A 144179-nucleotide genomic window follows, 5' to 3' on the forward strand; every position below is an offset into this window, starting at 1 on the left:
ATTTGGATCCAATCTGTTTTTCTGGCTTGATTTCTCAACATTTCTTTGCTGGGAGAATACATCAAAGAATGCGAATTGCTTTCCCTATTCCTGATTCCCTCTCATTGCTCAAGCTTGTGTTCTGCATTGACAAGACTCTTAATACTTCTGGTCCAAAGCCTCCTATGGCCCAACTAACCCTTGCTCCTTGGTCATCACCCCAGTTGAAAAGACTCCGTTTGTTCTTGGAGATTTCATATGACCCTGAGTTTATTTCTCTCATTTCACTTGTTTCTATGGTATACTGTACTTGTTTGCTGGTCTTCTCTCCCTTCCACTCCCTTTATCAACTAAGAGGTCATCTTATTGAGAACTGAGATGCTCCTATTCATATTTCTATCCCTGTTCATACCTCTCACAGTACATGGTACATTACAGTTGTAAAGTAAGTGTTTTTTTTTTTTTCAAATTAGAGATTGTTACTTTGGCTGAATTTCCATAATCACATGAAATAAAGTAAAGAATTAGAGCATGTCAGTAGATAGTCCAAATGAAGTGTCTACTTTGACTGTGATATCTGACCATTGCTAAGTCAAATCTCATGACAACATTAACTTAGATGAGATTTACTAATTGAGCAAAGAAAAACACATATAAAGTTTTATGCCCACAAATATCATATCCATCAGTAAATCTTGGTTATGTTTGGCACATCTCAAAGAGCCCAGTGGATTGTAAAGATATTATTGATAAGATTCTATAAGCTTGTATCCTGTTATTAATTTTTATACCAAATTCCTATTGGTTTTAATGAGAATTCTGATTTCTTTTCTTTTTTTTTTAAACTATGACTCCATAAAAGTTTTAAGTGAGTTTGTTTTTAGTTCTATGAAGCATGTGTGGGTCCAACAGAGAAAAGTGCTTTTGGACATATTTATGGACCATATGTATTTATTCATCTAGAGACATTTGCATGAAAACTTCCCTCAAAGACCATAAACATGAAACATTACATGAATGTTTGCACCATTACGATTCTATTCCTCAATGTGATTACCATTATGATATTTATATGGTATTTGTCTTTGAGCTCAAATGAGTACATCTATTAAAAAATAGAAAAGAATTATTTCATGTCTGTATAGTTCTTAAGGATCAATGTTATTGCCATTTAACTAATGTGGAACTAAAGGGTGAAGAGGTGAAGCTAATTGCTTGAGAGCATGCAAGGTAATTTGGAGAATGTCTTTGTCCATAAAGATTCTAGCACAGCCTTCAAAGTGTGGTTCAATCCCACTTCCAATTGGTTTCCCTGGAAATTCTGAGTCACGTTGATCGTCCTGACTCTATATTGCATCTTTGGCTCTGTGTCTCTCTTCTGTTTTGTGGGCATTGGTCTTGTCTGCCCACCTACACTGCAAGTTCCTCTAGAGATATAAAAAGTGCTCATGAGCAGGTACCAGGGATAGTGAATAGAATAACCCAGTACAGTACCCTTTCAGAGTCTGTGGGAAGGAAAAGCAAATCCACAACTGTAGGCTTGAGGTAAGAGTGCTTTTGTGGAGAAAAGCATGGAGTGTCATTGGCTGTCAGAGAGGAGCCTGCTCACCCAAACTAACCATTCCCAGTTGATGCAACAGAGATTCACGGAGGGCAAGTAACGTGTCCAGTATAATGGCCCAGTAAATGGTACTTGTAGGAATTGAACCCCAATTGCAAAACCCCAGATCCCAGGCTTTTCTCTCTAGATGAAGTTACCCCTTTGTACACCCAAGGTGTCTTAACATGTGCATTCTGCACATATATAGCAGTCACAAGTATGTAGGAAATGGTTGTTTTGTGGAGTTATCGAATAGGAGGTGATGTTGTTTCCTACTCTGTTTCATGCCAAACAGTAAAGTAATGCTAAATGACTCACCAAAGCATTTGCATGTTTTCAAAAGGTAAAAACCACCCTAGAGGCATGCTTTTCTAGAATGAAGGAGGTTAGGGAAAGGTTAGGACAGGCTATTATTCTATTTTTCTTGTGCTGATGAAATTGAAAGGAACAAACAAACAAGGCCATCATTACCCCACAGGGATGGAAGTAGGGGCAGAACTGGGGTCTTGCAATGAGTGATGTGGAGAAGGCTGTTCCAAAATTAGCGTGAGTCTGGCTGCTTCCATCTCTATCAATTTTAACTCTGTTTTTATGGGTATCGGGGAAGATTCAAGTGCAGGGTGCATTTTGGACATAAGTGGCCCATTTTTTATGCCCATTGCTCCATCATTAACCCTCCCACTTAGTCCTGGAAATGCAAAGCCCTCATCTTCCATCTGCTGCATGTTATTTATGATGATGCCTCCAATTATGTCCAATCGAGTTGCTGTCGATGATTAAAGGTAATAGGTAATAATAACTTGGCCTCATCATTACCACCATTATTATTAGGTCATTGATTGCAATAATTTCTAAAATTACCCCTTGGAATAAAATATGTTAAGCACCTGGTTTATCCTTTTTAGGAACATCTGCTCTAAATGTGTGATAGTGTAGGACTGAACGTGTCTTGCTCTGAAAGGAAAGCAAACAGTGTTGACATTGGGAGTCTTGTCTGTGCTGGTATGAATATATTGAGAGATGATGAAATAATGATCAGTCTCAAGTTCAATGTTGTAATTAAAGCTGTTTAAGGAAAAGGGAAAGAAATACACACACACACACACACACACACACACACACAATCCAGAATGTTCTGCAGCTACTGCAATCTCTGCTCCTTTAGAAAAGTTCACATCTTCACAGTGGCCGGATCTCGGCCATGGCAGTGCCTCTCCTGGTCCCTGTTAGTGGGCCATCAGGTACGTGTGAGTGGGGAGCGTGAGAGGCAGGAGAGATGACAGAGCCATAGATGGAGGTGGAGAGGGAAGTGGTCTATAGGAGATCCTTTGAGGAGGGTTCTTTTCCTAACACCATGTTCCTGCCTCGGTTCTGGAAATCCCACCACTGGCTTTTCATTCCTTTTGATTAAGCGTTGCCTTCTGGTGGCTCCACTTTGGGAGTGAGCGTCTGCCATGTGAATGGGGGGAGGGGTGGTATGCACTGTGTGTTTACAATGCTCGGTGTGCTTTAATTCATGACATGCTTCCTGCCTTTATAGGGCTGCAAGTCACTGTGGAGACAGACACTGCACGTTTTTGGTGGTATAAGGTACTAGCGAAATATAAGCTCTGGAACGGTACTTAAAATATAGCTATTTTAAGCTTTTAGCTTGCCTACGCTGTCCAGTGTGGTAGCTACTAGCCACATGTGGCTATTTGTAGTCAAATTCATGAAAATGAAGTCAAACTAAAAATTGATTTGTCAGTTGCACTGATCCTATTTCAAAAGCTTAGTATCCAGTTTTGTCTAGTGGCTACCATTTTGGTCAGTGAAAATATAGAACATTTCCATCATCACAAAAAGTGCTATGGAGAGCACTGATAGGCCATTAGAAACTTTTAGTAAGTGAAGATTGAGTGTTGTGAACCTCTGCTAACTGCTGATTTGCCCTTGGAGTCCCAGAAAGCTTTGAGTATTTGAGTAACTGAGTCACAGATAGTCTGTCCCAGCTCTGTAGGGTTCAGACTCTTAAAAAATGATTTAAAAAAAGGCAAATAGGATATATGTCTCTGTTGCCAATATATAAAATAAATGAGTGTCTAAGAAAGAACTGTTCTCATACTGTTGTCTCATTTACTACTCATAGTAATACTGAGAGAATGGGTAATACCCATTTTCTAAATGAATAAACAGGCCCAGAGAGATTATAATTTATCCAAGGCCACATAGACTGTCAGTGGCAGCTAGCATGCCATAATAAGTGATAGAGCCAGTCAGCCCTCAAGAATTCCTATTTTAATGCCTTCTCCAAAATATCCTACGTACATACATGGAAACATATACACACACATATACATGTATTTACATTATATATATATATATATTCATATATTATATATATATATTCATATATTCATATATATATATTCATATATATTCATATGAATATATATATATTCATATATTATATATATAATATATATAATATATATATATTCATATATTATAGATGATACCTGCCTTATATATGTACTTACATATTTCATATATAATGTTATATATATAAGTATATATATTTTTCATATAAAGTATTATGCCTCAAATGAACTCAATTATATCATGAGCAGACCAAATGCAAATTAAATCTGGAAAATGAAGAGAAAATATTTGTAACTTAAAAAATTCTGAATTAAGTTACTCTGCCAAATCTCTTATACTGGGTCAACAAAATGGAATTTATTTTCAAAAATAGCTATCGATCGGTGGTGATTGAAAAAGATTCATTGAGGGGCACCTGGGTGGCTCAGTTGACTGAGTGTCTGACTTTGGCTCAGGTCATGACCTCACTGTTCGTGAGTTTGAGCCCCATGTCAGGCTCCATGCTGACAGCTCAGAGCCTGGAGCCTGCTTCGGACTCTACATCTCCCTCTCTCTGCCTCTCCCTTGCTCATGCTCTGTCTCTCTCAAAAAATAAACATTAAAAAATTTTTTAAAGATTCATTGAGTTCAATACAAAATAGATTTTCTAATTTCATAAATTGTGCCATATTTTGGAATCACAGTGGTGGAAGTTTAACTTCCTTTTTAGTTTAAATCTTATAAGTTTTCTCTCTCTTTGACCAGCATCCGTTCTCTGCAGTTCAGTATGGCTCTGGACTGCTCTGCCCAGATCTGGGCGGCTCCCGGACCCCAGGCCATGATACCTCTGGTTTTTCACAGGCTTTGCGTATAAACCTTCTGATCGAATTCACAGAAACCAAGGAATATATATGTCACTGGTATATAAGTACTTGTGGAACTTCTATGTGACTCTAGGGGTATGATTTGGCCCTGGCATCCAGTCCCTTTAATACTTTCAGGGTCCCTGAAGAATGTCATATTTCAGGAAAGAGCTCTAGTCACGTTGTATCATTAAGTTTATATGGAGTGTTGTGGAATAACATTTAGCTTGATTCTGATAGAATAAAGGTGCAAATCCACATGCATAATTTAAGAGTAAAAATCCTTTTTCTGGTACCATATAAAATGCATGCCAGGTGTGAAAGGAGAACTGAAATGGTCTCCAAGGATGCTCTCTTGAAGGCCGCTGGGCTTTCTCCAGCCACTCCTCCTGGCCCCTGGGGCCACCCTTCCCCACGGTGCATCCGCTATTGCTCCTAGGGACTTTTCAGAGATCCCCTTCATTCTCCCTTGCTCTTTCTCCACCGAAAGTAACAATTGAAAGTGAATTTCTGGAGGCTCAAACTGGAGCCACTTGCCACCTTTATTGTGCTGTGATGCAAAAGGGACCAGAGAAGAGAGAAAAGTTCTCTACGAGCTTCTGTGCTATGCTGGTGTAAGGAGTCATGTCCTTATTTGCAGAAGAATTTAAGCTTCAGCTAAGAGTGGAATGCTCAGAAAATCAATGTAAGATGGAGATTTCAGCACTACCATTCCGAAACAGTGGCTGAGCAGTTTGGCTGACTTGGAAGCATGGAATAGAAATATATGAGAAAGCATTTGTGTCCCCATTCCTTTCCTCCATCCTCCATCAGGCCTCCTTGTCTCTGAAATGGACTTCCATTTCTTCTAGCTGCATAGAGAGGCCGTTCACTGCACAACTGGGCTTACCCTCAAGAAATATGATAGGCAGAGTTCCCTCTGGCTCCTCCAAACTCCTCCTTCTGGACCCACTTTCCCCCTTTTTAGGGTCTCACCTTCTTCCTTACCTCACTGTTTTTCTGCTTCTCAAGGTCACCCATGTCACAGAGGGAAAGAAATATAAGAACCTCTTTATAGTGAAGTGTTAGGGACTTACCAGGGCATTTACCTGTGAGCATCAGCATTTAAAGGGATAAACCAGCAAGGGAAGTGATTTGTTGAAAGCAATGAACAAAGTCAGGGTTTCAGACCCTGTAGACCATGAATATGAGAGAAATTGCAGGTAAAGGTCTTCGCCAATATAGGGAAGCCCAATAAATGGGACCGCTGTCTTCTAAGCCATTGCCTGGCTGAGGGGAGGGAAGGGGGGCTTCTGTGGGGCCCAAGCGTCAGTCAGGAGGACCTAGATGAAAAGTCTGGAGTGGGGGAGGCCCACAGCCATGCAGCACTTGGAAGAAGAATAGGAACATGTGGTCCACTTGTGATCTGTGTTTACTCGTCTGTCTGGTGTGTCTGAGGAGAAGGCGCAGGCCAGCCAGAGGTCGGCGAGTCAAAACCCTTTGAAGACAGACCCAGCTTCTGAAATGGATCTGGCATTCCTTTGCTGGCTCCATGTCCTACAGTAGTCTGCATCCTTCCCAGCCCATCACCTTCTGCATGTGTCCCTGGTAGAAATGCAGGTATGCCAAGTTGTGACGCTCTTGAAGTTTCTGGAAGCAAACACTTATTCTCTTGAGCCCCTTTCTGCCCGATAGCAGGGGTTTTCATCATTTATAGGCAGGCTTAAATGGAAGTCCAGTCACTCAGTGTTCTCCCCTTCATCGTTTGTCAGCCCAGAGTGGCATCTAAATGTTTTCAGAGGGGTTGGCATGTAGCTGATTAGGGCAAGGAGGTGGCATACTTGTCATTGACTTTTGTGGTCACCTGATGAGGTTTGTCTCATGCACAATGACACTGACCTGTGTCTCTCCTGCTGATGTCCAGGGTCTGTCCATGACTTCAGGTTTGTCCCACCCATGCCATCACCGCTGATGATCACCGCTTGTCAGTCCTCTTCTGATCCAAAACCTCCCTCAAAGACACAGGGTTTGTTTGGATGCTCTCCTGCATCCCTAGGGCTGGCGGACATTCAGAAGATGGTCTCAATCTCTTTCTTCCTGACTGGTCCCAACTTTCTCTCTTAATTCACGGCACTGAGAGATCAGAGAGGTCATATTAGAGAGGCTCTCAACTCAGCTGCTGGACAGGGAGTGAGATGCCAGTCCTCTCTGGTTACATTTTATATCTAGTTACCGTTTTTCAGCTTCCTTGGGGCTGGGCCTGGCCATAAATGAAGGGAAGAAAGAGGCACAAACCCCTTCTTTGAGATCTGTGCAATGACTACTAAATCATGCCCACTTTTCCATCTCAATTCTCTTGTCCCTCCAGCAGTTTAAAGTTATATACTTTTTGGAAGGAAATCTGCCTTCTTCCTTATACTACTATTTATAGTATAAGATTTGTATTCTAATTCCATCCAAGTTGTTGAAGACTCAGAAAACCTTTTCTCTAACATAAAAGCCTGGCTCTCACAATGAAAGCCTTGGCTCTTGAGGTTATGCTCTGTGTTTCCTTAGTATATTTTAGAACTATAAAGTCAAACTTCAGTTCTTCTATTCTCTGTATTTTGTCCTTCCCTGAAGCAACAAGATCAGTTCAAAAATGAAAATCTAGGTTTTTAGGTAATGATTCCATGAAGAAACAAAGTTTGCAATAATGCATTGATTGCTATTTCAGAGAGTTACCCTGCTACACTCAGAATTGCTACAATTTGCTTTGCCCATTTAGTAATGTTCAGATTTTCATGAGAATTGGGGGAAGAAAGGTAGAGACCACTAGGAGTACCAAAGAGACAAAAATAGAAAGCTTCGAAAACATGGAAAGTGAGTAGACAATGAAATTATCTTTATGACTATGGATCTTTGTAAAAAGCATCATGAAAAAAAATGGGAAGCAAACTAGCTCTAACATTTAGTCTCCGTATCACATTGACAAGACAAACTTACTGGTTTCCTCATCCATGAAATGGGTATAATAATACTTGCCTTGTCTACTTCAGAAATATGTGTGCACATAGGAATCTGAAGAGATATTTAAAAATATTTTTTTTAATGTTCATTTTATTTTTGAGGGAAAAAGAGAATGATGGACAGAGCATGAGTGGGGGAGGGACAGAGAGAGAGGGAGACACAGAATCTGAAGCAGGCTCCAGGCTCTGAGCTGTCAGCACAGAGCCTGATACAGGGCTCGAACTCACGAACCATGAGATCATGACCTGAGCTGAAGTTGGATGCTTAACCGACTGAGCCACCCAGGTGCCCCTGAAGAGATATGTTTAATAAGCTTTGCTCTGTGTAGAGCAGATGTAGCTGGACCTAACCATGGTTGTATGAAACATGATGATTAAGAAAGACCATGTTCCATAAATGATGGATGCTCTCATTTTCAGTTTTAAGGATAATTATTTTCTTTCCAATCTTAACAGATCTTTTTCTCTCTCTTTCCTTTCATTCATTTTCTTTTCTCCCCAGGAAGAATTTAGGCAGTGTCCATTGTGGCATAGTCATTTCATGGTATTCATCTTCAAAGCTGACATATGGAACTACAGTCTGTGGTTGGACTTCTGGGTGACTTCTCAGTTACTGGGCAGTAGAGAAATTATTAGTGTTTGGTAAATAGGATGCACCCCACAGTGGATTGTGGGAAGTAAAAATAAAAGGGTAATAATATAGTACTTGCCCTTGAGAGATTCCAGATTCTACGAGGGAGACATGTTTACTCATTTATTCATTCAACAAATATTTATCAAGTCATCTCATGTGTCAGGCACTATTCTATGTGCTAAGATTACAACAGTGAACAAAATTTGCATTTTAGTGAGACTTGGCCAAAATTTACAAAACAAGAGTATTTCAAAATATACTTAATTGCTCAGTCATTGGGTATAGAGGATTAATGCTATAGGAATGAGTGTGAGGTGTCATTTGCAGAATGCAAACTTCAGGGAATTACATTTTGAACTGGAGTTTGAAGTTTGGAAGAAATCCTTCAAATGATAGGCAGGAAGAAATAAAAGGAAAAGACTCAAGAGTAAACACTGTTATTTTGGAGACATGGAGGAGCCTTTCTTGATGTGAATGGCAGATGTATTTCAGAGAGGATTGGGGAATTTGACTACAGAAAAATATGGAAGATGAAGTTTTGTTTTAATGGGGCTGGGAATAAAGGACCATGGAAAGTTTTGGGTGGGATGGCAGTAGGGTGTTGGGGATACGAGGGTAATGTGATGAATGTTGTCTTTGAAAAATATGGATTTAGTGCACTGAAGAGTCAGGCCCCTGGATTGCACATGTGTTGTCATTCCCAAAGATCTACTACATGCCATGAAAAAGATTGGAAATTACCAGGATAATTGTTCATTTGTATAATGGTGATAAGTTTGTATAAAAAAATTCCCTAAAGTCCAGATTATTTAATTAATTGAACAATCTCATTGTTAGTCCCATCTAGTTTGTACAGATACATATAGCTCTGTACATCCACCTTCGTGACGTTTATATGTGGATTTAATGAAATGATTTATGATTTGTTTACTTGGAGTTACCAAGTCATGTTTCTATTGAACACCAGGGACTAACAATGGGAATTTCAACTTCTTAGGAAAAATCCCACCTCACACAGAGGAGAAAGGCTTGTGGTATCAGTTTGGGAACACTTTTCTTTTTCTTGATCTAGTGGCCAAGGGCAAACTGGTGACCAGGCATTATTTCCCACAGACACTTCAGAAACTTATCACTGAAAAGCTAAGCACCCTTCTATTGAGAATTTAGACCACAGCAGCCATGTGTTTATAAGCCTTTGCTGTGTTCAGGGAGGAGGTTTCTTACACCACTAAAAACTAGGACTTGGTTAGGGATAATGTGGTTCAGGTTTTCCCATAATTGTATGGGAATTCCCTGAGTGAAATGTATGGGTCTGGGAAAGATCAGAACTGACAATGCTCAATGACTTCTGATTTCCCAATCCATCAGAATGCCCAGTGGTGTCTCCTTGGCTATCTGCTCATCAAGCTTTGAGTTGGTAAAATCCTTAGCAGATAAAACAATGCTTCTCACTCTGTGCTGTCATTGAAATCTAAAAGGAGTAGAATGTGTGTTTGGTCAGTGGAATTGGCAAACAGAGCAGGCTTCTGGGGCATCTGGACATTGTTCATACTGAAACCTTTTATTTGTTCGTTTAGAAATGAACAATCAGGAAAGCTTCTGCATTTGGGAGATATTTGCAGAACGAGTTCTTTCAGGTTGGGTTTGGCTGCAGTCCCGTGTGAAGCAGTCACCCTTCTTACTTCTTACTCAACAGATTGTGGATAAACCAGGAAGGCTTTGGCTCCTCAAATTGTTTGATCTTTGTTGCATTGCCCATTTTTGCAGATTCTGACATCTGGAATGTAAATTAGAACTACACATTTAATATTTCTGTTTAATGTTCATTATTGGTCTCCCCTGAAGATTGTTATTCAGGATTGGCTGCCAAGGGCCTGCTATTCTAATTGACAGAGTTCTTATCCGGCATTCTGGTTATTCTTCTCTCTTCCTGAGTAGACCAAGAAAGGGATAGTGTACTTCTTCAGTTTTCATTGAAAACAGTAAATCATCAGAGCTGTGTAAGTTGACATTTGTGCTGAGCATTTCATAAATGTTTGCTGAATGAGCCATTCTAGAGGCTTCTAGAATATTTCCATGTGGAAAATTCTTATTTACACTCTAGGAATTTTGGAAAATCAATATTCTAAACCTCAGACACATCATGTTATACATCTTGTTTCACTCAATTCTGTGAGGTTTAATCAGCAAATACTAGACATATGGCTCCAGATGCCATTGAGAATGCAAAGAAAAAGAAGGAATAATATCTACTCTTGAATGATTACTAGTTTGCTAGGATTGCCACAACAAAACACCCAGAAATAAAATACCACATAATTAAACAACAGAAATTTATTTTTTCACAGTTCTGGAGCCTAGAAATCTAAGATAAAGCTGCTGGCAGATATGATTTCTTCTAATTCTCACTCTTTGGCTTGTAGACCACCACCTTCTTGCTGTGTCCTCACATTATCTTGCCTCTGTGCGCACCAATCTCTGGGGCCTCTCTGTGAGTCCTACTCTCCCCTTCATATAAAGATAAAAGTCATATTGGATTAGGGCCCACCCCATAAACTTCATTTTATTTATTTATTTTTAAAAACTTTTTTAACGTTTATTTATTTTTGAGACAGAGAGAGACAGAGCATGAACGGGGGAGGGTCAGAGAGAGAGGGAGACACAGAATCCGAAACAGGCTCCAGGCTCCGAGCTGTCAGCACCGAGCCCCACGCGGGGCTCGAACTCACGGACCACGAGATCATGACCTGAGCCGAAGTCGGACGCTCAACCGACTGAGCCACCCAGGCGCCCCCTTTTGTTTTTTGTTGTTTTTTTTTTTTTTAATTTTTTAATGTTTATAAACTTCATTTTGACTTAATTACTTCTTTAAAGTCCCTGTCTCGAGGCGCCCCCTTTTGTTTTTTGTTGTTGTTTTTTTTTTTTTTTTTAATTTTTTTAATGTTTATAAACTTCATTTTGACTTAATTACTTCTTTAAAGTCCCTGTCTCGGGCGCCTGGGTGGCTCAGTCGGTTGAGCCTCCGACTTCGGCTCAGGTCATGATCTCGCGGTCCGTGAGTTCGAGCCCCGCGTGGGGCTCTGTGCTGACAGCTCGGAGCCTGGAGCCTGATTCAGATTCTGTGTCTCCCTCTCTCTCTGACCCTCCCCCGTTCATGCTCTGTCTCTCTCTGTCTCAAAACTAAATAAACGTTAAAAAAAACATAAAGTCCCTGTCTCTAAATATAGCTACATTCTGAGGTACTGGGGGTTAGGCTTCCACATGAATTTTTGGGGGACACAGTTTAGCCTATGATAGTACTTTTTAGTGGTAGATGAGAAACTATACACTGAATGACTATTACAGAGTCAAAAGCAGCCAAATATAGGAGCAAAGTTCTATGGGGATTGAGAGAAGAGAGTGCTCCCATCTGTTTGGAAGAACTGGGTAAACCTTTATGGATGAAATGGTTTTGAGATGGATATTGAAACACAGATTTTAAAGAATGAACTATTAAATTGAATGATATGAAATGGCTGTTTTAAAAATCAAAACGGTCAAATGTCAGCAGTATCATATGGTATAACAACACATTTCTTTTCATCCTACTGGTATAGGGGAAGGATTGGCAGACTTTTTCTATAAAGAGCCAGATAGGTTAAATGTTTTAGGTTCTGTGGGCTATGTGGTCTGCTTCACAACTACTCAGCTCTGGTATTTCAATAGGCAAAGATCCATAGACAATATGTAAACAAATAAGTGTGGCTGTGTTCCAATAAAACTTTATTCACAAAAACACGCAGCAGACACAGCTGGCGAGGGGAAGAGTCAGGTCAGTAACGCAGGTCCCCTGACTTCTACACTAGTGTCCTTTCCTCTATGCCATGTTAATTTTATTTCCTAGGAACTAGCAAGATTCTAAGTAAATATTAGAAGTTTTTTTTTTTTTTAATTCAAAACAATCTGTTTGGGAAAATAAAAACTAAAAATGCCCCCATTCCCTCCAAAAAAAAAAAAAAAAAAAAAAAGAGGACAGGCCAGATCTGGCCTTATGTAGGGGAATTTTCTTACCCTTATGGAGAGGAAACTTTAAATTCCCTAACTCTTCCCTTTGCTGAAACACATCTTCCCTGATGCTTTCACAGCCCTGCACCAGGCACGGAGTTCCTCTTCTCTGACATGCTGATCCCCTCTGTTCCAAAGCAGAGCCTTCCAGCATCCAGAGACTGGAGAGAACAGAAAATACCTTGGCTCCAACTCAATGTTGTCATGTGGTAACAGACCACAAACCTAAGCCACTTCCGCCTTGTCCCTTAACTCTTGGCACATTCTGTGTTTTGTTTCTATTTTATTGGCTCTTGAGTGGAACTGCAAAAAGACTCGTGGACTCCTTTCATCCAGCGAGGGAAAACAAGCAACCACCTCTCCTCCTAGCCTTCTTGGTACTCCCATTGCAGAAGGGCTCTTTCACAATATCAGATTTTTCCAGATGACTGAGAATTTCCAGCAAATACAAACAATCCATTGTGGGTGGAGGATATACTAAATACACATAGATGCTTCTGTCTTTCACAGGGAAGAAACTGACAGTAACATAACCTCCTGGGGAAGACTTGGTGGTATCCTGGGTACCACCTATTAGTACCACTCCTATTAGTTCTTTACAAGTATTTATAGAGTATTAGTACCACTCCTATTAGTTCTTTACAAGTATTTATAGAGTGGTTACTCCCCGCCTTTCTAGTACTGGAGGCGGAACTGTAACCAGCCAAGGCAAGATTCTTTTTTAGAAGCTTTCATTCAAAGGGGAGAAGACAGAAAATAAACAAGCAGAAAAGTATATAAATCATATAGTCTCAAATGGTAATTATGATTTATAAAGAAAATAAAACAGGGTAATGGGCTGCAGATTGAGGGTAGCTGGTTGAGGAATGGTGAAGGGATTTGAACAGAGTAGGGGCTGGCCACGTGATGAGCTGCCTTGGAACATTACAGGCAGAGGCAAGACCAATGCCAGGCTCTGACCTGAGAACAGGTATGGTCCCAGAACAGCAAGGCCAGGGTGGCCGGAGTGGAATGAACTGGAAGGAGAGTAGTGGAGAGCAGGGTTGGAAATCTGTTCTGAGACTCTGAGGCCCTGGACACCCTGAGGAGCAGGACTCTTTCCCAGATCCCAGCGGCCTCAGACTGAATGCTTTAAAGTTCTTGTATCCTTTTCACAATGTTTTCTTTTTCTTTACTTTTCTGTAAGTTGTTTTAGCTTATGGATACTCTTTTAGTGCCCCGCTTCTTTAAAAAAAATTTTTTTAACGTTTATTCATTTTTGAGAGATGGAGAGAGACAGACATGAGTTGGGGAGGGGCAGAGAGAGACACAGAATCCAAAGTAGGCTCCAGGCTCTGAGCTGTCAGCACAGAGCCCAACGCAGGGCTTGAACCCATGAACGGCAAGATCATGACCTGAGCTGAAGTCGGATGCCCAACCAACTGAGCCACCCAGGCTCCCCATTAGTGCTCCGCTTCTGATCTTGGAATGAGATAGTAGATAATTAGTCTTCTTGAAACCTATGGCAGAAGATCAAATTGAGCTCCCAATAAGAATGTGAGAGATTCTTCCATGGTAAATGCATGGCGTGTCTGAGAGCCCCTCAAACGCTCAGTGCCTTTTCCATACACCTCTCAGCTGTGTCCTTGCTAATTAAGGCTGCTGAGTGTCTGACTTCTGGGTGAGAGCAAAGGTGCCATAGGAACACAGTCTCCTTCCTTAAAATTGTATCTCCCACACTCCTATGTCTTTAGAGAGAAATTGAGTAGATTTCTAAAGGAAAATGGTTGTCACAGTAATTGCAACTTTCTGTGATTTGATATAAGCAGGAAAGAGCACGGTGGCTGAACACAGGGTTTAATGTCCACTTAATTTTCCTCCTTCCTTCTTCTTGAGTTTATATGAACATTCGTTATAGAAAACATCTTTTCTTTCTGCTTCTTCTAATGCTGTTGGTACCAAGAAGATGAGCAATAAAACCATTTCTGTTCCCCTGTCTATGAAAGAAGCAGCAGTTGAAAAGGGCAGGATTTCCATCAGGATGGGAAAGAGGATGTTGAATGTTAAAAGGCCTGCATCCCTTAAAGCCTGAATGTCTCCAGGTCTCAGCTCCCTTTTCTGTTGCTGTTTTCTCCCTCATATTCTTGTACCATGATGTTATACCATGGGATGCTGCCAATACTGGTTTTTCCTCTGCACATGCAATTTTTAAAGCTCTATTTTCATTTTATATTTTCAGAAGCACTGAAGACCAGAATACTGTTTGGCAGGATCAACATTGATTTTACCACCAGGTGCAGGGGACAGCAGCCATGAGTGACCTCAGGGACACATCATAACCCTGCTACATCCTCCCCATGCCCTGCCCTGAAATCCTATCACAACAGCTATAATATTTGACTTTGAGTTTTTGTCTCACATTAAAATGTAAATGCCCAGGGGAAGAGTAATGCCTTACACTTTCTCTATGCATTTATCCCTTAGAGGGGAGTTAGACATTTTACTGACATTAGGTTTTTATAAGAGGAAGAGAGGAGAGTGTGAGAACACAGGAATGCCTGAAACTCAGGAAGTTGGGGTTGAGATTGGGGGTGGTTTCTGGTGCAGGTGAAGGGGAGATTTGAGGGAGATGACTCAAAAAGAGAATCTAGAAACATCAAAGACAAATTTGGCTAACTTCACAATCATCTATAGCTCAGGCCTCAGGAAATACCATTAGGCTAACTGTTCCCTTCCTTGGCTCATTAATCTTGACATTGATTTCCTCCCTTCTGCCCAATGCACCATGTCATAGCCAAGGACCTCTACCCTTATTCAGTACGATTTGCTAGGATTGCTGAGTCCAAGTTTCAGAATCATCTCATGACTTTGTGCATTTATTCTATTGTTTGGCTCCCTTTCAATGCATATTATAAATAAAAGCTAATCCAACCTGGCTGACCATTTTCTGTTACTACTGTCCCCTCCTGCATGCAGGTAATCCTTTTCCAAGTCACAAAGCTCTTCCCTCATCCATCTCCCTTTCTTGAGCCATTTTTTTTTTTATCTTGCACCCTACCTCACCCACTTTCGTTGATTCTTCTCCTTGACCACTAATCCCAGATGTGGAATCTTGTCAAATCTTATTTAAAATCAAAGTACTCTTTATACAACCACTAAATCTCCTTCATCTTTCATGACAGAGATATCTCAAGGAAACTCTATCCGATTTGTTCGACATGACCTCCTCTGCCTGGGTCCTTGCAGCCTTCCTTCAATAAAGTGGGCTTTTCCAGCTGTTCTCCTTCTACATCTTTTAAGAATACTTTCAAGAACTCATCTACTACATCCCTTCTATTCCTAAACAAACCAGATGTTACCCATGCTGGTCTTCTATCTCCCTGCTTGTCTTAAGAGGGATCTTAAAAGAAATATGAAGGATGGATCTGGCTATTTTCAAATCCTTAGGAATTACTTCAAAATGAATGAATTTCAGTTACTGCCTCTTTACCTTATCCACTCTTCCCATGATTGTAAATTAAAAAAAAAGCCATATGTTGTTTTCTACTGCATTAGATGATGTACTTATATTAGGTCATAGATTTTCTGAAGCATGTCTCTAAGTCAATTATCCTCAAATGTAAATTTGGAATTTGAGGCATCTCAGCCCATTCCTTTCAATATATTACATGCCTCAGTTCAGAACCAAGATGAATGTAGATAACCTGGAATAAAGCCGCACCTTGAGCAATTTGAGTGAGTGGATTAATTTTCTTTTGTTTTAATCCTGTATTAGATACACTTTTTAACTCTCTGGAACAGTTGGATAATCACAAGTTTCCTCCCTCTAGGCAAAGCCCACCCCACAGAGTGAAATATACACTGCTAACAGCAAGCAGATCTCAAAGACAGGAGAGAGATACAGGGTCTGAGCCAAGTTCACCACTCAGAAAAGGCATTTCTCCCCAAAGAGTAGGATGCTTAAGACATGGGGGAGGGGCTGATGGAAGAATTCCTTGATATGGAAGTTCAAATGGTGGGGAATAGGTTCTCCAGGAATGTCAAGTTGAATATGAATTGGCTGTTTGTTTTACATTACAGATTCCACAGGTCCAATCTTGATTCAAGATCTATATCCAAATATATAAAAGAATCCCAAATGATCCTGATGCAGGAGGTTAGTGAACCCCACTTTGGTAAGATATTCTCCATAAAAGGGATTATACTGTTGAATGTTTTGGAAACACTGTATCAAAAAAATTAAGCACATTTCTTTCTCAATTTATAGTATTACAAATGTTTGAGAGGAGGGCACATGGTATTTTCTGAACTTTTTTTTAATCGTATCTATTAATCACTTGAGGGACACGACTGCACTTTCTCAGTTTGAAAAGCGCAGGGTTGAGTTTTGTCTGCAACAAAAGGGGTAACAATTATCAGCTGTACTGGTTAGAACACACCTGTCGTGGTGCTATTATATACACTTTAAGGCAGTTGCTGAAAAAAGAAGAGCAGGTTGAAAGAAGAGCAAATAGGATATTTAGCTGTTTGCTAATCATATCACCTGAACAATGGTTGAAAGAGACTTAAGAGACTCCTAGACTAAAATGGAAGCTCAAATATGCGTATCTAAAGTCACCTCCTTGTCAAGACCCCACCAAAGCTGTGGGGAGGAGAGGCAAAGAACTGGGAGATAAAGAGGGAAGACAACAATTATATTTGGGAGCAGGAAAGCATATAGAAAATAGTAACTGAGCTAGCAAACCAAACAGCTGAATCCAAAACCAGAGTGATTACCTCTCACAGATTCCTCAGAATGCTCAGGATGGACAGCTGCAGTTACCCTTGTCACAGGGCATAGTGGTAGGAACAAAAATAGAATTGGGTAAAAACCATTGACAGAGCAGTCAGATTTCTAGCTCTTCTAAAATCTGTGCCATTGGCAAACTGACCCTCCCCAAACTCACAGAGGACTAGATGTTTATTCTCTGAAGAGGGCGAAACAGAAGAACTTTGAATTGGGGGTTGGCTGGTGCAAATGTTGGTGTAATTGAAGATGGAGTGTCCTGCTGAAAACAAAGAGGTAACCAAGCTCTATACATATCAATGCTGAATGCTGAGTTCCCCAGTCCTTTCCCCTCCAGGCCCAACAAGTCTCCTAGGATACAAATGCCCTAAGCAAGAAATTCAAAGAATATATGTTAAGGAATCTTATTATCTCCAAAGGAAAGACTAAAACCAAGGCTCCTCTGCAAACAGCCAACCAGGTCACTCTACAGGGAAGCTCAACATCAACACACCCCACTCACAACTGGATGCAACAAGATCCCCAGTCTGCGGGCAGTTCCAGCACCTTGCTTCTCCCCATTGAGGCAGTATATATTTTTCCTCCTCGTTAGACTGGATGAGATTTTGTGACTACCTCAATAAATGAAATGTGTTGCATGATTTTGTAGGCGAGGTCATAAAAGGTGATGCGACTTCTGCCTGATCCTTTGTCTATCTGGATTCTTGACCTTAGAATCTTGCCATTGTGCTATGAGGAAGCCCTAACCAGCCCCCTGAAGAGGAACTGAGCCCTCAGCCAAGAGTTAGTTTCAACTACAGGACCCATGAGTGATGGGTTCCAGCCCCCATCCTTGGAAGCTTTCAGCTAAGGTTTCTGACTGTATGAAGCAGAAAGACAATCTTTGCTTTGCTCTGTCCAAATTCCTGACCCAGAGAATCCATGAACATAATGAATGGTTGTTTTGGACCACAACACTTTGGAATGCACATTAATTAAATATTTAAAGAGTTAAGCTTACAATAATTAGTTTGGAAGTTCCATTCCATAAATTTTTCAAGATCCTTAGGGGAAGTTATTTGCCATCCTGAAATTTAGAAGAAAGGTGTTTGTGTGTATATGAGGAGCAGGGAGATCAGATTATGATGGACAGTAAATAGGTACAGTACTCTGTGTGATCCAAAATTCTCTTAAGAGCTTTTCTGGAATTTTAAACAATTTTCTTTTTTCTTTGATATTAAAAAAAAAAAAAAAGAGTAGAGGATGAGACAAAAACTCATTACCAGAATAAGTTTCAGGATTTCATAAAATGAAGAGAAAGTTTTGAATATGCTGTATAGGAATTCACAAACTACTTATAATACATTCCAGAGCTCAGCAACTTTTTTTCATATTGCCTGCTGTTTAAGATTATCTTCATCACTGCTGCATTCAGTTACAGGTGGGGACATTATTTTGGAAACCTCTCTTTGTATTGTCTTTGTAACCTAGATCTATTGCCCATGACATTTTAGCTATTTAATAACTCTACTGTTCCAACAAAACCTCCCCAAGGAGTACTTCAAGCTCCCAGTGTCCCACCAACCTAAGCTCTCCATAGGAGCAATGAAAAACCACAGGTGCGAGAAATCTGAGGATTTTTTCTCTGAGAGGTCTCTCTTCAGTCAGCTCTGTTTTTGTCTTAAAATAGATCTTAAGCTCTAAGGAGTAGTTAATCTTAGAAATTCAGAAATGGAAGATTAACCCCCAAAGATTAAGTGATTATCTAAATATGTTAATTCTGTGTGATTGTTAATTTATTACCCTCTGTCCTCATGATGAATGGCAATCAATCTTGCAAAATTCATACCAATTATTTTTATCTGATGAGAACAAAAATTTTGTTGTTAGGAAAATAGATATCTTTTCTCCAAATGAAGAACAAAAAGATAAAACCATGCTTGTGTAGCTTATAAAAGGTGTGAAAGAGATTCTGAAGTTCCATGACTCACTCATGTGGTGTGACATTTTTCATTTGGAAGAATATTGTTTTCCACTTGCAGTTACAGTAAAAATAGGATTCTGATATTTATAGAAATGAAAAATCTTTATTATTCTTTCTCCTCCCAAAGAGATTTAGGGTTACCGAATCACTGGCAAACCCTATTGAGTCAAGAGATATTTGCTGTATGTCAGTTTTTTCTAGGCTTTTTTTGTTGGTTCTGGAGATACAAAGACAAGTTCGTTAGACCTGTAATGTGTGTTCAAAAAGCTTCCAGTCAAATAGGGAGGTAAAAACAATTAAAATGTAAGGTAGAAAGTGAGATGGACCATATGGATGGTAGAAACATGGAGTAAAGAAGAGAGAGAAGCTTTGTAGTTGGTGGTGAGAAAGGATAGTGTGATAAAGGGGAAGAGGAATCAGATAAAGGCAGATCATGCTGGAGGTGAGCTCAAAGGACCCAAAAAGGATTTTTTCAAATGAACAATAAAGGTTTGAATTTGGCTGGAACATCCAAACTAAATGTACATCTGTATCAGTGGGGTCCTTCTAACAGGGGAGATTCCTAGACCCTACACCAGATTTGAAGGCCCAGCTTCCACTGGGGAGGAAATGGGTACCCATGTTTTTAAAAGGCTGATCTTGAGACTCTTGCTACAGCTGGATTGGGGAATCTCTGGGCTGGGCTGAAGTGCAACGTTCATAATGAGGAATGTTGGACACAAAGTTGAAGAGGTTGGTTGGTGCCAAATCCTAAAGGTCAACGACATCCAGAATATATATGGACTTTATTCATTAGTTAATGGGGTGCCAAGAAAAACCCTTGAGGAAGGAAATCACAGATCACAGTGGTGATTCAGGGACAGGGATCTGCTGCTGTGTCTAGGATGGATCAGGAAGGAAGGATACCAGAGGTAGGGAGAGTGAGTAGGCACTACCTATAATTTCTTAGGACAAGGTGATGGAAGCATGAAATTTAGGAGTAGCAACAGCAGGGCTGGGGAGGAAAGCATGGGTGAGCTTCTAATCTCATTCACTCTTGTCATTTACTTGAGTTCCTGTGATGTCTCTTGCTTTGATGTTGCCTCCCATTGAAGATGCTCTCACTAAATCCTTAGTTACTCCTGACCCAAGTTCTTGCTTTTTGGTTAAAACACATTGTGCTTAAATGCATGCGATTGTTATTGCTGTCATTATTTTAAGAAAAAAAAGTACATTCAGGCCATTGAGTCTTTTGGATTCCAGGATGCTTAAGAATGTCTCAACTCGGGATGCAGCCGATTCTTTGCCAAATGAGACGAGTCAAAGATTGGCAGAAGCTGTTGAATTTTGTATGTACCCAGCACATTGCATAATTATGAGTGGGCATATCATAATCATGTAAAAGGTCTTGATTATTGATTTGAGCTCCATTTCCAGTTTCTGAAACTTTGACTCTGTCCCTTGATTCTCTTGAGAAGTCAGGGAATGTTTTTCTGCTATATTTGCTCTCTGATAATCCTTTCTCCCCTCACCCAGCCAATTTTCATAGACTTAATGAGGCCTGATTACCCAGGTCTCACATCTCACAAAGTAGTCCCTTTAGAGGAGTAAGAAGGAGCCTGAGACTTCTCATAGCAATCGCCTTGCTTTGAGCACATTGCATCTATTTGGAAAAAGGTGCAAATATTTGGCATATTACTGGTCTTTCATATGAATCCTTGCAATAGGTAGAAGCATGTATTCCTAGCTTCTCTGTATAAAGAGACATAAGTAAAAAGAAGAAAAGGGAAATGAATGTCCTTGTACTTTTTTATTTTTTAAGTTTTTATTTAAATTCTAGTTAGTTTACATACAGTGTAATATTAGTTTTAGGTGTACAATATAGTGATTCAACACTTCCATACAGTACCTGGTGCTCATCACGACAAATGCACTCCTTAATCCCCATCACCTATTTAGTCCCCCATCCACTTCCCTTCTGATGACTGTCAGCTTGTTCTTTATAGTTAAGAATCTGTTTCTTGGTTTACCTCTCTCTCTCTCTCTCTCTTTTTTTGCACATTTGTTTTGTTTCTTTTTTTAAGTTTATTTATTTTGAGAGAGAGAGAGAGAGAGAGAGAGAGAGAGAGAGAGAGAGAGAGAGAGAATCCCAAGCAGGCTCCAAACTGTAAGCACGGAGCCCGACACAGGGCTCGATCTCATGAACCATGAGATCATGACCTGAACCTAAATCAAGAGTCAGATACTTAACTGACTGAGCCACCCAGCTGCCCTTCATTTGTTTTGTGTCTTAAATTCCACATGTAAGTGAAATCATATGGTATTTGTCTTTGACTTATTTCACTTAGCTTAATACTCTCTAGCTCTATTCATGTTGCAAATGGCAAGATTTCATTCTTTTTATGGCTGAGTAATATTCCATTATATATATAAAACTTATCTTTATCCATTCATTAGTCTATGGACACTTGAACTGGTTTCCATAATTTGGCTATTGTAGATAATGCTGTTATAAACATAGGGTTGCATGTATCCCTTTGAATTAGTCTTTTTGTATTCTTTGGGTAAATATCTAGTAGTGTGATTGCTGGATCCTAGGGTAATTTTATTTTTGACTTTTTGAGGAACCTCCATACTTTTTTCCACAGTGTTTGTACCAGTTTGCAGGGCAAGAGGGTTCCCCTTTCACACATCCTCACCAACACCTGTTTCTTGTGTTGTTGATTTTAGCCACTTTGACAGGTGTGAGGTGATATCTCATTGTGGTTTGGTTTGGGAAGTGCTATGTTTTTTTAAATGGAACATCAAGGGAAGACAAAAATTACCTGCCTCAAAAATGTATTGGTTTAATGAATTCAATTTAAACTTAATCCCCAAAATAGAATAGAACAAAATGCAAAGTAATCAGGAGAAGAACTTAAAATTACCTACTGTGGCCTCTGTGGTTCCTGTTACAGACTAAATGGTGGTTCCCTGCCCTTGCAAATTCATATGTTGAAGCCCTAGCCTCCAGTAACTCAGAATATGACTATATTTGGAGAAGCAGTGATTATGTTAAAATGAGGCTGTTATAGTGCATCCTAATTCAGTCCGATTAATGTCCTTATAAAAAGGAAATGTAGACACACAGAAGAAACCCCAGGGATGCATGCAGAGAGAGGGATGGATGGCCATTTAAGGACAAGTGGGAAGGCAGCCATCCGCAAGCCAACGAGAGAGCTCAAGAGAAACTATACCTGCCAACACCTTTATCTTGGACCTCCAGCCTCCAGACCTGCGGAAAAAAGCATTGCTGTTTAGGCTGCCCAGTCGACAGTATGTTGCTATGACATCCCTAGCAGACTAAGCCAGTCCCCCATGCCCAGGGGGAACCTGAGGGCTCAGATAGCACTCCTGCCAGTGGGAGGCCCAACGTGTACCACACAGAAGCTAACTGGTGGCATTTGGTGTGAATAGATCTGCCACCCCTGCCACTAAGCATCCTAGATCCCACTGGTAGAAACCAGGAGGAATGGGTATTCCAGGGTCTATCTCCCTTTTATCAGATATGTTCATAGTGAAACACTCAGGACAGAAAAGGACAGAAGAAGATGCTCAGAGTCTGTCTCCACTTGAACACCTGTGTCAAATTGAGATGAAATGGAGATTGTTAATAAGGACCATTCTTTAGGTGGTAGCAGACTGCACCCCTCCCTAGGCTTCCTTTTCAGGGAGAATCCCTCTCTGCGTCTGAGCTCTTACCTCCTTCCCCACTTGACCTTGGATGCAGTCCCTTCACCATGCATTTAACTATTATCTCTCTGCCCCCTTCAGTCACTGCCTGTTTCCACTGCCACTTTGTCTTATGTTTGAGAATGTCCCTTTGGTCCCCTTTTCCCATGAAGGTTTTCTTTTCCCTGACTCCACAGCTGTGAGCCAACCCCAGTTAATTAATATACACCAGCAATACCAAATCCATCAAATCTAGGACACTGTCAATTAGAACACTCACTATTATTTTATATACTAATAAAAAAGAATAAATGCTGACAAACTATAACATTATCAACTGTAAGGTGCTTTAATTCCAGAGTAGTTCAATAATAATAATAATAATAATAACAATAATAATTATAATAATAATAATAGTGGGGTGCCTGGGTGGCTCAGTCAGTTGGGTGGCCAGCTTCGGCTCAGGTCATGATCTCGTGGTCCATGAGCTCGAGCCCCGCGTCAGGCTCTGTGCTGACAGCTCAGAGCCTGGAGCCTGCTTCAGATTCTGTGTATCCTCTCTCTCACTACGTCTCCCCCACTCATGCTCTGTGTCACTCTGTCTCTCAAAAATAAATGTTAAAAATTTTTTAATAAAAAAATAGTAATAGTAATAATAATGTGAATCTTAGAATCAATGACATGAGATATATAAGCATGAAAACAACATCACTTAAGAACAATAATCAAATGTTTTTTAAAAAAAAAAAAACATTGCAGGGCCACCTGGGTGGCTCAGTTGGTTAAGTGACCAACTCTTGATCTTGGCTGAGGTCATGATCTCATGGTTCCTGAGATAGAGCCCTGAGGTCAGGCTCTGAGCTGACAGCACAGAGCTTGCGTGGGATTCTCTATTTGCCCCACCCCCATACTCACTCTCTCTCTCTCTCTCAAAATAAATAAAAACACTTTAAAAATAAAATAAAATAATAAAAAAACATTTCAAAGTGTGGTAACCAGCTAAAGCCAGCTGAAATCATGCTGTTTTTTAAGTTTATAATACATTCACTCATACCAAAAACATGGTGGGACAGAGAGGGACAGGAATGTTCAATGTTTGTCCCCATGTTTTTGTGACTTCTGGGGCACTTCTGTCCCTGTGCTCACTGTCCAACTTGCTTTTTTGCTGCCACTTGCTTCTCATGCCCATGGCTATTCTCTTTGCTGGGTTCCAGATAACCAGAGCCTCTTTTCCTCCACATTTTAAAAGATTTCTTTTTATTTTTATTCAATTTTACTGTGTAGTCAATTTTACTATAGGTTTGGGGCAGCAGAGATGGTTAACATTGCTGTACTTAAAAGTCTTTTGCCCCATAATACAAAGAGTGTCCTTCCGGCTGATCCTTCCTCACGATGGCCCCTAGCCATAATTTGGCTTTCTCCTCACCTACTCCTTCCCTCTCCAGTGTTCTCATCCACCCTCAAACTTCTCCTCTGTCATCAGAGTAGTTTAGCCCTTCCTCTGACTTTCTGTCTGCTTCAGGGACTCCAGATCTTCTTTTCAAAATCTAAAGCAGCTTGTCAATGTATTTACCCCAGAAAGAAATAATGGTAGTCCCCTTAGGAGGCAAAAGCAGGTACATTCCCTTGTGTTGATTGTTGTTTGTTTGGTACGGCAAACAGATAGTACAATGCACAAATCTTAGGTATTCCGTTTGATCAGTTTTGGCAATTGTATCCATCACTGGAAAGTCCCCTGAGCCCTTTCCAATTAATTAACAGCCCTCCTTCCCACAGTCAACCACTTCCTGGTGTCTATCACCACAGATTAATTTTGTCAAATATTGAACTCCGTATAAATGGAATCAAACAGCATGTGCTTGTTTGTGTCTGAATCTTTTGCTTCACTTGCTTTTAAGATTCATTCCTGTCATTGCTTATTCTAGTAGTTCCTTCATTTTTACTGCTGAGTATGGTTCTGCTCCATGCATACAGCACTATTTGTTTTTCTTTTCTCCGATGTATGAACTTTGGGGTTGTTTTTGAAATGTAGCTATCATGAATAAGACTACCGTGAATATTTTCACCTAAGTCTTTTTGCAGACATATGATTGGCTGTTTAAAATTTACAGTATTATTTCTCTGCGGCCCAAGAAATAAGTAAATTCCCCTAAACTATCATTAAAATCTACAACTAATACCACCTGCAGTTTCCCAGGACAGCTAATGAAGGCATGAATTCAGGGTGAATACTGTCCCAGAGATTTTCAGGACTATCTAAACTTGTCACTATTGTATATGAGACTGTTTCCAGAAACTCTTTCTCCTGAGTAATAGTTCTATTGTTTCACGTTGTGTGATAGCCCTTAGTATCCAAATCCTTATTATCTGAGCTCTTGTTACCTAAACTCAGAGACTGAATAGCTTTATATACATTTTTTTTTTGAGATGGTCTGACATCTCTCAATATCTCAACCTTCATTCCTATCTCTCTGAGGCCCAGGAGCAGTCTGTTGTAGACACTGTTTTTCATAATTTGTGATGAAAAATTTCCAGACCTAAATGGAACTTTCCAATGACACAATTGCTGAACTTCTGTTTAGCACCATGCTGATTTAAGCTCTACTTATAACCTTCCTATGAAGAACCCAGCACTTCTGTCTTTGGTTGTGCAAGGTTGAGTAAGTTACTTTGCTTTTCCAGCCCTCAGTTTCCCTCTCTGTATTATGGAATTATATCCACGTCATTGAATTGTGGTGAAGAATACATGTGACTGATGATATGTAAGAGCTCAAGAATACTCAGGACTTTGGGGGCGCCTCATTCTTGTTTCTGGCTCATCTCTGCCCCTCTAGACCCACTCTCCACCCTTCACCCTGCTTCACTACACTCCCAGACTACAACAGCCACACCCCCTTCCTTGACAGGTAACAACTGGTTTGGCCAATGGGAGGCACCAGTGAGGGATTGGGGGCAGGGAGGAAATAGAAGTTTGGGCTCTTATTCCTCTGGAGTCCACCGGTCCCCTCCACACTAGGCTGTGGATTCTCAGTGGCACCTCACTTCCCACCCAACTCCATGGCTGCGGGTCTGGCTGGCTGGATGCCTTCTGGCCTAGAAGGTGTATCGGCTTCTTATCACATATAGGCCCCATTGTTGGGTGATTCCTTTAACTCTCATACCTTTGAACATAGTCCTTTTGTTAAAATCTCTTGAGCTAGTCCTTTAAGTGTGCCATCTGTTTTCTGCCAGGGCCCTGATGGGCTCCCTTTTCTAGGCCTGCAGGAGGTGGCGTTAGCCCCAATGTAGTTGGCTACTTGAGAGACTGTATCTTAGCCCAACTGCAGGAGGTCTTAGCCAGAAGAACCCATCCTTTGGAACCTGGCTCTGTGTAGGCTTAAACATTCCGTTTATGTGGTGAAAATAGGAGAATGTCATTCTTGAAAAGAGATTTCTTTTTTTTTTTTTACTTTTAGACAACACTTTCCTTCCCTCCTCTCTGACATATATACCTTTAAAAAAAGAGAGAAGAAGGAGAAGGAGAACAAGAAGATGCTGTGCTCGTATTTATGAGGGAGTCAGGCATCCAGTTCTCCTTTCAAAGCTCTTCATGTAGAAAGGAAACTGGCCCTGACGTTTACACAGTCCAGGAGAATTCCAAATAGAATTTGGACAGACTGGGAAGTTACCATCTTGAAGTGTGCGGGGAAAACAATCCTGGTGGGAAGATGTGGTGACATATATGAGACAACCCATGGATGTCAGGAATGTGCTGCTCTGTACGGACCTCTGCGCTTCACCATCTAATGGGATTGCCAAAAATATGCATATGTTCCTCATGATATCACATGAGAAGGCCATCCAATTAAAGCACTCCACCGTACACGCAAGGAGGATAATTTCTGAGTATATTTATGATTGCTTAATGTCAACAAAAGGGTCTTTTAAAAGCAGCACATTCCTTAGCCTGTGCTCGCAGATCATGCTAAACACATCCAAATGCACAAACTATAAAAGAGGGAAGAGGCACTACCGGCACACCGAGCTCTTTGGTTTCTGCATCTGGCCGGCGTCCACTGGGAGAAATGTAAGTCAGAGTTTACCACATGGATTACAAATGTGCTGAATTGCAAGAATGATTATTAAATGAAAATATCCATAGCACCTGCAGCTTGTCCCGGAAAATTCCCCCAGGGTATTGTGGGTGCTTTTTAATTTTTTTTTTTTTTTTTTGAGGCAAAAAAGTAAGACAGGGTGAGATGCAAATGGTGACTCCAGCTGCTTATAGTAGCAGCTCCATTAATGTTCCTGAAGGGTTTGCTGAGGCAGTTCTGTCAATTGGAGCTGCTTCCATTCCCATCAGGAGCACAGTGAGGGAGGGGGCTGGGGAATATCATTAGCCTCTTTCCTTTGAGGTTCCGGTGATCAAGAAAATGAAAATAATAGTAATGTAAATGGCAAGTGCTTTAAAAAACAAAGCACATCAGTGCAGAGGGAAGTGTGAGCTGGCTCTGTAGTTCTGGCCCGCAGCAGTGTTTATTCTGTCATAGGTCAGGGCTTCTTCTGGAAACAGAAACTGTGCGGCTATGTGGATCTTGTTGATTTAATACATGGTTGTATATAGAGAGAGAGAACACTCTGCACATATGTAATATTTGGCCATGTTTTAATCAGCTTCTGTGTGTGTGTATGTGTGCGTGTGTGTGCACGCCCACACATCCATGTGGAAACACAAAGAATAAAGTTAGGAGAAAGTTAGTGAAGTGGTTAATTTCTGGAATGTGAAATCAGAATACCTAGAGTCAGTTACCAACCTACCCCTGTAAGTACCTGGACAAGTCACTTTACCTTCTCAGCCTCTCCTCCCCCACATATAAAATAGGAATGATTATTATTAAATCCATCCTCCTCTGACAGGTAGATACAAAGTTCAAATGAGGTACTTGGTGTGAAAATGCTTTGAATATGTTAAGTTGCTAACCAATTATTGGTTATTATTATTAGAAACAATTCCCTGCTGCTAAAACTCTCACACCTAAGTAAAACTCTATCAAATGTATCAGTAAAAACATGGTTCACACATACCTGGAAATTGGAATCTGACCAGAACACTTCACCTATAGGTAACCTTTTTGGGGGTTTATCTACTAGTAGAGGGAATGTATACATTTAAATTTCATTCTAGGATTGGAAAATCAAAGGTGAATTGATGTAGTATGTACTTGTACCTTTTTTTTTTTTAAGTGAGCTTTCATAGCACAAATGGGACAGAGATCTTTAAAGAGCTTTAAAATGTAAGTGTTTGCACTCTTTTTGCCTCCTGCCTCTCACCATCCCCTTCTAGCACATGCTCATTCCTAAAAGGGATTTCTGTGGTGATCCTGGGCCCAGGACATTTGTGGTGCTGATCTGGATAATTGGTGGAAAGAGGGCTGACCTGAGCCTAAGAAAAACTGAGGGGACTTACCTTTGAGAAGCCAGAGGAAAAGCAGAGATCTTGGAACATGAGAGGAAGGTGAGAGCCACTGATTGTTAAGTTTGGGGAGCATTTGAGACAGTTTTGAGACAGTGAGAAAAGATATTCGGTTACGACTGTCATGCCATGTTGAATGGAATTTTGGAAAGATAATGACTTAAAGCAAGTTTTGAAGATGATTTTCCTGTACATTGTACACTGCCATTACCCCGAGCCATTTTCTCAGTCATTAAGAAATAAATTGTTTCGCAATTTCTCTTGAATGCCAGTCATAGATATCTTCTGAATTTAATTGTGTATTGAGCTGGAACACTAGCAGCATAGCTTTGTGTGGGTTATATGAAGATAATAAAAAGCTGACCGTCATAAGAACTTCAGCATCTATTTTGATGTTGAATGGATAACAAGTTATATTTTCAGCTATCAAAAGATTCTGGCACATTTTGCTAAGGAATATGTGGTAAAATGAAAAAAAAAAAAGGAAATTCACAAGATCTATATGCATCTATCTGTATCTTCATAGCAGAATGTAGAATGACAGAACCTCAGGAAAACGTCCCCAACTCAGGCCTACTGAAAAGTGCCTCCTCCAGTGCGGAGTCATCAGACTCCCAGACCCATGGTCCCAGACCCATGGTCTGTTCTGATTGAACGAAATTATTGGGATTATCTACTTATATCCTCTAATTTAATACAGCACTCAGGCACAAAACTTTGAAGGACTGACCCAAGGTCAAATAATTAGCTAAGGGCATCTGACCCTACCGTTCAGTGTTCTTGGGACCACACCAAGCTTCCCTGCAAAGTATCCTAAAAAGGATGCACCAGAGAGGTAGGTGATGGAGAGTAAAGAGTCCTGCACCCACTGGAACCACCTCAATAAATGTGCCTGCTTTCTCCACTGACCTCCAGCTGCTAAAGAGCATCAGGAAGCAAGCTGCTGTGGGATGCAATGTGGGCCTCCTGCTGGGAAGGTTTCCTTCCCTTGATGAATCCATCTCTAAGAAATGGCCATCTCTGTCTACCCTGCACAGGGCCCACAAAGTTATGTTAATAATCTCTCTGCCCATTAAACCAAGATTTCACTCCTATAATGTTCACCTCTTGTTAACATGTACACACAATATTAGAAAGGAGGTAAGTTTAAGCTTCTTTCAATGGCTGCATACAATAACACATAAGATTCCCTTTTTCTTCTCTCTTGCAACAGATTGGCAAAGGCCTGAGGTGACACAAATATAATGTGGCTGGAAAACCAGAGCCTGAAATTCCTAGATAATATGAAGTCCCTTTCAAATCTTCTTCCTATTCCTAAAGTTTTATTTTTATTTTCTAGATTTATATTCTAGATTTATTTATTTTCTAGATTTACTCATGGACTTGAAAAGAAGAAGTACAGACATACTTTATTTCCTGATTATAATCTAACTGGAAACATCATGTAAATATGTAGCTCTTATATTTTAGTTTTTCTGCCCTGAATTGCAATCTTCCATCTCTGAGTTATGTGCTAACCAAAATGAGAACCGTGGGAAGAAAATGCATGGCTCTGTTCAATTCTGAGTGTTTGAGTATTGGCAGGAGTTGAGATCAACAGGGTCACGGGAAATTGTGAAAACTCACTCTGTCTAGCTGCCTCTCTTGCATCCACTCCCTATTATGCATGCCTCTTTAATTCACAGTTCCCTGGAAATTTCCTCTGGCTTTTAAAGGAAGTAGGAGACTACTTCTGCCTTTGATGACCCAGTCTAGCATCTAACAATAGTCACAGAAAAATACATGTTTTTCTTATATCCAACCTAGTTTCTAAATATATATTCCTACTCCGGGCCATGATGTAGTAGTTTGTTGCTGACTTACTCTTCTGCCAAGAACAATTAGAAGCTTGATTTTTAAAAGTGTCCAAAGGGAGCAGGGAGCTACTGATATGACAAGGACTTGAGGGGCCAGATGCTGCAGAGAAAGGATTCAGTGAGGTGACCACACTGATTTCCTACTCAGAGCTCTGGGCAATTTTTGGTGTGGGGTAAGAGGTTGAGAAGCCAATTAGAGGACCACTTCTAATGGGTAGAGCTTTAGGAAATATTGAGAGCTAGAGAGCAAAAGACTGGAACGTTGGATTTTCAAGGTCACTAAAACTTGAGTGTCAAGATCCTCAAGAGAAGGAAGGTGCAGAGAAGTGAGCCTGACATCTGATACCAGGCAGTTGGCAATTAAACTGCATAAGGCAAGAGGGTAAAAGGCTAAGCAGAAAGCAGCTGAGAAGCACAGCAGAGCTTTTGGTGGTTATGTGATGCCAAGAAATAGAAAAATGGAGTATAGAACTTAGAAAGGAAGGGCTGACCATTGTGGGCACTTCAGGCTCTTGGATGGCACCACTGGAGGATTATACTCTACAGGTGGAGGCCAACCAGAGGTAGAACAACACTTCCAATAATGCAATTTAGTCTCAAATTAATTCAATCTCTGATTGGATTGAGATCATCTGTCTCTGCCTGCTTTCTGAAAAAGAGGTTGAATCTTCTCTGAAAGATGATGACATCATTCAAATCAACAGAATTTTAAACAATATCTGACTTTCAATAAAAATGATCATGTATGCTAAAAACGGAAGTGATAAGTAAAGAGATAAGAGAAACAGGTGACCCAGATACTGGAATTGTTAGATATGGGTTTAAAAATAATTGTGATTAATATGTTCAAGAAGATAGATGGGAATATGGAGAATTTCATCATAGAACTGGAATCTATATAAAATAATCATATGGAAATTCTAGACTGAAAATTCCAATATCTGATATTAAGAAATTAATACATGGATTTAATAGCAGATCAGATAGAGCTGAAAGGAGCTAAGTAAGCTTGAAGATAGGTTAGTAAAAAATATTTAGAGTGAAGCATGGAGGCAAAACAAAAAGAGAGAGAGAGAGAGATAAGCATTGTAGAGAAGAATGTAGGAGACACATATCTGGTGAAAAGTCTAACACAGTGTTTCTAAACCTCTCCACTATTGACATTTTTTTGAATCAAACAATTTTTATTTTTTTGAGGGTGTATTTACCTTGTTGGAAATAAATACATCATCCCTGGTTGAGAGCTACTAGTTTAACATAAGTATGTTGTCAGAGAGAGAATGGGGCAGAGGCAATACTTGTAGAGAAATGGCCAAGAATTGACTAAAAAAATGTTATAAATCTAACACCTAGACATGTCATAGTAAAACTGCCAAAAACCAGAAACAAAGAGGAAACCATAAAAATAGCCAGAGTTAAAAAGATCCATTACTCTTGAAGAGTCACTTTATGACCAATAGCTCACTTCTTAACAGAAATGAAGGAAACTATGCAACAGTAAAATGGTATCTGTAAAGTGCTGAGAAAAAGATAAATGCCAACTTAGAATTCTATAGCCAGCAAAAATATCATTCAAAAATGGAGAAGAAATGGGACGCCTGGGTGGCTCAGTTGGTTAAGCATCCGAATTCAGCTCAGGTCACAATCTCACGGTCCATGAGTTCGAGCCCCGCGTCGGGCTGTGGGCTGATGGCCCAGAGCCTGGAGCCTGCTTCCAATTCTGTGTCTCCCTCTCTCTCTGCTCCTCCCCCGTTCATGCTCTGTCTCTCTCTGTCTCAAAAATAAATAAATGTTAAAAAAAAAAAATTCAAAAATGGAGAAGAAATAAAGACATTCCTGAAAAAAGCCAACAGATCTCATTCCCAGCAGGAAATGACCTATGGAAAATACTAAAGGGAAATGCAGGAAGAAAGGAAGAACAATGGAAGGGTTAAGTATGTGGGTAAATCTAAATAAATATTTACCCTAAAAAACAGGAACTATCATGCCTTATGGGATTTAAAAGATATGTAGAAATAAAACATATGGTAACAATAACACAAAATAGGACCCAACACAGCAGGTCTGAGACTCTCGTTAGAAAGACCTACTTGCAAGGTTGACTACATAGGCATCTGAGAGTTTAAATGTGGGGAAGGTCACCACCATTCCCTGAACTGAGAAGAGTGGCTCACTGTACCCAAACTCTTCATGCAAGCAATATGGTTCACGATGAACGCCTGCTTTCTTTCTTGAAGTCTGGAATGTTGTTAAGTGTCTATAATAACACCCAATGTGTTCTTGGATGCTGAGTTCCTGATGAGCTTCCCTGGTGGACAAGCATTTGACATGAGATGTCCCAACTCGTTGCTGTGGGAATTAAGTATATCCTGTGTGATTCCACCAGGAGGGAACTCTTGGAATTTTGTGCCTGGTTCCTTCCAAACTACCACATTCTCTTTTTCCCTTTACTGATTTTTTTTGGTCTCTTTTCACTTGAATCAATCAAACCTGTGAGTGTAACTATATGCTGAGTCCCATAAGTCCTCTTAGTGAAACACAGATACCAAGGATGATCCTGGGGATCCTAGTAACAGGCTCTGTTAAACTTCAAGTTTCAAGGTTTCCAAGGATCTTTCAATGTCAGGGAAATGGTGAAAGTACAATTTCATATTAGTTTCTAATAAATCAATAATGTATGTTACTCAATATAACTACTAAAACAAGTATAAATAAATGTTTACTTAATGAGCTAATGAGGTGGGATTTGGAATAATAACAAATATTGGATTAAGCCAAAGGAAGACAAAAAAGAAGAAAAAAGGAACATAATTAACAGGGAAGATGGAAAACAAATATTAATATGGCAAATATAAACCCCCAAATGTTAGCAATTACATTCAATATGCATGGTGTATATATTATAATTGAAAGATTAATCTGTCTAAATTTTATAAAATGTCCAATGATAGTCTGCTTAAAGGAGAAACACCTTAAATATAAGGAGACAAATGGTTGAAAGTAAAAGTACTGAAAAACCAGTAGTATCCTGGCACCATCTCATAAGGACTTACAAGGACTGATTGTTAAGTATTCAGGAATTTTGCAAGTCAGTTGTTAAAAGTTTGATTGCTTGAGATTGGCCATGGTGGGAGCATTCACCCCATGTAAATTGGCAAATGTCACAAATTGACAAATCAGGGCTTTTTAATTTTCAGAGAGCCAGTTCACCAGTCCTCACTGATGCAAACCTTAATTAAAGGAAAGCTGATGCGGTTATGCTAATAATTTTCTCTAATGCAGGAGGCATTATAAGGGTAAAGAAATTCACTTAAGAATTATAAAGTGATTAAGTGATTAGTAAGGTATAACAATTTCAAATTTGTAAACACCTAATAATAGATCTTTGAAAAATAAGCAGAAATTAACAGAATCTAAAGGAGACATGCAGATTCAGAATCATCATGGAAGACATCAAAACACCTTTCTCAGAAAATTCTAAGTGTATTGGGAGGACTTCCTGCCTCTGTTACCTTTATGACATGGAATGGAAGTATTAGAACTTCTCATCTATGATCTTTACATTTAAATCTGAAGTGTAGGTATCCCAAATAGAGGCCATCACCCTACTCATCCTTAACTGTTCAGCAAAAGTGATTTTGGATATTTGATATGGGTAATGACTATTCATGCATGTCTTCATAATTAGTCAACATTTATTGAAAGCCACTTTATGCATTCCCTGGTTCAGTTGTTGATTGTACCAAGGCATGTACTGAGCAAGATACTGTTCTTATTCTCAGGAATTTAATCTAATTTGAGATGCAGACATAAAAATAAATAATTGCAGAACAAAGCAATAAATACTTCATTATCACTTGAGATACTTCTCATTGCAATAATAAAATAATAAAAGTAATAAAAACCCTGACACAGATTGTTTAATATTATTCTAGAACTTGTGAATTCTTGAAAATCATAAAAAGTTAGAGATAAAGGGACAGGACCTTTGAAATCAACTGATTGCAGTGCTTGATTTTAACATTGAAATATAACATAACACAAAGACATTAAAGCTCAGAGTGGTGAAGTGATTTATTTATGTCTTTAAAGCACATTAATTGTAACACCAGGGATTAAAGCACCCTATGCTTTATCCAGTACTGTTCCTGTTATGCCACATTGCACACTTCAGTTTCCTTTTGTGCCCATTCTGTCTTGAAGTAAAGCATGCAATCTCTTCCCTCAAATAAGCTAAAAAGATGAGACAGATGATTGTGCAAGCTTTTGTATGGATTTTCTTTCATTCTGAAATCTTTACACATTCACAACCAAGTTCAGTTAAGAATCCTCAAGGCAACTAGCACGTTGATTCACTTATTTATTCCACTATCAAATGTTTATTAGTATACTTAAGGATAAGATACTCTACTAAGCACTGGGGATGCTGATTTTTGGCTTGCTGATAGATTTATTTAAAGAATGACCTCACAGATTGCATTATCTGGAGGTGGGAATGAATGAACTCATACCAAAATATATGTAATAATGACAAATGATATCGTAGATGGATGTACCAAATAAGTGTATATAAGATATAAGACCTATTTTGAATAATCTTTTATGGCCAGAAGGTTTATAAAATATGGTAAATATATCACAAACTTTGTGAGAATAAATGTATATGAGAAATTTATATGAGTCTGGATGTATATATGAGAAGGTTGGTTAAGGTGACTATAGCAGTGACACAAAGATGAGACTCAATACCATTAACATAAAAGTAGTCACCAGATCACTGGAAGATAGTAAAAAGACAAAGGTAGTCACTAACCCTTCGGTAACACCAGAGTAGAGTACCAGTATATCTTATAGCTTAGGTAGAAGTATATTTATATCAAATGATAATAGAGATCTACTAACACCATCTTTGGACAAGCTCAGGAGAATGGACTATTGGATTCTGAGCACACTCCTTGTCCCTCGTAACTTTGTGAAGTAAATAGTGATGGGTAGTTCTTTTAATATATTGTATCATGTAACCCTGTTACTCTGACCAATAGTGATAGCAACAAAAGATCAGTCCTCTAGACAAAGGTAACCATCTATTAGTATACTATTCAATATGGTAACCACTAGCCACATGTGGCTAATGAGCACCGGAAGTATGGCCAATCTAATTGAGATATTTTCCAAGTGCAAATTACACATAGGATTCAAAGACTTAATATGCGAAAAAAGAAGGTAAAATATCTGAATACATTTTTATTCCCTACATGTTAAAAATGTTAATAATGTAGATACACTGATTAAATAAAATGTTATTTTACTTTTGTGTTACATTCTTATTTGTTGTTTTCAGAGCATTTGTTTTATTTTAAATTAAATTTTTTATTCAATTCCAGTATAGTTAACATACAGTGGTATATTAGTTTCAGGTATACGATATAGTGACTCAACAATTCTGTACATTACTCAGTGCTCTTTGTGATAAGTGTACTCCTTAATCTCCATCACCTATTTCACCCATCCCCCTACCCCCTACCTACCTCCCCTCTGGTAACCATCAATTTGTTCTCTATAGTTAAAAGTCTGTTTCTGGGTTTGTCCCTCTCTCTCTCTCTCTCTTTTTCCTTTGCTCATTTGCTTTGTTTCTTAAATTCCACATATGAGTGAAATCATGTGGTATTTTCTTTCTATGACTGACTCACTTTGCTTAACATTATACTGTTTAGCTCCATCCATGTTGTTGCAAATGGCAAGATTTCATTCTTTTTATGTCTAAGTAATATTCCATTGTATATATGCACTACATCTTCTTTGTCCATCCATTTGTCAATGGACATTTGGGCTGCTTCCATAATATGGCTATTGTAAATAATGCTGCAATAAACATAGGGATGCATGTATCTCTTTGGATTAGTGTTTTTATACTTTTTTGGTAAATACCTAGTTGTGTGATTCTGGACCATAGGGTAGTTCTATTTTTAACTTTTTGAGCAACCTCCATACTGTTTTCCACAGTGGTTGTACCAGTTTGCATTCCTGTGTTACCTTCTTGATGTAGCTAATATAGAACAATTTAAAATTTCATACACCTCTTACATTTGATGCTGGCATTATATTTCTGTTGGATAATGCTGCTGCTCTATCATCTGGACCAGAAGCTCATTAGAAACCCTGGTGCAATGACTTTGCCCAGTAGAGGAACCCATATTGACTGGTGACTAGTAGCCAATCAGATTGTTTCTCTTGGGGAGTTTTGAAACATGCATGCACACACAGAAACACAACAGAAAAGCAAGGAAGGGAAGCATGCAGATAAAAGGAAATTGGGCCAGAAGAACTATAGGGTTTCAGGGTAGGGAACAGTGGATGGTTACACCTGAGGAAATTGGCTGAGAGAATCATCAGAATTGCTTTTACCTTATGAGTGTCATTGTGCTTTCAAGAGGACCAGTTTTCTATCTTTTATTTCTTCCCTACATAGTCTTATGTTAAGTCCTGTCATTTGAGGTCCCTTGGTGTTTTTCTGTTCCTTGTACTTCAGAAGAGCTGAGTGATAGAAAAGACCAGAGAAGTTGGTATTTTCCTGGAAAGGAGGAGGAGAGAAGACTTTTAAGACCAGCAGAACCTCTCTTCATCTCAGGAAGCATGCCACCCGTGCCTGCAAGGGTACAAGCAGAGACAGATGAGTGCTGAGTTAATGTAAGTACAAAGTGCATCATGATCGTTATTGCTTTGATAATTTTTTGCATTTATTTTTTATGAGGGCTAAGTTAGTAGGAACAGGTATGGTTCCACATGTGGCACTCACTGGAGAATTCTTTTCCTCTTTCCTTTGAGAAAGAAAGTGAGGGGCGCCTGGGTGGCTCAGTCGGTTGAGCCTCCGACTTTGGCTCAGGTCATGATCTCGCGGTTCGTGAGTTCGAGCCCTGTGTCAGGCTCTGTGCTGACAGCTCAGATCCTGGAGCCCGCTTCGGATTCTGTGTCTCCCTCTCTCTGTGCCCCTCCCATGCTTATGCTCTGTCTCTGTCTCAAAAAAAAAAAAAAAGGAAAGAAAGAAAGTGAACAGGACTTAAGGTGGCTTGAAAGAGGGCTAAGTTGAGGGGTGCCTGGGTGGCTCAGTCAGTTAAGCATCCGACTCTGGTTTTGGCTCAGGTCATGATCTCATGGTTTGTGGGTTTGACCCTGCCCCAGAACAGAGCCTGCTTGGGATCATCTCTCTCCCTCTCTCTCTGCCCCTACCCTGTTCACACACTCTCTCTCTCTTAAACTAAATAAATAAACTAAAAAAAAAAAAAAGAGGGTTATGTTGAAAATGAATAATTTCTTAGCATAAAAATGATCTAGTTCACACCATCAAAAAACAAGCATCTTTCTAAGTAACTTCATTCTCCACTCTTGTATACAAATCCTCTTACAGCTAAGTCAGAGCCTACTCTGGACCACTAACAGCTGTGTGCAATCTTTTCTCCATGTCAGTTGTTCTCAAAGTGTGGTCCATGGAACAACAACAGCTGCATCAACTGGAAACCCATTAGAAATGCAAATTCTTGTACCCTCAATTCAGACCCACTGAAATAGAACCTCTGGGGGCCCAATAATCAGTTTTAACCAACCCTGCAGGTGACTAGTGTATATTCAGACTGGAGAGCGAAGGCTCTGACCTTTACTGATGGAGTTTCTCCAGCTTGAGGTGCTCCTCTGGCTTCTCCCTCTATATTCAATCTCTGAAGTAGCTTCTCACTCTGCTTTCTCTGGGAAGTCATCATAAACTTCCTGAGGCCAAAGGAAGTTTGTGTTGTCTTGCCAAAATGTCAACACATCCGAGCTAATTCATACCCAGTTTTAACTTGTTCTCTAAATGGTTTCATGTGTGTGAAACAGTGAGCTTGGCTACCCCTTGAGTGCAGGATTTTTGCAACCTCTCTTCTATGTCTAAGTACCTAGTAGGTATGTTTTCTACACTGAATTGCAGTCACGTAAAACTCCTTTGTTTTTGCATGGAAAATAGTGATAATCCCCTTGAAGGTCAGAAGTGACATCCAAAAACTGTTCCTTTTGTCTTCTTCCTGCCTGAGATGAGAACATCTGGGACTTAGGTGAATGGATTTTCAAAGCCCCTCTCCCTTCACTTAAAAACTTCCTTCTTCATTGAAAAACATGCCAGGGAAGTCAGGTTTTTTTTCCTCTTAAAACACTGGGGTGTTATTGCAGCTTCAGAAGTGTTCCTGAATTTTTAAGAGCGCCTCTGAGAATAAGAGATAAGGCTTAAAAGTCCTCAATAATTTGCCTGCTCCCTTTAAGACCTTCAGAAACTCTTTAGGTACATTAAAATGTTTTCCTTTAATTTTTAATTTTTGTTTTACGATAAGGCTAATTAAGGCAACACCTGTTTGGAATGATATAGTTGGTGCTGGGTCAACATTTCCACTGGTTTATAATCCAGCTGTGAAAACCCAATTTGAAGGAAAACTTGGGTGTATAATATCCAAACCCAGAGGGACTCAAAAGAAACACTAATATACCAGTGTGCATATTAGGGGGCAAAACAAATAGAAGCAAAGTGGTTTCAGGTGCTCTTTAGCACTTGCGTAGTGTGCAAACAGTTTTTACGACCATGGTTTGTAGGCCTTCAGCTCCTCATGTAGGTAGGATGCCTTTGGGTATTTAAAAGAAATGAAAACAGGCCAGTTAGTCTATGTAAAATACTAGCTACTGTGCACGCGTGGTAATGAGGCTTCTCTCATCAGAGGGGTCTTAAGATGTGAAATGACTACTCTCATGTTTCTCTAGATTTAAGACCCCCTGGAGGTGTCCCGATGTGACACATGACAGTATGTCTTGAAGACCAGTGGGCTGCTTCTGTCCTCCCTCTTCTGTTGGGAGGATGAAGCAGAGATTTATTAGCAGGTCATGTAAGGAAACGGGAACTTGGGTTCAGGCTGGAAATAGCACTGTGGACTAGAACTTGCCCTACAGTGGTTCTCAAATACTTTTTAATACCTAGAGAGAGACCAATAAATAAAGCAGATAAAAGTGGAACTGTTCAGATTGAATTAGGGGGAGAGCCTACAGCCTCAGCTGCATAGCTCAAAGATACTCAGAAGCCTAAAAGAGGCTTGGTGGAACCTCTAAGGTATGAGAAGCATAGTCGGAAAGTTACTGTCTTATCAGTGACAGAGCAGGTAACCTAACTCTGAGCTTTATCAAGATCCTTTCTTTTGTAGCAGAAGTTTGGCCAGTTGGTGAGAGAGGTAAAATAAGTGTTTTACAGGCTTTGCTTGTAGATACCTTCAAGAAACTCTAAAGCTCCAAAGAACTGGTGGAGATGAGATTCAGGCTTCAGTTGGTCTCAAGAAATCGCGTATGTGACACCTTCTCTAAGTCAGTGAGCCCCAGAATTTTTCCATACGAAATGAAGATAGGAATTCCTGCCAACTTCATAGTTTGTTTGTTTGCTTGTTTTGATGGGGTGGGAAATCGAATAAAATGATGGATTTTAGATGATTCTGCTATTAAATTAAGCCTTTGAGAGAGTCCAGGGCAAAATAGAACGTGAGCTATTTTATCGGAAGTATAAGGCACAAAGGAGAGAGAGATGTTTTTCCTGGAACCATTCAGAGAAGTTGTATGGATCACATATGGGTCGGACCTTTACAACTTCAACACACTTCTCATCATTTTCCTCATGATTAGATGTTCATACTACCCCTGTCTCTCCTGCTTCCTGTTATTCTGGAGAAATACCTGCTTAATCTAAAGTGACCATAGATCTTTCAAGTTGGGTAAGATGTTAAGGATTATGCTATCAACCTTCTAATTTTACAGTGGAAGATTCCAACTTTAGAACTCAGGTCCCGGGGTCCCAGGCTAGGCTCTTTTGAATAATGGTAGAGATGCCCAGTTTTTCCTGACGCAGTGGATGAGAATGTCTCTACCATAAGACTGGCCATTTCCCCCTGGTGTCTCTTGCTCTCCCCCTGGGATTATGGGGAGTCAGAGGATCTCCCATTCCAAGACTCCGCTGGGGAGCAAGTTGCTTGTCTTTTCTTAAAGAACTTGTAGCAGGCAGCAAGTAAGGATCCCATGCCAACTCTCATCTCAGACACATGATGTTTTACCACCTTCCAGTAATCTCCCACCTGCCCTCAAATCATTCTCCTGAAGGTGGAAATAATTGAAAAAAACTTTGAGTCCAGATAATCTTGGGCATTTTGTTTAATTATGGATAAAAATTGGTCAAAGTTTTATATTTGTGATAGTTGGATTTTAAGTATCAGCAGATCAAATGCTGGGGCCAGTGGCACTATGTCACAATCTTTCTGTGCCAGTTTCTGCTGCCTGCAGGTGAGTTTGGCCAGGTGTTTTCCTTACTCCTCTTTTTACCTTTCACCTTGACACTATGCGAGCTCCTTCTAGTAGTGACTATAATGGTGAGATGAAAAGGAAGAAGAAAGGATGTATAAGGCACCTTGCATCCAAACTTTCTAAGGCAGTTGTAATCGCAACTCTGTTTGGTTAGTCCTGGAAAAGATGTTAGAAACCGTTGCAGTAATGTGGAAATAATAATAATAATATCTTGGTACCCAAACTACATTTCCTCGACTGTTTTTGCAGTTAGGAATAGCAAAAACACTTTGTCAGGTGATGTGTGCTGATTTTTTGAGTTTCAGAAAAATATGGCTCATGTAGATAAGCAAGGAGTGGAAGACCCTCAGATCATTATGGCATAACCTGTGCTTTTGGGGTTACAAAACTAGAAAGAATTCAGGAGAGAAGATGAGGGCAATGAATGGCTTTTGTTTGCAGTTTGACAACCTGGTGATGGCTGGAGAACACTCTGGAGACCGAAAGAACCATCTGTCATGTGAGCTCAACAGCAAGCTAACCCCACCTGATGGGATGGGGCTGGAGGCAACAGAGGGCTGCCAAGCCTCCAGCCCCCTGGGAAGAAGCATGCATTGTCTCTCAAGAGGTTAGGAACCCCTTCTTTCCACTGGGCTTCCCCACATTTATCTCACACAACTCACCAAGCTGGAATTTGACCTCTGCAGCCCTAATCCCTTTTCCATGTGATTCTTCTGAGATATGGCTTCCACACAGCATTCCCAAGGCCAATCATGCTGTCCTGTGACTCTAACAAAGAAGCCCCAACAAGGAAATCAAGGGGTAAGTGGTTTAATAAAGCAGCTGGTAGATTGAACAGAATTCATCATAATCAGCCCAACTCCTTCATTTTACTAATGCTGAAATTGAGGTATGCAAGTTGGAATGGTGAACCCTGGTTTCCAGAGTAAGCTAGTGGCAGAACCGATCCTGGAACCCAAATCCCCTGCTTGCCCTTTCCTGAGATTGGACCCATCCTACAAGCATTCCATAAGCAGATGGTTCTTGTTCAAACACATATTCTTGGGGAATTTCTGTGGAAAATGCCAGGAAGGAGGCTTCTTATCAGCCATTTCCTTAGGATGAGCTCTAAGCTATTAAGCCCAAGTTCTAAGCTATTAAGTCATCCTATATTCATATTGACCACACTAGAGTATGGTGATAATACAGAGAAAGTTTTATCTCCTTTGCTGCCTTTCTGCATTTACCAGGAGTTGGGGATGAGGATAGTTCTACCTGAAGGAAAAGGTAAGAAACTTAGGATTCAGTTGATCTGACAAATTGTCAATTATGTGACTAAATATGAGATGTTTAACAGGTAGAAATGAAAGGACATGGTCACCAAATGGATTGAGGAGAGACAGAAGTATAGTATGAGTCCCAGACTAGGTGTTGAGTTGTTTTGCCTGGAACCCTGAATAACACATGTAAAATGATCAATGAACAAAATAAAATCTCATAGGATTAAGTTCTATATTGCATACTTGAGATTCCAGATGTTTAGCTTTATCTCAAATAAAGGAGAAATAATGAGGATTATGGGCTGAGTTAGGAGGATCTTCCTCATCTTAAAAACAAAACAAGAGGTGGAGCTTAATCCTATGTCCACCCCCACCTCACACCAAAGTGTGGGCTGACTTGGTGGTGAGTCACTTCCAAAGAATAGAGTTGGGTAAGTGAAAGCAGAAACTTCACAGTGGAGAAGCTACTACATTAATCAAGCGGTCAAAATTAATATCATCAGTGTTGTCATGTGGATCTCATGTAGCCCCTGATGAAGAGGTATAATTTCTCGGAACTCATAACCCCAATCTAACCATGGGAAAAACTCAGATTGTGAGGCATTCGATAGGCTATCTGGCCAGTACTCCTCAAGACTGTCAAGGTCATGAAAAATAAAGACTGACCAGAGGATACTGGGGAGATATGAGAACTAAATGCAATGTGGTACTCTGTATTGGATCTTGAGAGGGAAAAAGACATCAACAGAAAAGCTGATGAAGTCCAAATAAATTCCAGAAGTTAGTTAGTAGTAATGTACCAATGTTGGTTTCTGAGTTTTGATAAATGTACCATGGTAATGTAAGATGTTAATATGGGGAACTGGACTATTTGTACAACTTCTCTGTAATCTAAAATTATTCCAGGGGCACCTGGGTGGCTCAGTCGGTTAAGTATTCAACTCTTGGTTTCAGCTGAGGTCATGATCTTGGGTTTGTGAGACTGAGCCCTGCATTGGGCTCTGTGTTGACACAGCATGGAACATGCTGGAGATTCTCTCTCTCTCCCTCTCTCTCTCTGTCCCTCCCCTACTTGCACATGTGCTCACACACTATCTAAATAAATAAATAAATAAATAAATAAATAAATAAATAAATAAATAAAATTACTCCAAAACAAAAAGGTTATTAAAAATAAAACAGCAAGCCACCAACCAATCAACAATTTCCTTTGGCTCTGTCTCTCTCCTTTCACAGTTAAGCCTACCAAAATACAATATGCACTGCTCACATTTACTCTCTCTCCCAATTCATTCCCAAGCCCACTTCTTTCTGGTTTTTGCTCTCCATGACTTTACTTGCCATGGTATAATTGACACAATTGACCACTCTGTCCTTGAAGCTCTGTCCTCCTTTAGTTATTGATTCCGTAGGGTCTCATGGCCAACCTTCCTGTTTGCTCATACTACACCTGCTTCCTGGATGATCTTAACTTCCCTGTGTCTTCAGTTTTCATACACTGTATATGCTGATGAATCTCCTTTTTTCTTGAAAATTCTCTTACTAGAAACTCTTTTTTTTTAATTTTTTAATGTTTATTTATTTTTGAGAGAGAGGGATAGCATAAGCTGGGAAGGGGCAGAGAGAGAGAGGGAGGGACAGAGGATCCAAAGCAGGCTCTGTGCTGACAGCAGAAAGCCCAATGCTGAGCTCGAACCCACAAACTGTGAGATCATAACCTGAGCCAAAGTCAGATGCTTAACCTACTGAGCTACCCAGGTGCACCTAGAAGCTCTTTTTGAGTGTCCCACAGGCACTCACTCAAAATGTCCCCAAACAATTTTTTTTTTCTCATCCCCCTTTCTTGAAAAACTTCCTCTATCCCCTACCTTGGTGAATGCCATTGTTGTTGCAATGTCAGTCCAATTATCCACATGAGAAACTTGAGCATTTACTCAAATAATTCCTTCCCTCATTCCCCTTGATCTTTCTAAAGATCTCCTAGCTCTGTTCTCTCCTCTAAGTCTCCCCTTTACAACCTTCAGGCTTGTATCTATTCTCACCTGCCTTGCAGTCCCCTGACTGGATTTTTCCCCTTAATTCTGCATGTCTTCAATGCTGCCTCCATCTTTCTGACAATGGTATTTCTAAAAACAGTCTAAACACATGATATCCCTTCTTAAAACCTTTAATGACTTTGTATCACTTTGAAAAAACCGATCCAGACTTCTATACATTGTATTCAAGGGCTTTCATCATTTCACCCCACATGCTCTTCAGTTTCATTTTCTTCTGCTCTTTCACCTGTTCCCTACATTCCAGAAGACCCTCCAATTGTACTTCTCCAATTCTCGGACACATCATACCTCTCCCTCTCTTTTGATTTTTGCTCACCAAGAGGGCCCTTCCTTTGCTACCACCCAGGATAGACCACTACATGTTTTATGACTAGACTTCTTCATGCCTCATCCTCTGATAAGCTGAGGCACAGAGACATTCAGTAACATGCTCAGTCTTAACTGATGAGCAGTGGTCTTCTCATTGAGGACCTTGAGCTGGTAGGAGTTTTTCATCACTTGTTGGTTGGTTGGTTTAGTAATGAATTCCCAGAGAAGTAAAAGAGGTTGGAGCATATGGTGGGCTGGTGACCAGAATTCTTTATGAAGGGAAGAAGGAAAAATGGGATGAATAAGTGGGTCCTTTATAAGTTTGAGACATGTGAGATTAAGAGAAAAAAGGCAAGATGCTCTGCAAAATGGCAGACTAGTCCCCAAATTTAAAACATTAATTTATAATGATAATCCCCAAAGAAAAACATCTACTTTGGCAAGGGATTCACAAATTGGAATGGCTGATGGATGGCCAGGGAGCGACTGCTGAGATGAGGTATGATGCTGTCCATGGAGAAGAGGGCGGACGTCAGTGAATTATGGGCTCTAATTCCACCTGGGACCCCGAGTAAATAACAAAGTGCCAGAGTGAGGCTCCAGATGGTTTGTGTAGTGAGTGTGACCAGAGTTCCAGTGAGGGATTGGAGCCTGGTAATTCAAACCGGGCCTGCCTTTTTATGTTGTAGCAATTCACAGACTTGCCAGAGAGTGTCTATTGGGTGTGTTGGTGGCCCCTTTACAAAAATGGGCTTCCTCAGAAATGGCTGATTCCAAAATTTGTAGGCCATGTCAGATGCTGGCTAAAGCCTACTGCTGCTTCCTGAAAGGTGATTATTGACAATTTTAGAGAAACCTCAGGCTCACATTAGTAAGCTTATATACACGTCAGCCCATTCTATCTACTGCAAAGTGAACATTCTAGGCTGCAGGAGGCAGAACTGGCATAAGGAAGTAAAGTAACAATCCTTTTTAACCCCCTTATTTTATCGTACCTCATTTTATAACCCCCCTGTGGTGTCTACCTTCATTAGACAATAACGAGGACTTTTTTTTTTTTTTCACAGAACTGTGTGAGAAACATGGAGGGCCTCCAGAAGCCTATACCATCCATGGGTCACAGGTGCAGTTATCCAAATGAAAAGGTAAGCAAGCTTCTCCTGTGCTTTCTATCTGTGAGTCCCCCGAGGGGCTCAAACATCTGGAGCAAGCAAGGTAGGGTGGGACTCCTGTTCCATGGAAGGTCACCTGGAGGAAAGGAAGGCTGCAGGGAGGTGTTTCACAGCCTGAAGGAGGAAATGGAATGGGAGGCAGAGTGCCTGAGGCCAGCAGGGAGGGAACACAAGTAGCAAACTGTTTCTTGGAGAGTGCAGGCATGACAATCTACTTAGAGACAAAGCCGCAGGTTGACATCATTGACTCTCAGACAAGCATTTGTCTGAAGACAAAGCACAAATTCTTTAGGTTGAGGAAATACAGTTTTTTGGTTTATTCTGTCATGCACAAACCACTTGAAGCATCTGTTTTTTAAAGGCTCAAAAAAAGGAATACAGCATATTCTCTGCCCTTAAGAATTATTGAATCAACACACAGTCACTGAACACATTCCATTCACTAGGTGCTGATGTAGGCACTCAGAAAAGAAAGTTACTATCCCGCATAAAGAGCTCAGAGACCAGCCTGAGAGACAGATTTTTTAAAATGGTCTTGATAGAGGTCATTTTAGGAACATAGTGAATCTTCCATGGAGGAACATTCAATACTCAGAGTACTGGAGGAGCCAAGGAGGGTTTTCTGGAGGGAGTTGGCATTTCCACTGAGGTGTCGGGCTATTGGAAAGGGGGAGGAGGTTGTCTGAGAACAGGGAAATGCATGTTCAACAATTAAGAGGTGAGAGAGGCCCTGGGCTATGCATGGCTTCGCAATACTGAAGCCCAGGATGCAGTAGGGAACTGGCAGGAGAAGAAGCTGGTGGGGCCATCTGAAGGCACATGCCGAGGAATGGGACTCTATGCTGAAGGTTCCGAGGAGCCCTGGATAATTTCATGTGAAGGGCATGATACGTTCAGAGATGTGTTCTGAATCGTTTGTCACTTAAGTGGAAGGTGAGGAAGGGAGGCAAGGCCAGAAACCCAGGGGGAACTAGCAAATGAAGATCATGTGCCCAGTGTCTCTCTAGCTTGTGTTCTAGACTTCCTAACTCTGGCAATTCCACAGATACACAGGATATGTAATGTTAATTTTCAACAACTGCCATGAGTGGCTTAAAAGCAAAATGGCTTGTCCATCCTTGTAGATTTCCCAGGCTGCTTTCAGCAGGATGGAAGGCCCATCTGCTTTTTTGGCTTGAAGGGAAGGCAACAGCACAGGATGAGCCTTCCTGCCTCATCCTACAGGCCATCAGTGGCCTGCTCCTGAAGTCCTGAGATGGGAGATGGCCTGGTCACCAAGGGTCTTTCCATGGCGGGAGGTGGAGGACTTGAGGCTGGCTGCTCCTGTGCTGGCACCGGCTCTTATTTTTCTCGTGCTGAATTGCTGGGGAAGTGGTTGAAATCAGAAGCAAAATGCCACATTGCACGCCCACTGAAGTCTGGGCTCAAGGGAAAGGAGAATGATTGCCAGAGTGTTAGCTGTTCCTAATCCACTCCTGGACCTTAAGCTGTCTTGAACAGAGTTGCCAAACAGCTTGGTAGAGACTGGCCTTTGGGTGGGTGTGGGCAGGGAAGGGGAGGGGAGGGAGGGGAGCATTGGCTCTCCATCTCAGTTACTTGTTCAGAAGCAGCTCCCTTCCCGAGAGGCTGGTATTGCGGGTCTGCAGCAGGGTGAGTTTATGACTTTGTCTGAGAACTTGCTGTCAGATTTGCCAATTTGACTGTACATGCAAGTATAGGGTTGTTTAAAACTGATTTGGAGTTTTTAATCTTCCATTTGTTATTTTAGTTGGGAATTTCTTGGTAAGCTCAAAATCTAATGCTGGAGCCTTGGAAAGGAATTATCATATCATGAAAAAATGATACTATCTTTCTGTGGATTACTGTATAGGATTCCGGTTTTCACATAGAAGAGTCTGTGATTGGGAGATGATAGTTTGGACATTGGGCAGTGATCAGGCACCATGGAAAGAGCAATGTTCTGGGCTTAGTAGACTGTGGTTTGAGTCCCAGTTCTAATTCAGTGTCACCTTGTGTGAGTCCCCTCATTGCCTCAGGCCTTGTTAACCCTAGGGGAAATGGGGGTGTTGATTCTTTGACTCAGATTTTATAGCAGAGCAGAATGAGGTCAGGAGAACTGACAATATTAATACAAGGTCCCAGAGTGAGTAGATGTTAGAGCTATGAGCAGACTCATTCACGTGCATACATTCACATGCATACACTCACATGCATGCGTTCTGTAAGGAAAGCACTTAGTTTCACTGTGGTGTGCATATGTGCTCTGCTGTGGAGCAGGTCACCCTGGTTTCTCCTCTTGCGTGGGTGCTGATGAGAGTCTGGGTTGTAGCTGAATAAGAGAGAAGTATGCGTGAGTGAAACAGCAGAGGCCTTCTAGCTTTTCCACTGTGTACTGATTCCATAGGGTGATGTCAGAAGAAGGCACAGGGCAGAGAAGAGTGGACGGTAAGGGAGGGTCTGCTTCTGCCCTCGAGGAACGAGTGAGGCTTTGGTTCCTAGAATGTGTCTGCATGCTTCTTTCATTCACTTCTGAAACACAAAGAGCTCTGTCTGAGACCCTGGCAGGACAGCAAGTCTTTTCGGGATGACCGCAGTGATCTAGGATGATTTATGACTTGTTGCCTTGAAAAGCACAAGCCCAAAGTCAGACTTGGTGCATTCTGGACTGATGCTGTGATCTCCAAGCCAAGGGAGGGCTTGAGCAATGGTGGGGATGGTGTCGACCGCTCCTTACACAGCCATTCCATTCTGGAAGCCCCACCCCTCTCAGTAGTTGCTGTTCTGTGTTCCTGGACATGTTCTGTAGAAAAGGAAAGCAACAGAAACTGGTACATTTAGAGCAAAATTGAGCATAAGATTCTGACTGTTACTTTATATGAAGAAAGAACAGTCTTCAGAAGTAAAATTTGCATAGTGCTTGATTCTTTTCAATTTTAATTTTAGTTTTTAAGTAACATAGGTAGGTAGTTTAATCACACTAACAAATAGTTTTGGAACAGTGAACATGACTCTTCTCAGTGTTTTAATTTATTAACTGATTCAGGCATTATTAGTACTCCTGTTTGAAAGGGGAAGTTGAGGCATGGAGAGGTTAAGATTCCTGACCAGGTTCACACAGTCGGCAAGTGTCAGGGATGAAATCCAAACCCAGGTCTGGGCTTTGAAGCACCATACCATACCGCTTCACTGAAAAGCAAAAGTCAAATAACATTATAAATCTTATAATACAAAACAGCAGTTCCTTATTCCACCCTTCCCCACCTCTGACTTCTATCCTTCAGGAATAACCACTGTGTTCCTTGCTGTTGTTTTTCATCTGGAATGTTCTTCCATATTTCTCCATATCATGTTTTTGCTGTCTTTTTCCGCAGTGTTTCAATTTTAGATGTTACCTATTGACTTAATTCTATGAAAGATGAAAATTTCACTCTCTCGATATCACCCATCTGCCCCTGCCACAAACACATGTACATCTCATCTCCCCGTTCCCCCTTTATATTTAAGCACCACTTTTAGTCAAACCAATATTCAGTATTTAATGTCATATAATTATGTAAATATTAATCAAAGATGAGCCTTACAGTATACGATTGTTCATTATCTTTCTCTACAAGTTTTTGTAGTCAATAATTCCTTCTTTTGTTTCGTATTGTTATCCACAATTCTTCCCTAGCTTTTCTAACAGGGCTATCGAGCACTTCTCAATATGAACAAATACTTCAGGCAATCTTTCAGGCTTTGTTTTTTCTTAGAGTTATTCCTTCTAGCACCATCTGTCCTGTCTTCCTCTGCCAGTCAGGATTGTTTATGCTCTGGGGCTGATGCATCACTGGTATCCTAGGATTTGTCTTGATCGTCATCCTGGGAATTGCCTTCGTCTGCCTCATAAGCTAGATCCCTGGTTTCTTCCTCTTTCTTAGTTTAAACCCTAGTATTGGGGGGAAATCATATCTTCTAGTAGTGTCCTAAGAAAAAATACACGGTGGAAAAATATTGTAAAACCTAGCATGTCTGATGATATTTTTCCTCTACTTGCATATTTGAGTGTATTTTGAGTATAGATTTCTAGATTAGAATTCTAAGGCATTTCTCTACTTTTAACTTGCTCCCAATGCTATTTTTTGAAAAGTATGAGGCAGTACGTTATTCCTAATTCTTTGTGTGGGAAAAATTGTTTGTATGCTTTTTCTCTCTGGAAACTTTTAGGGCTTCTCTTTATCCCAAATTTTACGATGACATGACTTGACGAATCCTCTTTTCGATTCAACATGCTGGGCAGGCTATATTCCCTTTTGATCTGGAAAACCATATCCCTTGGCTCAAGAATATCATATATAAATATATAGTTTCTATTTTATACAGTATGTATTTTTATAGTTTCTTTCTCTGACCCTTCCTTCCAGTTAGCTCGTCAGTTGAATGTCAGTCTTCATGGGTTTATCTTTAATTTTCTAGCTTATTGTTTTCCTTTTCTATCATTTTTTGGTTATGCTTTATAGATTTCCTTAAATTTAATCCTCTATATATTTTATTGAATTTTAAATAATAATTTTAAGTGCCATGAGACTTTGAGTTTCTCAGAGTTCTTATCTAGTGTTTTTTTATTAGCACTTATTCTTTTCTGCATTGATTTAATATCTTTTCTTATATCTAAGAATATTCTTTAAAAAAATGTTTCATGTTTCCTCAGTTGCCTTAATTTCTTCTACTTCCTCTGAGTAATTTCCCCACCCTGACTTTTTCTCTTTCTTTTTGTCTCTGTCTCCGTCTCTCTCTCTTTTTTATTTTATTTTATTTTTCTGGTTTAGACTCATATTAGAAACTTAGCACAGATGTCTTAGTACAAGTGAATGGCACAGAGATTCAATTTCTTTTTCATTCCAGTATAGTTAACATACAGTCAAAGATTCCTTTTCAAGTTGAGTCCCTAAAAAGCTGATGTGAACCTGTGTGTGTGTGTTTGGTAGCTATGATTGGGATGGGGAAAGGAGGTGTGCTCAGTAATCTGCAGACTTTGCTTTGGGATTATTGGGTGAGGACCTGGCTGTTTCTTTGGGTCCCCAGGATCAGTAGGTTTCGCTTCCCATGGGGCTGGCCAGTTTCTCTGGGAGGATTCTCCAGCTCCCTGCCTGGGGAGAACAAGGACAAGTCTGGCTCCCGTGTTCTGGCTGCTGGGCAGGGAAAGATGGTGGGTTTCACCATTTCACATGCAGATGTTTACTTACATTCTTCCCTTTCTATTTTGGTACCTTGCCCTTGCCTTTAACTGAACCTGGGGACCTCAAGTCCAAAGTGTCTCCAGAGGGGAAAGCTGTTTTGTGCCTGGCTAGAGGAAAGGTGATTGGTTGTGTGAGCAGGCTCAATCTACACCTCAGCATTTGGAGATACTCGACACCCTCCCATCTCTGTGCCGTTCCAGAGTTGTATGGGTGAATCGATTGGCACCTTTTGGCTCCATGGACCCTTGACTGGCTATCAGATTTTAGTTACTACTTGTTTATCTTCTTCTTGTTTCCTAAATTTTGTTGACTATCTATAATCCTCTCTTTCACTTTAGTTGTCATTTGGGGTTCATATCTTTTATGATGTTGGAGAAGGGAGCAAAGATAAGTACCGACTTGACTTTCAGCAAACCTCTTCATCCACATGCTGCTCTTCATCCACATCCATATACCTGAAATGGCTGAAAATATCAGCTCCATATCCCTTGTAGGATCATTTCTGTGGTTTACCAACAGGTCTCATGCACACATACATTAGAAAATGATTCCTGATGTTCATGGCTTTCAGGGATATAAAGGATGCATAGGACCCACTTTCTGCCTTCAGAGGAAGAATAACAGACCATTCCTACAGAAGAGAAGATACACCATGTGGGCAGGATAGGAGAAATTTCTGGGATGGGAGCTCACAGGGGGCCTAGGGGTAGGTAAATTTTGAATTGTGCCTTGAAGTTAGGCCTGGGGTCTGTAGGTTAACAGGTGAATAGAACAATTTAAGTGGTAGGAGGATTCAGTAAACACTTTGGGAGAGAATTCACAAAGCAGCAGAGAAGTAGGGGAGAGCTCTTGTGAGTCTGCTTGGCAAGATGAGACAAGAAAAAAACATCAGAAACAGATGGCAAAGAAGCTCTTTTGCCAGAAGAGGAAGTGTACGTGGAAGTCTAGAGTCATGCTCTCCTTTAGTTTTGTAAGGAGATCAAGGGGTACTTAACGTTTTCCCCTGGCTTCGACTCCAGAAGTCGGGAGATGCCAATAATGTTCATCCAAAGGCTGGAGTCAAGAGGAAGCATCTGCTCAAGATGCTCTAGTTTCCTGCTGGGCTTGTGGATGGACCAAGGTGGGTTCATTATCATGGGGATGTCCAAGGAGAGGAAGTACACTTGTCAACAAGATCCTATGAGTGGTTGGGAACGTCTACTGAAGGTGAGTGGAGAGGCCCATGGCGGGCCCTTGACAGGTGGTGAAGGTGAGCCTAGTGAACTGAAGGAAGACCAATGGGCAGTGCACAGTAGGTCAGAAAGGATAAGATGTTCTTCTGTGCCCTCACTGACATATGGGTACGGTCGTGGTTTGGCAATATGTATCTTAAGAGGTTTATTATTTTCCTCTTCTTACACAGTGACTTTGAACAAGTTGCTTTCTTTGCAGACATTTGGTGAAAATCAAGGAGCAATGTTCTGGTTGCACATGGTAAATCGGATCTCTCCCCAAAGTCAGCCTGAAACTGTAGGACTCATCCTGACCAACCTCCCAGATTTCACCACAGCAGTGTTGGGAGTCTGCTTAGAATCATAAGAGTTAGTGACAATTTAAATATTCTGCATATTTTGGCAGAGGGTGTAATTAATGCTGATATTAATGGCAAAAGTAGAGAGAAATGAGTGCTCTTTTCTTGTTAAAGGCAACCCAAGAACATTTGTGAGGTAGAATGGGTTAGGTGAAGAGAATCATTTATTGAATATCTAGTTTTCTAGGATGTTCAGATTCTCCTGGATTTCCAAATAACTGCTTATAACAGCTGGCATTAGTACCCCACATTAACTACTTCTTCCTTCCCAAATTAGTTTTTGAAGAATGGAAGTGATGTTAGCTCTGTTCTTTGCAATCACAAACATCCCTATACCATAGTTCATATAGAAAGAGCTCAGCTTAAAATTGATAACAACCTGAATACTTAATTATATAACCATGTTTTTAGAATTATGATTTAAAAGAATAGAAAATTGCCCAGACAAGTGAAGAAAAAAAAGCCACAATAAATAATGCAGTGTTGGATTCTAATACAAAGTATAAGAGAAATATCTGAGTTTATAGCAATATAAATTAATGATTGAATAAAACAAATGAGGGAGAGTAGACAAATGTCTCATGTAGCAGTCCCAATTATTTATGTAGACACTCTGCCCTCAAGGCGGTGTGCATAGTTACTCCCTTTCAAAGTGTATACATGGAAAGGGAGAAAAGGTTACAGCAGAGAAATCTGACAAATACTACGTCAGCCAGGTGATCTGGGCTAATGTTCTAAGTGGCTCCAGTGTGCTACTTTTACCATAAACAAATGACTTTTTTTAGAAATTTAGCAGTAACAGAAGTTGGCTATTTATCCCACAAAATTCTATTTTGTAGGTAGAATAGATGTATAAAAGAGTGTAAGGTTCAACAATGAATTATGATTGTAAACAGTTGCCGTGGGCATTTTTAATTCCTCAAAGTATCTAGTGCAGGAATTTGCAACAGAGTAAATGAAATGATCAATGAGTGTTTGTTTAATTGGCTAAACATACAACAGTTTTATCGGTAGAAATAGTAGTTATCTTCTAAGTGATATATCTTTCTAAAACACATATCATAACATTACGTTTCATTGACAATAAGATTCAAATTGTTACCGTGACATTCAAAAAGCCTTTAAAAGCTGGCCTGAATGACTTTGCTAACCTCATTCCCTATATGCAGTGGCTATGTAGTATTTACTGATCCCTACAAAATTCTTGAACTTTCTTGTCTTCACACTTCTGTTTATTTTCATTTTCTCAGTCCCAAATGGTTTTTCTCCCTTGTTTGATAAAAATCCTCCAAAACCAAATTAAAAGCAAGTCTAGAATTAACTCTACCCTGTCTTTAACCCAGGTAACTGAGTAACTCTAATGCAGCACTTATAGACCACTGTGGGTTCTAGTTAGGTGTGTATATTTTGCTCCACATTCCACCATTCTATGCTTTGTTTATAATTATTTTTTTTTCGAGAGATAGAGAGAGACAGAGAGAGAAAGCAAGCATGAGTGAAGGAGGGGCAGATAGAGAGGGGGACAAAGGATCTGAAGTGGGCTCTTCATTGACAGCAGCAAGCCCCATGCAGGGCTGGAATTCACGAACCGTGAGATCATGACCTGAGCCAAAGTCGGTCACTCAACTAACTAACTGAGACACGAAGGCACCCCCACCACTCTATGCTTCTTGAAGACACACCCTCTTTCCTTATGCTTTTTGGAATCTTCTATTGCCTTACTAGGAACTCACACATAGTAAGTACTCAAGAAATACTCATTTAATTCAGTGGTCCTAGAATTGGGGTGCACAGTAGAAGAACGTGGAATGCTTTTTAAAAGTACCAATGCATAGACTCTACCCAGAATAACTAAATTAGAACTTCCAGGAGTGGAGCCTAAGCATCGATATGCTAATAAGGTCCCTCAAGGATTCTAGTATGCATCCATATAATTGAAGTGGGCCAGGGGCATCTCAGAAGTGAGAGGGGCAGTAAGGCAGTTTAGCTCCAGCAGCCCTCCCCTAATTCACGGTTCTGCCTAGCCCTTGATCACCAACATCTCTGAAGACTCATCACTGCACCTGGAATAGTTTTTGGCTTCACTATGACTTTGAAGTGAACTTTAACTTCTAAAGAAATCTGTGATGACACAAAAGGCAGGTAAGATATATAGTTGAAAGATCAGCCCCCACATGTGGAAATGGTTTGTTACACTCTGGAATGTACCTGTGAAAAATGTAGCTTTGAAAATGTTAGTAGCAGATGCTTCTGTTCATCCCCACGCAATTTACTGATTATGATGTGCAATTGCTTCCTCTCAAATTCCAAGTCAGTTGTCTTCTGGGGTGTTTCCTTCAATCAGGATAGCAGTGCTAACATGTGGATTGGCCAGACTATGCTTTATATAGTGATGCTGTCTGGAGGCGTGCCCCAGGGTCTCATGTGTTTCTCCCTGTCCTACCTTTACAAGTGTGAAGGCTAAGGTGACAACTGTTTTCTCTGAGATGCCCAGGACACTTAGTTCCTATAAAGCCAGGCTACTGGTACTTAGTCAGTGGTTCTCCAACTTGAGCATGCATCTGAATCATCTCTTGTTAGAACACACATTACTGGGCCCCATCCAGAGTTTCTGATGTGATAGGTTTGGGAAAAAACCTGGAGAATTTGCATTCCTAAGTTCCCAGGTGATATTAATGCTGGTGGTCCAGGGACCATACTTTGACGACCAGTGTTCCAGGTAGAAGAGCAAAAAACGTAATGATAAAGGGAGTAGAAAAAAATAGAATTGATTAGTTTTGTTGTGTTTTCTTATTTTAATGTTTGTTTATTTTTGAGAGAAAGAAACAGTGTGAGCAGGAGAGGGGCTGAGAGAGAAGGAGACACAGAATTGGAAGCAGGCTCCAGGCTCTGAGCTGTCAGCACAGAGCCCCACATGGGGCTTGAACTCCTGAGCAGTGAGATCATGACCTGAGCTAAAGTCAGACACTTAACCAACTGAGCCACCCAGGTGCCCCAGAATTGATTAGGTTTTAAAGGGGTATGCACTAAGTTTATTGACGCTTATTCAGCTGAGAAAAGAGAGGTATAGCTATGATTCTTACTGTTTTAAGGATTATTCTGTGGCTAACCTATGTTACCCTCTAGCAACAAGAAATAAGGAGTAAATGTGTACATGATTTTCAACCACAGGCTGCTCTGAGTTATGAGTTTGTGGATGAAGTTACGCCATGAGATGAGAATTTAGAGGGAGGTTATGTCTCTGCCACAGAATTTTTTAAATCACAAGTGTGAAGCTTTATCACAGTATAAAACAGACTTTTCTAATAAGAAAACCAACTTTGCTGACCACGGCCCTTACCAAACACACAAAGCTCACAGCCTCTGCCTGAACCCTTAGTAGGGCAAGCTCTTGGCTGCATCCAGAAGGTGCACTGCCGTGGGAAGAGAGAACAGAGGAGGGGGAAAAGTGGGGGCGTTTCTCTTACTTACAACTTACATTTTTATGTACTGTTTGTATCAAGTAATAACTCTCTTCTAGGATATTGAATGGGTGCTGAAAAAGCCCACAGACAAAAGATGAATCAACCCTGTGTTTTCTCAATACCACCCTCCACCCCCAGAACTCACCGCCTGCTGTGTACTCAGGAAGGCTTATGTTAGGCTGTGACTGGGAAGATGAAAAATAAGTCTAAGAGATGACCCCATCCATCAAGAAGCTACAGACTATTTTGTGAATTCAGGAAAGATGGAGCTGACAAAGCAAGGGCAGAGGAGGGGTAGAGAGAGAAGTAGGGTGTTGGGGAACTGGATTCCTGTAAACAGCTAAGCTGATGCCAACCAAAAATGAGGCAAATCTTTACATTCATGGTAACAGAAGAGCAGGGCTTTAGACTTGATCAAGGTGAGAGTAGGTCTTCAAATTCCCTTTTCACCATTTTCTGCCCAATAAATACCTAAATAAATTCTGTTCCCATAAATACCTACCCCACTCTTTCCTACCCAGTAGCACGTAGAGGCTTCCTTGGTATATGAGATGGGGTGAAAGGGCTGCAAGCTTTAACACCAAACAGCCATGGGCTTTGGGAGAATAGTTTCTACACTTTGGCCACTGCGGGGGGGGCGGGGGGGGAATATATGTTGGGCAGAGATGGGAAGAGCAGAGCCTATAAGGGCTGCAGGAGACATAGCACCTTCCTTTCCTTAGAGCCCATAGGAATATCAGCTAAATCCCTCAACTGTACAGGAGCTTTCACTTTCTTGGAGTTTAGTGCATATCCTCGTAGTCAGGATCCGTGGGGAGGCCCTGTCAGCTACTTCTTTTTCCCTTCTCCGCAGGTGAAAATACTCCTGTGCAACCCCTACTGAGGAGATCCTCCACATATTTCTGTTTTTCACCCAGCAGAGGGTATAGGATCTTTGTAAACTGTATTTTTTAAATATTGGGTTATTCTTTTGAGGGCCCATTAGGGGAGATATTTAGATACTCTTTCCATTGGCACCTTATGATTCAAATTCTTGCCTGTTAAATGTAAAAAAAAAAAAAAAATCCTAAAGAATGATTTCTTTAAAAGGACCTAACTTAAATACATCTGTGGAAACTAAGCATAATTTATTTTTAAATTAGGTTAAAAATGTTTGCAGTGTATGCCCAAACTTTTCCAGATGTTAAAACAAGTAAACACTATTAGATCAAATTTAATTTGGTTTGGTGTTTTAATCAACTTTTACCTTGATTTTCTTTTTTGCTTCTAACGAGGTTTACTCGTGTGTTGGAGGTGGTCTTAAAAGTGTTAATTTTAGCTTTTCTTTACAACACAAATACACGCACCAAGGCATTTTCTTATTATAAACGGAGTTAGATAAACTTTCAGTGTAGCTTTGCTTCATTAAACCAGGAAGTTTATACACTCTAACAAAAAAAATATGTATTTCCATTTCATGTTGGCATCAATGGTAGTACTGTGTATAATGTCATTAGTACTGGTAGCTGGAAGTCTCCATGGGAGATTGATGAAAGACAGATGACAATAAAAAGGGCATCAGAAACCAAAAATAAAATCTGAGATGTGGCTTTAGAAGCAAGGGCACTGTTTCCTAATGCAGGAAGTGTTTCTTGGGATGTGGCCTTGAGAGCTCAAAGGGGACTGACACTGGGGCTTCCCATGTAACATGGCAGTCGGTGAAGCAGGCTGGACATGCTCAGGGAGAGGAAAGGGTGTTCCCATCTTCCAGATTTGCAGGAAGGAGAGAGGATTTATGGAATGTGTGGTGCTTTATGTTATTTTTCAAAAGTAGTTTTCTGAATTGCTTTGAATGTCATGAAATGTGCTGATTAAGCTCCCGTTTTAGGGATTGAATGACACAAATTATAGTTTAGCCATGTTAAATTAGAGGGGTGGGCCAAGGTGGGAGTTGACATTTGATCCTTATTATAGCAAGTCTTGTTTGAGTAAGATTCTTCTGGATACTACGTGTTAACAAAGGCACACGAATGTATGTGTGTAAGAGTGTATTTTAATTACGCATATCCATGTGTAATTAAAAAATAATAAAAAGGGAATGTTAAGGACTCCCACGTTCCTTTTCATGCTAAAGATAATTTTGTTTTTTGTAAGTTCTATTCCTGGTGTCATTGTACAAATGTGGATAATGGGTAAGAAGGAGAAATCAAAGCAACCAAACCAATTTAGTTGAGTTACTTTGGAAAGGGCCAAGATGCACTTGCAGAAGAAAATAGATTGTAAAGGTGTGAGGAGATAGGCAAGAATAACAAGATCCTGCTCAGGACAAATTTTGGAAAGGTTTGGGGGTACATTTTGAAAGAGAGGCAGAAAGACTGCAACACAAGCTACAATGAGAAGGACTTCAGGGTGTAGATAGCAAAGGCAAGTATAAATAATTCTGTAGTGTGTGATGAATGGGTTTGGAAAATGTTCACTCAATGTTCCCAGTGAACCCCCAATAACCTAACACTATTTTTCCTCGTTATTCCCATAAGGCCTTCTTCTTTCCATGTTTTCCTTTATGGCACAGTTGATCAGTCCTCATTTTTGAAATACCTTCCTCAAATTCTCAGAAACTCTACTAGATTGTACGTTTATATAAACCTGTAAAAACTTCTCATCCCCATCAACTAGGATTGCCTTTGGCTGCATGTAACAGATAAGGTTTATTTTTCCCACATAACAAGAAGTCTGGAGGTTGGTGGTTTGGGGTAGTGCAGCTTCTCAAGAAAATATCCCTTATGGTATTTTTTCAAAATGGCTGCTTCATCATCAGGCATCAGAAATGTGTTCTAGGTGGGAGCAGGATAAAGAGGGAAGGACAAAAGGCATATGCCAGCTGGGGTTATCTCTGTAACCAGAAGAACAAACTTTCCATATCCGACAGATTTCCCCTTAAATACCAAACACAATTGTGCCACCTGGTCAACCCTAGTTGCAAATGAGTCTGAGAGACAAAGCATTTTATCTGTGTTTATTGTTTCCTGCTTCCCCAAACAAAACTGGGGTTTTGTAAATAAGGAGGAAGAGGGGAATGAACATTCAGTAGGCTATTAGCAACACCTCCCATATATCAAGCTTGTTACGTAAAGCTGGATACACACAGGGGCTGGTGGAGACCTTGCCTAAGTTCTTCCCACACCTGCTTACATTTATAATTTATAATTTGTGATCCTCACTGTTAGACTCTTCATGTCTTTCAAAGTGTGCTAGATGCTGGTGCTAATTTTATATGTCCTGTATTAATTAGATCTGGAGAAGCTGCTTTCTCCACCAACTGAGGACTTTGTGCCAAACCAAGAAAATGAGGCCTCCCTGTTTTGTCAAAGGAAATAAACATGCTTTTTGTTCATAACCCAAAGTATTGAGTCTATAGGTAAGAGGAGGTTGGGTTGTAGTAGAAGAGATTACTCTCATGGCAGACAAGTGGGAAAGGGTATTGGGGTTGAACCTCCTTGGGCTTCTCCACTCATGCTAAGTAACTGGCAACTTGCTTTGCTAACATAGAAATGCACACAATTTTTCTCTCAATTTTTTTAGCTATGGTGGGCCCTCACCAACCTACTTACACTTTTTTAATCAGAGTAAAAAATGCCATTTTTTTTCCTTCATGAGAAGTGGATCCTAGTCTAATTGACAGGCCTGTGCTCTGATTGACAACACTTAGAAAAACCACACAGAGTACAAACATGTTTTAAAGACATTGGATAGGTCTGTAAACAGTGAGGACTGGATGGACTGAATTTTTGGGCAGTAGAGAACCATTCAGAGCTGAAGATCAGCAGGTGCTTCATTCCCCCCAGGGAGGATGTATCAGTTCTTGGTGCTGGCTCATGGCTAAAGATCAGGGCATCATTGCTAGTATGAAGAAAAATCAGAAAAGCTGTTTGTGGACTCGTGAGGCTGAAGTGAACAGGGCTGATGTCTTGATAGGCTTCAGATATATGGCCTTCCCCCCCATAACACACTTGACGAATTTAAGGCAATGTGGAAAGTTAAAAAAAAAAATCTTAAAGCTTATGAATGTTAGAAACTAATTCAGTCTCTGGTTCTTAGAAGCAAAGAGCTACTAAGGAAAGTTAGCTAGAAAAGGAAACTAGCAGGAGTAGAACACTTAGAAGAAGTGGTAAATTAACACTAGCACTCATAGGCTCTTTTTCCTTGGGGACTTTCATCAGTTCTGGCCCAGAGAGAAGCTTGAAATCCAAGCTTGGTTTCTGGTGGAAGTCTATTACAGAGGACAGAAAAGCAACAATGTTTTGGTGATCATCCGGTGATCATGATTTATCACCCCTCAATATATTTGTGAAGTTTTGAAGCACAGGTTGGGGAGGGTATCTACAGATGAACCTTTTGTCTTCCAGAGTAGAAGACAAGAAAGGATTATAAATACACTGTAATTAAGACTGTGGCATGAGCACAAGCAAAGACACATTCAACAATGGAACAGAGTAGCGAATAGTCTAGAAACAGATTGATACATGTGATCACCTGATGTATCACCCATTTTATTGTTCTACACAACATTCTAAATGCGTTTGTAGATAAAACTTTAGAATCATGTTATTCAAGAATCCTAGATGCTTGCATTTTTTTTTTGATCAAAATAGTTTCTGAGAGAAGTATGTTAAAATCACCCTTTTTGATAGATTTTGGTAAAATTTCCTGTATAATTAAGTCATGTTGAATTTTATATATTTTGGACAAATTTGGATAGGCATATCATAATTGCCCATTTCTTTATCCCTCTTTGTTATACCCTGGTAGATTTTCTCAGTTCTATCTTCCAAAGAATTATTCTTTCTTCAGAATATCCTGTCTAGCTTTTCCTAATTTTTTATTTCAGTTCTAATTTTCTAATGGTTTTTAATGTCTACCTTTAATCTTTCATAGTTTCTAATTCTTCCATGATGTTAGTTTCTCCTTTGGCTCTTTGAGAATTTTAAACATCCAGTATTTATTTTAAAGTCTTTTCCAAATACCTCAATCATCTCTATATTGTCAGGAGTAAACAGTCCCATCTGTTGCTTCTCTTGACTTCCTTTCTTGGCACTGGAATTCTCTTTTCTTCATTTTTTCTCCCTTCCCATCTACTATTGGAATGATCACGCTTTCTTTATTCTACCTTGCCTCATGCTCCCTTGGGTTGGAAGTTTTATTTTACATTTTTATTTTTGAGATGGTTATACTTAAAATTTTTAACATACATGATTAATTTAAAATGTCATTCACAGCAGATCTGCATCACTTCAAAACTACGTGGGAACACTTAAGCCTCCAGCCATGTTGGAAGCTTAAGTGGTAGTGAAATTTCCCTCACATCATAAACAGCTAGAAACCTGGACAGCATATATGAAATAACTCTTTTCAGAACCATATTGTGTTCCCTGAGAGAAAGAAAAGAAACAAAGTGAAAACAAGGAGGATCCTGGCTTTCTCCCTGGAGACATTTTATGTCCAGAAGCACTGGAGGGAGTGGTGATTTTGTTGGATTCAGGAGACACAGATGGGAGTGGTGGAAGCTGATGGAGCTGGAATCCAATGGGCAGAATACAGTAAAGGACAAAACCATAGATGGAAGAAGTTGCAGAAATGTGCACAGGGGTTCTCTTGAATGTTTTCCTGAATACTAAGCTACATAGAGGTAAGATGCCATGAGGAAAGACAAAGAACAACTATTGGAGAGTTGTTGGTTGAATAATTTCCAGAGCTCACACAGACAGACTTGTGAGAATGTGAATTCCAACCAGAGTGGAGACCATGAGCCAATTCTTCAGTATATTTTTGTTTCATGAATGATGACTTCCAATGAAGTAGCCTCCATTTGCAGCTCTCATAATTACAACGGTTCTACTACCTCTCTTTTGTTCCTGTATACTGTTAATAAAATGGTGATCATTGCAGAAAGGGCCAATTTCAAATACATCAACTTCCATTTCTGTTGCCATCTATATGTGATGGGTCCCAAGTCTTACATTCCTTCCACCTAGATTCTATTATCTTTTGAACATCTTCACTCAGAAGCATCTCAAATGGATGGAACTCATTAAATCATACAAGAATCAATTAAATTAACTATCATGCTATCATATGTAACTTACTAATTGTTTCACCTGTTTGTGCTTTATCTCTCTAGCTACATGGAAAATCTTAAAGGTCAAGTATCTGGGTTGCATCCTTGCAATGTCACTTCTTGTATACCCTTGAGCAATGTTTGCATTCTCACTTATACGCTGAGGATACTTCTCAGATTTGTTTGAGGACTAAAATTTATTTATTTATTTAAATTTTTTTAATGTTTATTTGTTTTGGAGAGAGAGAAAGAGAGAGAGAGAGTCAGAGTGTGAGGCAGAGAGAGAGGGAGACACAGAATCCGAAGCAGGCTCCAGGCTCTGAGCTATCAGCACAGAGCCCAACGCGGGGCTCGAACTCATGAACCTCAAGATCATGACCTGAGCCGAAGTCAGAGGCTTAACCGACTGAGCCACCCAAAGACCCAAAATTTAAATGAGCTAGTGTATGTTCAGTGCTTTGAAAACTGTAAAGGATTATGAAAATGTAGGATATTATTACATTCCTCCACTTCCCAATAGCACATCCCCTCCCATCCTTTTGCATTCCCTAAAACCCAGGAGAGAACTAGGCATAGAAAGGGTGTTCAATAAATGTGTGGGTATATGTGTATGAGCCACTTATAAATTGTATGATGAGACTGGAGGGATACTCTTTTAGTGTTGGTGGACCCAATTCCAACTTTGAGGGAGGGAAGTCCCCTACCTATAACACCAAGTAATTATCGAACACCAGCAGGCTGTATGAGAATTCAATTCAGTCCTGATGCTATCTACCCAGAGATAGCATCAGATTCCACAGGTTAAGGGCTCAGTCCTACAAGACTGTCTTCCATCCCCACCTCACAAGCTAACATAAGCCCCAGGCCATTACCTGTGCTTCTGACCCATCAGCTGTAGATCGGAAGTTCTAATGATCTCCTCCTTAGGTTTGGTTCATTTGCTAGAGAGTGCATAACGCAGGGAAGCATGTTTACCGTTTACTAAAGGATATGAATCAATAGCCAGATGGAAGAGATGCATAGGGTGAAGTATAGGAAAAACGCGCAGGGCCTTCATGCCCTCTCAGAGTGCACCACTTTCCCAGCCTCCACCTGTTTACCAACCAGGAAGCTCCCAATCCCAGTCCTTTTGGGTTTTTATGGAGGCTTCATTACATAGTCATAATTGGCATTCAACCCTCAGCTCCTCTCCCCTCCCCATGGGTGGAGGTTAGGGGGTGGGACTGAAAATTCCAACCCTCTAATCAGGTGGTTGCACCTCCTGGCAACTAACCCCCATCTCCCCTTCTCTTGGGTGAGGTACAAAAGTCACTTGTATTAACATAACAAAAGACACCTTCAGAGCCCTTATCACCGGAAATTCCAAGGATTTTAGGAACTGTGAGCTTTAGGAAGACCAAATACATGTGAGAAATATACTTTGATCATCTGAATGCCCACACATATATTATAAATTACACTATCACAGACAGTAAACCAAGAGAAAGAGGAACCATTCTACTGTCATCTGTACCACTAGCTTCCTCTGTGAGCTCAGGCAGTCTCTTCTCTTCTCAGCATTTGTTTTTTAACCCAGGTAATCTCTAAGAATCTTTTCTGTTCTGCTAGTCCTGCTTCACAGATCGAGGCCCCACATACTCCCTGTACAGCCAGATCAACATTCTCATTCCCTTGTGTGTTCTACTTTGTCTGTCCTCTCAGGTGAGGAACTGGAGTGTGACAGTGGGTTCTCCACTGAAATCTCCACAGCAGAAGGGAAGCAAATGTGTAATGCCCTTTGATGCCACATAATGGGCATTGGGTCTTTCAGTCCCTATTCCTCAGAGTGGACAGCTAAGGCACAGCCAGTTGGCTATTTTATAAGCTGGTCAACAAGTTTCTCAACTTAGGAAGTTGCTTTTCTCTTTCTTCTCTCAACAGGGAGGGGTTGGGACCTGCCCCAGGTGTGGGGTGCTCCCCATGTCTACCTTATGCACTAACCCCTCAAGACTCATATTTAGCTCTATCCAGTCTTGGCGTGTGCACCTAAATGGCCAGTGACCAACTTTCTGTCTGACTTCTGTTTGTACTCAAGGTGGAAATGAGGGTCCCACAGGCAAAAGGTCTTCCAATTCTGGGGCTGTTTCCAAAAATAAGGTTACTGTGATACCCCAGATCATTAGGACAGAGAAATCACAGTTGTTCACTGGCCTTCCACCTCCTGGTGGCCACTGCCCAGTAGACTGAAGGGCCCCTGAAGGCTGTGTGATGAAATGTGGTCCTCATGGTCCTCTCCAATATTTTTAGACTCACCATAAAATAAACTGCCTCAGGATGCCACTTCCCTCCAACACCTCCCAGGGCTTTCAGAGAGCACTGGTGACATACAGATGGCCCCTGAACTTTCCTCCCTCAATTGCTGTTTCCTAGAAGCTCTGCTTTGGAACTTTGCCTACGTGCTTCAAAAGTATCTTTCTCTGCTCTGGTTTTAAATGCAAAAGCTATAAAAATTTGCCAAACTTTTTTTTTTTCCATTTACAGGCAAAAAAAAAATTTCATGTGTATAATTTCCCCTCCCCTCTCCTTTATCTCGTTTATCTCTACCATCTCTTTTTCTTCTCTCTTTCAACTATTACCTGAGCTCAGGGATCTGAAATTCTTTAAAGAAGGAATGGCAATCCTTTAAAGAGGAAAATTGATTGTGGGTGTGGGAGGGAAGATCACTGCATTTAGATCTTGGCCCCAAGATGCCAGCCTCCTAAGAAGCTTCGGTTCTTGGCTACTGGGTGTCCTGTACTGACATTGACCCACGTGGGTCTGCACCAAAACTTGGGACCCCACAATAATTTAAACCTGGCAGCAGCTTCTTTGCTGTTCTTCATGAGAAGAAACAGAATTCTGTTTCAGAATTTAGACCTAGAAATTTGAAATGCATGCATTTCTGGGTTAATGGCAGGCTAGAGGGGGTTTGGGCAGAAAGTGCGGGGAGTGACAGGTGTGCAGAGAAATGGAAATTAACTGGAGCTTCCTGAAACAGAATTGAATGTACAGAATTAGTAAAAGGACTGAGTGATCTGGTGTGGCTGACACCCTACAATGGTGGAAGGAGACAGTGAAGAATTAGTTTCTATAGGGGCACACTACCCAGCTGTTGGTTACCTTTGTGCATTGTGTTCTTCATTGGATAAGCAAATTGTAACCAGAAGGTGAGCCCTTTTGGAGAATCAGGTAGATCTATTGTTTACCTGTATCCTCCTAAGCTAGACAGAGGAAATGTACTTAGACTTTAACATTTGACACGCTCAATTCACTTCATGAAAAAATGTTTTGATCAAAGTTAAAAAGAGATTTCCTATTATAACCTTGTTCTATTCCCAGACTCAGAGAGCAAGGTCCCAAACTCAGAGACTAATGACTTAATGGGCAGCTGTTTCTCCCCTACCTGAACCTGATACATAGAGTTGTTTCATTGTTGTTGTTGTGTGTGTGTGTTTTTAATTAAAAAAAATTTTTTTTAATTTTAGAGACAGAGAGAGAGAGAGAGAGCATGCAAGCCCAGGAGGGTGGCAGAGGGGGGGAAGAGAGAGAGAGAGAGAGAGAGAGAGAGAGAGAGAGAGAGAGAGAGAGAATATCTTAAGCAGGCTCCATGCTTGACATAGGGCCCAATGTGGGGCTCAATCCCATGACTCTGGGATTATGACCTGAGCAAAATCAAGAGTCCAACGATTAATCGATGGAGCCACTAGGTGCCCCTGGTGGTTGTTGTTTTAATCTACAACTCCTTGCAAAAAAATCTTGAAAATATTTCTAAATTAAGTTTCCAAAGCTAACTCCAGATGAAGTAGAAAACTTAAACAGGCATAGCATTGTAATCCATGTAAAATGTTTTTAACAAACACCACCAACCTAAAAGGAAAGTGGCCATAGGCCCAGAGTTTTTTCAAGTGAATTCTTTCAAGCCCTCAAGAATAGATTTTCTAGGGGCACCTTGGTGGCTCAGTTAAGTATCCAACTCTTGATTTTGGCTCAGGTCATGATCTCATGGTTTGTGGATTGAGCCCCATATCAGGCTCCTTGCTGACAGTGCATAGCCTGCTTGGATTTGTATCTCTCTTTCTTTTCCCTTCCCCCTCTTACAATTCTCTCTCTCTACTCTCTCTATCAAAATAAATAAACTTAAAAAACAAAGAATAGATTTTCTAATATCCCATCTAAACTATTCCAAAAGATAAAAATGAAGTTGCTATACATTTTTAAAACCAGAAAACTTCAATACTAAAATAGAAAACAGAAAAAGAAAGCTATAGGTCAATCTTACTTGTGAATATCCACTCACGAACACCAAATATAATATTAGCTAATTACATTTAGCTACATGTTAAAGGTACTACATTCTACCACCAGGTTGAGTTTATTCCAGAAACAAAAGGGTGTTTCCATGTAAGAAATCAATCAATGGAATACAATTTTTATTAGGTGAAATAAGTAAAGCCACATGGTCATTTCTTGAGAGGTTGAAAAGGCATCGTCACAATATCTGTTTCTATAACAATAAAAAAATCTTTTAGGAAACCTGAATAGTAGACAATTGTTAACATGGTTTTATAAAACCTGAAAACAACAATAATTAATATATTTCATAGTGAAAGCTAAAATAATACTTCTTAAATGCATAATGACTACTCTGTCTTCATTACTAAGACTTTTAAATCATAGCCAGATGGGGAATCTAGTGTCTTCTTCCATGTACTTCATCAATGTTTTTGTTGTTATTTTCATCTCTTTCTACTTTCATGAAAACTCTGTTTGAGCTGAATTGATGTTATTGCACTAAATGTAATAGATTAATTTGGGGAAGAATGGGAATATTTATGATATGATCTTCCTAAGAATGGATTGCTCTATTTTTCCATTTATTTAGGAAGCTTTATAATTTTCCCCACAAATTTCATAAACATGTACTGTTATATCTAGTCCTGAGTAAGTATTTTTTTGTAATTTTATTGTGCTGTTTTATTTTATTTTAAACAATAACAGCAGAAGCTTTATTTTTTAAAAAAATGTTTATTTATTTTTGAAAGAGCACCAGCAAGGGAGGGTCACAGAGAGGGGGACAGAGGATCCAAAGTGGGCTCCATGCTGACAGCAGTGAACCCAGTGTGGGATTTGAACTCATGAACTGTGAGATCATGGCATAAGCCCAAGTCAGATGCTCAACCAACTAAGCCATGCAGGTGCCCCTATTGCTATTTTAAATGGGGTATTTTTTTCCTGTTACATTTTAATTAGACATTGTTAATTTATAAGACTATATGAGTCTGCTAGGGCTACCATAACAAAATACCACATACTGGGTAGCTTAAACAACAGAAATTTATATTATAGTTTTGGAAGTAGAAGTCCAAGTTCAGTGGGTTGTCATGCTTGATTTCTTCTGAGGCCTCTCTCCTTGGCTTGTAGATGGCCATCTTGCACTGTGTCCTCACGTGGTCTCTGCTCTGTGCGTGAATATCCCTGGCATTCTCTTTATGTGTGTTCCAAGCTCTTCTTGTTACGACACCAATCATATTGGTGTAGGGCCTATAGTAACAGCCTCATTTTAACTTAATCACATCTTTAAAGGCTCTGTCTCCAAACATAGTCACATTCTGGGTTGCTGGAAGTTAGGGCTTCATTGTATAAATATGGGGTAGGGGGGGACACAATTCAATTATAGCAGTACTTTCTAGGAGCAGAGGAGAAGATTTACACCTAATAATTATTATACAAACATGGGATCAGACCACGACAAAGACAATTATTTATTCCTGAATGTTAATCTTTCTTATTAAAACTAATAGTTTATAATATATTCGCGTTTTAAAATGGACCATCACATTGTCTGGAAATAACATTTCTTCTCATCCTTTCCACTTACTATTCCTTATGTATACACTTTTCTAGCCTTATTGCATTGGCTACACTTTCCAAGGGCAATGGAATGATGAATAGAGCCAGTGAATGTAATCATCCTGATATTTTCTTTGACTTAACAAGGGCACATCCAAAGTATCACATTAAATGTGTTCCCTGTGGTTTGGAATAGATTCTATTTAACAAGTTAATACAGTTACCTTCCTTTCCTAGTGTAACCAGCTTATTGAACAGGCTGGATTCAGCACTATGCTGGCAGAAATAAATTTTCTCTCCCCCCCTCCCAAGCACTCTTGATTAATTTAGCTCTGATTATAGTTCTTTCCTGCTTGGGATGAAAGCATAGTCAGATTCCCTAGTTTTGCCAGTTGTCTCAGGTCATAAAATGTTCTCCAGCTACTTTAAGGTTATAAATGGTCAAGTCTAGTTTAATAATAAAACTCCAGACTTTAATCCAACTTAAAATTCCCCTGCTGTACATGGGGTGCATCTCAGGCTGCAAGCTCCACAGTGAGAGAAAGAGGCTTGGATGTTTCCTCACTATTTCTTCACTATTCCTTTTCTCAGACTCACCACTGGTATTTGGGCCTTTCCAGGATTGGTCTAACATGGGAGGAAGAAGTTAGCAAGTCTTCCTTGACTGTCATTGCTATTCTCTGGATATAGTGGATGTTGAAAAGCTGATGTTCCTTTCCTGGAGTGCTTTCATAGCTCTTTGAAGTGACCCTCTCAGTGGGTTTCTTGCATTTAGATATTTTCAGTCAGGCAAAGTCTTTACCACCCGGTCTTTTATGAGGCTACCCTCAGGCTGCTGGTTTCCAGTGGTCCACTACCCTCTAGGGATATCCTCACATCTTCCATCAGCCCTTTCAGACAGGGTTCCTTTTCGGATGGTCCAGACTTGTTTCCCTTCTGTGGGACTTTAAGATGGCCCATGAGATACACCCTCTCATCCCTATTCTCACCACACTGGGGAACAGGAGCTTATCCCATGAAGTATTATCTCTGCTACCTGAGTCACCTCAGGATACAGCTTCTTGCTTTTAGACTTCCCAAGGCAAACACCCATGATAGGTACCAGTCATAAATTCCCAAATCAAAGGACACATTCAGATTTTTCAGGTGCTCTTTTTTTTTTTTTAAGATTTTATTTTTTTAAGTAATCTCTACACCCAACGTGGGGCTCAAACTTACAACCCTGAGATCAAGAATCTCATGTTCTACTGACTGAACCAGCCAGGTGCCCCTTCCAGGTGCTCTTTTGAAGGTCTTCGCATTGGGTTTGAGTGAAGATGAGCATCTTCTTCCTTTTCCCGATGCATGCATGTCAGATTACATGGTACAACTGTCTGATTTTTCATCCTTCTCAAAAGGACAGAAAAGGAATTTGATCATCCCTTTTCCAAGTCTGTCAGTAGTGAATTGAGCAGGTTGCTTTTAGAATGTGAAATACTTAAAATTTATTTCTCTTTTCTAAGTTTTTGGGGCTTCAACCCTAATCCAGCGACAACAGGAAAGATCTAATATCACATTCTGTTATGCCAACATTTTTTCTGTTTAACATGAATGAATATTAAATTTTAAATGATTATCTTTATTTATTGAGATGATTATGTAATTTTTCTCTTTAATTATTTAATGAGGTTATTTATATCTGTATATTTTCTAATGCTACACCATTCTTGTATTCCTGGGGAAAATTCTACTTGTTCATGTGTTAGTTTTGCATATTGCTGCATTTAACTAGTTAATATTTAATCCAGAACCATTATGATCATACTTATAAGTTAGGTGGCCTATAATTTCTTTCTCTTGTACTATTCTTATCATATTTTTGTGTCATGGTTATGCTAAGCTCAAAAAAGATCTTGGGGATATATCTTTCCTTGTCTATATTCTGAAACAATTTGTCTAATAATTATTCTTTTCTTGAATATTTTTGGTGGTCTTACAAAGTAGCCTCAGCTGTATGTCTCTATGGAAGAGGTATTTCTGACTACTGACTCAATTTCTGTTCAATTTTTTTTGATAGTTATCAGTCTATTGAAGTGTTATCGTTTCTTTAGTAAATTATTTTCATTCATATTTCTTCCAGAAAGTTGTCAATTTCATCTAAAATTTCAAATTAATGGTACAAAGTTATTCCCAGAAAATTCCAAGATTACTTATATCTCCCCTGAATCTCTACAAACTTAATATAATTCTTAATATAAATATTCTTAATATAATTATAAATATAATTATATAATATATTTTTTTATTCTATTTTGTTAGAAATGTGCCATTTTTATGCATTCTAAAAATGAATGCATTTTCTCTTGTTGATCATTTCTGTTATACTGAATTTACTTTCTATTTGTTAAGTTCTTTTTAATTTTTTATTGTTTTTTATTTTATTTTATTTTTTTAATATATTTTGTAACTTAAAAAATATATATACATTTATTTATTTTTGAAAGAGAGAGAGAGAGAGTAAGGGAAGGACAGAGAGAGAGAGAAACACAGAATCTGAAGCAGGTTCCAGGCTCTGAGCTGTCAGCACAGAACCTAACGCCGGGCTCGAACCCACAAACCGTGAGATCATGACCTGAGCCAAAGCTGGACGCTTAACCGACTAAGCCACCCAGGCACCCCTCTGTTTGTTAAGTTCTTATTTTATTTTTTGTAAATTTCTGGTTTGTTTGAGTTTTCTGCTCTTCCTATTGCTTTTTTTTGAGTACCTATAATTTTTATTTTCTTGTTTTTTAATAAATCATTTGAATGTATAAATTTCCTTCTAAGTACACCTTTATTGCAAACCACAAGTTTTGATAGGGTGTGCTTTTTAGTCACTTAGTTGTAAATATTTCATTATTTAGACCATTGTTTTCCACTTAAATCCATGAGTAATTCAGGAGTGTGTTTTTAATTTTAACACACATAAATTTTAAAATTATTTTTGTAAATTTTTGTTTAGTGTTTATTTTTGACAGAGAGAGAGGGAGAGAGAGAGAGAGAGAGAGAGAGAGAGAGAGAGAGAGAGAAAGAAAGTAAGTGGTATGGGGCAGAGAGAGAGGGAGACACAGAATCTGAAGCAGGCTCCAGGCTCTGAGCTGTCAGCACAGAGCCTGATGTGGGGCTTGAACTCACGAACTGTGAGATCATCATCTGAGCCAAAGTTGGATGCTTAACCGACTGAGCCACCCAGGTGTCCCTAAAATTATTTTTAAATGTCATTTTCAGATTGAACAGAATTATGTTTAGAAGATATGATCCTTTATGATCTCAAGTTTTTATTGTATTTTCAGTCTTTTAGGGTCAATATGTGGTCAATTTTTATAAATGTTTCAAGTATACATAAAAATAATGTCTATATTTGTTACTGTACAGGATTCTGTATGCACCTATAAGATCAGTTTTAATTTTATTGTTCACATATTCTGTGTTCTCACTAATTTTGTATCCAGTTGATTTGTCTGGATCTGAGAGAGGTATATTAAAACAGCCATTTTGAATAGGTGATGAGTATTTAAGAGGGCACTTGTGATGAGCACCGGGTGTTATATGTAAGTGATGAATTACTAAATTCTACTCTGAAACTAATATTACACTGTATGTTAACTAAATGGAATTTATATAAAAACTTGAAACAAACAAAAAATAAGACAACCATTTTGAACAGTTTGGATAGTTTGACATGATGTGCCTTAAAATGGGCTTCTTTGGGTTTATGATTTTTAATTTTCATTTTTCATTTAGCATCTTGTTTCTGCAAATTTCTGTCTGTCATCAAGTTTGTATGTTAGACTGTTTGATTCTATCTAAAAGATCCCTAAGGCCTTGTTCTTTTTAAATGTTTTTCTTTCTGTTCTTCACCTTGGATAATTTCTATTACTCTTTCTTCAAGCTTACTTATTTATATTTTTGCCATGTTTGTTCAGCCATTAAATTCATCTAGTGATTTTTTTTCAGAATTATGTTTTTCAGATATAGAATTTCCTCCTTTTTTGTTCCTATTTATATTCTATGATTTCTTATTTCTCTGCTGAGATTTTCATTCATGAAAATTTGCTCTTTTACTTCATGAGCATAATTACAATGACTTTAAAATCCTTGTTAGTTCTAACATCTGGTTTATCTCAGAATAGGACTCGACTGATTTTCTTTTGAGAATGTACTCCTTTTTCTTTTTCTTTGTGTGTTAGATTTTAAATATGATGCTTATATCTGAGTGGCATGCAACTTTGGAATTATGTGAAAGTAGGACATATTTAAAACTTCTGTCCTGGGCTCTTCTTCTAAATCTCTGCATTCCTGGGGAGATGGTATGAGAACATCATAGGCTATTATTCTCTCTCCTCTAGAGAGGTAACTCATGTCAATTACATATGCTTATGATATGACTCTATTGTGTATGTGTAGATATAACTTTTAAAAACCATTTGTGTGTTGCTATCATCGTTGAGGATTACATAGTACTTTCTAGCATTTACATCACAACCAACCTGAAGGTAATACATTTCCCAAATGTCAAAAAGTTGGCCTCAAAAGAACCCGAGAGACTATCTTTAAAATCATGATGTTCATATACAAAGGGAGATTTGCTTTCAGTTTTTGGAAATTCAGCTTATGACATTCAACTTCTAAATGTCAATTATGCATCAAAGGGGTGAAGCCAAAATCATTTTCACTTGCAGAGGATACTGCCAAATACTTACTGTCTTATCTAACTGAATAAAGAAAATAATGCACTCTTATCAATTTGCTGCTTTTGTGATTTTAGCTAGAGGATTTCTTTGTGATACTTCAATATAGTACCTTGAGGTGACAAATTTTGGCAGAAGACACTATTTCTATGTGAAAAAAAGTCTGTTCTCTTTCCTAGTACTTTCTTCTTTATACTGAAGTTGCTCCATTAGACTCTCTTATTTCCTTAGAAAAATATTGATAATTATCTAAGCTGGATGATGCCTATAGAGAATCCATTATACTAATTCTTTGTACTTTTGCTCATGTTTGAAAATTTTCATAATATGAAGTTTAAAAAAAATACTTATTTGTGGTTAAGAAATGGAAGATCCTATTAAAAATTCCAATGAATTTCTGGAGGGAAATGGTTCTTAGTAAAATGGTCCAGAACGTAGCATTTTGGGCATAACTATGAGCTTTGGAGACTGCCAAATTTGGATTCTGATTTTGTGTCACTTTGGGAAAATCAATTAACCTCTCTGTTCCTTGGTTTCCCCCTTTTTCTTCCTCTTCCCCTTCCCTTTCATTTTCTTTTCCTCTCCTCTCTTTCTCATAGAAGTACCAAAGAGCCCTCAATAGTTACTGGATAAAGCACTAGATATGACATTAGATAGCCTGACTCTAGTTTCAATTGTGACTCTAGTTTTGTCATTCTCAATATGTGAACTTGGCAGCTGAGGGCCAGTTTCCTATCTGTGTAAAGAAAGGCTTAGATTGAATGATGTCTGAATCTCTTCTCTGGAATACAGATGTTGAGTCTCTATGTGGGCGACCAGTGACAACTTTCTTTCATATCTGGATTCAAAATGAAGCAAAAGAATCAAGAAAACAAATGGAACAAAAGAATCAGTGGCTATAGAAACAAAACATCGCCTATAATAAAGACTAAGTGGAAAGATACGGTTTGGTGTGAGAAAGATCCTTTGGGTTTGCTAATGATTTACCCATCTAGTCACGGGTCACACTGGATCAGGGAATCCTCTCCATTTCTTTGATGAGCAGCAGAGAACACGTGCCATTTGACTGCATTCTGTCCAAAAAAGGTTAAGCAGAAGTATATGTGGGTCGGCCAGAAAGTCTTCATGACACAGAGCGATACACCCTTTTTCCTTCCTGCCTCTGCTCTCCTGGGTTGAGCTTAGGATGTTTGGGGGTTTTGAAGGCATTTTACACTATAAAGCTTTTCATAATATCTTTTGATTATTCTTTTTAATAACCTGGGATCTGTAGTAATATCTCTCTTTTCATTTCTGACAGAGTATTTACATTTTCTCTTTTTTAGATCAATCTTGCTTGGATTTTTTTCAATTTTATCAATCTTTTCAAAAGGCTCAATTTCTTGATTTGTTGATTTTCTTCATTGTTATTTTCTATTTCATTGATTTCTGCTCTTTATTATTATTAATTTAATTTTTTAAGTTTATTTCTTTTGAGAGAGAGAGAATGTGTGCATGTGCAAGCAAGGGAGGGACAGAGAGAGGGAGAGAGAGAGAGAGAGAGAGAGAATCCCAAGCAGGGTCTGTGCCACCAGCACAGAATCTGATGCAGGGCTCAAACTCATGAACCACGAGATCATGACCTGAGCCAAAACCGAGAATCTGATGCTCAACCAAGTGAGCAACCCAGGCGCCCTGGGGTGATTAAATTTGTTCATCTTTTTCTCTTTAGAGGTGAAATTTTAGATCATTAATTATAAGCCCTTCTTCCTTTCTAATCCATGCATTAAAACTGTAAATCTTTCTCCCATAAATTTGAATATTATATTTTTAACATTATTGTGTCAAATTATTTCCTAATCTTCTTTGTGATTTCTTGCTCAACACATGGACTACTTAGAGTTGTGTTAATTCTTAGAGTTGTGTTAACTATGTTCTAAACATTTGTGTGTTTTCTAGATTTTTTTTTGTTATCAATTTCTAGTTTAATTTCAGTGTTAGAGAGCATACTGTGTATTTCCTGATGAGAATTGCATAGTTTAGAGAATGTCTACTTTGTAGTTCTTGAGCTCAGTGTTCTAAATGTAATTTAGGTTATATTGATTAATGATGTTTTTCATATCTTCTGTATCCTCACTTATTTTTGTGGACATATTCTGCCATTTACTTAGGTATGTTTATATCTGAAATTATGATTGCAAATTTCTTTTTTTATTCTGGCAATTTTGTCTTGTATATTTTGAAGTTGTGTATTAAATACATATATATTTAGAATAGTTATGTCTCTATCATAAATTGACTTGTTTTATCATTATGGAAAAAAAAACACTTGTAGCTCTATTAATGCTTCTTGCCTTTAAATAATTTCAGTCATCCCAGCTTTCTTTTGACTAGTGTCTGCAGAGAGCATCTTTTCCCATTCTTTTATGTTCAATCCAGGTATATTCTTACATCTAAAGTATGTCTCCTATAAACAGTATATGGTTGTGGGTCTTTTAGATTGTTATTCAGTATGACAATATTGCCATTAAATTGGACTATTTAATAAGTTTACTTAAATTTTTAAAAAAATATTATTTATTTGAGAGAGAGAGAGAGAGAGAATGTGTGGGGGAGGGGAAGACAGAGAGGCGGGGGACAGAGGATCCAAAGCAGGCTTTGTGCTGACAGCAGAGAGCCTGATGCAGGGCTCAAAGCCATGAACCGTTAGATCATTACTTGAGCTGAGTCAGATGCTTAACCGACTGAGCCATCCAGGCACCCCTATACACATATTTTTAAAACCACAAAACGCTATAACAATTTTTTTGCAACGTTAAGAGTTGAGAGTCCTTTATTTTCCCCCCTCCCCGAGTGTAACCCTTCTGAAGCCTCTCACTGCTTCTTTACATTCTTTGCCGCCTTATAGGATCATTTTCCCTTTGCTGTAAGAGCTTTCTTTAATGTCTTATACTGTGGGTCTACTGGCAGAAAGTTTTGTCGACTTCTGTCTGCCTGAAAATATCTGATTTCTCATTTACTTTTGAAGGTTTTTTCTGCTAAGTTGAATTATAGGTTGGCAGTCTTTTAGCTCTTTAAATATATTGTTTCACTGTCTGCTAACTTCCATAGGTTTTGCCCAAAGGTCTACTATAATTTGTATCATTGTTTCTTAAGGGTTATCTGTCTTTTTATCCTCCCCTTTGGTGGCTTTTATAATTTTCTCTGTGTCTTTGGTTTCCAACAGTTTCTTCTGTGGATTAATATCCTATATCAGTTATGTAAAATAATTGGCCATTATCCCTTTTGCTCTATCCCCAATCTCTTCTCTTTCGGGCATTCTAGCTACATGCATGCTAGACCATTTGGCTGTGTTCTATGCATCTCTCAAGCTTGATTCTGTTTTTTCTTTTTAATTCATTTTTCCTCTGTATTTAAATTTTGATAATTTCTGTTGACCTGTATTTTAGTTTATTCTGTCCTCTCCTCAATCAGGTATGCTCTGAAGCTCTTCCAGTGAGATCAGATGATCATAATATGAGATGATCAGATATAAACATGTTCCAAGTTTACAATGTCCATTTTGGTTCCCTTTATAGATTTTAATTCATGATCTATTGAAATTCTCTGATTTTATTTTATTTTTGTCAATCTTTTCTTCTAATTTATTTAGTGAATATATAATAATTATTTTTCAAATCTATCTCTGCTAATTCCAACAAGTGAGTCATCCATGGGTCAGCTTCTGTTGTCTATTTTTCCCTTGATTATCAGTCACATTTTTATTTATCACATTTTTATCCTTCATATCTCTCAATTTTTAATTACATGTTGGACATGTGCATGAAAGAACCATGGATACTGAGTTAATGTTATTTTTGTCTCAGAGAGGGCTTACCCTTCTTTGTTAGGAAGACAGAGTGAGGGACTGATTATTCTGATTCCATTAATAATTGAACTTAGGCTGGGTTGGGGTTTTAATTAGAATCAATTCATTTTTCATTTCAAATTTCATGAGTGTTAGACATGTCAGAATTTATTTCAGGTGTCTCTCAGGATTTGGGAGTGTAAGCTTCAAGACCCAATAGGAAATCTTATTCTGCTTTTCCAGTGCAGCCCATCAGGCTTCCTCATTAGCCTAGCACTTAGTTTCATGGGGGAAAGTGGCTCTATGTTTGAAATTTAAAATCTCCAGATTCGAATTCATCCTTCCAGCCCATGCAGGCGTGAGAAGCTCTGCTGGTTTCTCTTTTTATCCAGTAGAATTCTGCTGCCTATCAAGCATGATCTTCACCCCGTGCTCAGACTCAGTAAATTCCCCTAAGGTGGAAAACATCCCTCAATCTCTTCTCACCTAGGAAGCCCTCACTGGAATTGAATTTTTGTAAACCTCTTTGCTCTCACAACTCTCCTGTGTCTTTTAAGATTATTTTTGTAATTTATCAATTTTCATTGCTTTTATGAGGTGAGTAATGATCTATCCCTACTTTCTACATGCTAACCTTAAAGTGCAGGGCCCCTATCTTACATTTTAAAGTGACTCAGAATGGAAATCATATGATGAGCTTGGGGAATTTGTAAGTGTGTTAGGCAAAATCATTTCCCCCCAACCCCCAAACAATACTCATATCCTTGCAACCTGTGTAGAAATTACCTTACACGGCAAAGGAGATTTTCCAGATGTGATTTAGTACCTTGAAAGAGGAATTATCCTAGATTATTTGAGTGAGTCCAGTATAATCACAAGGAAAAGGAAGGCAGCAGAGGCGATCAGAGTGGTGAGACATTAGAAGTAATCACCCCACCACTGCTGGCCTTGAAAATAGAGGAAGAGGGCCCTAAACTGAGAAATGCAGATGGCCTCCGGAAGCTGGAAAAGGCAAGGAAATGAAATCTTCCCTAGATCCTTCAGAAAGGAACACAGCCCTGCTAAAACCTTGGGATTTTATCCCAATGAAAGTTGGACTTCTTACTTATGGAACTATAAGATAATAATTATATTGTTTTATGCCACCGGGTTTTTGGTAATTTGCTAAGGCAGCAATAGAAATCTATTACAGTAAGGTACGAGTCCAGGACCAGGATAACAGTTTCCCTGGACTGCCTAATGCTGAAATTTTTTATAAGAGTGAGAAATAATCTTTCAGCCTTTTTGAGCCACTGGCATTTTAGGGCACCCTATGTCAAGCAACCAAACCTAATTCTAACTCAGCAGTGGCCTCCTTTTTAATCCATCCCCCCTGTATTACTGATTCCACAGTCCTCCTCTGAGTCTTATCATCTCCATTCAAACTTTCTCAAAAATTTTCCTCTCCATACATTATCTCATACTATTTCAATTTTGTCTCTTCAACTTATAACACTTCACCTGTTATTCGATTGTAACGTGACCTCCAACCTACTGAATAATTTACTTTCTCCCATCCACAGGTCTCTCCTTTCATTACTTCCCTTTCTATAATGCTTAACTTCCACATACAAATGCCTTAATCATCTTCACAATATCCTGATTTTTTTGGCATTATTCTCTTTATTTATTCCTGCTGGCAAAGCCTCTACCACTGCTAAATTCAAACATCTCTGTTTGATCTGAGACTCTAGCTGGAGAAAAAGATCACAGCTTAACAGAGTGTGGTGTGTGTGGGGTGTGTGTGTGTGTGTGTTCCTTACTGCGGTCCGGATCTGCATATATATTTGCCACCTTGGCATCTACATGTTGGTGTCTTCAAGTACTCATACTCAAAATGCCCTAAATTGAGTTTGAAATCTTTATCCCACATACCTGCTCCTCTGCTACTGTTTCCTAGTTCAGTAAGTGGTACAACCATCCATTTAGTTGTTTGTCTAGAAACCTGGGAGTTACCTTGATACCTTTCTTTTCCTCCATAACTCATCAATGTACCAAATGCTGTTGAGTCTACTTTCTAATTATATTCCACATGCATCCATGTATCTCCCTCCATAATGCAAACCCTTTAGCCAAGCTTCTCTCATTCTTTACCCATGTTTCTGCATAGTCTACTAATTCATATCTCTGTGTCTACTAGTTCCACCCAATGGCAACCACGCTTACCAAGAAGCCTGGTTTTTTTCTTTGACTTCATATTACAAATAATAATAACAATAATAATAATAATAATAGTAATAATAAAAGATGAAGAAAATCAGACGGAATAATAAAATGAAAACCATATAGAGGTACTTAGGTGTATATGTGTGTGTTACTTTGAAATGGCTCAGAAAAAAAATTGCAAGCATCATGACATTTTGTCTCTAAATACTTCAGCACACATGACCAGAAAAATAAGAACATGCTCCTACATAACCAAACACTATTTCTATACCTAATAAAATTAAAAAATAATACTGTACCATAATTTAGTAACTAATCTATAGTAAAATTTCCTATATCGTCTCTAAAATTTCTTTTATCGCCATTCCTGATGAAGCCAGGAACAAATCAAGTATCACTCTTTGCATTGATTATGAGTCTTTCTAAGGACTCAATATTGAGGATTTCTTTTAAAAACCTCTCCCATCCCTAACCCCACATATACCTTGTTTGTAACATTGAATTTCTATCCAGGTGTATAGTGTAATGTTCCATGCTCTAGACTTGCCTCTTTCCTCACGTTGATTAGGGAATTTTTTTTTTAAAGCAAATTTGATCCACAACACTCTTGCTTCAGCAGTTCCCATTTGCATTTAAAACAAAGTCCACAAAACTTGGTGAAATTAGCAGAAACCGTGGTGACCTGGCCTAGCCTCCCCACCCCCACACCCCCTACTTCACGTGCTCTACTCTCTTCCTATTTATTCTTTTTCAAGCCCTCTGGCCTCCTCTCTGTTTTGCAAATACGCTTATCTCTTTCCACTCTCAGGACACCTGGCATCGTTTCACTGGGAAGCTCTTTTACCCCCACGTTGCCTGCTTGGATCCTATTCATACTTCAGGTCCCAAACGGAGCAGATGTCTTCAGACAAGTCCTTTTTGACACACCAAACTGGGATATACCTCCCTTTGTGTATGTTCTCAAAGGTCTCAAAAGTTTCCCTCCAAGGCACTTAGCACGGTTTCATTTAATTCGTTGTTACCAATGATTTCACATCTATCTCCCTTACTGGACTAAATTCTGTGAGAATAGGGGCCATTCCTTTCTTGTTACCTTTGTTATCCCCAACTCTCATCACAGAGTCTAGCTCATAATAGCTAATCAAAAATTTGAGCAGAGGGCATCTGTGTGGCTTAGTAGGTTAAGGGTCCAACTTTGGCTCAGGTTACGATCTCATGGTTCATGAGTTTAAGTCTCTCATTGGGCTCCACACTGACAGTGCAGCCTGCTTGGGATTCTCACTCTCTTGTCTCTCTGTGCCCCTCCCCTTCCTGTGCTTTCTCTTTCCCTCAAAATAAATAAAAACCTTAAGATTTTTTTGAGGAAGAAACCTCAAATATGCTGAAATTACTTTGTCTATAAGATGTGAATAATAATAATGCTTGCCCTACAGGCTTTTAAGAAGTAAACAAGAATAAACCCTATAAAGCCTCTAACATAAAACCTAGAAAATAGAAAGAAACCAGGAAATGCAAATTCATGGAATCAAAAATGCCATTTTTCAGAGTTACCAAAGGTTGCATATGTAGAGATCATGTGCCATTTGTTTATGAAAACTTTATAATTTAATAGAATGTTCACAATCTTCTTTAAAATGTTTTTTAGGTTTCTTTATTTATTTTGAGAGAGAGAGAAAGAGAGAGAGAGTGCACACCAACAGGGCCTGAACTCATGAACCATGAGCGCATGACCTGAGCCGAAACCAAGAGTGGGACTCTTAACTGACTGAGCCATTCAGGCGCCCCGACAATCTTTTAAACAGAGTAGCTGTTCAACTAAAATGAGTATTTCAATTTCTCTTGTTTGATGAGCTCAGTTGTCATACAATCCTTCTTTAGTCAGGATTTCAGAAGAAAAACCTGTAATTTGTGTTAGGAGAATAAGATAGAGACAAGAAAGTAGGAGATGGTTTGCTATTGCGTAGTTTAATTAATTTGTGTATTTATTTGATTGCCAGGATTATGATATTCATGGCAATTCATCAATGAATGTATTCATTAGTTATTTTGACATGCAATTGCCTTATCTCTTGGAGAAAAATAACACATTTCAAACTTAATTTTGCACTGTGTCAAAATCTCTTTTAAAGTTGAATGCTCAGGGATAAATTAGCGCCTTCTGAAGACAGACATGCTGGATTGCACACCGTTGCTTCCCTTGATTTCCCTCTCCTCAGATTGGAGAATTCTGTAGGTAGCCTGATGGCGTTGCTTGGCACCAGGGTACAGAATCCCAAGCACATGGAACAGTTAAAAACCAACTCCCATTAATGATTTCATTGCCTCAACTCCATTTGTAATATAAATCCTTCAGAGGTGCTTTCTATTCTTAGAAGAAAAGTCACACGCAGGAGGGTGCGTCACCTTCGCAATCAGCACCCCTTTTAGCTCCTAATGTGGAACATATGGTGGTTGAAGAGGTTACAGAGTTACAGAAATGTCATTACAGAATTTCTCTATGTTCACATGTATCATCTGTCACGTAATTGTTTGTTTTACAGCCCATACCTATAATGGGCTAAGTGGGGACTATTTATATCAGTTAACAATGAGTGCCTTTAATTAGTATTTCATGCAACTGGAACATGTTAAGAAAGCTGACACAAATCTGGCTGGGTTGGGAGATTCCATGTGAATTTCATTATGGAATTGCTAAGATACTTCAGTTGCACAGGTACCAAGGTTTCTTCAGCTGCCATAAATGCTCTGGAGGTTCAGCATGTATGAAAATGACAAACCATCACATTGGGTCTCACTCAGTTGATGGACATGTGGAACTTGTCCACTTTGTACCCAAACCCCAAATTCCTCATGATAGCCCATGCAAGGGCCTGCACAGGCATGCAGATAACATGTTACAGAGCCCATGCAAACCTTGGGAAAGAATGCCGGAAAAAGAAAGAATGAGCAAAGCCTTTGTGGTACAAGTGCTTAGTGTTAAGCGAGAGGTTGGCAGTTGGATAAAGTATTTTTGTTAACCATTTGCAAATGGCTTCATCTTCCCTATTCTCATTTTTAGACATTTTCATTGATTCAAAGACACTTCATCAACATCCTGGATGCACTAAAGCAAAACTGGGTTTAGTAGACAATGAAGACATAGTTACATGTCTAGACCTATAAGAAAGCGTCTCCAATTAAAATATTGAAGATAACCATGTCAGCAAGCCTTCCTTTAATTCCTTTGAAAAGGAATCCCCATATACACCTACAATAGAGGTTGGCGGGCCATTCTAAACAAACTCTGAGCAACTCCCTGTAATGTGCCCTCTCTCCCTTTTAGGATTTTGTGAGGTATGCACAGTGTATTCAATCTGTCATCTTGGTTTACAGAACTAGACAACATTTTCACATGTTGATCTCAACTTCAGAAAGAATGCTAATTGTTTTGTCAAATGAAAATGAATTTTTAAACAGTGAAGTTACACACACACACACATACACACACACACACACACACACACATAGATGATTTATGAGTTGGTGGGAAACGATCCTGTGTTTTTGACAGTGTGGTCAGTGTTACTCACAGAAGTTAGTAATATGCTTTACAATGTTTTCTGTGAAAGCTTTAAAGTACTGTTTGTGGCAATTTATGGACGTTTTCTTGTGGATATATCTTGCCATCGGAGGCTGCTTATGTAGGCCAGGGTGTCTTTGCTTGGTAAATATACCCAGACTACCGAATATCTCCATCATAGAAAATCCTGGAATCTGAACCACTAGAAAATTACTGGCAGGTTTCTGCTTCCGGTTAATTATGTTAACCCAAAGTGCACATATTAGGACAGTGGTTGCTAGTGAACTTGTATCACCCTGCCTGACAACAAACTCGAGGAGGCCTTGTTAATTACTGTCCTCCTCTGTTTCATTCCCTGGGATAGTAAGGGGGAAAACACCTAGTGCACGTGTTCTCACCACATCTTTGGCCGTGACTGTCTTCTTGAAAGTATTTTGCTATGGATTTAATTCATTCTCAGAGAAAGCCATCAGCTTCTCTATCTGTGTCAATCGCTAGATCTCTGTATGAAACTGTATCTACTCCCACATCTATCTACTAGATTGACATCACTCTGGATCTTAATGGTCTCACATAAGAACAAACAATTGATTGTGAATTTTTAATACACTCAGCAACTTTTTTTTTTCTGAAGCCTTATCCTAATTATGTTTGCTATTGCATTTAAATGATGGTTATCATCTTTCAATGTTCTGCATTTATATAGGATGTGATTCTTATATTTCTTTTTTTATGTAAGTGGTATCCATAATAACTTTTACACTATTCATTTCCATTGAAATCAGATATGGATATGACTTTCCTTTACTTGTGTATTTTCCTAATGTCTTTAGCATTTAACACAAATGCTTTGTTTTCTCTACAGAGTCATATTAAAAGTTTAAGTCGACTTTGAGGTTTTATTAAGGGGATGTATGATATCTTGCTGCCTTTAAGTCAAGTTAGATAATATAGAACAAAACAAAATAGAAATATTTCACATACAGAATACATCCAAGGCCTGAATTGAGCTTTTGGGGCTCTGACGTCATTTTAAGTCCCCCGCTTCCCTTGAGAGCTCCTCCAGGGTCCATGTATTCTCATTGGAAACAAAGCCTGGGGTTGCAGCCTGCATAGGATGTTATCTGAGTTTTATTGGGTTTCTGGGGACATCAAATAAATGCCACCATCAAACTTGCTGACTGGATGCATGCAAAACATCCAGTGAGGGGAAATAAGCAGGTAATACCATCTCTGAGCTGGGAGTTCCTGTTCTGGTGGAGGAGAGTCCCTTAGTGGGCAAATGGACCCTGGGTTAGCATAGGAGAGGGCTGCAGAAATGGGGGTCCACCCAGGAAACAGACCCAACCCACTAACCTGAATGGATTATGGGAAATGGCAAGGGGGATGAGATATACGGGGGGCTGTGGCTCAGGATGGTAATGGAGGTCGCCGAGGAATGAGCTCTGCTGCTACAGTTGATATGATCTTCCAGCAAATGGGGTCCATTTGCATCAAGATGGAATCTTTGCTATATGCTGACCCAACCCAATGGGAAAAATTGTCAGGATGTTTTTTGGGAAACCTTAGGCAAACTAGAGGATAATGGTGCCATGAAAAGTCTCTTAGCAACTATTTGTTTGAGTTTTACTCCATTACTAGGTTCTCACCAAACAAAATATTCTAGGCAAATGCGGATCAAGATAAAAATATGTGCTGGGGCACCTGGGTGGCTCAGACAGTTAAGTGTCTGACTTCATTTTGGCTCAGGTCATGATCTCATGGTTTGTGAGTTCCAGCCCCACGTTGGGCTCTGCACCGCTTCAGATTCTCTCTCTCTCCCTCTCTCTCTGCCCCTCCCTCATTTGCATTTATTCTCTTTCTCTGTCTCTCCCTCTTTCAAGATAAATAAGTAAACTTTAAAAAAAGATAAAAATATATGCCTGCAAAGAATTAAAAATAACTATGATGGCACATAGAATAACAGAGTACCTTCTATCTAATGTATCATCTGTATTAATAAAATTCAAAGACTTTTAATTCTGAAATTACTGAGAGCTGGATAATGGACAAGTTTGTTTTCCAGGTAAGGCACGAAGAGATTAGAATATGGCTAATCTCTTCATACTATCTTATTGAATAAGAAAATTGAACCATTCTAACTTGTTTCTTTTGCATGCATTTCTAAATGTGCATACATGTCAACTAGATCCAATTGGAAGGAAGAGAGTATAGTAGATACCAATAAAATCCTTTGCCAGAAATAGTCATTAGAAATACAGTAGCTTATAAATTAAATATGCTTAAAGTAGCAGAAAACTATGGCAACCAGTGTATTATATGAGGTTGTATGATTAAATCAAAATGTGTGGATTCAATTATAATTGCAGATGTAGGAGCGGGTACATTGGCAGACAGACTTACCAAGTTCAGCTTGCAAAATAAAGTAACAAAAGCTGGAACCACACCATGAAAAGAATGTCTTTCTAATAGCATGCTGCCCCAGGAGAATAGTTATTGGGAGGTGGAGAGGGACTAGAACAAACCAGAATATGATTAGATATGATGTTTGGATGAATCTATGTATAGTTACAGGAGTGCATAACAAATATTTGAAAAACCAAGTATAGCAATGTCAATAAGGAACGCCCTGCAGGTTAGTTATTCAGGTGCTGACTTAAGACAGCAAAGCTCACCACTGTCTTTGCCACTCAGCTGGAATAATTTGTGACACTCCTGTGAGTGCCACATAGAGGGATATGTGTGTGCCCACACTGATAGATGTCTTCCTTGATGGTATGCCCTGTTTGGGCTGGTAAAACCAGCAACCAGTTGGGTTACCAAAAGACTGGTTTGCTTAATTGAAACCTGAGTGCCCAATTAGGTTAAGTAGTATATTAATGTAGCACCACTGAAAAGACAAAAGGCTTAAAAAAATTAAGTTACTTCCACAAGTTCACCCAGCATCAGGGCCCAAATCCAGGTCTATCAGAGTCTGGAGTCCAGGCTCTTTCCTCCTCTCTGCTGCTTCCCGGAAGGCATCGCTTCCCAGATAGTCCATCAACCATAGAACTATAGAAAAAAATGTAAATGAAGAATGTGGTAGACAAAATAATGGCACCCAAAGACATTCACATTCTAATTCCTAGAACCTGTAAATGTGTTTCTTACATGATAAAAGAGACTTCACAGATATGATTAAATTAATCACCTTGAGGGGTGCCTGGGTGGTTCAGTAGGTTGAGTGTCTGACTCTTGATCTCGACTCAGGTCATGATCCCAGGGTTGTGGGATGGAGCCCTACATTGGGTTCCATGCTGAGCACAGAGCCTGCTTAAGATTCTCGCTCTTTTCCCCTGCCCTTCTCCCTGGCTAGTGTGTGCGCTCTCTCTCTCTAAAATAAAAAAAAAAAAAATAAATAAAAAATAAAAAATAAATAAATAAATAAATAAATAAAATTTAAAAAAATAAATAAATAATTAAGCATCCTTTTATGAGGGAATTATACTGGCTTATCTGGGCAGGCCCAAGGCACAAGTGTTCTTATAACAGGGAGGCAAAACTTCAAAGTCAGAAGATGAAGATGTGAAGTCTGAACCAAAGGTTGGAGTGATGGCTTTGAAGAAAGTAGAAGGGGCTGTGAGTTGAGGAATATAGCTGGCCTGTAGAATCTGAAAAAGGGAAGGAAGTGTTTCTCTCATAGAACCCGCAGAAGGAATGCAGCCTTACCGGCACCTTGAACTTAGCTTAATGAGCCCCATGTTGAATTTCTAACCTGTATATAGAAGACAAGAATATTTGCATGGCTTTAAACCCCTAAATTTATGGTGGTTACACCAGCAATAGGAAGCTAATACAGGAAAACCTCATTGAAATTAAAATGTAAAAGAGTTCCATAGAAAAAAATTCCAGGCCAAATTTATGCAAATGAAATTCTAATGGTGATGCACTGAGAAAAATATTCTTGGACTTCCTATCCTCTGAGAAGTAGGTCAGATTGCATAGAATCAGAAAAGATCATTACTTACCTTCACCACATGTACCTTCCTCTGGACAGTAGGGATTGATCTGATCAGAGCAAGTAAACCAGTGCTGAGTCAGCAAATGCCAGGCCTGTAACCTGGATCTGTCCCTCAATCAACTCCTCTTTCTTCACATGGACTCAGTGATGGTAATTAGCATGACTAATGGGGGTGGGGTAGGGTAGATCTCAGCACATTGTGTTCTGAGATGCTTTGTTATGTACAGAAATCAATAAATTTCACATGTGCAAATAATAACAATCTAGAAGATGTAATGAAAGAGAAAACCTATTTATCATAGCAATGGAAAATGAAATACTTTAGGAATAAATTTAGGAAGAAGTGTTCAAATCCTGTATGGGAAAAAAAAAACTATACTCATTCTTGAACGATACAAAAGTAGACTTGAATAAATGGAAAGGTACTGCTTGTTTTTGCTTGGACATCTCAACATCATCAAGATGTCAGTTCTGTATAAATTAATTTGTAAAATTGATTTAATCACAATAAGGCTTCCTTAGAACTGGACAAGGTGATTACCAAAGTTTGTGTGGAAAACTAGGCCTGTAGGAATAAGTAGGAAAGCACTGAAAAGAAAGGGTCATGAGAAGGGACTAGCCCTCCAGATAGCTAAACATATCCCAAAACCTGATACTTAAAACTGCAATAGTTAGGTGTGGAAATAGACAGAAAAACCTGTGGCAAGAATAGGAAGTCCAGAAACAAGTGAAACCAGGTATGATAATGGTGGTTCCCGGGATCACTGGGGCAAAGATAAGCTTTTTATATCATTATGTTGGGGGAAACTGGACAGTCATTTGTAAAAAGATAAAACTAGATCCATTTCTTACAATATACACAGGAGCAAGTTCCAAAAGAATAAAAAATGTAAGTGTAAATAAAAAAGAAACTTTACAAGTATAGACAAAAAACATAGGTGGATTCCTCTATAACTTGGGTGTAGGGTTTCTATGAGGTTCTTTTGTTTCTTCTGTTACTTTTGAGATTCCTGTTATCTGTTTTATGAAGCTTCTCATATGCCATATGTTTGGATTTAGTTTTTGTGACACAATCCATGAAACGTTTACTAGATCAGTTTGTTATATTTACATGTGTTAGTATAACTAATATTATATACATACATATACATATTTTGTCTTAATTCTGTCATCTTATGTTTTTAGTTTTTAATGCTTCCTTGAAATCCATTACCTAAGCTGACTGTGGCATAAATTCAGTTCTGTTTTTCTTTGCAAATAGTGTGACTGTCAATCAATAGACTCAGTAGTTCCTTAATCCCTTGAATGTTTTCTTTATTAGGACTTCAGTATATATTGGGTTTTTTTGTTTTGTTTTGTGGGTTTTTTTAATTTTTTAAATGTTTTTTAATGTTTATTTAAAAAAATTTTTTTTAACGTTTATTTACTATTGAGAGACAGAAAGAGAGCGTGAGCAGGGGAGGGGTAGAAAGAGGAGGAGACACAGAATCTGATACAGACTCCAGGCTCTGAGCTGTCAGCACAGAGCCCGATGTGGGGATCAAACCCATGGGCCATGAGATCATGACCTGAGCCCAAGTCAGACGCTTAACCGACTGAGCCATCCAGGTGCCCCAGTGTATATTGTTTTACTTACAGTATTCTCCATTTCAGAGACTCCAGTCACCCTTAGTTTAGGTTGCATCTCCCCTTTTCTGATTGCTTTAAGTTGTAATATTCTCTCCCTCCATATTCTCTGGGATTATTTTAAATTCTTCCTACATATCAGAAATTCACTTTGAAGTAGTCACCTCTGTCACGACATATTTCTTTTTTTTTTAAGTTTATTTATTTATTTTGATGGTGGCATGTGGGGGGCAGAGAGAGAGAGAGGGAGAGAGGATCATGGGCAGGCTCCATGCTGTCAGCACAGAGCCTGATGTGGGCCTTGAACTCACAAACCATGAGATCATGCAACTGAGCCACCCAGGTGCCCCTGTTAACCTAATTAAATCTAATTAATTGTATTTTCTATGTCACAGAAATCAAAATAAATCCTATATCACAGGAAATACATATCACAGATATATATCTCTATATTTTTATCTACATATGTGTCTATATATCTTTGATATAGAAAATATAATTAATTAGTGTTAAGTGGTGTTTGGTCGTTGGTTTGTTTTCTTGACTCTAAAAACTCCCTTTTCATTTTATTTTTGTTTGAACATCTATCTCATCTCTGAAGTCATCTGGATTAGATCCTTCGTCTGTCTTTGGCATGTGGTGCCCCTTTGTCTCTCATATTATCATCAACCTCATCATCTTCTCTTTTCGTAACATATTTTCAAGCTCTCCCTGGCCTTTTTCATGCCTAAGGGGAGCAGCTCTGTCTAGCATTCTTTTCTTTGTATTGATACAATGTGGGTAAATTCTTTTTTTTTTTTTTTTTTTTAGTGTTTTTTTAGTTTTGAGACAGAGACAGAGCATGAATGGGGGAGGGGCAGAGAGAGAGGGAGACACAGAATCCCAAGCAGGGTCCAGGCTCTAAGCTGTCAGCACAGAGCCCAATACAGGGCTCGAATTCATCAACAGCGAGATCATGACCTGAGGGAAGTTGGACACTCAGCTGACTGAGCCACCCAGGTGCCCCTAATGTGGGTAAATTCTTTTCAAGTCCTGTCTGAGAATTGTCTTTCCCTCGAAAGGTGAAGTTCAGATGGGTTTTTCTGTAACCTAAAGACCAGAGAAGGGAGAAGAGGGGTCAGCAGTTTGAGAAAACCCTCAGCCAGCATTACGTGTGGCCTTGGTTTGCAGTTGGATTCTATCCTGTCACCTTGGGTTTTGTGAAGCCATGTTTCCCACCAAATCCCACAGATAATTTTGTATAGAAACAGCCTCACGGCATTGTTTTATCCATTAAGCTTCTCAGTCAGTGATCCTTGTAAAGGGTGGAAACAGGGAATTATTACTTCTATCCAAAAGACAAACAGAAAACTGAAAGATCAGAAACAAGGATTTGTTAATGGATGTCATTAAAATGTCACATTATGCCAAATGTTTTCACTGTTAAGTTTGATATTAGTAAAAAGAAAAAAGAAAAGAAAAGAAAAGAAAAGAAAAGAAAAGAAAAGAAAAGAAAAGAAAGTTCACTATACTTGAAGGGAACTGCACGCTCAACTTTCTCATTTTGTAAGGATTCTTGAGCTTGCATGATAATTATGAATCAGTCATTACAATTTTTAAATGGAATAAAGTACTTGAAACAAAAATAGTTCTAAAAGCAAAAAGGTGAAAGAATTTCCCAAAAGAATGTATGGGCAAAATTTGTGTTTAATGGGGGATGCGGGTGAATTTTAGCACGTTTGTTATCCTGGAGGGGAGATTCCAAAGATAAGAGTGTCTCTGAGCTGCAGGCATCATAAATGTCCCACCCAGTATTCTTGGGTTGCAGGTACTTTCTCTGTTCGGTCAAAAGACCCTGGATCCTCTGCTTCAGTCAGGAAGTTACGTGGTGTCATTCCCTTACCCAGCTTCTCCTTTCTGATGCCAGCAGCCATTTCTACATTGTCCCAAGCAAGCCAGGGAAAAGAAATGGCAAATATGTTGTACTTAGGGTGGCCCTGAATCTTTTGAAAGCCTGTCCTGTAGTTTTAACACATTATGGGTCCTGTCTCCCTGTGGGAACTAGGACTTAATTGTGTTTGTTTGTTTGTTTGCTTGCTTATTATTTATTTATTTATTTTTGAGAGAGAAAGAGAGAGAATGGGAGCATGAACAGGGGCATGTGGGGGCACAGAGAGAAGGAGACAGAATCGGAGCAGGCTCCAGGCTCTGAGCTGTCAGCACAGCTCAAACTCAGGAACCATGAGATCATGACCTGAGCCAAAGTCAGAGGCTTAACCAACTGAGCCACCCAGGTTCCCCAGGAATTAATTGTTTTAATCTTTAAGCAGCCAAGGCAATGTAATATGACTCCAGTGCCTGCCATTTATAGGCACCACCCCAGGCAGCAAGAATTGAAGAAGGACCTCGGAGTGAAATCTGTGCTTTTGCCACACTTTTTGCATGCTGGGGAAGAGGACACTCCACGTGGGCTCTCTTTTCCTGTTCTGGCAGGATAGCGGAGCGTGGTGCCTGGGGCTTCCAGAGGCAGAGGTGGCAGGGGTCCTGGTGACAGCACCTGTGGTGCAGGGCCCGCGGGGGAGGGGGGGGATGTCCCCTAGCACCTGCACGTGGAGATAAGGAGACCCCACTTTCAAGCGGTTCAGCAATGTGCACGGGTGTTGTTCTAGACTGCCTGGCAGCCAGTCTCATTCTGCGGCTGGCTTCCCTACAGCTGCTGTGGGTTTCCTTTAGGAAAAAAACTTCCTCCTTAAACGGGCTCAGAGACTGGCTGCACTCAGATTTGGGCGCCTGCGATAAGGGTCCATCATGTGAGGAGGACCAGGTCCTCCTGGTTCTCAGCGTGCTGCCTTCCCTACCTGCTGCAGCCTATTTCTCTTCCCTTTGTATTTTCTCCGGTTGCCATTACTCTTCATTGCTCTAGACAATTGGCTTAGGCTAGGGCTGTCAGATTTACAAAATAAAAATACAGGCTGCACCACAGATCGTGTGACTCGATTACAGGAAATGTCCAGGTGGACGAGTGATTACAGAATGTAGATTCCTGTTTGCCTAAGGCTGAGGGTGAGCATGTGAATGGGTCCTCGCTTACCTTCCAGCGATGAAAATGTTCTAAACAGAAGTTGTGGTGATCGTTGCACAGCTCTGCAAATATATTAGAAACTATTAAATAGTATACTTTAACTGGGTGAATTCTTGTATATGAATTATTACTCAATAAAGACATCAAAAAATTAAGAACCTAGTTAAATGGGAGTTTCAGAGAAACAAGAAATAATTTTTAGTACATCCCATATAATATTTGGACTACACTAAAAATTATTTCTTGTTTCTCTGAAACTCCCATTTAATTAGGTGTCCTGTATTTTCTCTGGAAAACCTACTCTAGATAGATATTTAGGTGTCCTTGCCTTCCTATCCCACTTCACTTCAAGTAAGGATTACCAGAATGCAAGCCCCAGAACCTGTTTTATTTATTATTATTTTTTTTAAATTCGGGCTTTTAGCTGCACCAAACAAAATCATGTGGACTCTGGAAACTTGTGTCTTATTATTTCAGTGGCCACCAGTCTCTCCTTTCTATGGCTGTTGTTTTAATTCCCTGAGGATCTGGTTTAACCATACTCATGGGGTTTTTTTTGCACAACCTCTTTCCACTTTCCTCAGTATTAGTGTTTGTAGGGCTGAAAAAATCCCCAAGCTCTTTATCTAATGTATCTCTTATATATCACTAATATAACTGATTGGAGGAATGTGGTTTTGTTCACTGGTCTGATTGATCTCCCTAGCACTTTTATCTAAACTACACAGTCTTGTGTAGTTTGCTGGCATAGTTCATAATCGTGGGCCTTCTTTGCCAAAGGGCCACCCTCTGCCACATGGTGGAAGGTGAGCTGATTGCTTGCACCCTGCAGAAACTGACCCCCAAATAGAGAGATATCAACAATATTTTATCTTTCAAACTCACTAATCAGATAACTCACCTCTTGACGGTGGGAAGGGTTGAGTTCAGGACTGTGCAGAGGGCCCCCAGATTACTGTCATGAACATTGTTTCATGTGAAAACATAAAGCTAGTGAAATAGAGATTTTTCTTTTCTTTTTTTTTTAATGTTTATTTATTTTGAGAGAGAGAGAGAGCACGTGCCAGTAGAGGAGGGGCAAAGAGAGGAAGACACAGAACCCAAAGCAGGCTTCAGGCTCCGGGCTGTCAGCACAGAGCCTGACACACGGGTCGAACTCACAAACCACCAGATCATGACCTGAGCTGAAGTCGAACGCTCAACTGACTGAGCCACCCAGGCGCCCCAAGAAATAGAGATTTTCTTGGAATTATAGCGACAAAAGGGGCTAAAATAAATCCAGAGAAAGATATATACTAGGAGCCCATTTTTGTACATATGTGTAAATACATAAATCTTTGAAACTAGAGGAATTTCTGCTAGTTTGCCTTTTAGGGAAATTGGGGGAGGGTATGGCATTGCAGAATATTAGTTTTGAATTAAAAAAAAACAAGGATAGGGGAAACTTTTAATGATTTTTAATTTGAGAAGGTGTAAACGTGGGTTTCTTTTTAATGTTTTATGCAATAGATTCTTGTACAATGAAGTATCCTTTCCCAGCAGTGCCAAACATCCATGTTCTTGCTTCTCTTCCCGTTCCAGTTTGTGGCCTCAGAGGTGCTTACAGGTTAGTGTGGTATTTGCCATTGGCCTCAGTTGGTCCGTCTCTTAGGCATGCTGGGTGAAGAAACCATAGGGCTATCAGAAGATTTGGAAATCGATAGTCAATTCTCATACTGTCCGCATAAGCTTCGTCCTCTTTGGTGGTTACTGATAGATTGAAGCTTTTTCTAAGTTCCCAGTTCATGGACCCCACCTCACGCTTCTGTGGGCAGCCTCATTCCAGGTTACCCCTCTTGCCCCCTGCATGTGGGTTTCAGGAAGGAGGGATTCTCCCTTCCTCATGGTAGCAGGTGGGTTAACTCAACTTGACAAATGCCTTCTCTGTCGTGGAAACAAAGTACCGTCCATCCGATTTCATGAGTTGAGTCTTCTAGGGAAAGATCTACCAGGCAGATTGATCTGGGAAGCCCAGAAAGACTCCCTATGAGTACTGTTTAGGCTTCCAAATGGAAGCCTGTTGCCTTTTCCCTTCCTTTTTTTTTTATCCTAATTCAGAACAGTTGCAATTTATGTTCAGTTGGGAAAACAAAAAAGAATTCACTAAATGAGAGAACATGGGTGTGAGCATACTCATGTTGCTTCTGCGATGGATATACAGAAGACCTCTGAGACTGCAGACAAATCATAGCTCTGGGTCTCCATCTCCTCACCTATAAAACAAGGGGTTTGGTTAAATGGCGTTGAAGGGCCCTTCCAACTTGTAACATCTGCAAATTCCATGAAGCTGTATCTCTAGGGGCTTGGCCTCTGATACCTTAGCCCTTGGCAACTGCTCAGAGGGGCCTCGGTGTACTGTTGAGACAATATCGGGTGACATGCTGTCCCTATCTAGACCCCGCCATTGCTCTGACCAGCTTTGATGGTGTGCCCCAACTTAGAAGTTGTCCCACGCCTGAGCTCTGCTCAGCATTTTTTTTTACAAAGACTATTTGAGTGTTTCTGTTATACATCCTGGTTGCCATGCAAACTTGGCTCGCAGAAGCCTGAAACAAACCCCAAACACCTCCTTACATACTTGCTTTATGACATTTTATTTGAATGCCAATATAACAAGTTTATAGTAAATGGAGGATATGGCAGGAGACTAAAATAACACCATAGTCTTTGAACGCTCTAATCTGAGCTTAATAATTTTAAGATTTTTAGACATTTGTAACTCAACCTATGGGCATAATCTAGTAGTAATGGTACTTGGGTAAAGATGTTATGCATGGAGCTCAAAAAGATTGTACTGGATCAAATAACACAGTGGTTCCAAAGGAAACTAAATCTTTTTAAAACCCTCAAACATCAGTTTAAACTGTTAAGTTTAATTTTATTTTAAATTCATGTTAAAGTAATTGCATCAAGCTGGGATTAGGTACCGTCTCTGACTCTCCTCTACCGAGTTAACCATTTCACGCATTAGAAATACACATAAGTTATTTGAAAGGGGAGGAGATGCAAAGTAGGCTGGAGGCTTCTGTTGACTTCGGTGTTGCATAAGCGATACCCCCAGGTGCTTCCCCAGCGTGGGACATCAGTCACCTATTTCTCCGTCTGTTGGAAAACAGAGCGTGCATCAGAGTGAATCGCTGAGTGGGGAGACCGCAAAACAGTTCTCAAGTCCTTGGACAAAGGGACATTTTAGCCAGTACCTTGCTCATTGTGAGTGTTCAAAGTTGGTTTGATGATGTTCTTCAGGCAATAATTCTTTGAGGGTGTGGCCTGATAGAGTAGAGAGAGCACTGGGCCGGGAGTCACCCAGACCAGGCTTGCAGGGCCTGCTCAGCCAGTCTCTAACATCCTAACTCTAGAAAGTATCTCTCTCTTAGTTTTAGTATTCCAAACCATAAAATTCGGGTGTTAATAAAATCTCAAGGGTCCTGTCAAAACCTGATGTTCTGAGCTTTTCCATTAAGCAAAACCCTTTGGAGGTGAGCGAGCCGCAGGGCAGCCATCCACAGGGAGCCTTGTAGAGTGGCTATTTCCCTTACTCCTTTTTGTTTTCCTGTGCCACCAGCTCGGCCACATCAGGGAGTGGCCAGGAAGTGCCCAAGTGCTCTGACTTGGGCAGTCTCTGGCTGCTGTGGGGCCAGTATCCATGCCATTAGGTGGGAAAAACAGGGAAACAATGAAGGCCTATAATTCGGCTTTTTCTTGACAAACAGTCCTCCAGCTTCCCATCTTAGAGGCAGGCACAGCACCCATAGGAAGGGCTAGGAGGCTAAGAGGAGGAGCTGCTGCTGAGTTCGTTAGAGCCCGTGAGAGCAGACCAGCAAGAAGAGGGCATATGCAGGCTACCCTCAGGTGGGACTCACCAAGGCCCGCTCTGAGCGGACAGAGTGCAGCCAACAGAGAGTGAGGCCAGGAATGCAGGAGAGCAAATCAGGGCTGATGTCGAGGAATAGCCCAAGTCAGAAGAGAAGGGTACTTCCTGACCTGGGCCATTTGGGACCAGAATCCCATTCTTTCCCATGCATCTACTTCTGTTGGTCCCATGGCACAATATAGACATGAGGGAGCTCACAGAAGGGGGTCAGAACATGATGTTTATGCCGCAGGATCCCAAGTTCTAAGTGTCTACCTGTGCTGGACAGAGATCATTCCTTGGTAGCCAAGAAGAATTTCCACATAATTTCCTTTAGTGCTTATAAGCAGTGAATCACAGGAACTTACCCCCGAAATGCAGAGCACAGTGTATACACTGTATGTTAGCCAATTTGACAATAAATTGTATAAATAAATAAATAAATAAATAAATAAATAAATAAATAAAAAAAATAAATAAAATAAAATAAAATTTTAGTGCCTACATGTGATCTTGGAGGCACTTAGCCACTCTGAGACTTCTGCATCACATAGAATCCAAAATATTTGATCTTCTTTTTTAAACACAAACATAAGGATTTGAATTGGTAACTTTTTTCATTCTGTGGCCCTCAACTTAATTTTCCCAAATAACTTTTCTTCCGCTAAACATTGAGCAGAGTCACCTCTAGTGTGGCTTCAATATTTTATTTTTTTGGATTTATAAAATCTGGAAGAAATGGGATAGAAGTCTGATCTCAATTTCCTTGTTATGAATGGGGATTTTAATATATAAATGCATCAACAACAAGATTTAAAAATTTTTAAGATATGATATTTCAACAAATGATATTTCAAACAAATATTTCAACATGAAATATGATATTTCATGTATCTATATAACTAAAGCTTTTTTGACAGGAAAAACATAAAATTATTAACATAGGGTTTGTTTAGATTTTTGTAACCAAGTGTAATCACCTATTTAAGTTAAACTCTTATTCCTTTGTTAAAATAGTTAATACTTATCCCACATATTATGTATTTGGATTTCTTTTGTGTGTGTGTGGACTCCGTTCTAAATTTAAACATAACTTGGGGCACCTGGGTGGCTCGATCAGTTAAGCGTCTGACTTAGGCTCAGGTCATGATCTCGCGGTCTGTGAGTTCGAGCCCCGCGTCGGGCTCTGTGCTGACAGCTCAGAGCCTGGAGCCTGCGTCCAATTCTGTGTCTCCCCCTCTCTGCCCCTCCCTCACTCATGCTCTGTCCCTCTCTGTCTCTCAATAATAAATGAACATTAAAATTTTTTTTTTAATTTAAACATAACTATTCAACTTTTTACTGATAATAATAAGATATGATTTAGTAATACTGATAATATTGATAGAGTACATTTAAAAACTTTTTTTAATGTTTATTTATTTATGAGACAGAATGAGTAGGAGAGGGGCAGAGAGAGGGACAGAAGTGGGCTCTGAGCTGACAGCAGCAAGCCCAATGCGGGGCTCAAACTCACGAACTGCCAGATCATGACCTGAGCCGAAGTTGGATGCTTAATTGATTAAGCCATCCAGGTGCCTCATATGCTTGGATTTCTTATGAGCTTGTTTGAATTTCTCCTCACAGTGTAGGGATCCAGGCTTAGATAACAGTGCTTTGTATTCCCTATAATGAGACACAAGACCACACTTAAACAAAGAATGATTATTTTTGCAATGGACTTGTAGATTTGATTAATTTTATTCCTTACTGTAGAAATTAGCTGTTTTAGGGTCTTTACATATTTTATACATCCTCTATAGAATATAATTCTAGACTGTTCTAGAAGAAGGAGACTATTCCTCCTTAAAAAGCACAACAAATGTTTCAGGGAACAATGCCACCTGACACCTTGGCACTTTGTAAATTAAACAGCTGTTAGTAAGGTCAGCTTTGGGTGCCTGGTGTGTGTCTGGGGGGAAGGGGAAAGTCCTCCGCCCTCAGAGAACTTTAAGTCCAATTAGGAAAATAAGAAGAAATCAAGAAACAGTTAAAAGTATGTTTGGGCTACGTAACATCCCCAGAAGTAAACCATGCCCCTGCAAAAGGGTGAAGGGGGATAACACTTATTTCTCCAGGCCCTAAAAGGCCAGCTTTGCAACTTCCCTCATTTTCTTCCAACTATTAACATTTTCCAGGAAATAAGACAAATTAAGCAGGAAGTTATGATGGTTAATTTTATGTGTCAACTTGACTGGCCACAGGGTGCCCAGATATTTGGTCAAACATTATTGTGGGTATATCTGTGAGGATGTTTCTGAATGAGATTAAAATTTGAATTCTTAGGCTAGGTAAAGCAGATTGCCCTGCCCAATGTGGGTGGGTCTCAGCTGGTCAGTTGAAGAGCTGAACAGAACAGAAAGGTTGAGTAAAAGGAACCCCTCCCCCCCCCCCCCCCCCCCCCCCCCGCCTCCTGCCTGACTAAGCTGGGACACTGGGTGGGCTTCTCCAGCCTTTGGACTTGAGCTGAAACACTGGCTCTTCTTGAGTCTGCAGCTTGCCAGCTTTCAGGTCGGAATGTAGACCATCTGTGTGTTGCCCTGGTTCTCTGGCCTTTGGCCTCAGACTGAAACTAAACATCAGCTCCTGGGTCTCCAGCTCACCAACTACAGATCTTGGGACTTCTCAGCCTCCATAATCATACGAGCCAATTCCTTATCCTGAAACTACATATACACAAACCTACATATGCATAATACATACATGTATTTATGTATATGTGTGCGTATCTTCTATTGGTTCTTTGCCTCTGCAGAACCCTAACACAGGGGTCTTATCCTTTAGTTTATCAATATACAAAGCACATTTTAGGCAGCTGCCCAAAGAGAAAGAAAATTAGAGGGACAGAAGAATATCTCTCATTGCAATTAGGCAACCAATTCCAGTGTGGACCGAGCCTTTCCAGTTTTTCCAGCTTTTCCAGCCTTCCCAGCTCTGTCTGATAGTTCCCTCATTCTTCCCTAAGCCCTTGCTGTCTCCAATTGTCATTGTGTAAAGAATGTGACCATTCCTGGGGGCTTGGGTCAGCTGCCATCTGCAGCCTCACCAAGTGCTGTTCGGACCTCCCTCGTTTTCTCCACCACGTGAAAGCGGCTGGAGGCTCTGCAATGAAGTCCTCTGCCTGACTTTGAAAAGCACCGCTCCTGTTTCTCCCACCCCTTTGAGGCCGCGTATGTCCCATTCTAGTGCAGGCCTCCCCTTACATTCCCTACCTCGCTTTCCCAAAACCTTATTGAAGGGCAGTGTTGTGGGGGTGCACACACCACCAAGTTCTCCTGGCCTCCCAACACCCTAGCAGACTCTCGTCTTCACCGACAAATCCTCCCAGCTGACAGCATCCTTCCTGGGGACCTTGGGTTCCTCAGGCCCTTAAAAGCTCACTTCTGGGGTTAGGGAGCCAGTGGCTCTCAGACAGTGGGACACAGCATCCAGGAGAGACACATTACATGCCGCAGGCACTGAGTTTGCACAGCAAGCCAGAAGTACTAGGATTTATGGAGAAACTGTCAGTTACAGAAGAGATGAGTCCCACCAGTTCAAAGAACTTACTTGGTCAACCGGGGTAAATCTAGGTTTGGAAAAGCCTGAAGCTTGTCTGATTTGGGAAGCCCTCTTAAAAAAAAAGAAAAAGAAAAAGAATTCAAAATTACAAAAACAAAATTAGATATGAAAGTGATATTTATTTGGAATAAGAAAAAAGAAACAAAAATTACATGTTTTTGAAAAACTGACAAATACCAGGGCGCCTGGGTGGCTCAGTTGGTTAAGCATCCGACTTCGGTTCAGGTCACGATCTCACCATTTGAGTTCAAGCCTTGCATCAGGCTCTGAGCCTGGAGCCTGCGTCAGAGTCTATGTCTTCCTCTCTCTCCTCCCCTCCCCCGCTTATGCTCTGTTTCCCTCTCAAAAATAAAGAAACCTTTAAAAAATTATAAAAAAAAACCTGACAAATACAACATGGATCACAAAATCCAGAAAAATAACAATTTTTAATAATTGCCTGATACATCTGCATAGTGGATTATCCCAACATTTTTGGCTACGTACTCTTTGATGACTTTTTCATATAAGAAAAATTTTGATAGAGAATAAAAAGATAACATAGTCTTTCTTCTAACATGATGGACCAAAATTTACTTTATACCATTTACAGTTTAGGCAACTTTATTTTAGTTTTATAGCTTGCTATTGGTAATACTGTAAATTTTTAAGGTTTAAGAAAACCTCCGTCAGTGTGTCTCCTATAAGAGTTAAAAGTTGAAAAAAAAGTTCCCACAGACTAGCTTCTAGCTCCAATTATGTGGTTTGGTTTGTTTGTTTGCACTATCTCCATCTTTCGGGCGGGGGCCCCTTTGGACTCACGCATATCCTGTTAGCACCTCTCGTCTTCACCTTCATGGTACAGTAGCTGGTCATTCGGCAAAGTGGGCATAGGAAGCCACCCGTCCGTGAGGGGAAGTGGCTGATAGAAAGTAAAAATGGAAAGAAACAGCAATCTTAACTAATCTCGCTTAAATATCTTGCTTTTCAAAAATATACAAAAACATGTGATGAGATTGTATATTGCTCGACTCCTGCCAAGACTGTGGAAAAGCCCTGGACAAACGAGGGGCCTGATGCTTCATATTCGCCAGCTTCACGGCAAGTCTCTCTCTGGACAGTCCAGCGAGTGGTGGCCTCAGACCCTGCTCTCGGGCTTCTTAGTAGTTATTCCTTATTTGCAGTCTGCTTTCCTGAGTCAGATGTCACCTTGTCCAGGAAGACCCTCCTTGAATGCCCAAGACCAAGCTAGGTGCCCACCCTGTGTCCTCCAATAACACCTTGTGCAATAGCACCTCTTTTGTAATACCCGCCATGCTGCTTTGCCACGGCTGTCTGTCTCCCCCAGTCGACTAGAAACTTTAGTAAGGACAAGGATTATGCCTTCCTCACCACCATGTCTCTGGTGCCTTCCAGTGTCTGGTACTCAGTGAAATTTGTGAGCTATACACTGAATGAATGAAAGAATCAACGGTTTCCCTTGTTGTCCACCATACCAATGACCCATCTTTTGTTTTCAGGCCCCTTTGGGGAATACTATGGCAGTGACTACTCATTCAACTCAAAGTTGACCTCCATCTCTGGAATTCATTCTTCCCAAATTTGTTTGACCCTTTGCAACCAGCCCCTGCCTCCTGCTGTCACCCCCTTCCTGTAGGCAGCCGGGGTCCATGAAATAAAAATATCTACCGCCCTTCCCTTCTGATGCCATGTTTTGCTCTCGTGCACTCTGTATTCTGCACACTATTTTCACGTATGTGTCATAAAGATCCTTCCTGTAAATTTGGCAATGTAGCATGGCACGGGTATTTTGTTCTGTATCACAGAAGAAAAGAAGCAGGAGGAGGAGGAAGAGAAGGAAGGGGAGAAGGAGAAGGATGAGGCAAAGAAAACAAGGGAGGACAAAGACGAAGGAAAAGTAGGAGGAGCAGGAGGAAGAAAGGATCAGGGGAGGAGGAAAGGAAGAGAGAAGAAGGAGGAGGAGGGAGGGGTGGAGAACTCAGAGCTGTGAAAGGATCTAGCCAACATCACGAAGGGACCTAGAATCAGTACGTGAGCTTTATACATCCCAGTCCAGGGCTCTTTGCACTACACTGTCTTTTTAAGATAATGCAATGGAATACCACACTGGGAACCACTTCTCTTCAGAGCTTTAAGAGAGAGTCCTAGAAGCCAAAATGGTAGATGAAGCTTTTTAGAGGAGATGGGATTTAAGTGGAGCCTTAAAGTTTGGATTCCCAGGGCAACAGGGACAGCAAACACTTGGGGACCGTTAGAACCCCTGCTAGGCATTCCTGCCATCTGCACCCAGTACCTTTCCTTTCCAAGAGTAGGAACTCACAATCATATCAGCATAGCAAACTAGCCAGTGTGCAAAATGCACTTGGAGTGACCAGATGGCTAAACTGTGTGCAACTTGTCTTTGCACAGGAACAATGAGCCAGTAATGGGGACATTCCAGTTACTATGTGTGGCTATGGCAAGTATTGAGTGTGCAGGTTGCTCGTTGCCCTTGGCCCTTCCTTTCTTCTACACATCAGTGTACAGCAGTAGCCTGCCTGCATTTTGCAAAGGAAGATGGAGAAACACAATCTGCAAGGACAGTTGAGGCCCCCACAGGAACATAGAATTGCCTCGAAGTACAAGGGCTCATGAACAGTTTACATCCCCTTTGGAAATCCCCCTAAACTCTCTGCCTCACTAGTTTCCTGGTACAAGATCTAATAAATCTGTACACTCAGCTTAAACTTAGTGCCAGCCCTCATAATGGAACGATTACATGTGTTTTGTGTGTCAGAGACCTGACAGAAAGATTATCCGGCATAGTGAAGCAATCGTTGGGGTTTTGGCAGGGGAAGAAGGAGATAAATATGTGTCCAGGGGAGAAAAATGGCAGCTCATGGATTTGCCGCCTCAATGTCATTCAATCATTCAGCAAAAATGTATTAAGTTTAGGTCAACACACATTTATCAAGTGCTTCCTATGTGACAGGCATTGTGTTTCGTCCTGTGAGCACAGAGGTGCGCAAGACACATCATTTATCCTTGGAGCTTGTGGAGAAGCCCATCAGAAGAGACAGGCATGTAGGAGGTGATTTCAGTATAATGTGCTAAGTGCAATGACAGAGGTTGTAACAGGAATGATGGCAGTAGAGAGGACGTTACTCAGCTCAGCCTGGGGTATCGGAGGAAGCTTCAGCAGGGGTCTGGAGGGATGAGTTGGATGAAAGGGGAGGAGAGTCCCAAGCACAGGAAACGACTTGAACAAAAGTGCAGGAGTGCAAAATATCCTAGCACACATGTGAGTTTGGAAGGACAGAGAGAGAGGGATGGACATAAAGGGACCAAGTAGAAGAAGTGCGTTGTTACTAGACCAGGAAAGAAAAGATTGATGATGGCTGTAAGGAATTCAGTCTATCAGGAAACTTACCAACTGGCCAAACTGCAAGTCAAAGATGCATTTAGAGTTACGGCAATCTAAGACCACAGTATAAAAGATACCAAGCTCCTTAAGAAGTGATAAAGTGCCAAAAGTAAGGTAGAGAATTTCCTGGAAGAGGTTTGTAAGAGAATGAAGGACGTGCCTGGGGGAAGGGTTAAAGGAGGTATGATACTCGAGCAGAAGTGGATGATCTAGGGGCACCTGGGGGCTCAGTTGGTTAAACAACCGACTCTTGGTTTCAGTTCAGGTCATGATCTCATGGTTTGTGGGTTCGAGCCCCAGGTTGGGCTCTGTACTGACAGTACAGAGCCCTGCTTGGGATTCTCTCTCTACCTCTCTCTGCCCTCCCCCCCCCCCCCAACCAAATAAATAAATAAACTTAAAAAAAAAAATAGGCTTTGTATATAAAGCATTCCAAAAGGGAGCCATTGCTTCCCTAGTAGATCAGGCTCAGAAGGGAGTATGAAGACAGCCACCAGGGGCCAATTTGTAGAATTATAAGAAAGAGAAGTTATGGGCAATGCTTCTGTAGCTCCAATTCTAAGCTGTGTCCAAGAAGCTCCCCCTTCTTTAACAATCAATGCCAGTGTCCTATTTCAAAGTAGAAAATATGAATATGGCTCTGGATCAAAGAGAAATGGTAGAAATCTATTTGGAGAGGCCTGATACACACAGTGCTCAAAGGGGCCTGTTAAAGGGGACAACTACATCTAAGGTGACTTTACAGTCTACATTGAAAACCAAGACAATTTTGCATGAGATAAATGCTGAACAAGACAAGATGCCAGGAAAACTAGTGTAAATCAGGAGAGTCTAGGCAAACGGGAGATATGTGGTCCCTGTATCAGTCAGAGTCCAGTTAGGAAAACCATAACCATATTAGGCATTTCAACAGAGAGAATTTAGAAGAAAGAATGGGTTAAATGGGTGGAGAAGTCTAAGAAAGCCCAGTGGGAGTACCGCAGTAACACAACAGTAATAGGGGTGGGGAAACAAAGGCAGAGGTTCGGCTTATCGGAACCTAGAAGATTGGAGAAGGGACCTTGCAGACCTGGGACTCAGCCCTCTGGGGAGGTAGCACTCCCTTACTGCTCCTAGAAGTCTCAGGAACTCAGAAGAAATCCATGGACCAGGGGCTCAGCTCTCCCAGTCCCTGGGAAAGCACTGCCAGCTGGTGATGGCACCTGTCTAGGGCACAATGAGGCTGGAGTTTGGGAGTGCAGAAAGAAGCTGGAAACTGGAACCACCTGGGGAGGCTGAGTGAAGGGCAGTCCTAGGGCGAGACTGACAGAAACAGTGAGAAGACTGCTTCCAGTCTCCCTCTGAGTCCACCTATTCACAAAGTCTAACAGCTGGGCGGGGAAAATTATAGTTTGCAGGCTCCCAGCCCCAGCACCACAGAGCAGGGTGTAGAAAGGTGGGTTGGAAGCTGAGTGACATTGGTGTAATAACTGACACTGCGGCTCTGACTGTATTTGTAGCAGCAGGCTTGAAAAATAGTCCTGATTTTGAAGAGGGAATTCATCTAAATGACCACTCCATTCAAGAAGTGACAAAACCATGATCTGGTCCCTGCAGAAGAAGGAAATGACATCGATCAGTTATTCCCTGTGTGCCAAGAGCTTTATAGATGTTGGTTCATTAATCATAATAACCTCAAAGAACAGGTGTTCATCTTGTTTTACAGATAAAGTTTCAGGTGGTTAAGTAACTTGCCCAAGACCGAGTAGCTAGTGAGAGGCAAGGCCAGGACCTGAAGCCCAGCCTTTCTGCCACTTCTTGGTCTTTTCTGTGGTAGAAGGTGCTTCTTTGTAGGGCTGAGACCCAGGATCCTGGATGGAGGGACAGTGGCTGGACCACTCTTCCACCAATGACCTCTTGACAGTTCGGGCCTAGGAGAACTTCTGTCCTTTGAGTTCTTATCTAGCCAGATTCTAGCATCACCAAAGGGATTTACTCCTGCCCAGTGCTGGCCTCAGTCCTGCCTGAAGGAGCCAGAACTTTGAATGAGCTCGCCACCTCTTGGAGGGAGCATCCTGCTGCAGCCACCCATAGATACATTGTGTGATGTCCAGAGAGTGTTTGTGTCTGTGTGTCTGTCCTTATGTTTGCATGTCTTATAAATTCAACCTTACTTAACAGGATGACATTCTTGAATAATAGGCTATTCAGCCAGAGAGCCAAAAATTGCAAAGGCAAGAGTTATTTTTTGGCTGAATCAAGTCTCCAGTCTTCACTGAAGATGGAAGCAAATTGTGCCTGCATTTTCTGGAAACGCTGACGCTGAGATGGGACCTTGTTGAGGAATTCACCAAAGCCCAAGGGAACAGAGAAGATAAATGCTACCAGGCGGCTACAACTTGAGCAAAATTCAAAAACAATAGAACATCAACTTGAGATCATAGCAGGCTATGGTGAGGGTGACAGAAAGCCAGGGAAATGACTTGGTGCCGAGACAAATGAGGACGTGGATAATGGGTGATGGCACTATAAACGCTGCTTTGAAGGGGAGCCCGAAGGGAAGGAGCACGGGCAGCTCTCTCTATCCAGGGACTCCAGCTCATCACCGAGGAAGAGGGAAATGCAGTCGTGGTTTGGCAGCCTGCCCGCCCAAATGCCCTGTTCCAGCCTTCCCCGTGGTTTCCCAGGGCGGCTTGGGAGGGCCAGGTATGGGTTTCTCCTGTCATGCCAGTGTTTTTGCAGAGAGGGCCTTGGGGTCTTTGGAAAGTGACTTAGCTGGAGCCACACGTCTGCCAGCATGGCAGCTGTTACCACTTATACCAGGAACATCTGGCCTGAAGATTGCAGTAAAAGTGACACTTGTCTACAGAGAAAAAATGTTGAAGTATACATTTTGGACATGAAGAAATAAGTAATGACACTTAATGTTTTCATAAAGCTGCTGCACTGAGCAGCAATCATCCAGAGCCCAGGCTCGGCCATCCATCGGTGCATCCGTATACCGCAGCGCGCCTGCCCAGTTCACCGAGGGCCTCCACCCCGGGATGTCAATGCCTAACACGGGCTTTGTCCTCTGAAGATGGAGAACAAAGGGAGACCCTTGTAAGACACCTCCCTTCCAGGCCTCCCTCACAACAATGGGGAGTAGGGAGAAAAATGTAAAGGGTACTTGCTAGATGTCACAAAACCCAGCTCCGAGTCACCGTCATGTTACTGGAGGTTCAGGTTTCTCATCTGTGAAATGGAGGTGTCAAAGATGATACGTTTAAGGCTCCTCCAAGAGTTTATACTCTGTGCTTTTTGGAATAGGCAAATTCCATCATTTCTCTGCCAATCCTGTAGGTTAAACATGATTCTTTCCAGACCCTGCTCTTAAAAGGCACATCTCCCTTGATGTGGTGATTCTTGCAACCCCTCCAACCTCAGAATAAGGGAGAGAGTCAAACGGGGCCAGCCGAAAGCCCTGGGCTCCTGGAGGAGAAAACACCTGGAAAGGGAGAGGATAGCGCCAGCACTTGCCCTGCTGACCCTGTGCTGCCCTGCTGACACTCAGCATGGTGGGCCCCGGGCCGCTGCACCTCCACTTAGACATCTTCTGCATTTGAGTTTCAAGAGGGAGTTGAAAGAGAAGCTGAGCACACTTGCTGAAACTCGGGTCCTTTTTGTTGGCAGAGTGTTGATGAGGAAGATACGATGATTATACTGAGTTGGGCAGAGATTGAGATAATGAAACAAAAGTGCATATTTAAGAGCTTTGGGATTTGTGAGAGATGGACCTTTTGTGTAATTTTAACATGCCATCCCTAATTGTGGATTCCTTTGTTATTTCAAAACATTATCTGTGCCAAAATGACTCATCAACTATGCATTATTAATGTGTAGATATCACCAGTAATGCATGTGTTACTGTGTAAGTTCATGTTTCACCAAAGAAGATCCTATGAGCCCCTTTTTATTTTCTTGTCAACTAGGAGGTGGGAGGTAGAGGCAAGTACCTTTGCTCCCAAAATACCGTCAAGGTCCGCTATATGCCTCATCTCCTGTCTCCTCTAGCAAGCTCCGAAGCCTGCCTTTCTTGTAGAGAGGCTGTGCCCAGCTTAACAGCGGAAGCTCGGCTCAGGCACCCTAACCTCTGGAGACAGGACAGTGGCCACAGGAAAGGCCAGAGCCAGTTTGTTGGCGGGCCGGCCCACACTGCCTACTCTTGGGCCAGAGCAGGGTTTGTGGGTCTAAACCTGTGGTTTGGTGCTACCATTTTTCTAAGCTTGAGTCTGTGGCTCTTTGATTTAATTTGGTACATCCAGGAGCTTTTCCTGTCTATTCTAGAAGCAGAGATTAAATCCTGTGTCTGGGGCAAAGACAGCAAGCACAGAGCCTGGGGGTTGGGGTCTTGCTAAAATGCACCTTCCACGTTGGTAGTTTGGAGACAGGACTTGGGCTTATACGTTTTTAGCAAGTTCACCAGGGATGCCGATGCCACCATCAGACCACAACCTTGAGGGCCAAGTGTGCTTCATTATGAACTCGGGCTTTGAAATCAGGCATAACTGCTTTTAAGTCCTGGCTCCAGACTTATGCAGCTCTGAAACGTTGGGACTAATTGACAGAAAGTGAGAATATTGTTGTACCGACTTCTCCGGTTTGTTGTAGGGATTCAGTGAGGTGATGCGGGGTGTGGGGCCCACAAGCTCACGAGAGGAGAGGGCCCTGGGAAAACTGTCCAGCTGCACCCTCTGAGGCTTCATCCCGCTCCAGGACTGCACCAAGGAGCCTTGGCCTCATGCACTGGAAGGCTTCTGGACCTCACTTCTCTGTTAGCAAATCAAGAGTAACAGGAATGATTGTCTCCTCCTGGAGGCCCCACACAGAGTTCCTTCTTCACTGAAGTTACTCCAGTGGTGTTAGTGGTTGAAATCAAAGGTCCTTCCCATCAAACCAGGGGCCCTACAGATACCTAACTTAAGGAAATTAATATAAACACTTTCTTTTTCTTAAAAAATTTTTTTTAATGTTTATTCATTTTTGAGAGACAGAGCGTGAGTGGGGGAGGGGCAGAGAGAGAGGGAGACACAGAATCTGAAGCAGGCTTCAGGCTGCAGGCTCTGAGCTGTCAGCACAGAGCCTGACACAGGGCTCAAACCCAGGAACTGTGAGATCATGACCTGAGCCAAAGTCAGATGCTCAACCGACTGAGCCACCCAGACGCCCCCGAATATAAACACTTTCAACAAGACATGTATGTTACCTTACCTACACACACGATCAGTGATTAAAATTGCTAATGCTCATGTAGAACGATTCCCACGGTTTTTAAAATTAAGAGACACTTGAAGTGAGTTTTTAACCGCCCCCCCCCCCCCAAATTGCAAAGTACTGTCAAAATGAAAGAAGAGCATTAAGAAAAAAGCCCTATTGGCTATGACCTGATGTCCTGACCCCAAGTAACACAGGGAATAATGAACTATTGTAGTGTTTCCATTCAGCTGTCTAGACTGCTTCTGTGTGGAGAATAACCATCAGTCCTATTACAAAATCTGGAATGTGCAGGGTGAATGGGCAGACCAAGGAGTCCCTACTTCGCCCACAGCACTTTCCTTCTCTGTGCAGCTTCTGGTAACACTCACAGAACAAACTATAGACTCTGCGTACCCAACTGTAGAGGGTAGTTTTGCTTGTCGGTCGTCTGGGGCATCTGTATTCCCAAAGGAGCTCTCCTGCCAGAGTGACCTTTTCTCTGTGGACTGAGATGAGTCTTTTTTTCCAAGACCCAGGCTGGCTCTCTCATGGGACAAATCCCACATGTGGGCAGTACAGAGCTTCCTACATCATATGAGTGTCAGGACCCAAGCACCTACCCCAAATCTCTCATCATCTACAGCATGTGTGAAGTGGAATCTTAAAATTGAGGAAGTGAGAATGTCTTTGTTAATTACCCAATACGGTTCTCTTCTCTTGCAAATAAAGAAGAGGGGGCTTACAAAAAGAAATGCCTACTCAAGCGTATAAGATACTTCAATGAAGAGCCGTTTCTTTGACTCTGGATAACTTTTCAATTCTTGGAATTCTCCTTAGCAAGACCCATGTACCGTGGGCCAGAGTCATACTTTACCAATGGCCCTCAGTATATATCTGCTCAAAAGACCACCTACATCCAAATAATCTATGGAGCTTTTAAAAATGCAGATACTCAGGGCCCACTGCAGGTCTCCTAAACCAGAAACTCTGAGGATGGACCCAGAAATCTGCATTGTGTAAAGACTCTGGGACTGACTGTGCCACAGGATTGTGTAAAGCAGCTTCTTAACCCAATAGTGTGTTAACCGTGGGTTACCACTCCAGCAGGAATTAGCTGACTGGCCAGCCGCGAAACTGAGCTGTGGGATGTTCTCTTATCCTTCCTTTCCCCAGTGAGTGGGCTTTGTTTCAGGCTAAGACTCAGGTACCCAGTGTCAAGCCTTCTGCTGTGGTGTTCCAGGCTCCCAGTCACCTTGCTGCCTATGCAGGACCCCAGGCATTGAGAACCAAGCTTTTTCCATTCATAGGGGCTTTTTGCAACTCCCCTTTGGATATCTTCTCAGAAAATTAGGAAAGAAACAGGCCCCACTAGAATACGTGACTTTTTTTTTTTTTAGATAAATCTTCTAAAATGTTTGTTACAGACCTAATTTTTGGCAAACCAAGTCATTACTCCTAAAAATTATTTATCCGGAATACACTGATAATAACACTCTAGTTTTAAATTTTCTCTCCACCTCTTTCTTGTTGACATGCGATATGCAAACTAACACCTAATATACCAAAGGAACCCAGGCATTAGTCATTCAGTGAAGTGAAAAATCACATGCTAATATCTTTCCCTTTTTTTATTTTGTATTTGCTCAAAGTGTTTCAGCAGATGCTGTTATCATCAGAGGAAAGGTTCCCACATAGGGAATTGGAGGCATGATCCCCAAGGGGATTTGCCTGGAGCCATCTGGGAATAAAGGGAGCTATGGCAGGAGCTGGTATTGTCATCGTCCACACCAACTTCTGGCTAAGAGCGTGGAGGAAGGGTGCCTGGTCCTTGTGGTTGGCTAAAATAGGGAGTTTGGTTTCCTCCTCTGTGTAGATATGGCACTACACTGTCATGTGGCTCAGATCCACAAATACCACTTGTTCTCTTCCTATAAAGTCTGATTTGACAGAAATCAGAGAAACGGGGGTTCTTCTAGCAGAGGGCATGGCCCTCTCACAGTTTGCTTGTCACTGTGGATTTGGTCAAGGGACTAATGTCCTGGAACATTCTCAGTTCCAGTCTCCCACCCTACCGCCTCCCTGAAGTCGGTACTCGGGTTTCTGTCATAACAGGTGGAGGAGGATCGCCACTTTTTAGAGCTGCATCCAGATGCCTTTCAGGTTCCCAAAGGGAATCTCTTCTTTCCCAGTTAGGCCACCATTTTGGGAAGCCAGCACGACTGCAGCATGATAGTCTGCACTCAGGAAGACCTCCTGCCTTGAACCCAAAAGAGGCATAAGCCCCTGATCTCTCAGTGAGTGTCCTCATTCATGAATCAAGGTGAGGCACCCCATAGCTTCACACCGCCTGGGGGAGAGCTGGTGGCCTTGGCAGTTCTTTGGAGTGTCTAAGTTGGGTCCCTTTCCTTTCTTCCCCTCACTGCAAGGTCAGGATAAGGAACTGGGAGACCCTACCTCTTACTGGAGCAAAGAGAGTGATGGGTCCTAGGTGAGCAGAGCCTTTTTCTAACCATCTGGGGCAGGGTCAAGGGGTCCATCTTTTCCTCAATCCCTAGCTTGTTATCTTTATATAGGTTCTCAAACATAAGGAAGGTGGCCAGAGGCCTGTGAGAGACATGTAGCTGAAGCTCCCAAGGATCTCCTACACCCTACTTTCTTCTATAGGCAGAGGACAGACCAAACAGCATAATTAACAGATGTATTCTGAAGACTTCTCTCTTTCTGTCCCTATCTGAAAAGCTGGAGCTTTGATGGCAAGGAAGGAAAGCATCCAAGACGCATCTTTGTTGAACTCGTAAGACAGAAAGTAGTGGTTACCAGGGGCTGGGGGATAGAAGAATTGGGGACTTGCAACCAGTGTAAGTTCTGAAGAGCTGATGCACAATATTGGGATTATAGTCAACAGTACTGCATTATAAACTTCAGCGTTGCTAAGAGACTAGATCTTAAGTGTTCTCGTCACAAAAAAGCCATGATAATTATGTAAAGTGATAGAAGTGTTAGGACTATGGTGGCAATCATATTGCAGTCTGTGAATGTATCAAACAACAGCTCGTACACCTTAAAGTTACACGATGTTGTATGTCAATTACTTGTCAACAAATTTTTTTTAAGTTTATTTAGTTTGAGAGAAAGAGAGAGAGCATCAGCAAGGGAGGAGCAGAGACAGAGGGGGAGAGAGAGAATCCTAAGCAGGCTCCACAGGGACAGTGTGGAGCTCCATGCAGGGCTTGAACTCACAAAACTGCAAGATCATGACCTGAGCAGAAACCGAGAGTCAGACGCTTAACTGACTGAGCCACCCAGTTATCCCCAAAAATTAAAAAAAAAAAAAAAAATTAAAAGATGCATCTTTGATGCCAAGGAAAAGAGAGGGTGTAGCTATAATATTCTGTGAGGGAATTCAGACGGAAAGGGAGAAACAAAGGAGCTGGAATCTAATGGCTTGGGAGGAGGGACAGGGGTAGCAAGTGTCACAGGTTTAAGGGAAACCGATTGACGAAGCAGACCCCCTCTCTTCATTCCTATGGTCTTCAGAAAGCCAGAACCAGAATCGGCGGGATCCGGTACTGCCCAGCTCCCCACAAGGGCGGGAGGGGTGCAAGAACGGAATCTCCTCTCCTCACCTCTCAGGCAACCTGGGAGCTACCTGCAAGGTAGAGTAACCCAGCTTTGACGAAGACTGCAGAAAAGGCTCACAGATCCTGGCTCATCGTTTTTCCCAGGGCCAGAAACTAATGGTGGTAGATAGTTGCCAAGGATTTCGGATTACTTAAAAACAAAACAAAACAAAAACTCACAAATCTGGTTTTTGGAGCAGGGAAAACCAGAAACCCTGTGGAGAAAGGGAATCCCTCTTTTGTTTGTTCTTTGGAAGCGTAAGAGTGTGCATAGTTTTAAAGGAGTAAAGGCGAATTTCGTAACCCACAAAAGAAAATTAAAAGAGAAAGAAACCCACTGGTAGGTAAGATTCAATAAAGAGAATGGATTTGGGAGTTTTGGAGGCAAGGGCACCGGGAGATGCCACGTGCTCGCCAGCAGGTGGCGCGTTTTCTTTAGGATTGCTTCCTCGAATCTGCATAAAACTTCGCAGCCAGACAAGCTCTGAGTCCCTTCGCCGGAAATCGCTATGCAGATAATAACCCTCCAGTGTCTGGAAATGTTTAATTACCGCGAACGCGGATTCCTCCAGCGCCGACCGCCGCCGAAGTAGCCCGTTAAAGACGCAGCGCCGCGGGTATGGTAAGGTAATTCTATTCCGAAGTGTTTCACCCGGACTATACACAGTTCAGTTAACATAACTTTTCTTCGTCATCCTCAATTTGGTTAGACACTGCTTCGTTTCTAATACATTTATTTCCACCGTTGGATAAGAGAAAAAGTTCAGTAGTCTTAGAACATAGATTTGTTAACTGTCTAAAATAATTGACAACTCATACTTGTACAAAAAATCGAAACTCACCACACCATTCAAACGCATTTTACACATGCTCCTCACAATACAAGGCATTGTCATCATTTCATTTTACAGATGATTAGTATGCCCAGAACCCAAGCAATTCCACATGAATACCCGTGCTTCATACATGATCTTATAGACCAAGGGTAGATCTGTGTCTATGTGCATTGTTACATTTGTTAAGGTGACAAATCGTTACAAAATACGTAGGGTCTCATAAAGAACTTACGAAACGGGAACTGCCTGGAAACACAGCTCACTTTCCCTTTCAGTTTTGATACTGTAACTTGTCTGTCGCTGTCACAATAAACACCGGCTCTTGGGTTCACCTGGGATCTATTCTCTTAAGACTCTGGAGTTGTTTGTACGTTATCAGAGCGTGTTATCTGTACAAGTGTGTGTGGATGTCGTGTTACCTACCTCCCCCGCTTAAAAACTTTCTCCCCAAAGCTGGATTTTGACCTGATTGATCGTAATGGTTCCAGAGGAACTATTGAGCTATTACAATCCATCATCTAAATGATTACAGAGGGATACCTAAATCTCCGGATTATTTGAAAGCTCTGTACATGCGTAAAGGGGGGTCAAATGAGCAGAGCCCCAATTGTCCACAAAGTAGTTACGGAAAAGATTGCATTGGAAGCAAAAACTCCGAAAGTGCTAAGTAAATTCCATGTTTAAAAAATGAGGTCATTTTTGTGTGGCTGGGGAGTAGGGAGAAGTGGGGTTCATTTTTTTTTTTTATCAAAAACACCTCAAAGCGATAGAGGCCATGTTCTAGTTAATTTTCTGGAAGCTGTTCAGTTTTCACTCAGAAGACAGGCTGGGGCTCTTTCCTTCCCAGTAAGCAGATGTTCCCAGAGGAGCTGGGGTTGGGGCAGGGAGACCAGCAGGGGCTGTCACAACCCCTCAATGTGCCCACAGAACGTGGCGGCGAGGGCTCGCTGGGGGACTGGGAGCAAGGCGGTGGGATGTCTCGGCAGGCAGCCGGGTGTATTGATCCCTGCCGGACCCCACCTGCGGGGTGGGGTGTAACCGGGACCTGGAAGCCCGGGAGCTAGTTTGGGGACCTTTTCCCAAGGGTGCTCCGTTCCAGACAACACAGGGACTCCTTGGGCGCGGGCGGTTCCGCCCTGCAGGCGGTGGGTGAGAAAGAGAGCCAGAAGGAGCGGTGGCAAGAGTTTGCGCGGGTCTAGTCTCCGGCGGGAGCCGACAGTGAGCAGAGGCTGCAGCCGCGGGTGGCGGGGTGCTCTGGACGCCCTGGAACGGGATGCGAGGCCACACAAAAGTTTCTGTCACCTGCGATGTGCTTTTGGGCCATAGGACGGTTGGGTTCTGGCTACTGAGGAAGTTTACTAAATTCGAAAAGTGATGTCCTTGCGAGTCCTAAATGAATCTGACTTCGCTAAAAAGTCACCTGGAAGCCCTTAGACGTCCTGGGTCCTTCCTTCCGCAATTCATTCAAGCTGGAATCCAGGCGCAGCACTGCGACTATGCTTTGGGCTGATCAGTTTCTCTTAAGTAGGTGGGGGAGGGGATGCGCCCCTGTTCCCCCTGGAAGGAGGGCAGTGGGGTTCCTAGCTTCCTGGGCTGCTTCTGCCTGCGGTGCTGAAAGGGAACCTGAACTTGTTTGGTTTGCAGTGCAGACCGAGGCCATAGCTTGTGGGTCACCCCCTTGGGAGCTCAGATTGGGGTGGAGGACTCTTGAGCCATTAACAAATCGTTAATTTCATTCCTGGGGTTTCTGGGGTTGTTCCTTGTCAAGTGAGACCTAGCAGGATCATCTTCCAAGGCGGGAATTTGAAACAGGCCCATCTTTGCCCCAGCTGTGCCAGGGTCCCACATCTCTCACCTTGTCTCATTCTGCCTTGCAGACTAGCTCCAGGAGACCCAGCCAGAGTTTGGGAGGCAAAGCCTGGGATGCTGGGCCATGAGGGGCTAGCTCCAACCTTACATCCTCATCTTGCCCTACACCCGCTAGATTCCAGGATTTGGCCTGAGTCCAAATCAGTTTTCCAGATAACCTGGAAAAAGTGGCGTTAAACAACCCAGTTTCATGGTCCTTTCTTTGGCATTCCTAAAGACTCTCCATGAGCTCTTTAGGGATCCTACTATCTAGAGATTTCTACAAGTCCTTGAAGCATGTTAGCCAAGGGCCCTGATTCATAAGAAATAGGGAAGTGGAAAGAGGGAGGAAACATAGTCATGCTGTGTGGAGTTCTAAGCAGGAGATGGGGTTGCACACCCCAGGAGGCTCCATCCCACCTGAATGTCCTTTTCTGAGAGGACATTTCCTAAGCAATCTGGACAGCCAGAGGGCCAAGTGTGGAGACCTCTCTTGGATTCTTTCATTGCTGCTAATGGAGGTTCTTGAGTTTTGTCTCCTAGGAGAGCCCGAGACTAGCACAAGGAAATTCCTTGACCCAGGTAGGAGCAAGCACAATCCAGGAATACCCTGCTGGACTCTCCTTCCAGGCCTTCCCCTGCTCTTGGTATTGCTGCCTTGGAATCTCAGGGAAGGGAGTGATCTCAGCTCCTTTCTTCTCCCAAGGATCCTCTCCCTGGCCAGAATATCACCCCATGCTGGCAGCTGCTAAGATTCCAACTGCAAACTTACGTGGGTCCCTTACTCCAGCACTAATCTGTGGCAGGGGATGAGTGCAATCCCTTGGGGCAAAAACTGCACCTCCCCCCCCTTCTTCTTCCCCACCCAAGTCAAAGTTACCTAGGGGCTGGAGGCCAGGTTCTGTCCTAAAGCCCTGTGGATAAGACAAGGGTCTTCTTCAACTATGTCTTTTGGGGGGACATTTCCACTATCATTTCCCTGGGTCAGGGATTGACACCCTAAAAAGCAATAAGATCTTCAGAGGAAAGCTGGACTTGGCAGCATTCCCTTCCCAGAGACACAGTACCGATATGCTAGAGAGCCACTGAGTCCAGGATCCAGCTCCCAGGGCTGGGTGAGTCACTCAGCAGCGACCTTGGTGCAAACACTGGGAGTGCAGTGGTGTCAGTCTGGACCCACCCAGGTCCTGGGAAACCATTGCCTCCTCCTGAACCCAGGGCCCAGTGTTCCAGAGAGGTGGCAGGGAGAGGTCAGGGCTGGGGTCAGCTGGAGGGCAGCTCCCGGAGCCCATTAGTCAGTAAGGTAGGGATGCTGCCTTAAGGCGGAAGGAGTGAAGGCAGAATTTTTCGAAGCCAGAATCCTGACCCCTTGTAGGTCCCAAATGCCACCTGAACCAGTTCCTTTAGCTTAGAGGTCCTGGAGCTGACGATCTTTGCAGCTTGCTCTCCAAACTCCCCAAACCAATGAGTACCTGATTGGAGGGGTAGACTGTAAGTAAGAGTGGAATCCCAGAGGGTTTGGGACTCCAATAACTTTCTTGCCCTCCACCTCTGATCTCTCCACCGAACTCCACAAGCCAGAGTCTGGGGTCAGCCATAGGCATTCAGGTCTGGTTTACTGCCCTGGCGATGAGCGCTCTTGGACGTCCAGAAGCTGTTGGATACCCAGGGCCAGCCGCCTCTGGGAAAGGATTCTGGAAGAAAGGGCGGCTCTGCCAGGGTCCGAAGGGCACTGGAGTCCAAGCCTCGGCGCAGGTATCCCGGGCGACCTCCCACCACCCCTGCACAGGCTTGTGTCCCAGGTGAGCAGGAATAGGACCGCGAAGAGTGCAGTTTCAGCCTGCTCTCCTCTGCTTGAGGTTGTTTCCTTTAGCACTCCAGGGATGCCACCGTGAGCCTAACAATGCAAAAGGGGTCGCACAGGACCGAAAAGCAGGGGACGCAGGTCCGGGGAGGCCGTGGCAAAGCGACGCAGCTGCCAAAGCCGGCTGCCCGGGTCAGCAAAACTTTGTCTCTCAGTGCGCAGGCGCAGGGCAGGGTTGGGGGACAGGCAAGGGAGGGGAGGAATCCTGAAGCAAGGGGAGGCGGGAGGGAGAAGGAGGGAGGGAGGGAGGAGGGTGGTGGATTAAAATAAGTAGGCGGCTCGGTGCTAAGGGATGAGTGAGTCGGAGCTCGGTCTCTCCCCAGCAAGTTCTCAGCCGCTCCCGGTTCAGACCCAACCAGGGAGCTGCGAGCGGGGCTCACTGTCCTCCGGGGGGCAGGGCTCCGGGCCAGTGGAGCGCTCCCGCGCGTCGGGCGCTCGGAGTCCCCGCAGCCGGAGAGGGGCCAGGACTCAAGAGCTCCGGGGGTGCCTGTGGAATCCAGCGCCTCTGGCTTCCCGGGTCCCCCGCAGCGGAGCCCCAGAGACTCCCTCAGCCCGGGACCGCCGCGGAACAAGGTAACTGCAGCCCTGGGCGCCCCTGCTCGGCTAGGGGAATGCGGGCAGCGCTCCCGGGTCCCCTGTCACAGCGCGGCGGGTGTCTCCTCTCTCTGTGTCCCAGAAGGAAGCTCCTCCTGCCAAACGGAGGCTGCAGGACCTTAGTGAAAGTGAGAGCAGCTGCAGCCCAGGGTGGTTGGGGGTGCTGGCTCAGGGACTTCCCGAGCGGGGTCTTTCGGCCTCTGACCTCCGGGGAAGGAGGGGGCGGGCCTCCAGCACTGGCCCTCGCGCTGCCAGGCTCCTAGGAATCCGCGGCGAGATGCCCGCGGACTTCGGGAGTCAGCCTGTGGGCCCCCCTCTAAGAAACCGAAGAAACTTCAGCGGGCAGAAACTTTCCCGAAACGCGCGCCTAGCGCAGTTTGACCTACTTTAGCTGACGAAGAAGGAAGAGAGAATGGATGGATGGCCACGGCCGCAGCCGACGGCGCCAGGGACAGGTGCATGCCCCAGCCGGGTCGCGCTTTTCGTGCAAGTTTGTTATTTTGCGTAGTTGCGCTCGGGTATCCGGCCGGCTGGACCCGGAGCGCAGGGCCGCGTGCCTGACCCCGCCTCGCACTTCTGCTCTGACTTCGGGGTGTTCTCAATAGGATGATTGCTCTGTGTAGTCAGGGCCTGGGGAGTTAACCTGCGACTGTCTCGGTTCAGGGAAGAGTGCAGGGGGTCGCGAGCACTCTTTCCCAATTGGAGACTCGCACGCCCAAGTAGCAGAAACGCTGTGGGTGCCGTGAATGTCTCCGGCTTGGGACTTATAAGGCGAGGATTCGTTTCCTCCCCCTGACTGTCCCCTAACTCAGCCTTCAGGAGAGAAGGGGGAAGCCCGAGGAGAGAGGGAAAGAGGTGAGGGGCTGCCTGCGGAACTACTTTCTTTCCCGACATGTCTAGGTTCAGAAGAACGAAAACCCACATCCAGTCCTTTTTCAACAGCTCGAGCAGTAGCGGGATGGGCTCTCAGAGGGTAAAGTAGCTGCGAGGGTTTCTTTGTTGCCACAATTTGGTAAATTTCAACCGGGCTGGCTTTTGGGAACAGAAACCACGTGCAAAGCAAGTTGGTCTCCCAGGCTCATGGCCTCCTAGAGAAGACAAGGGCTGACAGGGACAGGGGGCGACCAGTGGGTGGATGTTTTATCCGAGGCTCCTCGAAGTAATTGCGGTTTCATTAAGACTGGGGAACAGACCGCTAAGGACTCAGCGGGCGTTTAAATGCCGCGGGACGGCCGCCTAGCCGAAGGGTTCGTTCGCTCTCGTTCGTTGGGAGAATTCAACAGAAGTATCCGGTGGTGGTTAGTCCTCCCACCAGGGGCCTGGACGCCTGTCACCACGCGTGTTGGGGATTCGATGTCAAGGATGATTTTCTGGGGCTGCTGCTGGGCTCCTTCAGGCGAAAGCTCGTGGAGCTCGCTCCGTCCTCATTAATGCAAGCAGTTAACTCGCTCACGCTCAATTAGCCCCGAATAAACCACTTTAATAGACTCTGCACACTTCATTAATGCCCGGCATAGGGCTGGCTGCAGACCTGGAATTGGCGCTCGACCGCGCGAGGGAAGGAGCGCCTGCACTGCGCGGGGGACCCAGGATTGGAAGCGCGAATTGCTTTTGCTGCCTGTAGTCGGGATCTTTACCCGCACCTCCCAGATCTCGAGGCTCAAGCTCCTTGCCAAGCGGATGCCTGGCCCGGGGAGAGGTGTTTGCCCTCGCGTTTAAAAATCTAAAACGTTCACACAAGGGCCCCCCGGGTCAGGGCAACGGGACTCCGAGGGGCTGGGAGTTCGTTCATCCTCTCCGGCTGGAGAGGCGAGTGTGAGACTGTGTTTTTCTCTTAGTTGACCGCCTGAAACCGGATCGTGCATTTGGCCCATTCTTGGTACTAGTGTAAGGAGCCACGTTTCGAACGAATTTCGTCCCCGGGAAAGTCGTTGGCGAGAGCTTGGGGAGCCCTGGCCTCGGATTGCGGCAGAAAATAAGAAACTGGCCGTGATGCTGAAGAAAATAAATTGAGTGTTGGGGGACACAAGATCGGGCAGATAGCCCGGAAAGGTTGGCTCCCAAGAGCAGTGATGGCTGCAAAAGCCCCCTCCCCCTATGGAGCCCCAGGTCTTCTCGGCTCCTGAGGGTAGGCAGGGTAGGCGAGGAGAGGCCAGGTTAGTACCCGACGTTGGTGGGTTCCCCACCGGGGCACAGGCAGGGCTCGGGTCCTTTTGCAGTCCAGAGTCTCACCGTCACCGCCGCTCTCTTGGCCGGCGATAGGCCGAGCACCTAGAGAAGCAAGCGGGGGTGCTGGTGGCCCCGGCGGCCCCAGGGAGCCGGAAATAAGGATCTGATTTCCAGCGCCAGGAGGGGAAAAAGAAGTGACAGCAAATCAAAGAGCGCTCACCTCACCTAATCACCTAAGTCTGGGCCAACATTTTAAGTTGGCGAGAGCCCTCTTTCTCCCTCCTCTCTCCTTCCCAACCCTAATCCGCCCCTGCTTTCTCTCTGCCCCAATTCGTATTTTGCTTCGCGGGGTGTTAGCACTCTAGGATGATCTCGGCGCTCTGGGATCACCGGACCACCAGTGATCAAGCCGCAGGGAAAACTGGTAGGGAGGCCCTCTGCTACTGAGGCGCGGGTCCTCAGGCGCCAGGCTGAATTAATTGCTGCCTTAACACTGCGTTTTTGCTGGGTTGCTAATGTAACCTGCAGTGGGAACATCTCTGCAGGCTTTCAGTGTTTTGCACCTTCCACCCCCTGCAGAACCTCTTTCTCCGCGGGCCTACTATTCAGCCAGTGACTTCTCTGACAGCTTCCAAGGGAAAGGGTTTCTGCATCGAGATTGTCCATACTCCTTCCTGAAAGGGCAGGGCTATCTCCCGTGAGAAGCTTTGCTGCAGTGAAATGCTGCCGAGTCCGACTGGGCCTTGTGGCCTTGGGCTGAGGGTAAGCCAGCCTAGGGGAACTGTCTGGGTGGTGTCAGCGTCCAGCAGTGGGAAGGAGCGGTACCGTGGCCTGCACAACCCAGGAAGGGGGGCTTACTGAAGGTTAGAGGAGCAATCTGAGGAAGAGAAGAGGGGAAATGGGGGTAAGGGAAAAGTGGGCAGCAGGGGATTGAGACAGGCAAAGAACCAAGCACCCTGTTCCCTCAGTGACTTCTCGAGTAGCCCTCAGCTCAGAGCTGAGAGAGTTCAGCACTTGAGTCTCACAAGCCACCCCCCCCCCCACCATGTACTTTCTACTTTTCCTTCTCCATGTTTTTGCCTCCACTGGACAGACTGACTTAAGAGTGTCTGGGAGGCTTGGAGATGAAAGGTCTCTCTGCAGAACCCAGACTTGTCCACGGAGGCTGGAGATCCTGACCAAGGAGGCCAGGAGATGCTAGACTGCTGGTCACTTCAGCTTCCTGGCCTTGCAGTTGGAGGGCACAGAAAGCATAGAAGCTGATTGTATTGGCCTCAATACTGTAGCCCATAGGCATACCCACCTGCCCAGGTGTCACTGCGCACAGAAATATCCGAGAGCCCAGAGACACTGCACCCTGTTTGATGGAGTAGGGAGGGAACCGAAGCCCCCTTGTATGTACCTGCAGATATTTGACTGAATTCGTAAATGAAGGCTGGTATCATCACCTTCAAAGGCAATTAATTCCCAGGGGCTCAGGTAAGAAGTCAGCCCAAAAGCAGCCGCAGAGGGTGGTGTCAAGAGGGCTCATTAATAGTGAGGCAGAGAAGCAAATTTGAGGTCAAAGTTGAGAGCTTTGAGGAGAAAGATGACATGGCTTCTAGAAGCCAGACTGAAGATCAGCTAAGTAGAGCTAAATGCAGAGGAGCTGGGAGATGTACAGATCTGTGTGTGTTTGTATGTGTGCTGTTTCCCTGGAGGCCCTGCGTGGGTTCCATGCAATCCCACGTGTGCGTGTGTGTGCGCGCGCACGCACATGTGAACATGTTCACGCCAGCATTTTGTTTAGCAGCACAACACTGATCATCTCAGTTTATCTTGCCACCTTGTTGTCATCTCTGCTTCAGAACATGTGAATCTGTGTTTATCTGTCATTGTGCATTTCTGTTTATCTGCACATGAACATGTAAATGTGCTTCCAAGTTCCTGTTCTCTTCACCGGAGAGTGAAATTCTGTGTTGACTCAGGCTTGCGTGGATGTAAATTTCCACACATCAGTCTCCCCCAGCTTCTGCCTCCACTGTAGGCCCTCATTTAAGCTGGTTGCATTGCATAGGATTTGTTTCCTGCTGGTTTCTGTAGCAAGTTGTGTGTCTCTGCCATGGCCATTTGGAGGGAGCCCTTGCATCAGAGAAGTTTCCATTTTCTCTCTGAGGGCAGTGGGTTCCCTCAGTGGGGTCTCAGACTCCCAGCGTCTGCCCTGGGGCACAGAGAGGGTGTGGCTGAGCTGGAATTCCTCTGAACTTCTCTTTTTCTCTCCCTTCTTTTCTCTTCTTTTTTTTTTGCAGATTGCGATTGAGAACCCACTGCAGCTACCGCAATGGGCAGCAAAACCTTGCCAGCGCCAGTGCCCATTCATCCATCCCTGCAGCTCACCAACTACTCCTTCCTTCAGGCGGTGAATGGCCTGCCCACGGTGCCCTCGGACCACCTGCCTAATCTGTATGGTTTCAGCGCACTGCACGCTGTGCACCTGCACCAGTGGACGCTGGGCTACCCTGCCATGCACTTGCCACGCTCCTCGTTCTCCAAAGTCCCGGGCGCCGTGTCCAGCCTCGTGGACACACGCTTCCAACTGCCCGCCTTTCCCTGGTTTCCTCACGTAATCCAGCCTAAGCCTGAGATCACCGTTGGAGGCAGTGGCCCCTCTGTGCTCAAGACCAAGCCACGCTTTGATTTTGCCAACCTGGCCTTAGCTGCCACACAAGAAGATCCATCCAAGCTTGGCCGGGGGGAAGGTCCTGGCTCCCCCACTGGTGGGCTGGGTGCCCTCCTGGATGTAACCAAGCTGTCCCCCGAAAAGAAGCCCACGAGGGGACGCCTGCCTTCCAAGACCAAGAAGGAGTTCGTCTGCAAGTTCTGTGGCCGCCACTTCACTAAGTCCTACAACCTCCTTATCCATGAGCGGACGCACACCGATGAGCGGCCCTACACGTGTGACATCTGCCACAAAGCCTTCCGGAGGCAAGACCACCTACGGGACCACAGGTACGGCGTGTGACCCCCCTCCCCCAAAGCTGTCTGTCACTGTCCTCACCATCCTCCTCCCTAATGAGGTGGTTCTTGAGCCCCACTTCGGCTCTCCAGGCCTCCCAGTTTCTGGGAATTCTCTAACATCGCAAAGGAAGCCATTCAAGGCTTAGGCATAGGTTCTTGGAGGATGGGTGGAGAGAGCTTGGGGAGAATAAGTCAGGTCTCCATGAGCATCAGACAGGCATGCCAGCCTTCTCATCCCTTCCTTCACCTGTGCATCTGCAAGTGCTGTTCAGTCCAAGTTTCTGCGGTGACGGGCAGGGGGACCCGTGACGCATGTGACCGCCCAGCACTTGAAATGTGCAACTAGTGTGACTGCGAAATTAACTTTTTAGTTTTACTTACTTTTCATGTTAATAACCACATGTGGCTAGTGGCTGCCCACTTGGACAGCACAGCTCCAGCAAATTGTCCTCCCTGCCCCTGGGTCCCCTCATTCACCTTTATTGTTAACCCAGACCTTATAAGGAGACAGTGCTTGCCCCTCCTGGGGAAGGCAGGGGTGGGCCTAGCTGGACCCATTGACGTATCAGATGGGTCAGATATTGCCTGCCAGTTTCCTTCACCTCCCTACTCTATTCACAAACTTAGAATTTTGCCCACTCCACATTAGGTCCCCCCCCCCCCCCCCGCACTCTCTTTTGAGGGCAAGAGCCTGGTTGCAGTGGGAGGGGATCTTAGATAACTGTTTATAACATTACATCATTTTGCAAAGATTAATTCTGTTTTTGCTTCCAGATACATTCACTCCAAAGAGAAGCCTTTCAAGTGTCAAGAGTGTGGGAAAGGATTCTGCCAGTCCAGGACTCTCGCTGTCCACAAGACGCTACACTCACAGGTGAAGGAGCTCAAAACCTCCAAGATCAAATGCTAAAAGAGCCTCCAGGTCACCAGGACCCTGGGTTACGATACCCCCTCCTCCAGAGGGACCAGAAGCCGAAGGCGACTCTGGCGGGCAGCGGGAGGGGCTCCCGGGACCTTCCCCTATCCCAGACTTGTCCCTTGGGTCCCGGGCGCACGCGGAACTCGAGAGCCCCGCCCGGAGCCGTGACCCCAGCCGCCAGGGCGGCTCCCCCAGGACGCGGCTAAAGTCTTGGCCAAAAGGCGGTACTCACGTGGCGGAAGGGAAACTGCATTTAAAAAAAGAACGAAAGCTCCGCGGAGCCGCAGCGGCGCCTCTCCCAGAAGTATTACTTTTTCTATTGTTATTTTATACGTTTACTTTATTATTTTTTTCTTTGACCATATAAGCTTGTAACTCTGCCTGCGGAGAGAGAGGGGAGAGGGAAGGAAGTTCTGTGCGTTTGCAGAGTCCACCCCCTCCTCCCGTCCCCATCCCCACCCCGGGAGCCTGCAAAAGTGTAATCCGTGTATCTGCTTCTGCCGCCGGGCCCTGGGACCGCGGGGCCAAGGAGCGCCCCCTCCCTGCTCCGCAGCCGGTCGGCCGTGGGCCCTCGGACTCGGATGGCGGGGCGGGGGCCTTGAGCCCTGCGGCTGCAGCGGGCCCGGCCTCCGGCTCCCCTGTTCCGCCGTCCCGTCACCACGAGAGAGCAGCCGGCTAGGAGCAGGGCATTGTATTGCGATTGGCACTTTATGCTGACCATCGGTAACGGACATTTATCACTGGAGTTTTTTAAAATATGAAATAAACGGTTATTTTACAGGCATTGCAGGATGGGTATTCTCCCTCCCAAACAGGACACTGGGAGGCTTCTTTCCTTCAGAGGAGCAGGATTCCCTGCCCGCTCCAACCTGTCCCGCTTCCGGAAACCCGGCCTTCTTGGAGTGATAGGGTTGAGATGGGTGGAGAAGCCTCCTCTCTCCCTGTGTTGGTCTACCCCGGCCCCATGTTTATTTTCGTACTTTACTCCTCCACTTCGGTCTTTAGGGTCTCATTGTCCCCACCCCTCACCTCCACGGGGCTGGTAGTTTACAAGGAAACCCAGCCTGCAGCCACTACTTCGGCCTTAAAAAAAATCACAACGTCTCCGGGTGCCAGGGTCGCTTAAGATCCACTAAGGGAACAGAATGTCACCCACCTCTCCAACCAAAGGCTTTCCTACTGGCCTCCAGCATCTGCTTTGGTGGTGGTGGTGGTGGTGGTGGTGGTGGTGGTGGGGTGCCTTCACGTATAGCCTCAGGACCAGTACTGTCCCCAGGGCCCCAATACCCCGTTGCAAATGCACAATCATCGCTGCTTCCCCAAAGCCCCAAACCTACAACCCTCCCTCCGTTAGGATCCCCCCGACACAATTCTCTGGCTGGGTCTCATCCCCTGCCCGGAGTACGGCTCCACGCCCAAAGATTCCCTACAGTTTTTAAAGCCTCGTCAGGAATGGCGGGGGCGGGCGCCCTGGGAGGCCCGGGAAGTTTAGGAGGGGAAATCTGAGTCCTCCCTCCACAAGTTGAACCTTCCCCGGGGCGTCTAGTTTTCCCACAATTAGAGGCCAGGCCGCCGGGGGCTCTCCTTCTTGGGGCGGGGCGGGGCTCCCCCTGCTCCAGTGTCCTGACCGCAGGGCGGCGCAGGCGGTAGCGCCCGAGGCCTTTCCCAAGCCGAGCGCTCGGCCTCTCGGGCTTCTGAGCCTGGAGCTCAGCGGCCGCGAAGAACGATGGGCCGAGCTTCCCTGCAACGGGGACCCAAGGTCCCAGCCTCCGGCAGAGCCCTGCGGCCTGAAAAAGGAAGCCCAGGCCATAAGAGTTAAAACGCTCTAGACTTTCACTGAACCATCGTCACCTCCTCTGGGCATACCCGCCCCCGCCCCCGCCCCCCTTGCGGGCTTGAACTCCGCGGTTCCGGGGCCCAACGTGTCCCGGTGGCCTTGGCTGGGCCTGAGCTGAGAGCTCTGCCCTCCGCGTTCGGAGCCACGCTGCCCCCTGCTGGACAGGCCTGGAGGGGCGGATCAGGACTGGGGCACCTCAGTGCGTCCTGCTGAGGACTCGGCAGAACTTTCTGCCGCAGCCCCTGTCCACCACCCCTGTGGATATCTGGTCTTGCGCTCAAAAACTTCTTGATCGGTTCCACGGCCCACTGCGAATGAGGACCATGGGCTGCCTGGTCTTGACCGGACTGAGGGATCTCCACTAGTCCGGCAAGATCACAGCCCTTCTTCTGCAGCTTCATAAGGATGCGACCCAGGACAGGCCAGAATCTGGATCCCAGAGAACTGTGATCTCTGGGCGCAGAGAGGGAGAGAGAGTTAATCAGTGGGTTTTGGACTTGGCTTTAGCCCAGCCAGTGCAGTCGGTAGTATGGTCTGCACTTGGCCATGGCTTACGTGAGGGTCCATGGCAGGCCCACATCGTTTCTGTCATTAGCCCCAGGAGGTCGGGAGACGTGGTTGTTCCAAGACGACAGTGCCTGAGTACATACACCTGTCACAGAGAGCTTTGAGCACCCCTGAGGATCTGACGGAGCGCCTCGTTCAGTTCCTCTGCTCTTTCTGGGGTCCCATCTTTCCGGAGGATTTACTACTGCTGCGCCCCGCTCCGCCCCGCCCAACGCACTCCACCCCAATTTAGCCACCTCCCACTCCTCCAGAACAACAAGAGCTTCTGCAGTTAGCCCCTCCCCAAAGACCTCCTGAAAGCTGTGAAATGGGGGAGGTTCGCAGGCGAGTTTTTCCATTCTGGCCCGTGCCACCTCTGGTAACCTGAATCCCCGTCCTTCCATCCTAGACCCTGCAACTGACTTTCGATAATATCAAGTGTAGAAGAATGGATTCCCAGCACAGGGTTTATAGAGGGGGGCTGGGAGTGGGGCAGGGTACTGCCCAAAGACCTTCACCACTCACAATGCCATTGCCTTGCCTTGCTCTACCATGGTTCTATCATCCTGATGGACCCAGAAGCCACTTCTCAGCATAGCTCGCTGTCTATACTGTGACAGTGATTGTTCATACGCTATGTAGTAACAGCACAGCAAATGGAAGGGCAAGTGGGAGGGCAATCTGGGGATTCTGGCCACAAGACATCACACAGGCCACCTTTCCTAGCAACGTGGTTGGGGGACAGTTTCCAGCTCCTACTCTGTGGGACGCAAGAAAAGGCAATGAGAATGCCGGAAATGCTTGGGTGGGTTTTATTGCCTACCCACTCTGCAAAGGGGACACTCCCCCATTCCCGCTACACGCCTAGAAGATCCCATCCTTATCCGACCCCAGTCTTCAGACATTAAGCTTTTGTGGTCTCAGGTGCCCAGCTTTCGGGAGTGAAGGAGGCGAGAGGAGAGTTCAGCGGGAGTCCTTCCCTAAGCTGCTAGGCCATCTGTTTCTCTGAGGGGCAAGGGAGCGTGGCTACTCGGCTGGATCTCTGCTGAACAGGTAGAAGGCGCGAGAAACCCTTAAGGCAGCCTGGAGCTTCGTGGAGAAAGAAAAGCTCGCAGGGGTTTCTTCCCAAGAAGAGGTTCAGGTTCCACCCCCTTCTTCTGAAATGTAGCCAGGGGTCTGGGGCGTACAATGGGCCGTTTTTTCCTCAGACCTCTTGGCCGCGGGAGTCAGGGCTAGCATAGGGTTGTGGGGGAAAGAAGAGATGCGGCGGGCTGGTCTAGGGCTCCTAGATACAACCTCAGTTCCAAGAATGTGGGACCTGTGATAACATACCCCACCCCTGGAATCTTGGTGTCTCGAGAGCTGGCTCAAAGGAATCCCATCCCACCTTCCAAGGCACAAAGGCGCTGTAACGTCACATTTGCCTCTGGCAAGATACGCCCGGGCTCCGCCAGGTCTACCTATCTCATTTATGCAGTGTTATGACGTCACATGTGGGCTGTGATACTACGGCTCCCACATTTTTCGGCCCCGCCCTGCAAACCCTTCCAGAAACGCGCCGAGAATTCGTTCATCTCCATCAACAGGATCCACAGACCCCAAGAGTTGGTCTGGGGTCCAACGCCCCGCAGCGTCCCCCTCTGGAATCTGGTGGCTTCGGATAAACCTCTCCGCTGGTAGCTTTCCAGTGCACCAGCTGCTGCGAGATATCCGCCCCGCCCACGTTACCCGGTCCTACCCCCCGCCTCCATCACTGCGCACGCTCTGCGCGCAGGCGCAGAGTGAACTCATCCCGCGGAACATTAGGCGCTGGAGCTCACGGTCCCGCGGCTGTGGCGGGCGGTGGCGGGCGGTGGCGGGCGGTCGCTGCCGACTTCCGTGTCCCGCTTTCAGGCTTAACGAACGTGGGGTACTACTGGCATAGCGGGCGCTTCCCGCTATGGGCGTTTGTGAGCACTAGAGATGCTGAAGCCGAAGAGGGCAGCTCTGGGTTCATGCGAGCTGGAGGCCCTTGGAGTCCCTGTGGCACCCCGAATCCAGCACTGCCATGGTCCGACGGAGGTCCCTGGGATTGGAGCCGGCAGGGGTGGTGCGGCCAGGCCCTGCACTAGATCCGGTGTGGCCTTAGTCCTTTCAAGCTGGGTCTTTGAGACAGAGGTCTTGGCTTCCAGACCAGCGGAGCTCTTGGAGGCACAGACTTGGCCACCCACCCTACCCATTCCGCCTGGCTTTCTAGAGGGCCACTTCAAGAGCCAGACTGATGGCTGGGTCCAGTTTGCTCATGTTTCAGATGAAAAAATTCACTATGGACTGAGATAGGAGGAAGGGGGCAAACCTCATGTCAGTGGCAGAGGAAGAATTAGAAGCTGTGTTTCCTTTGAGGCAAGGGGCCTGAAGACCCAGTCGTTAACTTTTCCTGCCACTTACAAGCTTTGGCCAAGTCCCTGAATTTCTCTGAGCCTGGCCTTTCTTCCTTTAATGGGGATAATACTCTTCCCACCTACCTCATTCAGTTGGTGTAGAGGTCAAAGTCATACATCTTTTCTCAATCATTTATTCACTACTCAAACCAAAACCGGGCCCTAATGTGTTGCAGAACAACTTTGGCATTTATGAAGCACCATGCAAAGCATTCGAAATGATTCCCTCAGCATCCTGAAGCTCCCAAGCTGCCTTATTCCTAAGAGAATCTTCCCATCCTCACTTTCTCATCACCCAAAGATTCTGAAAAGGGATGGAGGAAGGATATCACCTGGACTGGTGGTCATGAAACTTCTAGAAAACTTGGATGAAGCCTTCTTTAAACTGCATGGAGATGGATAAATCAGTTCACAGATTATTGTTGTATTTGGTTGAGAGAGGAAGGTGGGTGACAAAATGTAAGTGCCCTACCTACCATTCCTTTGTGGCATATACGTAGGAAGAAAGAGACAACTTGAGGCAGACTGAGGTGTGGGGCAGGGCAGGGGGCTGTATATATGGTAGGTGTGACTGAATAGGTGGGAGGGGGTCTCTGACTTTACAAACACACCCAACTACAATATTCTTTGGATTTTTGCTTTCTCTGATAGTTATACAATGCTATTACATGGACATATCTTCAAGAATGTTCCTTTTACCCAGTCACCTGAGCCCTGGCCCTCTGCTACCAACCACTCTTGGCCATTTTTCTTAGCCAGTGCTAGTTCTAGCCCCAGCTATCAGAAAACAGAAGGGCTCAGAAAACTGGGATGGATGGGTGAATGGACTAGGTTTTGTTTCTTATTTCTAAACATGGAGATGGCTCTTAGCAGTTCAGCCATCTCTGGGGAGGTATAGGCATAATTTATTTTCAATGTTTGGTTTGATTGGACTCTTGCTCGTGGGATAAGATAAGGAGTTTTGTCATAACAAGGCAGGGATGGGTTGCTTTTTGTCACTGGTAGGAGTGGGTAACACTGGAGACTGTAGGTAGATGGAACTTTACAGGGGCCATGGAAGAAAGCTACAGGAGATGGGGCAGGAATGTCTAGATTCTTCACTTCTCAAAGAACCAGAGAGGGAAAACAAGCCTCCAGAGAATTTAGGCCTTGCTTTAAATAATGAGATTTACTTGGGGGGTTGGTTCACTTCTTATTAACCTGTGTCAAGAGCTGAACATTTTGTGCAGAATTCAGAATATTCTTAATATCTCAAAGCTTATATAACTAAGAACCAGAGCAGGTGTGGTGCTACGGCTGTCCAGAACAGTCTCTATTATGGTGTTGTTATCAGGAAGACCAGCCAAGGCTGAACTATTTGAGCAGACCCATTCTAAGGTGGGTGGCATGGCTCAAAGAGTTCTTGTTAACTGTTACATAGATCTGGGCACCATAGATGTAGCTTCTAAATCTTTTATCTTCTATATTCCTTTTTATTTTCCAGTTTCTTTGTCTATTAATTCCTAACTTGGGTACTTTAGTGTGTTAAAAACTCCCACCACAATGGTAGAATGTTGTTGTTTTTTTTTTTTAGTGTATGTATATATATATATACACACCATATTCAGATTTGTCTCTCCTTGACAATTAGCAGGACCCATGGGAGCCGCCTCAGTGTGGCTGTGGGGACCGTGGCATTGGCTGGGACCACTACGGGAAAAGTGGGAGGCATTGCTAGGGCTTCTCCAGGCAGGAAGCCAGGCAAGGTTTTGTCCCTGGCAAATGATGTTTTATTTTAATTATCATAAGTATGTATTTAACTGGGCTGGGGAGTATAGGGAGTGCTTGAGGAGGGTGCTGGGCTTTGATATGTTTCCTCAGCTTTCTCTCCCCCCATATATTAATTTAAACACTTCAGGCCTATGGCACAATAGAAATTTATAGGGAACACTCAATTATCCACCACCTAAATTCCACAGTTAACATTTTACTATGCTTTATCACATATCCTTCCACTCCGCCCCTCCAACTTTTTTAAAATGAAAATTTTATAAACATACAGAATAATTGTAAGAATGGACAGAGAACACTTTCATACTTTCTTTATAGAGTCAACAGCTGATAATGTTTTATTATATTTCTCTCTTGCTGTCTTTCTCCTTGAACCATTTGCAAGTTAGTTTCAGACTTCATTATATGTTAACCTTAAATAATTCAGCACACATATTTTAGGAATAAGGGCGTTAACTCTTTTACCATAACATTATTATCAATAATAATTTTGCCTGGTGTCATCAAATGTCCCATCTACATTATAGTTTCCCCAAATTTTCCCACCTTTTGATTTTTTTAAGGTTATTTAATTATTTTGAAAGAGAGTGAGAGCAGGGGAGGGGCAGAGAAAGAGGGGGACTGAGAGAATCCCAAGCAGGCTCTGTGCTGTCAGCACAGATACTGACTCGGGACTTGATCCCATGAACTGTGAGATCAAATCCTGAGCCAAAATTAAGAGTCAGTCTCTTAACCTCCTTAGCGACCCAGGCACCCCCCATTTTTTGAATTTTTAAAAATCAAAATTCAAAGTTTTTCACATTGCGTTTATGTCTTGTCCTCTTTTAACCTAGAACAGTTCTGGGTTTTTGTTTTTTTTTTCAATTTTTTAAAAAAAAATTTTATTTTTAGGTTTATTTATTTTTAGAGAGAGAGAGAGAGCGCACATGAGAGAGGAGAGGCAGAGAGAGAGAGGGAGAGAGAGAATCCCAAGCAGGCTCTGCACTGTCAGCACAGAGCCCAATGTGGGCCTTGAACCCACAAACTGTGAGATCATGACCTGAGCTGAAATCAAGACTTGGATGCTTAACTGACTGATCCACCCAGGCACTCTGAGTTCTGTTTTTTTTTTTAATTTAACTTCTTAATTTGAATTACTTATAGATTTATAGGAAATTGCAATGATAGTACAGAGAAGGTCCATGTGTCCTTCACCATTTTCTTCCACAGTTACACCTTGCATGATGGTAATACAATATCATAACCAGAAAATTGATATTGGTACAATGTTTGCATTTAGTTTGATGCTATTTTCCCACAAAAATAGGAATAGGTAGATTCTTGTAACTACCACCATAATGAAGATACAGAACTGTATAATTACCACATTGATACCTACTGATATCAATGTTTTAGCAGTTTGAGTGAAACCTTAACTCCTCTTGTGGACTGAATGTAACCCCCCAAAATCCCTGTGGTGAAATCCTAATCCCCAATGTGATGGTATTAGGAAATGGGGCTTTGGGGAGGTAATTAATTAGGTCTTGAAGGTGGAGCTATCATGAATGGTATTAGTGTCCTTATAAGAAGCGTCTTGAGGAAACTTGCTTCCTCTCTCTCTGCTTCACACCATGTGGGGACACAGCAAGAAGCTGGCCATCTATAAACCAGGAAGATGACCTTCACCAGACACTAGATCTGTTGGCACCTTGGTCTTGGACTCACAGAGAAAGAAATGCCTGTCCTTTAAGTCAGTGAGTCTGTGGTGTTCTGTTATAGCAGCTTGAACTAAGATACCAACTTGTAAGCCCCTTTGTCCTCCTCCTGTGTATGACATGATAGTCATAAATATTGCCTTTACATGCATTGAGATCCAAGTTAGACAATGCATTACTTTTTGCTTTGACCATCAAACAATTTAGACAACTCAAGAGGGAAAGTCTGTTGTATTTAGCTGTGTCTGTGCTTTTTCAATTTTTTTTTCTTCTTATATTTTTGGTTTCCATCTTTTACCATTTCTTTTCTTTTTGGAGAACTTTTTTAGCCATTATTTTAAGGTAGGTCTGGTGGTGAAAAATTCTATTAATTTTCCTTCATCTGAGAATGTCTTTATTTCTCCTTCATTTCTGAAGGATAATTTCACCAGGTACAGAATTCTGGGTTAACAGTCCTTTCTTTTCAGCACTTGAAAAATGTGCTGCTTCCTTCTGGCTTTCATGGTTTCTGATGAGAAATCTGTTGTCATTTGAATTGTTTTTCCTTTGCATGTAAGGTGTCATTTCTCTCTTGCTGCTTCCAAGGTACTTTCTATGTCTTAAAGTTTTTTAGTTTTTTTAAAGTTTTTAATTTTCAGAAATTGATTATGATGGTTCTTGGCATGGATTTCTTTGGGTTTATCCATTTTGGGGTTTTCTCAGATTTTTAATTCTATAGGTTTGTATCTTTTTCCATGTTTGAAAAGGTTTTCAGCCATTATTTCTTTTCCATATTTGAAAAATGTTGAGCTGTAACTTCTCCAAATACTTTTTTCATCTCTACTCTTTTTCTCTATTTCGTAGACTGCAATGACAGATGTTATAGTTCCCCAGGTTTTTGAGGTTCTCTTCACATTTTTCACTCTGTTTTCTGTCTGTTGGTGAATTTGGGTCAATTCTACTGTTCTGTCTTCCAGTTCAGTGATTCTTTCCTGGGTCCCCTCCATTCTGATATTGAGGGTTTAAAAAATTCCAATGATTTTTTTTTTAATTCTAAAATTTACATATGCGTTTTTTAAAGTTTATTTTTGAGAGAGAGAGAGAGAGAGAGTGAGAGAGAAAGAGAGAGGGAAATGAGAATGAACCAGTGGGGTGGGGGACAGAGAGAGGGAGAGAGAGAATCCTAAGCAGGCTCCTTGCTGTCAGTGCAGAGCCCCACAAGGGCTCAGTCTCATAAACCGTGATATCATGACCTGAGCCAAAATCAAGAGTTGGATTCTTAACCCACTGAGCCACCCATAAAATTTACAAATGGTTTTTAAAAATATATATTCTGTTTCTTTCCTGAGACTTTTTAAGTTGTTGCAAGGGTTCGTAACTGCTCATTGAAGTATTTTTATGATGGCTGCTTTAAAATTCTCGTTGATAATTTCAACATCTGTGTGATCTTGATGTTGATGTGTGTTGATTATCTTTTCTCTTTCAGGTTGAGATTTTCCTGGTTCTTGGTCTGACATGTAATTTCTGATCATACCCTTGAAATTTTTGGTATTATGTTGTGAAACTCTTATTGAAATCTGTTTTGGTAAGTTTCCTCTGACTTGCCATACTGGTAGGGAAGGGGTGTCACTTTGTTACTACCATGTGGGGATGAATGTCCAGGACACCCACTTGGCCTCTCTTACCACCTTAGGAGGAGGGGGTGCCGTATTGTAACTTGGTAGAGGTGAGATTTCAGGCTCCCCACTGGCATTTACGCTAGGAGGGGAGAGGTCCTTTTTGTTGTTCCCACATAGTTTCTTCTGGGGGTACACAGAAAGCTTTTTACATCTGGGTGGTGGTGCAAGTTTGGCTGCCCACTCAGTCTTCTCAGACACACCTGGATGGGACGTGGAGGAGCTTCCCTTTGCATGCAGGCAGACAGAAGTCCAGACTTCTCACCCAGTCTTTCCTGACTGGTAATCTGTGGCCTTCTGAATATCTTGTTGCAAAAGTGAACTGGTATTAGCCTTATGGAACTAGCCACCACGTGACAAATTTCTGCACAAATTCCCATTTCCTGGGATCATTTCATTTATTGTTCCAAGGTGATCCGATCCGGGGTTGCCACTCTAATATATTGTGGTGTTTTTAATTTTGTAATACAAAATTCTCACTTTAGGTTTTGACATAACATGCTCTGGGGTGGTATTTTGTTGTAAAGTTACAAAACTTTTGTCTACTCTCAAATGTTGGTATGTAGGGTCCCTGTGGATACAAAAAAAAAAAAAAAGAACAATCAATATTTTTAGATTAGCTATAACCTCTTGAATTTTGGCTCAGTAAAATTGAGTCTGTTATTATTTTGTTTATGAAAACAAAAAAAAAATCTAATGTATCTAGTGGCTGGGAGCATGGATTTCTTTTTTGCCCTACTCTCATGTCTGGTTTTCACGTTGTAATTTTTAATATAAATATGTCCATAGAATTGTAAGCTTTGTTAAATTTTTGACAATGGAATTTCAAGAATCTGTCCAAATTTTCTAAAATATTAGATTAGTTTCCTTCATTGTCAGAATATTTCCTAACAGGATAGGATTTTTTCCCTTCTCTTCTATAATTGTGCCTTACAGATTTCTTAGTGTTGAGTTGGTCAGGGAGAGGAATAATAATTATTATTATTTTTAAATGTTTATTTATTTTGAGAGAGAGAGAGAGGAAGAACAAGCAGGGGAGGGGCAGAGAGAGAGAGAAAGAGAGAATCCCAAGAATTTGTGCTGACAGAGCAGAGCCTGATTCAGGGCTTGATCTCACATACCTTGAGATTATGACCTGAGCCAAAATCCAGAGTCGGATGCTTAATGGACTGAGCCACCCAGGTACCCCAGGGAGAGAAATAATTATTTTCTTTTTTTTTTTTTTTTAACTTTTACTTATTATTGAGAGACAGAGAGACACAGCATGAGCATGGGAGGGGCAGAGAGAGGTGGAGACACAAAATCTGAAGCAGGCTCCAGGCTCTGAGCTGTCAGCACAGAGCCCGACATGGGGCTCGAACTCAAAAACTGCAAGATAATGACCTGAGCCAAGGTTGGATGCTTAACTGACTGAGCCACCCAAGCACCCTGAGAAATAATTATTAAAGCAAAACCTTCTCTTCAGTTAATATTATTTATTAAGACCTGTAACTAGTTCCTGAGCACAGGCTAAGTGTGGACATCATGCAAACTGAGGGAAATGTGTGTTGTTACAGCATAATGTTTACTTCAGTAAGTCAGGGCAACTTAAATAGATAACCCAGATGAAAGGAACTGGGAAGCAGGAAATGTGTGTCTCAGCACACATTTTATTGCTGAACTTTGTTGGGTCGCCTTAGTCAAATCCTGTAACCTCTGAGGGCCTCAATTTCCTTACCTGTCAATGAGGATAAAAGTACTTATCTTTTCTGACTTGTACAGTTTTGGTTAGAGAAAATTTACATTTGTGCCATAAATATAGATAACATTGCTAAAGACTATCTACTTCTTTCTACTGAGCCTTAAAAAAAGTACCTGTACCTCCCAGCTTTTCAGTTTCTTTTGGTGTTTCAAAAATGTCTTTGAGCAAAGAGAATTTAAACAGTGCTTGGGGGGAAAAGTGCTTGGGATAACTATAAAAATGTTTACAGACTTCATTGACAGGGTTGACTATGTCCCATGTTTGCTGTGAGCGAGAAATCAAATTTATTTTTCTCTCCTGGATACTCTGATTCTTCTTTAGTTGCCAGACAGCTAGTTACGTCGCCCATGCAGATTCAGGTAGAAGCTTTGCATATGGGTTACAGAACTGTGTAGCAGACATATACAGATCAAAATAGCTGTAATTAGAAAATCAGCTTCACGTTTATGAAATATGAAGAAGCATGTGGATATTCTGACTTGCCCCAGAAGCACAATAAAAGTAAACCAACTGCCCTCGAAAGCAAGAACAATTACAAAAACACACATTTTGAAAAAAATGAACACAAAGATTTGAATAATAAATAGTTATCTCTAGAGAAACAAGGAAAACTCACTTCAAATTTCAGAGTGAAGTGTTCATAGTAGTTAGACCACACCAAGCATACTGCTGTGTTAAAATGGGAATCTCTGCATAAGGCCCATCTGTAGGAGACCAGCAGCCCACAGGATCTCTCCTATCTTTGGACAGGTTTTCAGATGTGGCAAGAAACTAAAAAAGAATCCCTGTAAATTTTATCTACTCTTTGTAATCTTCAGAATCTGAAATTAGGGAGTGAGCCAAAGCTAGGTATTACATGAACTTTATCTGTGGATATTAAGGTCACTTTACAACTGGCTGCAAAGCACATTTTTGGCAGAAAAAAGGTAAAGCAATGTTTAGAGTTTTCTTTGTGTGTGTTTACTATTGGCTTATTTCCCTGTCATATAAATCACTCTGAGCTGTACAGTAGGCATGGGCCAGAAGGGCATGGAGCATGAGTAGGGATCTGTTAGTGCAGCCTGAGGAGGCCAGGTGAAATCCATTCTGACTTTTCCAGCTTGTTGGTTTCATTGTTTTTACAATGGGTGATTGTCTTCAGCCTGCTTGGCTGGCTCCAGGTCCTTTGAGGTTCCCAGAAAATCCCCATGTATATGCAGCCAGAAAGTTGGGGGCCCAGTGGGCTTAATGCCTGGAGTGATCCTTGGTGCACACTTCCCCTGTCTGGCCTGGGGGGCATGCCTCTAAGTGATGAACAGAAATTGCTTTAATTGAACGTACTTCTGTTGGCAGGATGATTTCAGAGACATCTATGAGAGTCTACCTCCCTTTGAAAACAAACCTTGGACTGCTCCCCAGGGGTCTGGAATCCCTCATTTTCTCATGAGATCCCTTCCTTCCTCCTTCGTTAGTGAGAGCTGATATTTAGATGCAGACCTAGGAGATATTCTAGGAGAAAATATTTTATAGAGCTACCATTTATTGAGCCCTTACCATATGTAAAACACTGTTCTGGGAGATTGACATCCACAGATACTATTCTCATATTTTCAGATAAGGAGATGGAGGCCAAAAGAATACATTTGCACAAGGTAACAGAGTATGTCATAGAACATAATCAATTCCAGGTTCTTCAGACCCCAAAATTCATGCACTCACAAGACCCTTTACTGCTTCCCTGTATACAGCTGAGATTCACTGAGATCTCCAAAATTCTGATTGCCCTGCCCAGAAGGACAAAGAGTGCTAGGCTTTAACCTCTCTGGGAATGGAGAGAGTAGGGAAGAGGGGTGGGCTGAGAAAGCTCTGGGCCTCCCAGGGGGTGCTGTGCACAGGCCAAGGAATGAGGAAGGCCTGGGTCCCAGCCTCCACCTCCAGGTACAAGGAAGAAGCCCGGCTCCTGCTCCATAGAGCGACCTGCCAAGGGTCTCATTTAGGATGGAGCCCCTTCTGGGAGAAAGAGGAGCAGGAGCGGTGGCTGAACTTTGCCTGCATGAGAGCTATTGTGCTTATTTTCCATCAGGAGAGGGTGTGGCTTGTTGGAGACGGTAGGGCGGTGTGTGTGATGTTCCTCTGCATTTCTGTTCATTTCACTGCAAGTTTGTGAGCCTGAATAATGTTGGAACACCTGTGCTGGGCGTGTCAAGGACTGATGGCAGAGTGGAGGGTGAGGCCTCAGTGGGGGATTTCTGGTCACTGTCCTGATGGGACTTGGTGAAGACTTTCAGCTAACCTTCAGAGGTCTGTCTCACAGTAGAAGCACCAATGATCAGTGTGGCTTAAATACAGCTGGAGAAGAGGCACCTGGGTGGCTCAGTTGGTTAAGCGTCCAACTTCAACTCAGGTCACGATCTCACGGTTTGTGAGTTGCAGCCCCGCATCCAGGTCTGTGCTAACAGCTCAGAGCCTGGAGCCCGCTTCGGATTCTGTGTCTCCCTCTCCCTTTGCCCCTCTCCAGATCACTCTCAGTCTTTCTCTCTTAAAAGTAAACATTAAAGAAAATTAAAAAAAAAATACAGCTGGAGAAGGTGGTGAGCGTACCTTGCCTCCACAGTCTGGTCTGGCAGTCTCTCCCAGGTGCTTGTATGGAACCTCACTCTTGTACAGAAACCTCACTCATAGCACTTCTAACACTGGGTCACTATTGGTCATCTCTTCTAGATGGTAGGCTCCTTGAGGCCCCCAGCCGGTTCTGCTTGTCTCAGTACTCTCTATGCCTTTTGCGGCTCCTGAGCCCGAGGACATATTCCCAGATGAGCGGGAAGCTGAAGAGCCTTGGCCTGATTACAGGAGTGAGGAACACTTCATGAGAAAAGGAGGTAACTAAGTTAACTGTTTCTGGGAAAAGTCTCCTTCTCATCATTTGAGAACCAAGTGTGTAAACTGAGGTAGAAAGAACTGTCCACTTCCAGAGTGATGGGGGCTGGCTGGAAGGGACTTTTGCAGAAGAAGGAATAGGAACTTTGCTCTGGACAAATCCTATGTTACTTTTTCAAAGAATAATCTGCTAGTGTGAAGACTGTGCCTTTTATTTCTATTTTGCCTTGTATTTAAATGAAACATTTAAAATGGAATCCCTGAAAATTTAGAAGGCAAATAAAATGATCCTGCTAATTTAATGAAGCCCAAGCTGTAAATGTAGGTTTTATGGAGTGTCAACCACTCACTGAGGAACCTGGTAACCAGAGGGGAAGGAGGGGGCAGAGCTGTGTTCCGACTCATCCCGAGAGGCTGGAACTTTTACTAGTTTTCTAGAGCACACAGGGTCTCTGCAGAGGAGGGGGCTCTGCTATTAAGGAATGATCCAGAAACCTGTGAATTTTTCCTTCCAATTGCCTTGTTTCTTTCTCCATGATGAGGCTGGAGGATGGCGTGACTGTCAGAAAACACTCATTCCCTTGGGTTGGTGATCGTCTCCCTCTGGTACTCTGTGCCAAGAGGTCTGTATTGAAGATGAGTCTGATTGCCTTTGTGGTATGCGGCCTATCTACAAAGCTAGTCAGAGTGCAGCGGAGGGAGGGCCAGTCTGTCCTCCTGGGCGTCCTTTCTGTAATCCGCTTGTCACAGCCACCTCCGAAGGCTGCTCGCCCTGACAGAGGGGATGTGATGGGCAGCCTGTCAAATAGATTGTGAGTGCATTAGCAGGATTAGCAGAGAAGGCTAATGTTGCAGCATTCCCCAAGTTCATTCACAGCATCTGCGACTGCGGAGGCACAGGCTTCAGAATTAATGTCACATTGGGGACTGTCCCTGAAGCGGTCAGAGACAACAGTCTCATTGTGTTTGCCTGTGTTCGTGTATTACTATTTCACAACAGAGCTTAATTTCAAATATTAGTATAAAGATGCTATAAAGATTCTTTCTTCCATCTTATTGATAAACTAGCTGAAATACTTTAGTAGCCTCTCAAAACCAGAAGCTTTGTTCTTGGCAGTTGTTGAAGTATTGCTGATTTTATTTCTGCTTGTTAAAATAATATACCCTCATTTAGGAAAAATTGGATCAGAAAAATAGAAGGGAAAAATTTAAAATACTTAGTTCTTTCACCAGATATAACCTCTCATGCCATTTTGATGCATTTTTATGCAGTGTTTTTTGGTTTGTTTGCTTTTTAAGTTTATTAATTTTAAGAGAGAGAGAGAGAGAGAGATCACAGGAGGGGCAGAGAGAGAGGGAGAGAGAATCCCAAGTAGGCTCTGTACTGTCAGCACAGAGCCCAACATGGGGCTCAATCTCACTAACCAGGAGATCATGACCTGAATCGATATCAAGAGTTGGACACTTAACCGACTGAGCCACCCAGGCATCCCCCTTCTATACCTATCAATTAAAATTGTGCTTATATTGTATATTTAGTTTTGATTCCTTTATTTTATATTAAAAATTTTTTTAACTGTTTATTTAATTTTGAGAGAGAGAGATAGAGCACAAGTTGGGGAGGGGCAGAGAGAGAGGGAGACGCAGAATCCGAAGCAGGCTCCAGGCTCTGAGCTGTCAGCATAGAGCCAATGCAGGGCTCGAACCCACAAACCATGAGATCATGACCTGAACTTAAGTCAGATGCTTACCAACTAAGCCACCCAGGTGCCCCTTGATTCCTTTAGAAAAAAATCCAAATACTATATCATAAACATTTGCCAGTTTTCTTGTACTTTTAGTGAAAATACCAATCAGATACTTGAAATACTTTGTGTGAATATATTTGCACTAGTTTTCTATTGATGTGTAACAAATTACCACAAACTCAGCAATTTAAAATAATACCCATGGGCATGTAGGTCAAGCATAAGACTCTTGATTTTGGCTCAGGTCATGATCCCACAGTTCGTGAGATCAAGTCCCAAGTCAGGCTCTGCGCTGATAGCCTGGAGCCTGCTTGGGATTCTCTCTCTCCCTCTCTTCTCTGCCCCTTTCCCACTCTGTGCACGTGTGCTCTCTCTCTCAAAATAAATAAATAAACATTTAAAAAGTAAATAAATAAAATAATACCCATGTATTAGCTCACAGTTCCATAGGTCAGAAGTCTGGCATGGCATGGTTAAGGTCTCTGGTCACATGTCAAAAGGCCAAAATCAAAGTATCAGCTGGGCTAAGTTCTCTGAAGACTCTCGGAAGACTTGTTCCAAGCTCATTTTTGTTGGCAGAATTCAGTTCCTCAAGGTCATAGGGCTGAAGTCCTCTTGTATTTGCTGGTTGTTAGCTGAGGACTGCTCTTAGCAGCTGGAGGCCACCTGTTTTCCTTGACATGCAAGCAAGGCCCCCTTGATCTGCAGGCAAGTAGTGGTGCATTGAATCCTTACTGTATTTGTACTTTTTGGCTTCTGTGACCAGAGAAAACTCTTCCCTTTTAAAGGGCTCATAAGATTAGGCCATGCCTACCAGAAAAATCTCCTCATTTTAAGGATAACTATGCCATATAACATGATCTAATCAGGGTAGTAAACCATCATATTGATAGTCAGCAGGATTCTACAAGGCATGTGTACCAGGGTGGAGAAATCCTGGGGCCATCTTAGACTTCTACTTACCATAATATTGTAATTTATTTAACAGTTTCTTTGTTTTAAAAAGGGCTGGGCTTATGTCTAATTTTTTATTATTAGAAGAGATGCTTTTGGATGAGCATCTAACCTCTGTTAATTTGATAGGTGAAGAATGATATTTTGTAATTTGCATCTTTATTTCTAATGAAATTCAACACCCAGCTTCTTGTGTTTATTAGTTATTTGTCTTCCTTTGTGACTTGTTTCTTTTCTTTTTGGGGTTTACTTTCTAATTGATATATAATGTTCTTTAATAGTAAGGACATTATAGGGGCACCTGGGTGGCTCAGTTGGTTAAGCGTCTGACTTTGGCTCAGGTCCTGTTCTTGTGGTTTGTGAGTTCTAGCCCTGGGATGAGCTCTGTGCTGACAGCTCAGAGCCTGGAGTCTCCTTTTCTCTCTGCCCCTCCCCTGTTCATGCTCTCTCTCTGTCTCAAAAATAAATAAACGTTAAAAAAAAAATTAATAGTAAGGACATTATAACTCTTTCCTGATTTTGTTACAACCGTTTTATCTTTCTTTGTGTACTTTTTGATGTACAAAGGTTTTAACTTCATATGTACATAATTCCATTTTTATCTTCTGTTCCTGCCTTTGATGTCATATTTAGAAAATTTTTGCACCTCAAGATTTTAGAAATGTGTTGATTACATTTCTCTATTACTTTTATAGATGCATTATGTGTATTTAAACTTTAATGTACATGGGATTTATTTTGATATATAGTATGAGGCATGTTACGTATTTAAAAATTTCCCCCCAAATTTATTAACCAGTAGCCTAATATTTGATAAGTAACTCATCCTAACTGATTTCAAATGCCATTAACTTGACCTTTTTTGATGCCTTTTCATTCTGTTCAATTATTCAAGTATTTTGCAGGCTGGTGCCATAGTGTGCCATTTTGATTACTGCATTTTGAAGTAAATTTAAATATATTGAAATGTAAATTACTCCTTGTTTTCTTTAGTTTCCAATATTTTATTGGCTCTTTTACCCTAATACTTTCACAAATTTCTGATGGAATTTTAATTTGAAGTGTATTGATTTCATAAAATTTACGTGGAAGAAATGATGGTTTTGAAATATATAACCTTCCCATTCTAGAAATACAGAATGTCTCTTCACTTATTAGAATTTTCCTTCCTGTTCCTCAGTAAAGTTTTATTTTTATATTTTAATAAAATTTCATATTTACAGAAAATTTGCCGGAATATTACAAATAACAGTTTTCCTGAGCCATTGGAAAGTAAGTTGCTGGAAGACTTCAGTATGTAATTCTTCCACAGAAGGACTTTCTGTGCTACCATCAAAATAAAAATCAGGCCATTAACATCTGTCTATTACTGTCATGTCATCCAGAGATCTCACTCATGTTCCCCCAGGGTGCCCAGCTGTGGTTTTTAAAGAAAAAGGGTCCGATCCAGAGTTGCTGGTTGTATTTGGTTGTCTTGCATCTTTTGTCTCTTTCACACTCAGTTTCTCAGTCTTTCCAGGACTTTCATGACTTTGCCACTTTTTAAGGTCATAGGCCAGTTACGTGGTAAAACTTCCCCCATTTTGGGTTTGCCTAACGTATCCCCATGATTTGATTTGGAGAATGCATTCTTGGCAGGAGCATTACAAAAGGAATGCCGTTAATGCATCCTATGAGGAGGCACATTGACTTGTCCATTACTGGTGACTCAACTTTTGATCATTTGATGGGCTTGTGTCTGCCTAGCTTCACCACCGTAAACTTGCCCTTTATCAGTTTGTAATTAATAAGTATTTTGTGGGGAGATACTTTGAGACCATACTGTTGTTAAAGTATTTTAAATCTTGTTAGGTGCTACTGGAATTAGTGTTTATATCAGAGCCAATTTTGTCCCACGGCTGAGGGAAAAAAACCTTTCTTAGTGCTCTGCCTGACGCTCCATGAATTATGAGGTTTTCTGCTCTGCTGTGGCAACAGGAATTGTTTCCAGGTGTGTGTGAACTCTGGGGCTTGTGCTTGCTGATCCTTTCTGGTGGTTCTTTCCCCAGTCTTGGGTAGTTTCCGGACACCATGAGGATGTGAGGGAGACTCCCTAGATCTCTGGAGGAGTGCTCCTTCTGCAGCTCTTTCCTCGCTGGCACAGTTCCCTGGAAGCTCACTGGAGTTTCCCTCCGTTCCCCCACTCAGGAGAGCCTGGGCCCTGCTGGACCCTCCCCCCCAGTTCCAAAGCCTGCACGCGCTCTTGGGCAATAGTAGGGCTCACCTCATTTGCTTCCCATCTCTGAGGAATCACTGTCCCTCGTTGCCTGGTATCCTATGTCCCTGAACACCATTGTTTCATATATTTTGTCTGGCTTTTTAGTCTTTTCGGGCAGGGGCGTAAAAATGGTCCGTGTTACTCCAACTGACTGGAGAAAAACCACTTATACATTTTGGATGAATCAAACTCATCATTTTTTCCCAAGCATTTATTAAAATGTAGACATGTTTCCCTCTGCTCTAAATGGCCCCAGGATGCCGAGAGTTTTTTAAATGTCACCTGTAAGTTTGTCTTCTCCATCCTCAGCTACTGCTCGCCTCTGCTATCAGCTCTATACCTACTCTCCAGTAGTTTATGCGTCAACTCTGCTGTAGGGCAGTTTCTCAGATAAGGGTCAGTAGGTTCTAAATGAGTCTTCAAAAATCTCTTCTAGGAATTAACAATGTGAACTATGTCATAGGTATTTGACTGGGGCACTTTATTGCCTCCTTTCTGGTCCTTGGCCACAGTTACATAGTTGAGTCTCCTAAAGCATTGCTTTCTGGATAAATGAGACATAACGCTACTTTGAACCTTTGTTTGGGAGTTCTTCTTGTTGATGAGTCCGGTGGGGGTAGCGCTATTGCACTTTCGCTGGATTGTAGACTAAGCTGTATTAGTTTTTTAGGGTTGCTATGACAAAGTACCATGAACCGAGTGGCTTAAAATAATAGAAATGCATTGTTTCCCAGTTCTGGAGGCTACAAGTCTGCGGTGAAGGTGTCAGCAGAGCCATGCTCCCTCTGAAACCTGTAGGAGAATTCTTGGCTGCCTCTTCTTAGCCTCTGGAGTTTGCCATCAATCCTTGGGGTTCCTTGGTTATAGCTGCATAACTTCATTGTCTGCCTTTGTCATCATGTGGCCTTGTGCCTGTGTGTCTCTGTGTCTTCACATGGACATCTACTTCTGCGGACACCAGTCATATTGGATTAGGGACCAACCTTACTCGAATATAATCTCATTTGAATTCAACTAATTACATATCTAATAGCCCTATTTTCAAATAAGGACAAATTCTGAGGCATCTTGGGGATTAGGACTCTCGTATTTTTTTTTAGGGGATGCAATTTAACATTTAACAATTGCTATAGAATATTAGGTGACTTTCTTAGTGGAAACTGAATGAGCAGCCAGAGTGGTAGGCCTCGAACCAAAAGCAGATGACACAGGTGTAATGATTTCAGCGAAGATGAGGAAAGCTGGCTGGGCTACGGGTAGCATGCTAGCAGGAAGTCCTGTGCCAGGTTTGACTCCTAACTCCTGCAGATAGGAATGCAGCGACATCAGGATCCTGGTGTTAAGCCCATGTCTGGAATTTCCTGAGGTAAAATCCTTCACCCAAGCTTTGGCTAGTGGCCCCAAGTGTCAATGAGTGCTATAGACAAAGGGCAGATCTTATAACTGAAGCTTCTCTGACAGGTGGTCGTGGTAGCAATGACCATGTATAATGATGGGAAATGTGCTTCCCTGTTTCTCAGTCTTTCTTAATTGTGAAGATAATTGCTTCTTCTGTGGATTTACATTTGCACAGATCTTTTTAGTTTGAAGAGTGATTTCACAGTTTACAGTCTCCCTTAATTTTCATATTAACTCTGTGCAGTTAAAGTTACTACTTCCTTTTAGGTATGGTGAAGTTAATATTATTATGCAATAACTGCCAACACAATGAAAAGTCGATATTATTTTTATTTTACAGATGAGGAAATTGAAGCTAAGGAAAGCTAAGTGACTTGTCTAATGGCCTATGGTAAACTGTGGGACCGGGACCAGGACCCAGCTCTGTCCTTCCTAGTCTCATGCATTGTCCTCGACACTATGCTACCAAGCTGACCTCTAATTTGGATGTGCCTAGAGAATGTCAGCATTGGCATAGCACAGGAATGTGGGAAGTCCTACTTTACACAGTATTCTCTAGACTCGATGCTTACTAGCTGTGTGATCTTGGAACAACTCTGTTAACCTTCATTCATTTATATACTCAAATATTCCTTTTTTTCCTTATAATTTCTTCCCCCTCCTCCCCAGGCTTAATGAGCTATGATTGACATCTTAGCCCCACCTAAGTTAAGGTGTACAAAGTGATTATTAGATACATGTATATGTTGTAAAATGATTATCAGAAAAAGGTTAGTTAACACCTCCATCACCTCACATAATTACCATTTTTCCCCCCTGTGGTGAGAACATTTAAGGTTTACTCACTTAGCAATATTCAAGTGTACAATACAGTATTATTAACTATAGTCACCATGCTGTTATTAGCTCCCCAGAACTTACTCATCTTACAGCTAAAAGTTTGTACATTTAACCAACATCTCCCCATTTCTCCCACCCCCAGCTCCCGGGAGCTACCATTGTATTCTCTGTTTCTGTGAGTTAGTTTTGGATTACATATGAAGTGATATCATACAGTATTTCTTTCTTATGCTTTATTTATTTATTTCACTTAGCATAATACTCTCAAATTTCACCTATGTTGTTGCAAGTGGCAAGATTTCCTTTTTTTAATGGCTAAATTATATATAATTCACATTTTCTTTGTCTATTTATCATCTGCTGATTATCATGTGGGTTGTTTCCATGTCTTGGCTATTGTGAACGATGCTGCAGCAAACATTAGAATGCAGCTATCTCTTCAAGATAATTTCATTTCTTTCAGATATGAGTCCAGAGTGGGATTGCAGGATCATATGGCATTTCTATTTTTTAATTTTTTGAGGAAACTTCATACTGTTTTCCATAATGGTTGTACCAATTTACATTCCCACCAACAGTGTCCATATCTCTCCCCAGTTTTAGGATTTTCTCAGCCATTCTTTCCTTCAAAAAGCTTTTGCCCTTTTCTCCCTATTTTCTCCTTCTGGGACTCCAGTAATCCATGGTCATTTCTTTTAATGGTATCCCATAGTCCATATGGCTTTCTTTTATCCTTTTCCTTCTTTTTGACTTGTTCTCCTCTTATTGGACAAGTTAAAAAGATCTGTCTTCTACTTCACAGATTCTTTCTTCTATTTGATCCAGTTTGATACTGACACTTTCTCCTGAAATTTTTAAAAGTTTTTTTAAATGTTTATTTTTGAGAGAGAGAGAGAGAGAGAGAGAGACAGACAGACAGACTGTGAGTGGAGAAGGGGCAGAGAGAGAGGGAGACACAGAATCTGAAGCAGGCTCCAGGCTCT

General features: G+C 42.1%; 1 protein-coding gene and 1 long non-coding RNA gene across 2 annotated transcripts; both read left to right on the forward strand.

The window, feature by feature from the left end:
- Positions 1-40933: 40933 nt before the first annotated feature.
- On the forward strand, positions 40934-99692 carry LOC109268098 (uncharacterized). Its single transcript, XR_002080468.2, has 3 exons — positions 40934-41327; positions 45219-45296; positions 99516-99692. It is a non-coding gene; the product is annotated as an uncharacterized LOC109268098 (long non-coding RNA).
- Positions 99693-115079: 15387 nt separating this feature from the next.
- Positions 115080-122264, forward strand: OSR1 (odd-skipped related transcription factor 1). The gene is made up of 3 exons (XM_019451206.1): positions 115080-115374; positions 119853-120552; positions 121336-122264. Exons 2-3 carry the CDS (start codon positions 119885-119887, stop codon positions 121469-121471), a joined length of 804 nt encoding a protein of 267 aa, XP_019306751.1. The 5' UTR covers positions 115080-115374; positions 119853-119884; the 3' UTR covers positions 121472-122264.
- Positions 122265-144179: the final 21915 nt, after the last annotated feature.

This window comes from Panthera pardus, unplaced genomic scaffold, assembly GCF_024362965.1.
Source record: "Panthera pardus isolate Hobbes unplaced genomic scaffold, ASM2436296v1 HiC_scaffold_26, whole genome shotgun sequence".
In the NCBI taxonomy this organism is placed as follows: Eukaryota; Metazoa; Chordata; class Mammalia; order Carnivora; family Felidae; genus Panthera; species Panthera pardus.

Bases quoted from the DNA above. Each gene is read 5' to 3' on its own strand.
- OSR1 (XM_019451206.1), top strand. From the start codon at position 119,885: ATGGGCAGCAAAACCTTGCCAGCGCCAGTGCCCATTCATCCATCCCTG. The intron at 120,553-121,335 runs GTACGGCGTGTG...TTTTGCTTCCAG, and splicing joins GACCACCTACGGGACCACAG to ATACATTCACTCCAAAGAGA.